The following is a 144179-nucleotide window of genomic DNA, read 5'->3' on the forward strand; positions in this document are numbered from 1 at the left end:
TGGCTGCAAATATTTCTAATGGTAGCAGTAGTCATTTTAATTAAAGTAATGAGAGTGATTAACTTAGCTGATAATACATAACATTGTAAATAGACATCCAGGTGGTAGTAACAAGCACTCTTTGAGTAAGACGTCAGATTAAATAGGCCCACTGTTAGGAAATATTTGCTGACACCCCAGATTTCCTATGTTCACCTTCATTCCATAGTTCTCATATTCTTTGATCCCAGTCTAATAGCCTGTACCTGGTAAAGGTCAATGGCAGCTGTGACTGCATTAAGATAGCAGGACTGAACATTGCAATACATGTATGTTATTTTATTTTCCTTACCCCTCTTTATGTTACATAGTATTTAAATTATGTGCATAATGAAAAGCTTCTTCATTCTCATGAAAGAAAGTGTGTTACCAGTAGATCACAGATGTTTCTGTCTGAAACAGATGGGCTGAGAGATCCTAAGTTGCTGTGGAGATATTCATGTAGAACAACAGTAGAAGAGAACCATCATGTAGCAAAATGGCAAGTACAAGGATTGTTGGGGGATTGTTGGGGGAGAAACCCTGGTAGAAAAATAAGCCTATTGAAGGATGAGGAGTCAGGTGGAGGTCTGAAGTTGGTTGGCTGAGTGACTGGAGAAAGGGTGCCTAGATAGGCCTCAGTAGTTAAAGCTGACTGAGATAGAACATGAAAGTCAAGTAAGAAGAAAAGCATGCAGTGACTGTGGATAAGTAATGAAAAGTTTATCTTCAGATATGGGATAACCTGCAGTAAGAGAATACGGGATAAATTGTGCTCTGTATATCACAAACTATAGGACAAATCAGCCAGCAAGAGGAGCGCAGTCATGAGTAAAGGAACAAGGATAAGTATGTTTTGTCAAGCTTGCGAGAGCTCAGTTAACTTAGCATAGACTTCTGTGTACTTTGACTTGTAGTACAGTTTTCTAATCAAGCCAATGTGTGCACCAAGAGCTACATACTTACTTATGGATGGGGTGCATACAGAACTGAAGATTCCAAACTCAGTTCTTTATGTTGAACTTAAGCGTTTCAATAATTGAAAATAATAAGATGAAGAGAAGCTATAAAGATAAAGTGAGTTGGGGCATTTCTTGCCAACAATGGGCTTCAATAGAAGAATGACCAAGCCCATGGGAGATGAAGTGGCACCAGTTTTAACCAGGCTTTCTAGTGCCCTGTATTGATTTCTATTTACCCACAAGAAAGTGTTTACTTGCTTTCCTGCCACTGACCTAACACAGAGCCCAAGTGATTTATCTGGAACTGTAGCAGAAAATCCTACAGATTCTCACTTATCTGCAAGTTCTTCAATAGTCTAGTAACTCCAAGAAGACTGGGGTACTTCTTCACATACATGGAAGCTTATGATTAAGTATCTAGGAATCACTGAAGTCCAAGACAGAAGCACTAAATGAATTTGGCACCTATTTAATTGCATGGTTATTGGAGTGAGACTACATTTGTTAAGCATGTATGTTAAGGGTCTCAGTAGTTCTTGAATGTTGAACATATGAACCAAAGTCAGTCCTTTATTGATGAAGCCTTTAGGCAATGCATTTTTTTGTACCTAAGAACACCAAGAAACAGTCTCACTCTGCCTTAAACTATAATATTAATATAATGAATAGCTTTTTGCTGAATACATTTTGAAAAGGGGATTAAAATGTTTCAATGTAATTAATTTAATGGGCATAAAAACATATTATAAATACAATTATAGTAACTCCACCAAAAGCTTCTCGCTTTTTTAACTAAATTATGTGTTATTGTTTTAAAATTATTTTAAATTTATAGTTGTGCCAAATAACAGCATTTGGGATAAGTAAAACAAGAGTGCTGCAGTCCTTTGGGGCCAATCTAATTTGCTATTTAAAACATATTTTTAGTTTCTGCATAAGAAAATTGTCTACAAGCAAAGGTCACTTGGCTTGTCTAAGCTCATCTTTAATACATTTTTTTCCCTGAGAATAGCCACACTTGTTGCTTCTTGAATGATCTGTTTCCTGTCTCCCTTGTTTTTAAAAATTCAGGCAGTGGTTTTCTATGGAGAAAAGTTAGTGTTTTCAAAGCATATTTCTCTCTGTCATGAATATATTTTTTCTTGTTTTTTGTTTATGATGGTTTGCCTGGTTTTATGCTAAGTGAATACATGTGATATGGGTGAACATTATGAATCCTTTCAGGAGTTGTTTGTGAATATCAACTAAATCTCCTCTTGCAAACCTTCTCTTTTCTGATTCTTACCTCGATATGATCCACTTTTGATTGTGACACCCTTTTTTCAGCATAGGAAACAGACCTTTTATTGTATTTCCTACATACCTAAGGTGTCCATTGTACTACACCACATTAAGCCTGTAACTTAAACGCTGTGAGTCTTTCCCCTCTACTGGAAGCTTTTTGGAGAGATTTGCTTTATACACCCAATGACTTGTATGAAGCTGTGTAATTGCAGATTTTGGCACTTAAGCAGAATTTGGGATTCTGGGTTGCTCTGTGATGAAACAGACCCAGGTTCCAGCTCCCTCTTACCCATAAAGGGAGTTTGAATGTACATCTCCCATTTTCCAGCAAGGTGTTTTAGCCACAAGACCACAGGCCAGATTTCAGATTGACACGGCCTGCTACCTCTCTCTTATTTTACCCAAAGCCATCTTCTTGAACTGGCTGATTGAACAGCTGAGAGATGGATGAGGGTCAGAAAAGGAAAAAGATGGGGAGTCCAAGCCCATAGTGGGCAGCCCGCAACCCCCTCCTGCTCCACCCGATGGGCTCTGCTCCAGCTGTGCTACCCATGGGGGAGAGGAAACCAGGCTCCATGCTCTGCTCCACCACAGCTGCAGCTTCCCGTTGGTGGCAGCCATATCTCAGGCATTGCTGCAGGGGCTGGGGGGCTGGGGACCCAGGTCCCTGGCCCCATAGTCCTGGCAGCCAGCGGCCCCCTCTGGCAGGGCTGGGGGGATGGGGGGCTGTGGGTGGGGAATGAGAGGCACCAGCAGGGATGGGGGCAATGGGTACGGAGTGAGGGGCACTATCAGATCTGGGGGCTGTGGCTTGGGAGTGAGAGGCCTGGCCCTGTGTCCTGGTGAGTGAACAAGGCAGGGCCAGCTCTGATTTTCATGATACAAAATCCCAAATCAAATATCAAAATTTATAGATATTTAGAATTTATTTTATTATAGTGATTAAGGCACTGGTAGACCTCCAATTTGCTTTAAAATAGTAAATATATAAATAAAACATTATGTTCAGTTGATACCTATATATTCAGTGGTGTTTTGTTTTAATGATGGATTTTGGGTTTTTTAATCAGAGAACTTGTGATTACTTTAATCAGAGAATTTGTGCTATTTAAATAGAGCAAACCCACATCCATCCCCGCACCCACCCCACACACAAATCTGAGGGGCACATGTCCTTTCTTCCTGCCAGCGAGTGTGTGCAGTGGTGGAGAGCCTCCCACAGCCCCATCCCTGACTCAGGCTAGAGCCCAGGCCCCCTCCTTCATCTTACTGAGCCAAACACCTTTCAGCTTCTTCTTTTTCCTTTTCTGGCCCTCATCCATCCCTCAGCTGTTCAATCAACCAGTTCAAGAAGATGGCTTTGGGTAAAATATGAGAGAGATAGTAGGCCGCGTAAATCTGAAATCTGACCTGTGGTCTTGTGGCTAAAACACCTTGCTGGAAAATGGGAGATGTACATTCAAACTCCCTTTATGGGTAAGAGGGAGCTGGAACCTGGGTCTGTTTCATCACAGAGCAACCCAGGATCCCAAATTCTGCTTAAATGCCAAAATCTGCAATTACACAGCTTCCTTCCAAAGCTCTCCAAGAAGCAAATCTCTCCAAGAAGCTTCCAGTAGAGGGGATTGAATGAACTCATGATTAATACCGATGAACAGAGTGCACCATTCAAGACTTGTCAAGGCTACTCTGACATACCTGGGAGCACCACCATACAGCACATTGTCCAAATCACATTTGCTCTTTATGTGTCAAATCCTAGACATGAGACAACAATACATCTGCCTTATGTTAACTCTTAATTCATGGAGCATGGTATGGAGGCACTGTAGACAGGCCCTAATAATCATTAGCAGGGATCCTGGTTTTCTCTGATTTAAAAAAAAAAATCCCTATTTTCAATTTTAAAAAAGTAACCCTAAATCCATCATTTTTTCATAATTAAAATGAAATATCACTATATATATAATTTCATTTAATCACAGGGAAATGTGGATTCAGGTTACTTTTTTTTTTAAATGAAAATTGAGGATTTTTTTAAATCAGAGAAAACCAGGTTCCCTGATCATGAGATATCATTGCTAGCACCCACATAGATGCCAGGCTATCTTATACTAACTCTGCATTAAAGTTATATCAAACTGAATTTGCAAGCAATGTAAGAAAGCAGATGACATTTAAGATACACTTTGGGCATAATTGTATTTCACCCAGTGGATGACCAGTGTGCAGCTTACAACTCTAAGCTACCTAACATATAGAAAAAAATCCATTATCCCCTCTGGGTGTGAAAACACCTCCATGCTAGGAATAAGACCATCCTCCCAGAGACTCACAGGCATCTGTTCCCATAATGAGGACATTTATGTGCCCAGAAGTGGTAATAAAATTACTCCTATATTTTAGTTGGGTAACTCAGAGTTGAACTTTGGTTGTTTGCTATGTGAAATAGAATTCTGCCCTTTAACACATTTCTCATAGTTCAGAGAAACCATGGGCTAAGATGCATTCAACAGTAGTTCTCCATTCCAACCTTGCAGGAATATATTATGAGCTTTATTAAAAAAGGGGGACACAAAAGGGTCTAAGTATATCAAATACTCAGTGAGAAATACATTCCTGCTAGGTCATCTTTCCTGGCAGCTCCAGCAAAGTCCACCCTCCCTCTCCCAATACTTCCCTGACCCTAGGTTTCCCCTTTCTAAGGACATGCTGTCTCTATTCATAGCAGGCTCCTTTTTCAACTCCTGGCATGTGCTCCTTGAACTCGGTCCTCCTGTTTATTCATAGGTTCATAGTTTCATAGAGGTTAAGGCCAGAAGGAATGATCCTGTCTGACCTTGATGTATTATTTCACTCAGAAGGCAGGGTGCTTAATTGACCACCAGAGATGTACCTTATTGACCACCTGAATCAAAGATGCATAAGCTTTTATAAGTAAGAGTTCACTTCATCAGAGGCTATGAAACTACATGCCAGGAGAAGGCTATCAAGCAGAGTTAGTCAATAAGGTGCATCTCAACCCTGCCTTCTGCCTGATTCTGCCTAACTTCGGATTAACACAACTATCTCTCTCTTATTTTACTGTTACTTTTGTATTGAATCCAATAATTTCTGTTAAACCAAACAGCTCTTCCAGATAGGCAGCCCCTCTTAATCAAGAGATGGAAGTTTAGTCCACTAGTTAACTGTCTTCATTGTTGAGATTTGGCTTCAGGGAGTCATATATAGCCAGTGGGTCCCCAGTCCTCTCATCAGTATCATGCCTCCCCACTCTTATTCCCATAGCAGACACTATTGCTGTGAGAGAGAGCCTAGGGGTTATCGTAGCCCTCCTACTGCAGCTCCTGCCTTTGTCACTGCCAAATTGATTATTGTCCATTGCAATTGGAAGTGGGAATTGATGACACCAAGTGAAAGGGGTAAGCATAAACTGCAATAGTTGGCTATGAGAGAGCCCCTGTCCCTAGTGTCTGCTATGTTAACCTCCTAGCTACTTGCCATACCAACAACTCTCTTACAGCAGCAGCATCTCCTACAGGAGAGGGGCTTGAAGCTGGTACTGGGACAAGGGCTACTGAGACAATGCCCACAGGCTGCCCAGGTTGCAAACCTTACCAGTGATCCAGTTATGCCTCTGCTTCAAGCCCTTCTTGCCACAGCACTGTCCTAGAAGCACCTGCTGTGTTTCTTGTGCACTTTGGATATTTAGGCCAGGGACAGATATTAAAAAAGCCTGACCCTGAATTTATTCAATCTTTGCAGGTTAGTCTAACCTGGCTAGGCGAAACCAGTTTGTAATCACACAGACATCCCCTTTGGACTGAGAAAATGCAGGCACATGCCTGCAGTGGCTAAGGCTAGAAGCCAGGGGGTGCTAGAGCAGCTCTCCCTTTCCTTCCATAGTGATGAACTGGGGGAGGGGTGAGGCCAGGCCCCAGGAAGAAGCTCTCGTTAGGGAAGGGGATCCTCCACCTGCTACTCCTGACCAGTCCAGCAAGGAGTGGATTTCATAGATTTCATAGACATTAGGGCTGGAAGGGACCTCGGGAGATCATCGAGTCCAGCCCCCTGCCCAAAGGGCAGGAAGTCAGCTGGGGTCATAGGATCCCAGCAAGATAAGCATCCAATTTACTCTTGAAGGTGTTCAATGTAGGTGCTTGAACCACCTCCGCTGGCAGACTGTTCCAGACCTTGGGGGCTCGGACAGTAAAGAAATTCTTCCTTATGTCCAGCCTGAAACGGTCTTGCAGGAGTTTGTGACCGTTCGACCTCATCATCCCTTGGGGCGCTCTGGTGAACAAACGTTCCCCCAGATCCTGGTGGTCACCCCTGATAAATTTATAGGTGGCCATCAGATCACCCCTGAGCCTGCGCTTTTCCAGGCTAAAGAGTCCCATGGCTCTCAGCCTGTCATCGTAAGATCTGTTTTCCTGACCTCTGATCATGCGCGTGGCTCTCCTCTGGACTCTCTCAAGCTTCTCCACATCCTTTTTGAATTGTGGAGCCCAAAACTGGACGCAGTACTCCAGATGCGGCCTCACCAAGGCCAAGTACAAGGGGAGAATGACGTCTCGGGATTTGCTTGAGAAGCATCTATGGATGCAAGCCAGCGTTTTGGTCGCTTTACTAGCCACAGCATCACATTGCAGGCTCATGTTCATGTTCTGGTCAATGATGACCCCCAAGTCTCTTTCTTCTATAGTGCTAACCAACGTAGCACTGCCGAGCCTATAAGGGTGCTGCAGGTTTTTCCTCCCAAGGTGGAGAACCTTGCATTTTTCGGTGTTAAACACCATGAGGTTCTCGTCTGCCCATTTGCTGAGCTTGTCCAGGTCAGCCTGGATCACCCGCTTGTCCTCTGGCATGGATGCTTTGCCCCAAAGTTTGGTGTCATCGGCGAACTTGGCCAGTCCACTCCTGACTCCAATGTCCACATCGTTAATGAAGATGTTGAACAGTATGGGTCCCAGGACAGAGCCTTGAGGGACCCTAGTGGTCACAGGGCACCACGATGAGTGACTGCCATCAATCACAACCCTCTGGGTCTGACCACGAAGCCAATTTCCCAGCCAGCGGATCGTGGTGGAGTCAAGGCCACAACTGGCCAGTTTGGCCAAGAGGTGATCATGGGATACCAGATCAAAAGCTTTTTTGAAGTCAAGATATATGACATCAACCTCTTCTCCCTTGTCCAGGTGATAGGTCACCTGGTCATAGAAGGAAATGAGATTGGTCAAACAAGACCTACCCGCAACAAACCCATGCTGGCTATCCCTTAGAATGTTAGCCTGGGCCAGTCCCTCAAGGATGGCCTCCTTAATAAACTTTTCTAGGATCTTCCCCAGGATAGAAGTCAGGCTAATGGGCCTGTAGTTAGCCGGATCCACTCTCCTCCCTTTTTTGAAGATCGGCACCACATTGGCCTTCTTCCAGTCTTCAGGCACTACACCAGAGCGCCAGGAGTTTTCAAAGATCTGTGCCAGGGGCTGGGCTATGATGCTCGCCAGCTCCTTGAGTACCCTGGGGTGCAGATTGTCAGAGCCGGCTGACTTGAAGGTATCCAGCTTCTCAAGGTGTTCCTTTACGAGGTCAGCATTTATGGAGGGCAGGGGATCCCCCTCACCCAGATTTCCCTGTCCCATAGCAGGCATGGGCATCCCATGTGACTGATGAAAGACTGACGCAAAGTACCTATTTAATAGGTTGGCTTTTTCCTGGGCGTCAGTTGTCAGTTGCCCCATCTGGTTTAGCAGGGGTCCAACATTGCCCTTGCTTTTCCTCCGGCTCCCTACATATCTGAAAAAGGACTTTTTGTTGTCCTTGATGCCTGAAGCTAGTTGGAGTTCAGTTGCAGCCTTGGCTTTCCTGGTTTGCTCCCTGCAGGACCGGACCAGCACGGAGTAATCCTCCTTGGAGGTGAATCCCGTCCTCCATCCTTTGTAGGCTTTCCTTTTTAGCCACAGGAGGTCCGCTAGGTCCCTGGAGAGCCAGGGGGGCTGCTGTGCCTTCTTGCTGCCTTTCCTCTGTGTTGGGATAGATTTAGCTTGTGCATTGAGGATCGCTTCCTTGAGAAGCAACCACTCTTCTTGAACTCCCATCTCCCTGGGGTCATGGTCCCTGAGGGCCTAACTGACTGGCCTCTTGAGCTTGTCAAAGTCGGCTTTTCTGAAGTCAAGGACTTCTGTGTTGCTGACTGACTTGCCAGCTTTACGGCAGATTGTGAAGGTGATCAGCTCGTGGTTGCTGTCACCCAGCTTCCTAATCACTAGGTCGCCGATTAGGTCGTCCCCCGTAGCCAGTACCAGGTCGAGCAGCGCTTTGCCTCTCGTTGGCCCATAGACTTCTTGAGTCAGGATAACAAAGCATTTGGCAGCCCATCAAGAAACCAAAATCCTTTCTCATTAGTTCCAGCTCTTCTTAAACAACTTTTTCCAAGGAAGGAATGGAAAGACATTACCAGGTGACCTGATGATTAGCTCCAGAAACCCATAAGTGGACACTGTCCTGTCTTCCTCACACAGACACCTTTTAGCAGTAGCTAGCATACTACATGCTGGCTGTGGTCTGTGCTGTGGGAAGGGGTGGGGGAATCCATGCTTGAGCAGCAAGCAGCAAAGGGGGGTGGGGGAGGGGAGAGGAAAGCCAGGCAGACACTGCTGTGCCTGCTGTCTATACCAGAGCTCCAGCTAGGGAGCAGGGGGTGGGGATCACCTGCTCTGGAGCAGAGAGCCCCACTCAGGGCTGCAAAGCATCTGGGAAGAGGGGGGACTCTGGTTTAAGTTAAACCAGGAAGGACTCTGGGACAGGCATTGCATAAACCAGTTTGACCCAAATCAGTTAAGTCTGATGCTACATTCAACCAGGTTTATCTCAACCTGGTTTTAACCATTTTCAAACTGGTTTATATGCACTGAATGTCTGTTCTGTTACAGGTTTAAATGAGTTTCTGATCACTTAAACCATTTTATGTGTAATTTCTGACCCTAGCTTTATACACATGCTTCAGGAGTCGGGGGGTGGGGGGTGGGGAATCAACTGAATTAGAGTGGCTCTGAGAACTGCTAATTAAAGTGCTTGGAGTACCTCATGTATTAGCATCCCCATGCTTCAAAATGGCAATAGACACACTTTATCTTGAGCTTATTCAACGAGCTTTAGATAAAACACACCTGCCAACATTTTGAAGCATGGGGACATTGATACATGACATGTGAGAGGCTGCTGGAGTGCAGTAATTGCATACTCCAACAGACTTCATTAATTAAGTCTTCTCCAGTGTGCTGGAATTACAGCACGTTGAAGCAGCCTCCGAAGGCATACCTGAGTATGGTCTCCCATTTGGCTGCAGTCCTTTTTCCTAGATGCACATTTTATTACAACATACTGTGTGTAACTAAACCCAGCTCACCAACTGATTTAATTGTTTTGTTCAGTTGGTCTGCTCTTATCATTATTTATTTTTGTCATCTGCAAATGTCATCAGTAATGACTTTATATTTACCACCAGACCATTGGCAAAACTGGTGAATAGCACTGGGAGTAGTATCAATGCTGCTGTCTTAACAGCTTGAATAGGACTGTTGAGGGAGATAACACGTGTCCCACCTAACCCTGTCACCAAATCCTATGCTGCTCATAGCCTATCTCCTCACCCAACATAGATCCCAGACCTACAGAGAGGTCTCTTTGTGAAGTCTAAGAGAAGTGAAGGGTGGTCCTGCTAGGACAGTTAACCCCCTACTTGGGAATGCAGTTGAGGGAAGAGCAGCATGTGGAAGATCCTAATGGGTTTTCACTTGTTATTCCATTCTTCCTATTGTTGTTCCCTGAAGATAATGGGAGATTTGCCTTCATCACATTTATCGGTATTTTACTTTTAGGAACTATTTATTTTTAAATGAATAAAACCTCAGGGTGTGTTTATATATCCATCTGTTAGCATAACAGGACTTCTTAACATTGTGTAGAAACAGAAAGCATTACTTTCATATTAGCATTCTTTGTATTCAGGAAATAGCTGATGGATTTAAGATAGAAGAAACCAATATGTAAGGCATATTCAAACTGTGGTGGATTTGATTTTGTTGAAATATAATTTGGCTCTGATCTATTGCCATTATAGTGTTTGGTAGCCATCAGCTATATCACTGGCGTTGCATTATTGATACAATGTGTTATCTTATAGGCTGGCAGTATCAAACCTGTTTGGCCCTGCAGGCCAGATGTGGCCATCACTCACCCTCCTGCCACCAAGAGATAACCCCACTGGGGCTCTGTATCCTGGAATTCTGTATCATTCCCCGTTCCTCCACCCCTAAATTCTTAGCCCTTCCAGGAGCACCATGGACTGTATAACATGGCTCCATAGCCATATATTTGACAACACTGTTACAGACAATAGCACAATGATACTATAGCTAGTTCAATATAAGAGAATAAAAACTTGCTTCAAATGCCATCACTTTCGTACTTTAACCTTAAGTACCCCGGCACAGCAGTGTATACCTGTAGTTTTGACTTGTATGTTCCATATTTCCTTACTTTTCTCTTTATATCCCTGATAATAATGGTTGCTGGTTCAGATCCTCAGCTGGTATAAATAGGTGTAACCCCACTGATATCAGTGGCTCTAAGCCATGTCAGGAACTGGCCCTCTATCCTTTACTGTTCTTGTCTCAGGTCATAGCATTTTTCAAAGTCTGTCAAAGGTAAACATTAGTAGTTCTCTGCATATACTTACAAACCAATGCACACATCTAAAGGGTCTTCAAGTGTATCCTTGAGCTAGTGAACCCAAGTCCTCAGTGAACCCAAATTGTGGTTGCAATAAAACAAATACCCTGATCTCTTGCTGTGTTGACAAATAGCCTGCACCCTTGCTGTGCTGAGTTTATTTAGGGGATCTGTTATACAAACTATTCACCTCAAAACTCCCTTGACAAATGTGGTGGACTCAAGTTTTGGGTTTGCTTTAATTTCTCACACTCACTTGGAAGGTTAAGCTGCAGAGCTCATTCTGATTCTCATTCTGGATTCCCTCCAAACCCAATTGGCCTCTCTTTTTAGGGCTGGGCTGCAGCTGCAAGCAGAATGTACGTCTGCAGAATGCTGTCTGAAAATAGTTGTCTTTGTTGTGACTAAGATATTCAGATCTTTTTTCAGTAGCATGCTTATTTGATTGACTGATGTGCCTGCAAGTTATATTTGAATCTGGGTTATTTCTATTTCTGATGTAAGAATCTTGATGCCATATAATTGCTAAGCCTACTCTTTTATTTGATAATACTTTTAATCTAAAATTGGGAATAAACTGTTTTGTTGCGTAAAGTCTGTATTTGCCTCAGAAGTACTGATGGTCACAACCAGAATATGGGCGTCTTCCTTACATATTAAATTAGCTTGCCTAGAAGCTTACAAAGTCAACAGCATGCCCTCCTTCACTGTCACTAAGAAATCTTTTTAGGTTCCTTTTTTGTTTCCTGTTACTGAAAGAAGCAGGCTCTCCAGTAACTCTTTCAGACTTACCAAGAAAAAGGTTCAATATGAACTAATGAAGTTACCTGCTAGACAAGAGTTTTTCTAATTTAGCCAGAGTTTGATTACATGAATCACTCATGCGCATAAAAAACAAGGCTTTCATATAATAGTAATTATAAATGTATATTAAAATACTCCATAGAGGTACATGGTATTGTATATGGATTTTTTTAAACAATAGAAATAACAATAGTAAATAGAAAGACTGGGTAAGAACCAAAAGCTGCCAGAATGGACAGATGAGTGTATTTGTCTTACCTAGAAATCTCTGAAACTGAGAGAGAGAGAGAGATCAGAGAGCTAAAAAATTAAGCTAGCTTAAATGAGTCTATTTATACTTTGAAAAGAAAACTTGGAATGATCAGATTGAAATAAAATACCTCCATTGACTTTACTTGGCTAAAAATAACTTGCATGGGACTGAAAATTAGAAAATAAAATCAAAATAAGCCTCCAGATTTATTTGAACCTCTTTTTAGCAGTAAAAACATTTTTCAAGGAAACAGTGCTGAAACACAGGTGTTTTGACAATAATTACTATACCTTCACAAGGATAATTTAAAACTAAGATTGATGGAAATTTCATGTAGTTCTATGTTCTAAAACATTGGAATGACATATTTTGTGTTTTCTATTTGATTATTTTAGCTAAAAGAAGCAAACAGAAATCCATGGACAAAGCAAGTATTTTACTGAGTGCATACTGAGTGCATATATTATGGTGGTGCCATCAAAGCTGGCTACAGTAATGTTGCCTGACATGTTTTCTACTGCAAGACAATTCAGTTGCTTGTAACTTTTCCCATCTTAAATTGTTTAGGCTAAAATTTGCCATGCCAGGTACTCTGTAATAGTTTTAAATGTTTCAGCCCAAATAGTTCAGCCATTTCTGTGGATAAGGTAATTCTCTGTGCATGAAAAAGAAACTTACTACAACATTTTTGAGGCATCTATGATCCTTGTGATTTCATACTTAAGATCAGGATTTACAAATCTGACAAGAAGATTAATTGTGTGTCAAGAATGTCCCTTTAGCTGCACCTACTTAAAAAAACATGCCCAAATTTAGCTAAGTATTATGGCTTTGGGAAAAAATCAGTTCACATACAATCAGCAGAGATTCTTTAGAATTGGGCTACTGAATTCTCTAGAGTCACTCCACTGTACTGGACTTGCAGTTGTCCTTCCAAGATGCATGGAGTCACTGTAATACAAGGCACTAAAACAGGGGCTGAAACACTGAAGCCTTAGTAGAGAATAGCAGCTGGACAAGAACTAGATCTGGTAAGTGACGTGGGCTACATAGGAATAAAGTCAATTTCAATTATTATTGTATCCTTAGAATATTTCCTTCCCTACTTAAAAAAAAGTCTTTCTTCCCTAGTTAAAATTTCTATTTGGGATAGATATGTAATAAGTGTGTGTGTGTGTGTATAAATATAAATAGATATATAATATATGTCTCTCTATATATATAGACATATATTGAGAGTAGTTCTGAGCTGAAGTAGTTCATTTTTAGTTAATTACATTAATTATTTGCATTACAGCAGTATTCAGCTGCACCAACCAGGAGTAGGGTCCAAATATGCTATGTGCCATACAAATTCACAGGAAACTCCTACCTCAAACATCTATCAATTTAAAAAGACAACCAAGGAAGAGGCTCAAAAAAGTGACTAAGAAAAAAAATAGACATATATCTTCTTAGTTCTTTTTTTAGCTTCAAAACAAAAAACTCAGAAAAAGGAATGTACATAAGAGATCAAAATATATAGCATATATTTCTTCATATATGTTTTATATACTGTACACATTGGTTTATTTGCATTCATTTCCACAAAGATAAATGTCCATCCACTACACCCACCTGCCTTTCAACCTAACTATTTGTAAAGAGGTACAGCCTTCAGAGGCTAAAATCCCCACTGTAGTTGTGCGGCAGTCAGGCTGCCTTGCTGGAAGGCTTGGGTCCTGCCACAACTGATGAGGAATGAATAAAGGTGGAACTCAAAAGAGGGCTAAAACTCCAAAGCAGAATGCAAAGGGACAGTGGGAAGGTTGGGGCTGCTGAGGAAGGAGTACAGAGACTGGGCTGCCCTTCTCAGCATCTGGAGATGGCAGGTTTTGTTTTTTCAGTCTGTCTGTTGTTTTGTATCCAGGTTACAGCCACATTGGCCTAGTGGCATCTCTACTGAGGAGAACTTTTACAATCTTTTCTCCTACACTTGATGAAGGGTGTTTGTGCCTGAAAGCTTGCAATTAATTTTTTTGGGTTTTTTTTTTTTTGCAAAAATCTAGTTGATTTAATAAAACATATCATCTCTACTAGGGCTGTGCAAAATTTTGCTGGCTGTTTCATTTTGACACTGTTTTGACTCATTTCAAGCTTGAAACAGCGAAATCAAAATGAAATGAAGGGCTTCAAAACAGCCTCAAAACAAAATGAGGTTAGTCAAAATGTTTCAAAAGTTTTTAAACATTTCAAGTTTCGAAGCAGCCAGCAGCCAGGTGGTAGGAGACAAGGGAAAACCAAGGCTGTGCTCCCAGTGGCTCCACAGCCCCATTTGGCTCAGCCCTGAGGGGAGCACAGCCGGGCTCTAGGAAGCTGATGGCAGTGCAGAGGAAGGGAACTGAGCCCGGGCTTTTCCCCTCCCCAGTGCTGCAATCAAGCTGAGGAAGGCAACTCAGCCCAACTAAGCTGAAGTCCCCTCTCCAGCACTATAATCGGGCTGGGGAAGAGAACTGAGCCCATCTGACCTGAGTTCCCCTCCCCAGTGCTACAGTCAGGATGGGGAAAGGAACTCAGGCCAGCTGAGCTAAGTTCCCCACCCCACCACTATGATCACACTGGAGAAGGCAACTCAGGCCAGCTGGGCTGAGTTGCCTTCCCCAGCATGATCATAGTGCTGAGGAGGGGAATTCAGCTTAGCTGGGCTGAGTTGCCTTCTCCAGCCCGATCGTAAGGCTGGGGAGGAGAACTGAGTGATCAGGTTCAGTTCCCTTCCCCCGCTCCCCAGTCCCAGATGGCAGCACCCGGCTTCCCCCCCTCATTTGGCAGGCAGATCGGGAGCCCACAACCCCAGGAGGACTGGCATAGCCCTCCTGGGATTGTGGGCCCCCAATCTGCCTGCCAAATGACAGGCTGTTTTGAACATCCCCATTATAGCTGATGGGTGAAACGTTGAAACAATGTGAAAACAGTGTCACTGTTTTGACGAAACAAAACAGAACAACAATTTTGAATCAAAACAAAATTCGAAACGAAATGCTGGTCCACCAAAACCTCAAAATACAAGTCGAAACAGAATGGTGCTGTTTCGCACAGCCCTAATCTCTACCACAAGTCCTGATTGCTTTTGTCTGTTGTTTGTATACGTGTTTGTTTCACTGTTTGTTTTCTTTCTATGGAGACAACTTTCAGAGTTTCAGAGTTGTTAGGGCCTGGAAGGGACCTTACAGATTATTGGATCCAGTCCCCGTACACTTGGGCAGGAAAGACTGCTGGGATCAGATGACCCATGTATTTTAGAAACACTGAAAGCTATGCTGATTAGTCTTGATCAGTGGCCCACCTACACTATTGAAGTTGGTTGATTTCTTTCAGGTGCTACAGAAGATATGAGGGATCTGAAAAACATGTTAAATAAGAAAACAGGGTTTCATTCATGAAGCTGCAGCTAACACTCTTCAAGTCCAAGGTATTTCTGCTTAATTAAGTACAGCTATTTTTCTTAATACAAACTACATCACAGGCCCCATTACAATGCATGCTAATAGATCTGCATGGCATGTGGTAATTAGAGCCTTGTTTAAATGATGACAACAGACTATGGGGTCTATTTTGGTCTTTAGTCACATGGCGGAAATCATTATAAGATATTATTTTACTCTTGTTTTCTGAAGGCAGTTTCTTTTCAGCAGGATCAGATGTTAATGTTACCATATTTTACTGTGGTCTAACTTCACAGATTTTTATACCATTTAATGATCAAACAGTAAACTCACTTTTATCAACTTATAAATGTAAACATGTCCCAAATAAAATGAAGACAAGTAACACCAGCATAGTAATTATCTAAAAAAAAATAGAAATGGGAGTTTTTAACATTCCTTACACCCTGCTAGGAACAAAAATAGCTTTCATACAGATCTGTTAGTTAAGTAATAAAATCTGATGAGATGAGGGTGAAAAATTTGTACTGGAGTGAATGGACTCTACTGAATTGTAACGTGGTGAAAAACATACTCGTCAAGAGCAAAGGAGATTAGAAGCATTTTCACGTTGACCTAGTCTGCCTACATGTAGCCATAATAAATGTTTCAGTAGCAGAGGTTGACCATAATAAGTATTTTCGCAGGCTTAATGCCAGACCTGAAACAGGTCTCTATAGGATTTTGTCCAATTTCCTAATTTAAAAATGCTGTATTCATTTTTAAAACTATATTTTTAGCCATACCAGAACAGCTTTGTTACACTGAACTGTGCTTTTAACTTTCCTAAATGTTTGATAAACCTCTAGGTTTGTTAAAACAATTTTATAGAGACATCAATAACTCTAAATTTCTCTCCAGGTCTAAGATGCTATAGAATAGGCTCCTTACTTTCAAAATATCAAAAATGTGTTTATTGGTTAAATACATGGGGTCCTATCATGCTGTTAGGTTTTGACATCCCAAGGGAGTTCTGCTACAAACCAGAGAGTATGATGGAGTCATTTTATTATACTTGAAATCTGTTTTTCTTATTCACCTTGATTATGGTGACTGTTATATTTCACTAAAATGTTACTCCCACAGCAGGTCAATGTTGTCTAGTGGTTAGAATATCAGACTAGAAATCAGTGCTCCTAGGTCTCTCTCTTGCTGCATGGCATAGCAGAATGACAATATATTTAAATAGAGGTCAGTATCTATGGTGAACATACACATATTTCCTGTACATACACCAAAAAAACCGCAGCATCATGCCTAACTATCTTTGATCCCCCATGATCTGGCCAGCTACCCTTTACAACTGAGTTGACTGGGGGTAGCCTTCACTGTAAGACCAGAGTATGGTTCAGGCACACGTATTCAGTGCTGTGCCTGCCAGGCTTTGCTCGCTCCTGAGGGCGCCGCCCTTAGGATGTCGCTCCCTCCCCGAGACCCTTGAGGGCAAAATGGATGTTCTTTCACCACGTCACCACCCCGCTCTCGCCTGCCACATCTTGATGTATCATCAGTGGGGGGGAGTCGTCTGACAGGTTCTCGTTGCCTGGGTCCACCTGACGGATGTACACGGGGCTCCAACCACCCCTGCACCCCGGCCTTACATCACCTTCTGGAGCTGGCCCTGAGGAGGGGGCACGTGAATCCTCTTGCCCCTCTGCCGCCTTCCTTTACCCCTTTTCCCTATACTCAAAGGGTCAAGCCTCTATAGTTATGAATCTGGCTCCAGACCCTCAGCCCTTAGAACCTATGCTTTCTAATGGGCTTGGGCGTCTGCGGTCCCAGCAGTGACCCCGCCCCGATCTGGCTCCTCCTTATGGATCCTTGTCGCCTTACTGCGCCCTGAGTGCACCTGGCTCCGGCGGGTCCTCTGTGGTGACTCCCTTTCGCCGCGATCCAATCCAGGCGCCTCCTGTCTGCTGCCAACTCCCGGATGCTGCTGCCGGCTCCTTCCCTCCGGCTCCTCCCACTCTGGCTCCTCGTCCTTCCCCAGACTCCACGGGACCTCGCCTTCTGCTTCCTCCATTGGCAGATTTCCCTCTTCGGAGCCATCTGCCCCTTCCGTTGCAGCCGCCACCGCCGCTTTTATCTTTGCCGGCCGGCGTTTGACGCTGATGTCACTGGCCGGCCGCAGCTGTATAAAGAGCCAGCTCACAAGCCACGCGGCTCTTCCTAGGATGTTGACTCCTGCTGCCGGTGAGTTCTTGTTGTCACTTCGACCCCCGGGACAAGCGCTATAGTGTATCATGTATACTACTGATAGTATACACATATGATATGGGATAAACATTCTAGAAACATCTAGGACAGGCGTGGGCAATTATTTCAGCTGGAGGGCCACTTAACAAGTTTTGGTGAGCTGTCAAGGGCCAAAAGGGTATCCCTGCCCCTTGAGAGGTGCCCCACCCCTGGTCACCATCTTGGGACCAGAAGTCCCACCCCTAACCCCTGATCTTTCTCACCAGAAGTCCCTCCCCCTGGCCCCAGAAATACTCCTTTTGGGAAGGGGGGAGGGTTGCCAAAAATCATATACTAATAAAACAAACATCTACTATAATTTATTTTCATTTTATTTAAAAAAATATGCTTGTCCTGATTTATGCGTGTTTGCATAGTGTATCTGGAGGTGATTGAATAATAGCACAAAATACAATCTTACTCTTGTATATTGTGTGTGGAGATAAGGAAGTGAATTTTGGGGGTGTGGTGAGGGAGTGGGTGTGTGGTGGGGTGTGTGTAGGGTGTTTGTATGGTGGGTGGGGAGTGTGGGGGAGGGTGCGGAGGTGGGTGTGGAGGGGTATGGCTGTGGGGTATGTGGTTTGTGAGGGAGTGTGTGGCATGGTGTGAGGGTGGGTTTGGTGGGGGATGAGGGGGTGGGAGTGTGTTTTGGGGTTGTGGGAGGGTGTGTGTGTGTGTGTGTGTGTGTGTGTGTGTGTATGTGTGTGGTGGAGGGGGTCCTCAGAGCCCCAGGAGTGTGCAAGTCCCTGAATCTGCATGTGGTGAAAGTGAGCTGCCAGCTCCACCCAGCCCCATAGTGCGTGGCACCCTGTGCTCTCACCCCAATCCCTGGTTGCAGGTGGTGGCAGCATGCAGGGCCAGCCCCACCTGGTCCCATAACACATAACTCCCACCCAAGACCCTGGCTATGCATGGTGGCAGCACCAGGGGCCAGCCCCATCCAGTCCCATAGTGCTCCTGCCTGGCAGTCGCCAGCCACACATGGTGGTAGGGTACAGTGCCAGCTCCACCCAGCCCCATAGCCACAGCTCCACCCAAGTCCCTAGCCATACATGGTAGCAGTGAGTGGGGCCAGTCCCACCCAGTCCCATAGCATGTAGCTCCTGTGTTTCTACCTCAGCCCCACAATGGGAATCCCTGGTCCTGGCTTGCTTGGGCCCTTACCTGAATTCCCAATGTTGCAGCCAGGGAGGGCTGGGAACAGCCACGGGGGCAAACAAAAGCTCTGTCAGGCAGAGGATTCTTGCCTCTAGGACCCCTTGGCTTAGGTCTGGGACAGGTCAGGCCAGGTTGGATGGGGGGTGTTGCTTAGCAACCAGAGCTGCACCTACATGGGGCTTGCATACGGGCAGCCCAGGGCCAGGGCTTACAGAGGGATTACGGAGGGTCCCTGCAGCCTGGATGAACTTTCCTGGCAGGCTGGAAGTGGCCCACAGGCCATATTTTGTCTGTCCATGGTCTAGGAGGAAGATGAAGATGAAGATGAAGATGATGGTGGTCAGGATTTCCCTCCTGAGCAGGATAGCGACAACCATTTGTCATTCATACCTAGAATCCTGGTAAAAGCACCAAGCCTGAATTCAGGAAAAGATGGAGAGGTTGTCAAAACTCACTAGGGCCCCAGGCCACTACTCATTCCTAGCTATTCATGTGGACACCAGTGATACTGCTAGGAATGACCCAGAGTAGATCAGAGGAGACTACAAGACTCTGGGCAGGAGAATAAGAGTCTGGGGCTGAAGTGGTTTTCCCATTTATTCTCCCTGTTAAAGGGGAAAGAACCATGGAAAGTGGTGTACCATGGGTCTCCAGCACCCAGGGACCAATGCTTGGATTTGCTCTCCTCCTGTGGACAATCCAAGCAGGGTCCCAGGGCAAATGAGCCTGTGCAAGGACCCCTCTCCTGTCCCATGGCATTGTCCCACCTTGAATTACTGCTACTGTAGAGTCTCCCTTACTCACCTTTGTTTTGTTTTTTTCCCCTGCTTTTTCTCCCCCTCTATTTCCCTGCTCTACCTTTTATTTTCCTATTTTCCACCTATTTACATTCTCACTGACATTATGTCATTAGCTTCTTTCATTCCTTGAAGTCTCAGAACAGCAGAGACTGCTGATGCGCAAAGAAAGGTGATTGCACCCAAAAGCTTGCTAAGAACTTTTCCCCAACTACTCAGTTGGTCTAATAAAAGATATCACATCTACCCATAGAACCTTGTCTACTTGTCCTATGGAAGATCATATCAAAACAGCACTGGTCAAAGAAATATTAGAATTAGGTAAAGAGGACTGGGAGAAGAAGCTAAATTCTGCAAAAAGGATGAAAAATCATGATAAGCTGAAAAAAACACGAAGAAAAACAGCAGAACAGTATGCAAAATGTCTATGTAACAATGCAAGCGGTATGGATATTGGTAGCTAGCAGAATGAACTGGAGATCGTGTGTGTGTGTGTGTGTGTAACTTAACTGGCATTACAGAAATTTGTTGGGATACTTCCCAAGCCAAGACCGGAATATCAACACTGAGGGTACAGCTTATTCCATAAGAACGAAAAAAAGGAGTTGGGATTGCAGCATATGTTACAACAAATGCATAAGCTTTTTCTAGGGTTCAAGAAGAAAAGGCTAAGCACAGACATCAAAAACCCAAGGAGGAATTGATCTAAGTTTATGGGTTTTTTGTAAGCAGCCTAGGTTAGTTTGGTAGTGAACAGTATACACATAGGTAGAGGGAGAAAAGATTATTGTGGGGGAGAAGCGTGTGCACACATGCGTGCACACACCTACCCCCCAGCAGGTAAGTCTGTGGGGGGAGGGGAAAGGGCCATGGAGCGGGAGGCAGTGGAGCTAGGGCTGGGGTAGGCCCTGCACAGCCAGGGTGCGGCATGGAATGGAGCTGGAAGTGGGTTGTCCAGGGGGTGCCTCATGCAGGGAGGGGGTGGTGGCTCCCACCGCTGTACACACGCTGGGAGGTACAGGGTGCATGTGCCTAGGATCTGCATGGAATGAGGTTGGGATGCCACTGTGGGCTGGGTCCAGGGCTGCACTGGGCTTTTCTTGGCAGGGGGGTTGGGCCACACCGTGCTCAGGGCAGGAGGGCAGCAGTGCTGGGAGTGGGGTTTGGGAGAGCTACAGCAAATTTTGGGGTGGCTGCAGCTCCCTCTGTAGCTCCCCTCCCAGTGACACCACCACACACTCTGAGCACAGAGCAGCACAGCAACCCTCTCCCCCACACCAGGAAGAGCCCAGCACTGCCCCAGCCCCAACCTACAGTTTCAGCCTGCCCCACCCCACGCAGATCTGGGGGCACATGTCCCACATGTCTCCCGGGGTGCATGTAGCAGAAGCCATGACCCTTGGATGAGCCACTTACAGCTTAACCCCATCCCAGCTGTGCAGGGCCTGTCCCAGACACAGATCCACTCCCCTCCTCACCATGGTGTGCACTCCCCTCCCTCCCCCACTCCTGCTGCAATAACCAGAAGCCCATGGCCAGGCAGCCTTGCAGCCCTACCACTGCCCCGCATTTGGGGTTGCTAAGCCCTGTCTGCTCCCCCATTTTTGTCACCTATGAGTATATATGTTTACCATTTGGTGGGCGGTGGGGGGGGTCATGCAGGCAGCCTGCACTGGCCATGGCCTGCAGGTTGGGGATGCTCCTGCATGCCTCCTAATGTGCCCTACAGATTCCCTAGATTGCCAGAGACTGCCAAGCACAGCTGAACACCTGGCCCACCCCTGATAAGGCTCCCACATGCCCTGGGACTCTGTGGCTGTGGAGCAAAAAAGCTTTACAGCACCCTAGGTGCCCATCACCTGTGTATCTGCCTACAATGGCTGAGCTTCAGAGGTCCCAGAGTTGCCTTCCTTGCAGTCCTGATGTTCTGCCCCCTGCCTCCATAACTAATGAAGTTACCTGCTAGACAAGTGTTTTCTAATTTAATTAGAGTTTGATTACATGAACCACTCATGTGCATAAAAAACAAGGCATGCATATAATAGTAATCATAAATGTATATTAAAATAGTCCATGGAGGTACATGGTATTCTATATGGATTTTTTAAACAATAGCAATAACAAGAGTAAATAGAAACAGAGTAAGAACCAGATGCTTCCAGAATGGACAGATGAGTGGTTTTTCTTACCTAGGAATCTCTGAAACCATGAGAGAGTGAGGAGTTCACCAGAGACAAGTCACCAACACCGGCTCCTGCTTGGGGTGGGGCGCAAAACCTGGCATCTGTCTCTGGTCTCAGAGATGTGGTGTATGGGAGCCAGAGTCAAGCCCCATGGGGCTGTGCCCAGGCATGGAGGGATGAGAGTCCTGGCTGGCTGTATGAGAGCCAGAATCAGCTTTTGCAGGGCTGTGTTTGAGCACAAGAACACAGGGGTTCCCTGGCTGAATGTGAGGGAGCCAGAGTTGGGCTCTGTGGGGCTGTGCCTAAGTGTGGAGGCTTTCCTGGGCTCAGTGTCAGGTGTATATGTACACTGTGGAGTGCTTTGTAACAGGTTGTGAGGGCATAGCTCAGAGACATGGGTCCCCAGATCCCAGACTCGTGCAGAGGTCAAATACTTCTCCTCCCCACCCAGCCTGTCTGTGGCTGACAGATGGCTACAGGTAGGAGGCAGGGCTGGGGAGAGGGTCTGTTCTGGCTCAGCTCTGGTAGAGCTCAGGGGCAGAGATAGATCAGTATATTTCAAGAAGGCAACAGAATTGTCAAATACAAAGGAAATAGCTGAAGAAATCTCTGTAATATTCACAAATTTATTGATGAAGGGTAATGTCCAGCAGACTGGAGGAGAGCTATCATATCTGGATTTAGTAAAGTCCAGCATGCCATTCTCATCATTAAGATGAATAAATTCATGCTAGACAGAATTACTATTAGGTGGATATATATTGGTTGAATAATGACTGGCAAAGAGGAACTATAAAATGATCAATGTCAGACTGGCAGGGGATCTCACTTCATGTTCCATAGAAGTCTAATCTGGGTCCATAGATTTTTAACTATGGGATGCAGAGATATATTAAGCAAATTTGCTAATGACAAAACTGAGAGCAGTTGCCAACACATAGGAAAACTGGATTAAAACTGAAAACACTCTAGATAAATCAGAATTAACAATTTGATGTCACAAGAAAAGTGCAATTTTGGGTTGCATTATTCACAAGGCTCAAGAGGTGATAGCACCACTCCTATTCAGCACTGGTTAAGCCTCAGCTGCAATTCTGTGTCAGTTCTGGATAGCATATTTCGTGAAGAAACTGGACATACAGTGGTAAAGATGATAAAGGGGCTGGAAAGCAAGCCAGGTAAGCAAGAGTTGAAAGGACTAGGTATATTCAGTTTGGGAAAAGGAAGATTAGGGTGACAGATACAATAACAGTTTTTGAGTTTCATAGTTTCACAGTTGGTAGGGTCAGAAGGGACCTGAGCAGATCATCAAGTCCGATCCCCTGCCATGGCAGGAAAAAGTACTGGGGTCAAACGACCCCAGCAAGATGTTCATCTAGCCTCCTCTTCAAGACCCCCAGGGTAGGAGCCAGCACCACTTTGCTTGGAAGCTGGTTCCAGATCCTAGCCGCCCTGACAGTGAAGTACCGCCTCCTGATGACTAGTCTGAATCTACCCTCTTCCAGCTTGTGACCGTTATTTCTAGTCACTCCTGGTAGCACACTGGGGAACAGGGACTCCCCCAGTGCCTGCTGGTCCCCTCTGACTAGTTTGTAACAGGCCACTAGATCCCCCCTCAGCCTTCTTTTGTGGAGGCTGAACAGGTTCAGGTCCCTTAACCTCTCCTCGTAGGGCCTGCCCTGCTGCCCCTGATCATGTGAGTGGCCCTCCTCTGGACTCTCTCCATGTTGTCCACATCCCTCCTGAAGTACAGAGCCCAGAACTGGATGCAGTACTCCAGCTGCGGCCTGACCAGTGTCGCATAGAGGGAGAGTATCACCTCCTTGGACCAGCTTGTGATGCATCTGTGGATGCATGCCAAGGTGCGGTTGGCCTTCCTGACTGCATCCCCACACTGCCGGCCCATGTTCATCTTGGCATCAGTGATGACTCCAAGATCCTTTTCTGCCTCTGCACTGATGAGGAGGGAGTTCCCCAGCCTGTAGGTATGGTGCTTGTTCTTCCACCCCAAGTGCATCACCTTCCACTTGTCAGTGTTGAAACCCATCCTGTTCTCATCCGCCCACCCCTGTAACCTGTCTTGGTCCAATTGCAGCCTATTCCTCCCTTCTAGCATACACACATCCCCTCACATCTTAGTGTCATCAGCAAATTTGAACAGGGTGCTTTTTACCCCCTCGTCCAAGTCACTGATGAAGATGTTGAACAGTGCAGGCCCGAGGACCACGCCCTGTGGGACCCTGCTTTCCACATCCCTCCAACTCGAAAATGACCCATCCACCACCACTCTCTGGGTGCGGCCCTCCAGCCAGTTAGCGACCCATTTGACTGTGTAGGTGTCGACACCACAGTCCCCCAGTTTTTTAATGAGAACGGGGTGAGAGACAGTGTCGAAGGCCTTCCTAAAGTCCAGAAAGACTACGTCCTCTGCTACCCCTGCATCTAAGGATTTGGTGACCTGGTCATAGAAGGCCACCAAGTTGGTCTGACAGGACCTGCCTCTAATGAGCCCATGTTGGTTGCCTCTAAGTATAACCTCCCCTGCTGGCCCCTTGTGGACATGTGCCAGGATAATTCTCTCAAAAGCTTACCCAGGACTGTGGTAAGACTAACTAGCCTATAGTTTCCTGGGTCCTCCTTCCTCCCTTTTTTGAAGATGGGAACCATATTGGCCCTCTTCCAGTCCTCTGGCACCACACCAGAGCACCACGAGTGCTCGTAAAGCTGTGCCAGGGGTCCCGCAATGACCTCAGCTAATTCCCTCAGCACTCTGGGCTGGAGATCGTCAGAACCAGCTGATTTAAATACATCCAGTCCCTCCAGAAGTTCCCTGACTAGATCCTCCCTGACCCTTGGCCTAGGTGTGCCTCCCCTGGGGCCTGAGGGGGTCCCAGTTGGGGGGCTGATTCGGTCCCTGCTCAGGAAAATGGAGGCAAAGAAGTTGTTAAATAGGTTAGCTTTGTTGTTTGGTGTGATGACCAGATTTCTTAGTGTGTCTTGCAGGGGCCCCCACATTACCCAGTACCTTCTTTTTGCCCCCTATGTATTTAAAAAGGGACTTCTTGTTGTCCTTGATCCAGGTAGCTGGTCCCAGTTTTATCTCTGCCTTGGCCTTCCTGACCGCCCCCCCTGCAGCCCCAAGAAACCACAGTATAGTCTTCCCAGGTGATGGCCCCTCCCTTCCATTGGGTGTACTCTTCTCTTTTAGCTAGGAGATGTTCCCAGCTTTTGGTGAGCCATGGAGGCTTTTGCGCCCTCCTGCCCCCTTTGATCCATGTTGGGATTACCTCCCTTTGGTCTTGGAGGATCATCTCCTTAAGGAATGATCACTTTTCTTGGACACCTGACTCCCCACCCCTCGGGAACCTCAGTGCCTCCCCGACTATCTCCTTAGCTCATTGAAGTCCACCCTCCTGAAGTCTAGGGCTGCTGCCTTGCTGCAGGCCTTTGTCACCTTCTGCTGGATGGTATATTCCAGCAGGCAATGATTGCTGTCGCCCAGGTGGTCAAGCACCCTCAGCCCCCTCACCAGGTTGTTGCCAGCACCAGCTCCAATAGGGCATCTCCCCTGGTGGGATGGTTTAGATGGAGGTCCTGCATTTCAGCTCGGAACCTACGTGAGCGGTCACACCTGGCTGACTGCTCTTCCCAGCAGATGTCTGGAAAGTTCAGGTCCCCCATGATGACCACGTTTTTTGACCTAACTGCCCCTGTGAGCTGACTTAAGAATTTCTGGTCTAGCTCTTCCCCTTGGTTGGGTGGTCTGTAGTAGACCCCCACTGTTAAATCTATTGCCCTTCTACTGCCTTGTATTCTATCCCAGAGCACTTCAGTGTGTACCTCCTCCGACCCTGTGCTACTTGATAAGGATGTGTATTCCTCCTTGATGTAGAGCACCACACCCCCACCTTTCCTCCCTGTCCTGTCCCTCCTGTACAGCCTATAGCCCTTGATATTCACCACCCAGTCGTGTGTTAGGTCCCACCACATTTCTGTGATCCCCACTATGTCTGGGTTGGTGTCAGCTAGCAGGAGGGTAAGTTCCTTCTGCTTGTTCCCCAACAAGTACTTGAAACAAAATGCAGAAACTCTTCTCTCAGACTACAAAGGGCAGTTCACAAGGAAGTAGGTTTAAACTGAAACAAATAAGAATAAAAACAAACCTCACGGGGGGGAAAAGTCTAACTTTAAGGTTAGTGGGACAATGAAACAAGTAGCCTAGGGAAGCTGTAGAATATTCTTCACTGCAGGTTTTCAAGAAAAGGCGGGATAGGCCTCTATCTGGAATGGTTTAATTAACATCAAATTGTTAATTCTGATTTATCTGGATTGCTTTTAATTTTAATCCAGTTTTCCCATATGTTGGCAACATCTTGCATCCGTGTAGGAATCTGAACTAGACAACCCTACTTAACCATGTGGGCACCAGTGATACTGCTGGAGGATCCTCAACTTCCTTTCTTATCCTGTGATTCTGAGAGAAAAATTCACCTTTTTTCTGTCCATTCTTTAGTTGTGGAAAGCTGAAGACTGGGTCTTCTGCTTAGAGATTTCTAAATCCCTAGGGCTATGAAAACATGAAGCATTATCTTTTTTTGCTAAAAGGAAAGTTATATAACAATCTCAATTGTAAACTCTCCTTTTCTATTTTGTACTACTTATACCTTGTTCATCTATGTGGCATCTGAGATGCCTTATATGCAAATCACACCAACTCTCCCTCTCCCTTGGTTCCTTCTTCTCTTTCTCAAAGTATTAGTTACACTGTGTTCTGTTTAGGAAACATATAGAAACCAAACCACAATATCCCATTACAGCACCATAGGATTGTGTTTGTAGCCAAGTTGCTGCCTTTTCAAATACATGGTAGATTTATTAAAGTTCTTATGAATGTAGTACCTAACAGGAAAAAGAGAGGGTACTTATTAATAAAAGGATAGGTTTTACAACTACTTAAAGACTACTCTAAATCTTTTTAACTTGTAATAGTTTATTTAACATAAGAAAGAGCTTGCCAAGAAGATTCTGGCCTTTAGTAAGCATAATGCTAAAAGGTCTTATTGTCTCCTCATGTGAAAATCGCCCCAGGAGGTGCTGCCCCATATAACTGTGGCAAGGTCTCAGAGGTTTTAGTTCCGGCAGTTTCCTCTGAACCATTTGATCAAGAGCAGTGTTTATCCCACCTGCAAATAGGCCCTGGGACCCATCACCTCAGGGGGATCCATGTCTCACTGCTGATGCTGAACAGTCATATACTTGATTTAACTGGCTGTTTATTCCAGGTTACAGATATCTTGCAGCACCAGAGAGGTGCAATACTGCCAGAATTGCACTCTACCCTCAAATCCATCTCTGAGGTAGCTTTGTCATGAGCCTTAGCTGCTTTTAATAAGAGCAGAGATTCATAGAAAGGATAGTGGGTAGTGGCAGAGCCATAACTGGCCAGTACTACTCCCTCGGCAGTGGCAGTGCAGGGTGCAGAGGAAGTGGTTAGAGTTCTGCTGATAAGGTTGGAGAAGTCACCACCTTTTTTTGTCTCCAGGTATGTTGAGTGGCCAAGAAAACACCAATTTCCAACAACAAAAAAAAGAGGTGACACCCCCCCACCACAGCAGCAAACATCTGTCTACCGGTCCTACACAATGCCGTTGCTCCTACTGCTCTGCCCTCCCCATTGACACAGCAAGAGCCACTGCAGGGAATACGCAGGTTGCAGTGGTTGGGGAGAGAACTGGGGACGGAAGAGCGAGGTCCCTCCCAAGTTCCTTTCTAGCAACTTCCCCTCGGGTGGCAGCTCCTAGGGCTCAAGCTACATGAGCCCATCTATCACTAAATTGCTGAATGGTGGTTTCTCCCTCTACCTGTAAAATTACCAGACATACTGGAGAAATTTCCTGTCTGTGAAATCTGCATCTTCAGAGAAGAAGCCACTGCTGTCTGCTGCCAACACCAGGAGTCGGTCTTACGGCTTTCAAGAAGTTGTGGGCCTTAGACCCTGGGGGCTTGTACCTTCTGTCATCATTTACAGTTGTATATGGGGAGCATAAATTGGATATAACATACTGTCATTCTGTTAGGCACATGCATTTCACCTTCTCTTTGCATGATCATGAATGACTTCACAAGATACAAAGCTGAGGAGATTTAGAACCATCCTATCTGGTTTTCAATATGCTGAAGATATTTAGGAGCAGTTTTATAGATTTGATGTAAGAACACCAATACAAGGTGCCATACTTAACTGAGTCAGGATGTATAAATAGCTTTCTGAGTGCTTAACATAAGCTTTGTTGTGCTACTGCACAGCAAAGCCAGTAAATGGCAGGAACAGATGAACACTTAAGAAACAAAGATCCTGCTTTCATCCTAATGTCCCTGATGATGAACATTGAATGTAAAATTGAAAAATATCTGAACTGCTGCACAAGTAAAATTGTCTCAGAGTCTGAGGTGTTTTGAAGTTGTCTGTGAGAAGTCAAGCAGTCTTCCTTAGGGGTTCACTATTATAAAAGATGACATTTTAGATAATACAGAGGCTAATGCTAAATTATTCCATTGCCTCAGTGCTTGCAGCTTCTTTTATTAGCAAAAAGCTAACACTTGTATTGAATCCTATAAAAACAGAGGCACAAAGTCTTCCCTGTTCATGTTATCACAACAGACTGTTATAGGGTAATATTTCTATTATTTATCTGCTTATTATAACTAGATGGAAGTTTAGCATTGCTAACCTATGAAACACTGGCTTTATCCACAGATTTCTGTTCTTTGCAAATTGGATGATAATTCTTAAGTACCCTTCCCATCTACCCAATAATATATGCAATATGACATACTAGAAAAAATTAGTAGTGCAGCTGCCTGGGGTCCCATCAGCCAGTGATCATATGTTACTTCCCAGTAGGATAACTAGTAGCTATGCGTGGCTGAGTGGGGCACCAGCCTCAGGCACTGATTAAGAGGAGGTGTAGGAATGGTAGTCCTCAGGATGCCTGTGCCACCATTGTAACTGATACCCTAGCTGCAGCTGCAGCAGTCCAGGTGTGAGGAAGCAGACACCCTCACCCCCTCCAGAGCCCCAACCCTGTTTAGGGTGCTAAAATTCTTACCAGTGCCGCCTTTACTGCCATAATATTGTTTCTGAAGAGTAAGACTAGTTTCCTTTTACGTATCTAAATGGCAATTGCCCAGGTACATGCTGTCAGTTTTTGGTACATATCTGCCTTTCAGCCCTGTACTTGAAAGCCCATTCAGGTCTACTAAGCATACTTGTTAGGGCTGTGCTCTAGCTAGGCCACTGTGAGGTGAAATATAGTCTCTTAGTACACACATAAAGCCAGATAAGTCCCAAACATTTTAATTACAGAAAAGCCACCACTAGTGGGTATTAGATAGAGGTGGGGGAGGGGCAGGGAACCCTCTCCCACCTTTAGCCTAACAGGGCATGTTAACACATGCGATTAATTTAGAGCAATAGATCCTGGTGCCACATTTGAATGTATGCCTGGGGCTGCAGTGTGGTGAGCCAGGTTGGAGCAGCCCCAGCTGGTAGGGGGCCTTGGGGATCAGCCTGCCAGCCAGAGCCACACTGGCTTAAAGTGTGGCAGATGGGTTGGCTGGGGCACCAGGGTGCTGCAGTGTGGAGCTAGCTGGCAGGCAGCCCGCCACTGAAGCACCCTTTTCCCCAGTCAGCCCCATCAGAGTCTACACATACATTGCTACAGAGTAAAAAACTCTGCCATAGGATAGTACTTGTGTTTGCAAGTACTAAACTACAGCTGAGTTAATTAGTTTACTCTGTCTTAATAGCACTGCATCTGTACATGCTGAGACATTTACTGCAGAACTAATTAGGCAGCTCTGCAGTAAATGTCTTATGTAGACATACCCCCAGTATAGAAGCTGGGTCATTTGCCCTGGGAAGCAGGAGACCAGGGTTCTATGTTCCACCCAGCAAGAAGGGGTTTTTACCTGCATCCCCTGCTTCCAAACCCCTAAGTTCTAGGCTTTGTCTTGTTTCCTCTCTACCTTCCTCTTAAAGATGGCCTACTGGGCAGCCAACAGAGAGAAGTACATGGAGACAAGAGAAAGAAAAGCAGCCAGAGATGTGGCCCAGTAATCTGGATGATTCCCTGGAGAGGAGGGACTGCCGCCTTCCCACTGGGACAGAACCTTTTTCAATGCTGTCTTCAAACCTTTTCTCAATGACAGGGGCCCTAGAAACTGCATTTTCCACTCCCTGAGTAAGAGCCAAAACTATTAAGTTAAAAGTCAGAGGATCTTCCTCCTCCTCCTCCACTTTACTTCTTCTGGCAGCATGCACAAAGCAATCCCAGTTTATCATTTCTACAAACTTTGCAAAGTGCCAAGAACTGCAGTTATGCACCTGTCTATGTGCCATTCAGGTACATAAAGCAAAATAGGATTTAGCCCTGGATCTTTTTTTATACAATCTGAGCTTAGTGGTTAAAAATCTGTCATCTCCCAAATCATGTTATATTTTATGAAAGAATTACTCTTTTAAGGTCAAGAGATCATAGTCAATGTTCTCTCTAAGGTGTAGCGATCTGTGAGCACACCACTTTGATCCGTTCCTGAATTGGTGCCACCATCCCTCTTTCAGCATGTGCCACTTCAGTCACTTTAACTAAGCTAGTGCCCAAAGTGGATGCAATTTAGCCAAGTTGGTGCATTTCTCTGTACATGCCCATAAACTGCAGGGAGACCAAGCACAGTGTTGTGCAACCAAAACAGCACTAAAGTAAGTAACTAACTGAAGCAAAATAGCTTATACAGAGAAAACACATTGTATCCCAGCATGACAGTATCCTACCGCCAGGTTACACTGTAAACTCCTACTTCACTTGCTCCTACTTAACTTGCCAAGCTCGCCCGAAGGGGCCAGGGAGCGGAGCAGTTCCCGCAGCTGGCAGAGCCTGTGTGATGCCCAGCTCCTGTCCCTGCCCCCGCCTTGCCTTGGGGAAGAGCCACTGCCTGCCTAGCATGAGGAGTGAGGAGTGGAGCAGAGGGGTGAGGAGCTTACCGCTGGTAAGTGTCCTCATTGGCCACAGTGCCTCCACCATGCTCCATGCCCAAAGTTTACAGCTGGAAGCTGTGGCCCAGCTCCTCTCCGGTGTGCAGGTTTAAAGTTACTATGCAGCAAGACTTTATTGTGTGCAGGCGTACACGCACTCAGCTTAGAGGGAACCCTGATCACAGTGTTTCTTCATTTGTCTTGCTTTTGTTTTTGGCACAATTTTTGTATTGTATAGGGCAGGTGAAGTACTAATTGCAGGGTTTTCCACTTACTGACCTGACAGCATTTTTCCTTCCTTCCTTAGCATTTATTTCTGTCTTATACAGAGCACATCCACTGTTGCAGAAATATGGTTAAATGAAGTACCTTTGCTTTATCTCTTTTGCACTTGAAGAGTGGAGCAGAATCACTAGTCATTGCTGGCTGAAATTCCATCTTGCTTGAATGCACCTGTAAATTCAGTTAGCAATCCCTTCTATGACTGCTTAATCCTGGCCAGAATTTAAGCAAGACCCTGTGGGGTGAGATTCTGTAGTTCAAGCTGCATTCCTCAGTCTGCATGCAGGGCAGCCAGGCAGCATTGATGTCTGTGAATTCCTAGACTAGGTATTGTCTAAGGTACTGTTCACTGCAAGAAACTGAATTTGGCCTTTGATTAGCTGTGAAAATGTCCTTATAAAATATCCTCTCTGGTTGGAAAAAAAAAGTCATTTTAAAGTTCTGGTTATGGATATTTTACTGAAAAGGTTAAAAGAAAGTAAATCTGCATTTAAAAAAACATCTCCTGCTAATAATTTATTAAATACAACTGATTATTCATACACTTTTATGACATTAACTGTGTGGCCTTTATTGGTTGTCATATCTTGAAGCTCTAAATGTTTTATTATAATTACTGAGCTAGTATGAAGGGAGACCCTTACATCCAAAAAAATCAGTTTTTCTTCTGTTTAACTGTCCAATTTCAGTAGGGTCATGTTTCCATGGAAAAAGAATATTTCATTGCCCTGGTAACTCAGAGTTACAATAACATTAAATAAGAAAATAACAGGACCTTGTGGCAAGAAAGAAATTAGCCCCTGTCACATCTGCACATTAACATTTCAATGTATTGCTCTCTGCCTATTATTTTCAAAAGGAGTGAGGAAGCACTTAGGAAATCAATGTGGAATGTTCTCCAATGTGCTGGTGTTATGTTTCATGCAAATTTGGGGTTATGCTAAGAGGATGCTAAGAAGTTTTATACAGCCACCATCTGCAATTCATAAAATGGAGATAGCGGTACTCGCTGAGCTCTTTGAGGTCTATAGATGAAAAGCACTATATAAGAGATGGTGGTTGATGACAAGAATGAATGGTCTTACTGTTGCCACCTCCATATTATTCCATGTGTGTGAAGCAATACTGAAACTTTATTGACCGAGGAGTGAATCATACAGAAAAAAATCCCTATTGCCTTACTTCTGTGCCATTTTTTCCCCACTGAGAATCCAGCTCCATTTATGATGTTAGTCGAAACAGAACAGTGTACATATCGCTGCTTACTGCACTGATGCTTAGAATAGAGCTCTCATGCTGTGTACTGCTATTCATAGTTTTGCACTCAGCTCTCTGAGTAAAGCATTGCATGGAGTCCTAATGATGAGGCATTGCTGTAGCCTTGAGGGAAACTGTTAATTTACAGCAAAACCACAGACAGAGCCAGACACACAGACACGTGTGGGTGGTAGCAAAATGGACAGAAAGAGACTTCTCAAGATTCAAAATGGGTGACAGACTTTAAAGACTTGATCTCTCAGTGAGTCATCAATAATGCTGCACATATTGTAACCTTTATTTAGCTGTTTTGGTGAATGAATTAGCTATGACTTTATCATAATATAAGTTTCTAAGCTGGTCTCTTTTATATATTCCAAAGTTATTCCACTGGGTTTTGTGTGTGTGTGTCTGCAAAATACTTCTTTTGCTCTTAAAAGTTGAACAGCAGTTACTCAATAAGGGCATTTTTACATATGCTGTGGGACTTGATGCCAGGTGCTTCAATTAGCAAGCTGCATTAATTAAAGGTGCCCGTGCATCACGTGTATCAGCATCCCCATGTGTCCCCACATTGAAAAAATGGTGGTGGGGCTCATTGAATGTGTTTTATTTCAAAGTGCCCCACCACCATTTTTTCAGTGCAGAGATGTGCTGGGATGCCGATACACATGACATGGAAGGCTGCCAGAGATTGTCAATTTCCATGTGCCAGTAGACTCAATTAATTGAGTGGAAAGAAGGGGTCATCACCAGGGAGGACTATTCTGTAATTGCTCGGGGATGTAGGGGGGCAGTTAGGAAGGCCAAGGCAGAGATGGAACTGGGACTAGCTTCCCAGATTAAGGACAATAAGAAGTCCTTTTTTAAATACGTGGGGGGTAAAAAGAAGGTCCTGGGTAATGTGGGGCCCTTGCAGGACAACATGGGTAACTTGGTCGTCACACCAGACGGCAAAGCTAACATGTTTAACGATTTCTTTGCCTCCGTCTTCCTAAGTAGGGACCAGAACAGTCACCTCCCTGCTGGGCCCCCCTTGGGCCCCAGGGGAGGCACACATGGGCCACGGGTTAGCGAGAATTTAGTTAGGGAGCTTCTGGAGGGGTTGGACGTATTCAAGTCAGCCGGCCTGGATGATCTCCACCCTAGAGTTCTAAAGGAACTGGCCGAGGTCATTGCAAGTCCCCTGGCACAACTTTATGAGCACTCGTGGTGCTCTGGTGAGGTACCGGAGGACTGGAAGAGGGCCAACGTGGTCCCCATCTTCAAAAAAGGCAGGAAGGAGGACCCGGGAAACTATAGGCCGGTTAGTCTTACCTCGATCCTAGGCAAGCTGTTCGAGAAAATTATGCTGGCACACATCCAGCAGGGGCCAGCAGGAGACTGCATGCTTAGGGGCAACCAACATGGGTTCATCAGTGGAAGGTCCTGTCAGACCAACCTGGTGGCCTTTTACGATCAGATCACCAGATCGTTAGACACACGAGTTGCAGTGGATATAATCTTCCTGGACTTCTGGAAGGCTTTTGACACTGTCTCTCACCCCGTTCTCATTAAGAAACTGGGGGGCTGTGGTGTAGACACCCACACAGTCAAATGGGTCGCCAACTGGCTGGTGGGCCACACCCAGAGGGTGGTAGTAGATGGGTCCTTCTCAACCTGGAAGGACGTGGGCAGTGGGGTTCCGCAGGGCTCGGTCCTCGGGCCCGCACTGTTCAACATCTTCATCAGCGATTTGGATGAGGGGGTAAAAAGCACCCTGTTCAAATTTGCTGATGACACTAAGATGTGGGGGGACGTGGGTACATTGGAAGGATGCAACAGGCTACAATCAGACCTCGACAGGTTACAAGGGTGGGCGGACGAGAATAGGATGGGTTTCAACACAGACAAGTGCAAGGTGATGCACCTCGGGAGGAACAACCGGCACCATACCTACAGGTTGGGGAACTCCCCTCTTGTCAGCACAGAGGCGGAAAGGGATCTGGGGGTCATCATTGACTCCAAGATGAACATGGGCCGGCAGTATGGAGAGGCAGTCAGGAAGGCCAACCGCACCTTGGCATGCATCCACAGATACATCTCGAGCAGGTCCAAGGAGGTGATCCTCCCCCTCTATGCGGCACTGGTCAGGCCGCAGCTGGAGTACTGCGTCCAATTCTGGGCACCGCACTTCAAGAGGGATGTCGACAGCATGGAGAGGGTCCAAAGGAGGGCCACTCATATGATCAGGGGACAGCAGGGCAGGCCCTGTGAGGACAGGCTGTGGGACCTGAACCTGTTCAGCCTCCAAAAGAGAAGGCTGAGGGGGGATCTTGTGGCCTGTTATAAACTAGTCAGGGGGGACCAGCAGGCATTGGGGAAGTCACTGTTTCCCCGAGCACCGCCAGGAGTGACCACGAATAAAGGTCACAAGCTGGCAGAGGGTAGGTTTAGGTTAGATATCAGGAGGTGCTACTTCACAGTCAGGGCAGCTAGGGTCTTGAACCAGCTTCCAAGAGAAGTGGTGCAGGCTCCTACCCTGGGGGTGTTTGAGAGGAGGTTAGATGAATATCTTGCTGGGGTCATTTGACCCCAGTACTCTTTCCTGCCATGGCAGGGGGTCGGACTAGATGATCTGCTCAGGTCCCTTCCGACCCTACAAACTATGAAACTATGAATTGAGTCTGCTCCAACACCCTGGATTTCCAGCACAACAGAGCAGGCTCCACACACATGTATAGGAGCCCCAAGTGTTCAAAGGTACTGCCCAATTTGTTGGGTCAAAATCTTGGTTTGCAGTGTTAGCAGAATTTGTAGGTATTACCAGGTATTACCTGACAGGGGTTGTGATGTGAACACTTTTGCTGTGGCCAGCAGGATAGAATGATCAAGACAAAGTGAAGATGTAAGACACCCAGTATACAACCATCCCACAGCACACAAACATGTAGGAGTTTCCTCACCGGCACCCAAACTCTCAATGAAAGCAGAATACACAATTCAGTGATGTCTGTGATGTCCAACCTAGGAAGATGCGACTACAGATGTGGAATGAGAGGCTGAAGAAAATACCTGACAGTACACAATGGACATTCCAGCAGTCTTAACTTGCAAACCATGGCAAAGGTGGCAATGTCTCAACTGCATATGCACTGTAGTTGGACATTCCAAGAACTAATGAACAAGTAGGGATATACAATTGGCTCAGTCACCTGTGACTAGGGCACAGAGCCTCAGACTATGCAATACTTGCTGCAATGCCCGCTGCTCAAAAGTGCATGTAGAATGGAAGATCTTGCAAAGTACAATAAATTACCACAAGCATGTGTAAATGGTCAAATGTAGTGTAGAGACATGAGATGAAGAACCAAGCTCAGGGCACTAGTGAAATCTGCTGCCTGAGGGGGCTGTTCCCAAACAGTGAGCCAAGGAGGCGCCCAATGAAAAGAGAAGCATATCCATTGTTACATCTCCTCATGGCAAATGAAAAGCTGTGATGAACATGCGTAGGAAGGTAGGGATGTGGGACTTCACTTTCCCATGCTCTTTTTTGTCTCTGGAGGGGATGTGTCTACACGTGCTTTTATGCATGCCTAAACTTAATGCGCATTTCGTAATGTGCAGTAAGACAATTTAAGTGTCTGTATATATGTGCACACACTAAGGCTCATTAACGCGGTGTGCAGACTGACTTGGAAATAAGTTAGTCCCAAGTCAGTCAACATACACAGCATTAATGTGCCTTAGCATGTCACATGTGCATCAAGGCACAAATAGCCTAAATCATCATTTTTAAGGCATATTAAGGGCATGCATGTATAGATCTGTTCCTGTAAGTTGCCTTAAAAATGGTGAATGCACCTTAAATTGGCTTGTGTAGATGCACCCAGGGAGTATCAGACCTTCAGTCATACCCTGCAGCTACAGTCAAGAATTGTGTCCTACACTTCTGTTGTCTACAAGGCAGCTCAGCCTAGGCCTAACCCTCTGCACGTAACTGAGATGCTACTGTTTCACTGGCACAGGCATTACAAAATATTGTGAGCTAGTCAGTGTTTGTCTGAACACAGCATTTAAAAGGATTTCATTTGCAGCAGTGCACTTCTTGTGCAAAAAACTCTGTCCTTTCAGCAAAAAATGTAGTGATTTAGACAGGCTTCCTTTATTTGCATATTTCCTTTGAGAGGTTTTATGTCTTTCTCTAATTGGCTAATTAAGTTAAATGCCATGTTGCTATTGTGGCAGGCTCTCTTTCTAAAAAAAGGACACTAGTTTTTATTGTTTCCAAAAACAGCAACCACAGACATCACTGAATTGTGTATTCTGCTTTCATTGAGATGAAGCTTCTTGTGAACCAGAAATAGGGGAAAAAAATAAAATTCACTGTTTAACTCTTTTTTTCTGCTTTTCATAGATTTCATAGACATTAGGGCTGGAAGGGACCTCGGGAGATCATCGAGTCCAGCCCCCTGCCCAAAGGGCAGGAAGTCAGCTGGGGTCATAGGATCCCAGCAAGATAAGCATCCAATTTACTCTGGAAGGTGTTCAATGTAGGTGCTCGAACCACCTCCGCTGGCAGGCTGTTCCAGACCTTGGGGGCTCGGACAGTAAAGAAATTCTTCCTTATGTCCAGCCTGAAATGGTCTTGCAGGAGTTTGTGACCATTCAACCTCGTCATCCCTTGGGGCACTCTGGTGAACAAACGTTCCCCCAGATCCTGGTGGTCACCCTTGATAAACTTATAGGTGGCCATCAGATCACCCCTGAGCCTACGCTTTTCCAGGCTAAAGAGTCCCATGGCTCTCAGCCTGTCATCGTAAGATCTGTTTTCCTGACCTCTGATCATGCGCGTGGCTCTCCTCTGGACTCTCTCAAGCTTCTCCACATCCTTTTTGAATTGTGGAGCCCAAAACTGGACGCAGTACTCCAGCTGGATTCCATAACTGTTCAGCTTATCTATGATGGGGCTCAGTGCTAAACTGTGACTGGTCTAAAGACATGGGGAGAGGAATAGGTTGACTTTTAGGACCAGTTATTTAGAAGTCTGCAGGCACGGGAAGGCTGTATTTACATAGACACATGAAGTAAGGAAGCAGGGGCAAAAAGTTAGAAGAACTTTGTCTCCACATGGTCTACTCATGTATTAGCCTGCATAAAATTATATTTTTTTGCTACAGGGGGTCAGCAGCAAACTTTTACCTCGGCCACCCAACAATGTATAGAGAGGAAGAGAAAACATGGTGCCTCAAAGATATGTCAACAAACAACTAAGCCTAGTTTGTACAAATGTTCATAACAAAAATGAACAAACCATGTTTTAAACACAGTTGAATCTAATAGTCATTGCCAACAGTGATGTCTTTGGAAAATCCTCCGTATCAGCTGGAAAGACAGAAGAATGAATGCCAGTGTTATGGCTCCAGGCAAACACCACCAGCATCAAAGTAATGCTGATACAGCACCAGCTTCATTGGACAGGACATGTTATAAGAATGCTTGACAACTGCTCCCCCAAACAGATCCTATACTTCCGAGTCATCAGTGGCCATTGCTTTAGAGATGGGGGGAAAAGAATCATGGGCACCTTGTAAGCCAATCTGAAGAAACGCAATATTAACATCAATACCTGGGAGACCTGAACACTGAATTGTCACCAGTGGCACTGTGATGTATGCTAACTAAGTGTGGCACTGAATATTGCACTGCCTGCCCTAAAGATGTTCCAGGTCCCTGGGAAAAGGACCGCAGATATGATAAGGAGTGCCAGAGAAGTTGCTCTGAGCATGAATACTTACCTCGAGGCAGATAAAAAAGAAAAAAGAGGGACGCAGGGATATTGCAGATGCCAAGATTTGTCAGCTCCTGTCAGTTCCGGGTGGCTGGGTGCATGACGGAAAGCAGTTTAAAAATGTACCCAGCAATGACTGCAGGAGAGAGACAAAGACAGGGAGAGAACCAGAAGGAGTACACAGGCAAAAAATTCTTGGACTATGCCCCAGCAGGAGCAAAGGAGGAGACTAGGGAACTCTCTTCTTTTGAGGCTTAGAGGAGCCTTAATACTTACCTGAATCCAAAAGAAGGAAGATGCCATACAAGTGCTCAAAGGGCTACCGATTACTCAATGTGGAAAAATCTGCAGAGCCCAAAGACAACTATCCCTGAGTGGTGGAGCTGCAGGATTGGGGATCCATAAGAAACCCAAAAACCATGGTCCTCCAGCCCACCTAAGGATATTACTAAGGATAAATTTGAATATACCCGAGACAGGAATCCCCACTGCTGGAGACAATTAAGTCGTACCACTCCAGGAAGCAGAAGCTGAGTACAGGGGGATAGGCATCCACTGTAGGATAATATATATAGAACCACACCCAAATCAGACATCTCATTGCCTTCATCTATCTGTGCCCTGCCCCCCGCACAAACCGCCCCCCCCAAAACAAAACAGAACAGTGTGCGCCAACCAAAGGTCAACGGCATTTTAGGCCAGCAAGCCTCCCTCCTTCTTTAGGTACATCAAGTTGTAGCAGGCAAGATAGGGCAGAAAAACCTTAGTTAAAAGATCTATGGGGACCTTGAGACAAGCACACACCAAATCCCACCAGTAACATAAGCAAGAAATCTCATTAAATTAACTCATTTACTTACACCTGGTGCATTGGCCAAGAAACAGCAGCCCAATGGCCAAGCACTCCAGCATCAACCTGTGGGAGTTGCTTTAAGGGGGGAGGTATGTGGCAGTGCACTTGTAGTGCCTGCTACTTTAAGGGCTGAGTCAGGCAGCTAGCAGGTGCCTGATTACGGCGGCCATTTTAAAACACAGGCCAGCTATATAAACACAGAAGTTTACTGGTGGCAGACAGGTAGAGACATTGTTTGGCTGAACTGCTGTATGGAACAGCTAACAAGTATGAGCAGGAGGGTCTTGGTCCTGGGCATGACCTAAAACTACACCCTCCCAGGGAAGGGTGGCCTTGTGGCATCCCCTATGGTGAGGGAGCCCCCAAGAAGTGCCAGGCCAATTAATGCTCCAGTGAAAGGTAGGTTGGGGTGTCTTAATAACCCCATCAACTGGGTGGGTAACCCCGTAGTACAGCCTGAGAATGTGGACCCATGTAAGAGAGCATAGGTTAGTTACTCAGGAGCCTGAGTCGAGGCACCCTCAGCTGGTCAATGCTAGGACCAGGACTAGAAGGGTCAAAAGGGCCAGGGGCCCACTGTGCGGGACACCCAGAGCCGGGGGCATGGGGTTCTGACTGGTCTTGGAGGTGAGGCCAGGGCCTGTGTGACCAAGGGTCCCGGGGGGCCATACCTGAGAGGGAGAAGAGAACAGGGAGTACAGGCAGCACAGAAGGAGGGTGGAGGAGGATGCCTGATTAAGAGGGATCTGGTTGGGGTCCAGACTAGAGGGCTATGGGGCCCAGTGTGGGGCCAGAGATGTTAAGAACTTAGATGCCATCTGTGAGGCATGGGCTTCAGTGTAGGGAAGGTCAGAGCCGAAGATAGCACCCCCTGGCATCGGGGCATGTAATGGGCAGTTTCCCACATTATATCACCAGGAAATGGAACAGCAAAGTCGTAGCAGGTGGGACTGGGTGGATTGCCCCATGGAGACAGGTTGGCAGGTCAGCATGAGACCTGGCCGCGAGCTTCCCCCTATCACAATAAGGCATCAGTTATTTTGAGCAAGCTTTCCTCACTATAGAGACAAAGAGAGATAAAGGGAAAGGGCTGGGATCTAATATCATAAGGATCCATTCCTTCCTTGTAGAATTTGGCATATTTGCCATCAAACATGTGCATCTTGCATTGGCCTCCTCAGTAATCTACGTACTCACCAATGACTTACCTTTTACTGGAAGACTGTCATCCTCATATCAAGGGACTGTCACAGTTGTTGAATCAGGGGTCTTGGTTTTCTCTAATTAAAAAAAAATCCAAATTTTCAGATTAAAAACATAACCCAAAATCCACATTTTTCCATAATTAAAATGAAACACCACTAATATATACATTTTAGATATAAAAATTGGAGACTTTATTTTTATCAGAGAAAACCAGGATCCCTGCTGACAACACTCCCTCATACCTGTTTCTATTATCTCAGCTGGGTTTCTATTAGCTCAGCCATACACGTTATTCATAAAAAACAGTAATAAGTTTTACTACAAATAATCAAAAAAGAATCAGCTCTGGACTGAGACCATGCATGAAAATATTCAACTGCAAATGAGAATGTTTTTAAAAGTTAAGACAAAATGATAACAAACAATTTTAAAGGATTTCCTTTCTTAGCTTCAGTATTTGTAATAAGGTATTCAGGTAATATAGTGTAGACATAGTGGAAGAACTGACAGAAGAGAACTATAATCTCTGTCTCTCCATGTCTTACACATCTCGACAAACATGCACACAAAGGATCTGTAAAAGAGAACATGACCATAAAACTGCGGTTAGTTTTAAGGCTTATAGAAGAACATGTTGAAAGCAGAAGTTTGAAACAGCATAAATTTAATTACAAACAAATCTAAAAGGTTCTTCAAGCCCAGAATTTCAGACCATAAATCAATAATGTGTATACTGAATTTTGAAAATGCGAAAAGCTCGATAACTACAAAGTGTTGTTATTATTCAGGGGAAAAATAGATACTACTACTAACTGGTTGCATCTTCATGAGAAGCTGACTGCACAGTAGCTCATTTCGACTGCGCAGTAGCACTGCTTGGCACGAAGTGTAATGCAATGCTACTGAGCAGTAGTAACGAGCTAGTGAGCAGTAGTGAGGTGCTGTGCAGTCAGCATCACCAAAAAGCTGTTCAAGGACACTACTGTGCAGTGACAACTGTTCAGTCAGCCTCTTGTGTAGATGAAGCCACTGACTACAAAGAGTGTAGATAAGACAATCTTCAAGAAAAGAGATAATCTTGAGATACAACAACTAAAGATTAAATTATCTGGAACAACTACAGGTATTATAATCAGATAATTACCAAGATTCTTCTCCTGAGAGAAATCACTGTCTTTGTCAGAAAAAGGTTCCTTGTCACTGTGATAGTCCAGAAAGTAAGAACACAAGAAGTAAGGATTTTTTGCTATATATTTTATTATACCAACTGTGTCGTTGGGAGAGCTGTTGAACAAGCTTTTGGGCACCAAGTGCCCTTCCTCAAGTCTCCAGTACATCAAGTGCCCTTCCTCACTGGACCTGAAGAAGCTTTTAGACTTGATGTCCAAAAGCTTCTCTAAGATCCCTCCGAAGTATACAGTTGATCCGACAAAAGATAGCACAAAGTCAGCACACATTCTCATTGGTACACTTTGAGCCAAATCCTGTTTCACCTTTGCACACCTGATACTTGTATAGCTATGTAAATGCAATTTTTGGCACCTGGATGCATTTTAGAGTCTGTATCCCCCGTGGAAAAACAGAATCACTCAGATCATCTGAAATAAAACAGTGGAAGAGGAAGAAGATTGCATTACTGTTTATCCCAATAAGCTAGTGGTTTAGCAAAGGAGTAGGAGACCTAAGTTCTAAGCCCCTTCACCCAGAATAGGTGAATTTGAATTTGCATTTGCCTCTTCCCAGCAAAGTGCCCAGAACACTCTTCAGCCTCCTTCTTGATGCTGGCCTGTTAGAGAAGATAAGTGGTGGGAGGAAGAGACAAACAAGGCAAAGGAAGAGTGATGCTGCCCTGGGTTTTGGTTCTGATTCCTACCCCAACTGGCCTGGATCTATTTTATGTAAGGCTCAGGAAATTCACCTGGGACAAGAAAGGTCCCCTACCTCCATCACACCCTCCATTTTACCAAGCTGCTCATCTCTCTCTCTAGTCTGTGGGTCCTGACACAACTGATATTTGTCACATAATCAGCCCTTTGGAAATGCTCTACAGTCATGCCCTGTCATGTCTCCGCGTGCAAGCTGGGCTGCATCAGCCCAGCCCTGCTTGGACATCACCCCAGTGCAAGCTGGGCAAACCCCAGTCCAGAGCTCCCTCCCCTCCCTTTTCCCCCCTGCATCCTGCAGACAGCACTGAAACTTCGGGGGGGCAGGGAGGGGTAGGAGATAGGCTAGGGGAGAGAGGCTGTAGGCATACATCTCTTCTTGGATTGGCTTCAAAATGGAGCTTGATCCCCCACCCACCCCCGGCCCAAGAGCCGACTTCTGTTCGGTTGAGGGGGTGGGGGAGACACTGTAACTTATGACACTCTCTGTGAAGCTCCATGAGTTACAGCGGGGAGCTGCACATCTGTCCACACCCTGTATGTTTCATTCTAGTCTCATATATCTTCCCCTCCTCCTGGCCCAATGAACCTGGACATCTGGAGAATGCTTTGTGCAATACCTAACCCATGACCTAATGATTAGAGCATTTTTCTGGGAAGTAGAGATGCAGGTTCACACCTGCTCAAGGGAGTGGGGCTAGAAACCAGACCACCCACTCCCTAACCACTAGACTAGCTGGTTAGAAATGTGAAAGAGCCCTCTTCCTCCTTCATTTTATTTCAGGCAGGTACAAACATAGCTGGATCATTCTATTCCACCACAGATCGAAATAGAATCTAAAAGCCATGTCAGTGCAAAGAATGGCACTTCCATGGTACTTAAGTACCAGTTAGGCATGTAAAGGTACAAAATTGTATTTGACCCGTTCTTGTCACTTATACATTATACATCCTTTCTCTGGTACTGCTGCAGAGGCGGAGCCACAAGGGGAAAACCTTTCCATATTATGATGGCTTTTTTGCTCTCAGCATACTTTTCAGAACTGAGCAGCTAGCCTGGAGCACCTCCACAGCTATGCAATATCCTTCTTTCTCTGTGATGCCACTCTCACTTATTGACATTTTCTTTCTCTGTCTTCATCACTTCACTTCTAACAGATAGAGTGGAATCAAACAGAATCTAAGACTACTATTAGCATATAGGACCTCTGTTAAAATTCATAAACTGGCTGGACACTTAGAAGCAAGCAATAAAGATTGATATTGAATTTATGGTACATTATAATTTCTCAAACCTTCTGAATGCTTTCCACACCAGAAAGGTGACATTGACTCCCCTCTAATTTCCCCTTTTGGGATAGGCTTGGTCTCTCAATAATAAGCATCTATTATTCTGCTAAATGTATGTCTGCTCCACCTTTTGCTGTGCTTCACTCACTGTGCCTAGTTTCTTGTAATTGGAGACCTGAGGATGAATGTCTCATATAACTTCTAGACCATGATGGCTACAGGATCACTCTTACAATCCGTCTTCTTTTATATTTACATTGAATTTTTAGGTTCTATGTTTACAGTGATGAAATTAACTGTTTGTCTGTGTCTAGGTTCTTATATTACAGTTATTATCATGGCATTGCAACTGTATATCATTATTCTTCTCTGTTTGTCTTTTCCCCCAATTTGACCAAGTAAACACTTAGGATTTTTACTATTCTAGTTTTCTTTTCAGTTTTGCTTCAGCTTCTTGCTTCCAAATGGCTGTGGTATCAGTGTTAGCTTTGACTTGTGAAGTCTGTTTCTCGCCCACATCTCTCATGTTTATCAGTACTTCTGTACCTGATCATCTCTCTAGAAATCCTCATCCAAATTGTCTTGTCTTCTTGATTACTCTACTTTCTGGAGAACTGACTTGTTTTTTATCTGTCTATGTCAGTACACTCTTTTTAACAGTTTTTTTCTCTAGTTCCTGACATCAAACATAGTAGTCTATCACTATTTCATCACCTCTTTATCTCATTTCATCTCTCACTTGCAAATATTTTTCTCCCTTTCCTGCGTGAATTCCCTTACAAGAAATATACAAATATGAATGTTCAACTTTGAAATTCACTAACACAAAAACAGCAAACAGGCTTTACACCTTGAAGTATGAGATCCAAAAATGTAAAATTAAATGTAGTCATCTTCTCCTTTTTACCATTACCTCTTCCCCCCAGCAATACAAACTTTTTGACCAGTGGAGCAAACACTGTATCTGCTCAAGATGCTGACCAGTACATAAAATAAAAGTCACCAGGAAGAAGAATTCAGAAACAGCTGAGCAGAACTTCATCGTACCCTATACAGATTTCAAATTGTGAAACATTCAGGCTAAGGTAGCTTCATGCTCAATATAAAGTCAGAGACTATAAGCCGGAAACTGGAGCTAGAACTAAGTACAAATCAAACAGAAAGCAGTCTGCAAAGAATGGGATATAGTAGAAACTAAAACTGAGCTATATTCTAGAATGAGAAAAATATTTCCTCAGATTATCAGAAATGGGCAAAGTCTATTTAGCAACAAAGGGTGTGGAAAAATAGTGCCTAACACTTAAACAGAGACCATGCAGATATAGGATTATGCCTTCTGTAGTCGGTCAGGACCAAACAATGATGAGGAATTAACACAATGGATATAACTTAACCATAATGGGGAAGCTCTGATTCCTCTGGCATCAGCAGGAGTTTTTCCAGTGGAATCAAGATTTCACATATTGTTTAAAGCCCCATGCTGGGAAGAACATAGCTTTTTCTAACAGGTACCTGTGTTTTTTACTATTTCTTATAGTTTGGCAACCTTGTTGAGCTTGTCATCTCACTGAAGTATGACTGAAATGGGAAAAATGTGTGTGTTTGGACTCCAGATGGACCCATGTGCAAAGCAAATTTGCCAAAACTATCTGGCACTACCAAAAAACGTTTGGTTAAGATTGCGTATAATTTGATGTTTAAGTGGCCATTCAGCAAACCCAACTGGCATTCTCATTCTTACTTATATTGCTCCTAACATCATTATAACCTAGCCTCACAGATAATAATATCCAAATACAAAGCCTCCAGGCTTGCTGTTTCCCATTTATGTTTCTCCTTTCCCTCATGATGCCAGTCAACATATCCACTGCAACTTGAACTGTCACTTGTTCTGCCTTCTGATTCCAAAGACATATGAAAGATGGAGTTAAGATGACAGAGGTTTAAAAAGTACTCTCAAAAGGAACAAACATCCATAATGTCATGCAGGAAACTGTGCAGGAGAGATGAAACAAGTACACTTTTTACAGTAGAAGGACCCAGTTTAACTACAGAACTAGCTAAAGTCAAAGGAAATGACTTGACCTTGAAAGGCTCTGTGGTTCTGAAGAGAAGCCATGAGCTGCACAAGAATGTTCCTAGATATTGCACAGGCCCTGATCTAAGCCCAGAGCATGTTCCAGACGTGTGAGAAAATTGAGTCAGGAAAACATATACGGGGTTATTATTTTGTCTATGTGTATGTTTCTAACACTGTCTGAGTAAGAATTAGTGTGGTGTGTCTATGTGTCATGTACTATATTAATCATGTTTTTTAAGACCTGTAAACCCTGAAGTCCACATGGCTAAAATTTTGGGTGAAGATGTTCTTAACAAGATCATCACTGCTTTTGGGGGCCTAAAAAAAACAAGGTTGTGGGGCCCCATTTCTGTGAAGTGGCAGGAGACTGAAAACTTGTGACCAGGAAATATGCCAGAAAGCTTATGACCAGGAATTTTTTTTTCAAGTGAAGAAACAGTGCTGCAGTCCTCTTAGGCCAGGGGAATAGGATATGGGCACGGTGAATCTAGATCCAGCAGATTAGCTTGGTAAGCATCCAGCAGAGGAAACCACAGAAGGAGTGTGATCATCCTTTCTGAAATTTAAATCTATGGACTTAAGCACAGACTTAAGTGGTTGCCCAAAATCAGCCTAGAACATAGCCTTCTTACATATATCCCAACTTTTTTTAGAAGAAATGTGGAAATTATGAACTGCAGTCTTGCTTCTAAGTGACAAAGAATGCACTGTATATTTCAACAACTGGATAAAAAATATTTCAGTGGTTAAACCAGATCAATCAATATCTGAACACGTTCACTGTATGTGTTAGCAAGTATCAGACAGATCAATGTTGCAGTGCTGTGCTAGCATCTGGAATTCATGTTAAAGCACAATGTCAGGAAGCTCAGTGTTAGAATTGTATCGATGATAAGTGAATGTGGATAATTTTACTTGAAAGACTCAGACTTAACATGCCAGTTAAAGATAATAGGAATCAATAAAGGCATACAACAAATTTAGTGGAAATGGGAACAGGGGAAAAGATATAAACTAAACTGTAGACATTAAAAGTGTTCTTTACCATAGTAGTTTTTTCTAAAATGTGATAGATTTGTCACTGCTTTTGAGAAAAAGAAACAGCTTTATATTTTGTCATGGTTTTTGTGTTAAAAAAATCTATTTTGTTGTTCTTGTATTGCATGAAATTGACTAGAGTAGGACAGCATGTTTGACGAAGGAGAACTCCCACGACTGAGGGTTGACGGTCATTCTCCAAAACTCAATCCATGCACCTTCCTGATTATTTCCTTCCTTTTTATTTTCCATGATTACTTCCTTTTTTGGTTGCTGTGGTGTATTCCAAACTGAAGATAAGATGGACAGCCAATTACATGTGATTTTGGAATACATAAAATAATATGAAATAGTATGTATAGGAACATGACCAGACCCAGGAGTTTGTAAAGGGCGGGGGGGAGGAGTACTGCCGGGCACTGTGGGGATAGCTATACATCTGCTCCCACCTTCCTTTTCCCACCACAGTGATAGCAGATCACCCCCTGGGAACAGCAGCTGGGGAGTTTTTTAACTCTCCCAAGTAGGTATGAATCCCTCTGCTCTCAGCACCTCTTTCCTTTCCCTCCATGCTCAGTGGCATGTCCCCTCCTCTTGCATTGTCCTGCCCACCGCTGCCACTGTCCCTGCTGTCTCTGGCTGCCCCAGGGCCTGAGAGGAACTCTAGAACCACTCCTGCCCTGCTCCAGCAGCCCTGTCGGTGGCTGGCAGTAGTAAGCAGGAGAGGGGGAGAAAAGGAGGGAAGGGGATGTGCTACTGTGCACAGAGGGAGATGGAAAGGGGAAATGCTTAAAAGAGACTTAAAAGTCTCTACATTTAATTTCAATCAACAGAGTAGAATAATGTGCTCTTTACATCTTCTCAGGACACCTGCCTTCAGTGTATTAGCATGTACCCATTACCTTTTGCTGAAGATCTTTCCAGAGTTTTCAGTCCAGATTTATGTAAATGTTCAAAGAAGATATTCGTCTAAGTGTTTGGCTTTATAAAAGTAAAAAGTGTAGTTAGCCATGTTAGCCCGAAGTTAGGTAGAAGGCAGGGTAGATTTCAGCTTCAGCTCATGAAAGCATGAGCTATATCTAGATATACTCTGGTTAGGCTATAAGGTCCAAATCTACTCTAGATTTTATATAAAAAATGTCAAATACATTCCTCTAATCAAAATAGTATCTTGTGTGTTCCTACCATTCACTAATTTTATTTCTACTAAAGAGGGATAACAACATGCATTTTATTGATGATTGATTTGAGTCTATGTTATTTATTGTACATATTTTCATTATCCTCAAGGGAAAAGATATCCTTCCCATATTTTCCCAGCTTCACTGGAAGCTTTGCCTGTGTAGAGACTGCAATATTGAGGCTTCAAAGTACATACAGAGGTGCTTACTATAACTATAGTTTTGAGAGAAAAATGAATTGTAATGACTATAGGGGTGTAGGTTGTAGCTATGTTAGTCTAAGCATATAGGATTTTTAAACCCAAAAGCTTGCTAAGAAAATTTTTTCCATCTATTTAAGCTGGTCTAATAAAAGACATCAGATTCACCCAAAGAACCTTGTCTGCCGCTTGTAATGACTATTGATTTTGATTATTTATATTAAAGCAAACTCTATTACAGCTGTCTAACATGAACAACTACACTATCACTTGCAATAAGATAAGCTCCAGCAACAGAAAGATTAGGCTGGTAAGATTTGGATTCCTTGCTAATTTAAAATGACTTACTAGCTGTCCAGATTTAGAGGTGAGATAAATGATAGTGCTAAGGACAGATCAGTAAACTGGTGCTCTAACTGCTCCATGCACGGCTACATGAAACACTAACTGCTCAGTAGCCTAAAAACACTGCTCAGTAGCATGCCAGGCAAACACCATGCTAATACCTACTGTGCAGTAGTATTAAGCTACTACACAGTAAGTGTCACTAAAAACCTGCACGCCAGTGCTACTGAGCAGTAGCGCGAGTTACTGGTCATTGATTTAGTACTTGGTTAAGCAAGTATTAAATTTAATGTGCAGGAATTACAGCGCATCCTAAGTTCAGATTGCTTGTCCTATTTTTACAGGAATCAGCACTTCCAGCCTGCACTCATAGTGCATGCCTGTGGAATTTTAGATTGAAGTAACTAGTAATGAAAATTTCATGCTGCAGCTTAGTGCCACTAACTTCCCTGTGTAGACATGCCCTAAATGAATATGAATGAGGGAAGACAACACCAGGGTTCTTGAAGGAAAAGAAATCATCAGAAGGGTGAAAAGAAGAAATATAATAGTCCTCTCAGTGTATAATTTTTCTGACTGATTCTAACTTAGTTACTTCCCTCACTACTTAGTGTGCCTCTGAATTTATTCCTTTGTGTTTCTTATCCATTTTTCACTTCTAGTATTTATATCATACTAATGGCCAAAATGGTGGTCCCATATTGCTAGGTTCTATGTATATATGAAGAGGTAGTCCTGGCCTAGAAATAAGTAAGAATATAAATGCTATCTGAACATCATGGAAAAAGGCACAGTCCATTCCAAGTAACATTATATGCATGTATGTATTTGAAAAGTAATATAGATCTAGCTAGATGATATTTTTCTCTACCACTTAAGCCATCATTAATTGCTTATAGACTTCAATGTTGACATGAAGAAAGAAAGAATAGAGGGGAAACATTTTACAAATCTGCTCACAGTAAAAAACTGATGCATAAGTCATATGGAAATCCAAGAAAAACCCCAGTTAGCACAGCAGCATACTCTGCATTTAGGGGTGCACCCATAGAGATTTTGGTGGCTGATGCCGATAGCCAAATTTTAAGGAGGCATGCCAGTCAATACCACTCTGATTTCTGATACAGCTACATGCAGCTGGCAAGTCTGTTATGGTGGCAGAGGAGGGGGAAGGGAAAGGATGTGTGGGGGGGCAGATCAAGGCCCCTGCAATGAGGGAGGGAGTGGGGCTGGGGCTGGGGCTGGGGCTGGGGCTGGGGCTAGAGCTGGGGCTGGGGCAGGCACTGCCCAGCCAGGACATGCAGTGCGCAGGACAGAGCTGCTGCTTCTCTGGAGAGTACGGGGTGGGGGGTGGCTCCCATCACGGTGCACACCCCGGGAGGATATAGGGGAGGGCATATTCCCCTGGATCTGCACAGGGCATGGACAGGGTGGGCTGCAGCTGTGGGCTGGAGCTAGAGCTGCACCAGACTCTTCTCAGCAGGGGCTGGGCCAAGCTGTGCTTAGGGCAGGTGGCACTGGGAGGAGGACTTTGGGGGGGACTGCAGCCACCCCAAATTTATCCATAGTTCCCCCCCATAACCTCCCCTCCCAGCACTGCCACTGCCCACCCAGAGCACAACCCCAACCCAACACCCCCCAATACCCCATACCCCCTGCATGAGCTGCGACTTCATCCTGCTCCCTCTCCCCCCTCAGTGGGACAATGCCTGCCCCAGCCCTAGCCACACTTCTTCCCTCACCATGGGGCCTTTGACCACCCCCCCGTGCCCTTTCCCTTCCCATTCCCCATCTTCCACAACAGACTTACCAGCTGCACGCAGCTCTCCAAGCTGCTGGGCTATTCTCCTCAGTGCCTGTGTGCTGCACTGGGGTTGCGCACATTCACAAGCATTTATCAGTCACATTATCAGCCACATCAGGCCTATTTACGCCACAATCAATTTTCTTTATATTGGTGCCAATCTAATATTGGACCAATGTATTGGTCCACCCCTATCTGCATTGGAAGGTGAAGTTCCAGCACTATCTTACAGGGTTATCTGAGAAACTGTGTATACTTTGATGAACAACAAAGGGCTCAAATGATTCACTGAAGGGACAACATGACTTAAGTGAGACTAGTTTGGTGTCTTTATTTAAACCTGAAAGTGATTTTCCATCTAGCACACTGACATATCTGTGCAACACTCTCCAGCCATCTTAATAAAATTTGCTTTTTGACAGAATCTGTGCCAAAAGCAAAGTTTGTCCAGTTGTCTGCACATACCAGTGAATGCAGACACAAGTGGGCAAACACTTTTCTCCATAAGATGCATGCATCATTGGGTGTTATTGAAGAAATCATCTGCAAACCATTACAAGTGACTTTTAGTAACAAGCCTAATTTAACATCTCACAGTTTAATAATGATCATATGGCAGCCAACAAACTATCAAAGCTTTAAAACAAATAAATGTATATTATACCTGCCAAGAATTTTCCTCTGGTATTATTATCACTGACAATAGAGCCAATGTTGTAAGAGTAGAGTGAAATGGCCAATTCACACATCATGTTCGATACACTGTCTAAGCCTGCCTTTACATGCATTTTCTTAAAAACGGTATTATTGTTATTATTTATTCTTATTATTAAATACCTTTTAACATAGGCTTATGATATGCGCTCTCATTTCAAACATTCAACAAAGGCCTGTAACATTCTTTTAGACCTGCAGGAGGAAGTAATTTTCCCATCTAGAGATTAAAACTGGAAGTGCCAACTTAATTAATCTTGACATTTTCCAGACTGAAAAAGCTGGTAAAGCAGTGGGAAGTCCTACCTAGATGCATAAGAGCATATAATGTAAAATAGGGGGTGGAAGAGGTGTGGTGGAGATTTGTGGAATGTGTGTGTCACACTGCACAGCTTTTTCAGGGGCCACACACGATGTCACTGAAAATTCTAGCTGATATATAAAACATCCCCCTTATCTTTCATCATAGATATTATGCAAGCATCACCTTACAGAGATTAACTAATTTTATCCCCACAGCAGCCCAGTAGGTTAATCTCCATTTGACAGATGATTTGAAGTAACTTACCCACAGTCAATTTGTAGCAGACTGGAGAATTAAACATAGACTAGTTAAGGCCCAGATCACAGCCTGAGCCACATGCCTATCCTTCTAAGCCAAGCTAATATTTTTTTTCCGCAGGTGATCCAATTCCCACTTGAGTCAAAGTCCCCCTTTTGATCCAAGCTCTGTAATTGAATTTTTGCAGGGACTGCACCCTTGCTCAGCAAGTGTTACACTCCCATTTGGGAGCTGCTGTTCTAAGCAATAAACCTTATACTTGAATTGTGTCTTTGGTTGCTGGTGATTTCCCTTTCTCCATTAAAGTAGGCCAAAAGAAGTCCTCTACCACACCTCCTAATGGCAATCATCAGTGGAGAGTAATCTTAATTTCTTACAGGCTCAACAGCAGCCCACTGAAAAATACAACAACAATGATGTACATCCTCTGATATGCAACAAATACATGAACCTCAATAGAGAGGATTTTTCAGCTACTTTCCACTAACTTAGCAATCTTCAATCATACTTTCTACCAGTAGGGAGAAGTCCTGGGCCTTGCTGTGGAAAAGCAAGAATGACTTCAATCCCATGGCACTTTCTCTTACTAATTCAAGCTGAGCCCCAAAACTCTAAGTAGAGATCAAGTAGCTGAAATGATGGAATTTCCACTGGCTTTTATTTGCATATGGTATTTCAACAGAAAAGATAAACTAGCTCAAGTCTAAAAGGTTTAGAAACCTGCAATTCCACTCTGATGTTTTGTGTTTATAATAAACAAAAACCCCAAAGAGGTTTAGACATCTCCACTATTATGTAGCAAAACTGATAACATATTTTGTGTGTCACCTGCTCTGCTGAACTCAGAATTTAGTAACAATATTCAGTTCCTTGGGGCCAGAAAGAACTAAGGGAGCCTGCCATTTTGGAAAGGGTAACTGTTTCAGCTGCAGTTCAGTCAATAATGCTCCAGTGACCCAGTGTCATTGCTATGCAATGGGTGCATCTACATATGCAACGAATGTACAGAAAGCTTACTGTGCAGTAAAATTTTACTGTGTATTTTACTGCACAGTAAGCTTTCCCTGAGAGCACGTCTACACATGCACCTGTCAGGAGCAAATTTACCCCTGACAGGAAAAGTTTAGGCCAGGGATACTCTTGCCCTGCTCTCCTGTCATATGGCAGCCAGGGGGAACTCAGGCTGGCAGGGAACACTTAGGTCAGGCCTGGACTCTTATGGGTAGAGGGGAGGGACAGCTGTTTCCCAGCCGCCTACCCTGATTGGTTGGTGGGGCATCTGGCAGTGAGCCCCCAGCTGGGCAGGAGCTCTCCTGCTGATGGGGTAGTAGCAGATTAGTCTACAGTGCAATAAAGTGTCTCATGTACATACATACAGTGTCTACTTGATGCCACATGTGAAATGGGTTTGTGATACCAAACAACTTTGTCTTGGATATTGTCCTCCCTTTCTGAGACAGCAAACCTGAGTGTCCCACAGTTTCACTTAGAATGTTAGCATTTTGCCATTGAGACACCTAGGAAATGGACCAATAACACTTTTTATCCAATCACTGATGATGCCTTACTGCCACAAATAGTACAAATGTTTGGCTAGTCATAATTCAAGCTGAAATCAAACAGCTGACTTTGAGGTGAATGGCTCCGTATTCCATTACTAATCCCCTGAATCATCCATACCTCTTTTCTTTTAAGTAGAGTCTCTCCATGGGTTTTAGATATCAGTTAATGGAATGTGGATATTAAATGTATGTAAATCCATAGCATTTTAGAAGTAGAATGGCATTCCATTATGTCCATTATAAACACCATCTCCACCTCCTCTTTGAAACTGTCAAACAGTCAGACAGAAGAGTCTGAGGACTCCAGAGGCAAATTCCTCTATCTGCAGGGCTACTGCTGTTGCTGATATTAAAGTTCACAATGAAAATAGATCCTATAAGCAGACTATCAGAGAGACCTCCTCTAAGCTATGTTTTGTAAGTACCTTTATAATGGGTATTGCTGTATGTGTTAACCTGAAAGTTGTGAAGCTAGTTTTCCTAGTATTTTAGAGTTCCCATTTTTGCAGTTTATGAAGGTTACTGAACGCATTCGAAAATAAATACTTTTGAGCAATGGATTTTTTCTTGGAGAAAGGGATTCACAGTGGTACTGAAAAATATTTCAAGCATTATGTGTTTAGATCATCTGTTGCCACCTCTTTGTCTTATTGCATGACATACTGCTCAGTGCTGTGCAACACTCAGCAGGTTAGATTCACAGGGATTCATGAGGGTTTGTTTATTTCAGGACTGAATTCATTCCAGAAGCTAAAGCACAAAACTGTTGACACCACCAGGTATGTTTTCTTTGGAAATCTCGCATTCATTTCTTGCACAGTCCTCTTGCACTTGAACACCTTTCAGAGGAGTTAGTGCGCCACCTGAGAAGACCTTTTTTTCCCCCTACAACTACTTTCAAATAGATACGTCTTTTAATCATGTCCTTTGCAGAGTTGACATTTTTGTAGCATCTGTTCCACCTTACCATGATGTTCTCTTTCTCAGCAAATTGCTCCTTATTACTGTTCTCACCACAACTTGTCACTAAACTGTCTGGGTGTATTGCTATTTTTTAAAGTGTGATTAGACCTGCTACATGTTCATTTGAACTTTCTTCCACTATAATGAACAAAGGAGATACAACTTGGCAACGTGACCATGCCTGATGATCATGGAATTCTGTGTAAATGGCTGCATATTTACTTGGTTCACCTAGAATTAAATGGTTTCTTTCTAGCTATATACAAGTCATTCCTATCTAAAGTACACTTCTAAAGACCAGCCCCTCTAGATCTGCCCATTTCCAGCTTTATGCCATCCTGGTATTGCTGCTGGTTCAGCCTCCCACATGTTTCATCATCAGCTGCAATTAATAATTGAGGAAAGGGTCACTGCAAGAACTTCACCTCACCTTTGCAACTCTCTCTTGCTTTTGACTGCTGTGCCACTGCACAGCTCAGCCTGCCTCCTGCCTTGCCCTCCCCATCTCTGTTGTATAGTGAGCTTGAATCTCCTGTACAACTCCCTAGGTAGCAGCACACCTTTATTTGGCATGCAAGGGGGAGAGCAAAAAAACTTGACCAGGGTAGATAACAGACAAAATAACTGTAGAAGAAAGGACAGCTTTATTAGTGGAAGATTGGGGGTTGTTAACTCCTATGGGGTGAAGAGATTAGCAGAAATCAAGTAGATAATAATGATCCGTGAAGTCAGTTGACTGCCTGAGCTCAGTTTAAATAAAAATGCAGCTCTCCTTGCAGTTTGTTGTGAGCTTTGAGTGCAGCGGGCATCAAAGGAGCTGTCTGCCAAACCTCACACCTAGATCCACTCTTGGTGACTACTATTCTTCAAGCCTAGGACTACACACACATACACACACACACACACAAAAGTCAGATATGCAGGGGATACACACACACATACACACACACACACACACACACACACACACACAGGTGTCTGGGACACAAGTGGGCCATCAACTTTCATGTGGCTGATGAGGACAATGCCTACTTCTTTCACAATTATCCATTCCTGGAGAGTGGGCGCTACACTCCTCAGGGCTCTGATTAGATAATTGGTGACATCATTGCCCCCATAATCCACTTTGGGGGTCCAGTGTACCCCTTCTTGCCCTGGTTCATGAAGACCTACACGGGGCAGCTGGACCACCAGAAGAAACACTTTGGCTACAGACTGGGCCTGCCACCATGAGCACAAATACAGTAAGGATGGGGGAGAGGGTGAGCTCCCCACCAATGTTGGTGGTCATGGCCACAACCCCATACTGTGGCAGGCTGTACAGATCCATGAAGCCCTGGCCAGCCACCCCCTCACCTATGCAGACTTGGAGTCTTCCCTGGATAAGTAGGGCTGGAGGGATTCAAGTGACTCCACCCTAGCACCAGGGCATCAGTCTTTTCCCCCAGGTTCCTCTTGCCATGCATAATGGGCAGTGCTGCCTTGTAGCAGGACACTAAGGTGCCTGCTACTCTCAGAGCAGAGGCAGGAACCCAGGTACTGGTTGCCATGATGACCGGTTAAGGAGGGAATTGGCTGCACCTGCACCTGCACCTGGTCAGCTGACTGGAAGGGGCAGGGCTGGGCTCCCATATGAATTGCAGGCCTGAGGCCAGTTCCCTGCTGGTAGCCAAGGAGGAAGGGAGCTCTGCCAGAGCAAGCAGAGGGAAGAGGCCTGACTGCACAGGCAGCTCCTGGTGCTGTTATGGGATCAAGTATTCCCTGGTAGGGATTGAATGATGTTTTAGCCAGGCAGCTTGGATTTTTGTTATAACCCAGGGGTTTGTGTTTTGTGTTTTGCTTTTTCACTGGAGGTTTGGGTGAGGCTATTAGGGGTTGGAGGAGGCCTCATAGGGAACCCACAGTGGCATGGGGATGCCAACCCCAGAGCGAAGGGGCAGTGAGAAGCCCCAGAGTGAGGGGGCAGTGAGAAGCCTCACAGAGAGGGGACAGTGGAACGCCAGGAAGGCACAGAGCGAGACAGGGCTGTGGAAAGCCTAGGGAAGACAAGGGGAGGGCCAAATTACAACAAGGTCATCAAACCATGTCAGTATCATCTGCGAGGCTTGGGCTATGGTGTAGGGGAAGAGAAGGAGCCACAGATAGCGCTCCCTGTCACTGGGACAAATAAATGGGCAGTCTCCCGCTAATTAACATCCATTAATTAATTAAGATCAAGGTGTGGCAGCCGAGAAGGCAGGCAGTTGGCTCATAACAGGAGGACGGGGTCACTGATAGATGAACTTCAGAAGAGGCACTCCTGTCACATGCCCACAACCTAGGCTTCCTGGGCACCATTCTCCACCACCCCTCATCCTCAGGTCCACACACCAGGGTACAAGGGGAAGAGGCATGAGCAAAAGACATGCCTCAGTTTAAAATGCTGAGGCCAGCAAAAGTTTCCGGTGTTTAAAAAGAAAACCTGTTGAACATTGCCTGCGTCTCAGCTTAGTCCCTCTTCTCAGAGGAGTGACAGAACCTGGAAGTGGTTCCAGGATCAGGGGTATTGTCACTGATGCCAGAATTCAACAAACGTGAAACCTTGGAAGGGAGGCACAGGGTAGGGGGCTTTTGACCTGGCATGCTACTTTTAGGAGTTTGAAGTCAAGACTAAAGACTTCTTCATTTAGGAGCCGAATAGCTGCATGATCCTAGACCCGATGTCTGTCTAAAAGATTTGTGGGCTGGGGAGTGGGGATGCAGGTCAGGAGGCACCACTGTAGCGGGTGCTGAGGTCTGCGGGCTCTCTCACATGGGACCCCCAGCCCCTCAGCCTCCAGGGTCATGTCTTCCCATCTCCTCCTTCAAGGACCATGGACCTATGGCCCCTGCCAATTCCTAGGGGTTATTTCAGGCAGCCAACCCAAGCTGGGGCTGCCTATCTCTGCCAAGGCTTTGCCACTCCCCTTTGCCACTCCCCACAAACCCAGGCCACGAGTGGGACCACAGAGAGCAGAAGAGCTCCCCCCTGGGCCTCACAGCTGGTGGGTGGATGAGCTGGGGCCACTAAGCTCTGCTGCCAGAAGCTGCCCCAGTGACTCCCTGACCCAGCAGGCTGGTAGGCCATGCTCTCCCCTCATTCTGTGTGCTCCAACACCCCTTTGGGACTGGCTTAGAACTGATTGAGGGGCCAAGGCATATGGGGCAACCACCAGTGCTTGGGGGTAGTGAGTTGGGCCTGGAAGGGGGTTGGTGTCCCTGACAGCCCTGACATCAGGTCTTGGGTAGCCCAGAGCTGCTTCACTCACCCACTGCTTCTTTTTGGAGTGGGCCTTCCCAGCTAGTTTCATAGTTGGTAGAGTCAGAAGAGACTTGAGCAGATCATCAAGTCTGACCCCCTGTAATGGCAGGAAAAAGTACTGGGGTCAAACAACCCCAGCAAGGTGTTCATCTAGCCTCCTCTTAAAGACCCCCAGGGTAGAAGCCAGCACCATTTCGTTTGGAAGTTGGTTCCAGATCCTAGCTGCCCTGACAGTGAAGTAGCGCCTCCTGATGTCTAGTCTGAATCTACCCTCCGCCAGCTTGTGACCGTTATTTCTAATCATTCCTAGTAGTGCTCGGGGGAACAGGGACTCCCCCAGTGCCTGCTGGTCCCCTCTGACTAGTTTGTAACAGGCCACTAGTTCCCCCCTCAGCCTTCTCTTGTGGAGGCTGAACAGGTTCAGGTCCCTTAGCCTCTTCTTGTAGGGCCTGCCCTGCTGCCCCCGATCATGATATTCCTTCCTTTCCTCTCAGACCACAGATCAGTGGCTCTCACATGCCACATTTCCAGCCCCAGTGCCCCTTCACACCCCCCAGCATCTCCCAGTCAGGGCATGGTGGGGAGTCTTTCCCTACAACCACCTTCCTGGGGTCCCCCCCTTGGGACTTCTGTTCCTGTCCCCACAGAGATAAGCTCTTGGAATGGGGCTTGCCATACTGTGGGAAGCTGGGTAGCAGCCTGTCTCACCACTCCTGCCCAGGAGGGCTACATGCTCTCTGTGGGAGACAGTGCTGGTGACAGTCAGGGGTGCATAGGTAGACCCCAAGGACCATATGCATTAACTCCTTATTCTGGCACTACAACTCTCTCAGCTTCACTGCACCATGGGATATCTTCTCCAAACAGCAAGTGGCCACCTGGAGCCCCAGGTCCTGTAACTTGGCAGCCCATATGTAAGTACCCTCCACCCCAGCCTATCCATTTCCCCTGTACACATCCTGATTCATTCCTCACCCTGGTTTCAGAGCCCCTGTCACCAGGAGGCCACAATGTGTGGTCTGAGCTCAGAGGGAGTGACCAGAGCTTCTAATGTTTCTTATTTATTTCTCTAGTACCTCATATGCACATCTTTCATGAACTGTGCAGGTGTCCAACCATTCATACCAGTTCTATCATGCTGGCCAACATGAGCTGGCCTTCCATGCACAGATATGGAGACTGTAGACAAGGGGAGAAGCTGCTTAGCTTTCAGGTGTTGGGGAGGGAGGTATAGGGAGTGGCAAGTCTGGGGCTGAGATGGAGCCATGATTACAGGAGGAGAGTTGGGGGTTGCCCTGCAGGGTCAATACAGTGAGTGTCTTTGCCCTGTGACTTGGAATCAGCTGGTGCCCACTGGCTGCATTGGATCCATTACCCATGGATCAGATCAGAGGGGAAGTGGGGAAACTACTCTTGGGCTGCTTGCCAGGCTGTTCAAATGCACAACCAGGGAGTCACACTGGCAGTGAGAGTTGAGCTACTGAGATAATGGCACCCACACAGGACTCCTTCCCATTCATGCCTTTCCTGGGAGGAAAGGTCTGGGTTTTTTTACATGGGAATTGTTTTTTTCTCATTCCTGCTGCACCACAACTGCAGCAGTTGTCAGATATAGCTGTGTGCTATCTCCTGTCCCTGACCTGTGTGTGCTTTCTGCCCAAACTGCTGTTAACCATTTACCTGCTGAGCTCAATAAACACTAGAGTTGCCTTTCCATGAGTGCTGTGGGGGTAGTGGGAGCTGTTTATGCACAAGTGCTTGAGGTTGCTGTGCTTAGACTCCAGTCTCCCATGGAGCATGTAATGTCCCTGAGAGAAATGACCAGGACATGTCAATTATGCACTTTTATGACACACTGAATGGGAAATGCTCTCTTACAGGTTTAATTCTCCCTAAATTGAAGTGGTGTTTTTTTTTAAAACACTGCTTCAATAAAGGGTGAAGTAAACCCCCATGTCATGTACACCCGTGTCAGAGCCTGATCCTCACCTGCCTCTCCAGTGGTGAGGAGGGGAGAATGAGCTGCTGGCAGGTGGAGTGGCCCCTCAGTTGGGGGAGGGGGGCTAGTGCTTCCCTTTGTGGCAGCAGCAGCCTGCCGCCTCACCCCCAGGCAGCACCCACCCTCAGGCACTTGGCTTGGGCAGTCCTAGGGGGCACTACAGCCACAGTGGATAGCACCAGGCCCCCACACAGCTCAGGCAGGCAGACAGGCTCCAGAGGAAAAAAGAGGAAAGAGGAAAAAAAATGATCAGGCTTGCCACTTTTTCTTTTTTTCCCTTCTGTGGAGCCTGCCTTCCTGGGCTGCTGATGGGCTGCTGGCATGGTCTGCCTGTACAGCCCCTGAGCCACACAGACCCCGGTGATTCCCCCTGCAGCTGTAGTGTAGGAAATTAAGTCCATCAGAGGTGTTTTACTTTGCAGTGCCCCAAAGTCATTTGCTGCATCCCAAAGTCATTTAAGGAGCATTATGCCACCTACTGTACTATAGTGGCTGGAATTAATGTGCAATACACCACTAAATGTTCAAACAGCAGTGCCATTAAAGTGGTGCAAAAGGCATTTAACCCACTTTAAAGTGTTATCTACAAACACCCTTAAGTACCCAAGAGTGTGTGTGGGGGGGGTGGAATCTAGTACCTTGGTTGGGCTCCTGGCTTCAGCAGGGAAGAGCAAGGGTTGGGAGGAAAACAGGCAATTCACCCACCCCCTCCACCCTAGCATTCCAGGCCTTTCCCCACCAGCCACAACCCCTTTGTGGGCTTCTCAGTCATAATGACCTGAGAGAGGACTATGACAACAGTGTGGCCTGTGGTGGCTTGAGCATTCCTGCTGACCCTTCCTGTCTCCCTCTTCCTTCCTCCCCCTCCCTCTCCCCCAGAGGCTCTGCATTTCCTCTTGGGCCTGGGTCCCCATCACAGTGACACAGAGCTGGGGTGAACCTAACCATTACCAGTTGTGCAGTATCCACAGACAGGGCCTGAATCATCAGGAAAAGTGTTGGGAGGACTGGCTATGGGCCTTGTGTGTTGTACTAGCATAGTGGCCACTGCACTGTTTTGGATGGGGGGTGCTAGTATGGTGCATTGGCACATGACAGCATTTGCTCTGGAGCAGCCAGAGCCCCTGAGTGGGGTATGGTGTCACAGGACCTCCTTGCGCTTTCTTTTCCTTTGGCACAGTTCCTGAGAGTGACTTCTCGAGAACACCCCCCTGATCCTGTGGGTGTGGGGGGTGTCAATTGCTCTGTTTTTGGCAAGAATGTGGCACAAGACCTTGTAGAATGACTTGCTCTTCCTCTGGCCCACAGACTGCTTTCTAGCATCAAGCACATGGTAATAATGCCTCCTCATCAATTTGGTCTTGGAGAGACACTGTGACCAGTCTCTGTTGTACTCCCACATGCACCTGCTGGGCAATGCATTTGAAGACATATCTGTTTCAAGTGCCCTATCTGGAGCTGGTCCTGGGTGTCTTATTCACCCCAAACTGTGATAAGATCCTTCATTTCCTGAAATTTCTAGTTGCATGCCGAGGTTTGGCTGGAGGCAGCAGATGAGGTGGGTTCATCTATGTTTCACAGAGGTGCCCATGGGGTTTCAGTGTCCATGGCCAGGTGAAAGCGTGTTTGTAAGGGAATGGGGGGAAGGCTGGAAGGGTGGATGGATGAAAGCAACCATGAACACATGAAGATGCAGTTCTCAGTGTGTGGCTCTCAGTCTCACTTCAGCTGGCTGTGGTCCCTGCTCCTGTGTCACTTGGGCTCTGCTGCTCAGGTCACTACCACAATCTTGAAATATCCAGGGGCTTCCAGCAGATGCCCCATGATTCTGGAAATGTCATATGCCACACATGGGCTATAAAATTCAAAGGTCCTTGATCTCCAATCAGGGAGGTGATTGGCTGTACACCATATGGTCCCAAAGGTACCAAGGGTATCTGTCTGCTCACCCCAGCTTAGCGGTTCAGTGCTACCCTTCAATCGCTCAACTAGTTAGTTGATCATCTACTAGGTGACTGATCACTGAAGAACAAGAGGGGGAGTCAAGCTGAACTGAATAAGAATACAGCACATGGCAGGAGTTTTTCTTCCATAAAAAGTTTTTAAAAGAATGATGGCAAATATTTAGGGTCCAACTAAACCACCCTTACTTTACACCCTTATAAGATGGAGGTCTTTAGTGTAGTAGATTTTATTATTGTCATATTATGAATTTCAACCCCAAATACTACTTCTCAAATTGTATTATATTTCATTGTTTCACTTTTAATTTTTCTTTCCCTTTACTGGCACGTTACAAAGTCCTTGCTTTGAAGAGATTACAGTATAAATAAGTGAGAAGGCACAAGGCACCACACAATTAAGTGGTTGTTTTGCATTCTTACAAAGTCATTTGGATATTTAAAAAAATAAATTGCACCTAGATATATATTTTATAAACCTGAGCAAGGTAGAAAGTTGGCATGAAATGTGGTGACAGATGTGGTATGCAGAAACATGAGATTTTAAAAGGAAAGAGATTACAAAGGAGTTATAGGGCAGAGAAAAGCTGAACCATTGCAGCGTTAGAACCAAAACTTCTCAGATTCAAATCCAAGACTAATGCAAATACTCCCCTACTCACCTAAATTGAAATTTAACATTTAAGGCTTTATCCCTTCTCTAAGTGAAAGAGATTTTTGAATGCAGTAGGCAAAACCAGAGAAATTTTGGTTCAATATTCAGATATAATCAAAATCTCAAGCAAACAGAAACTTGGTTTGAATAAGACATTATTTGCATCAGGACATTACAAAATTCTTCTGGGAGAGGTATTTAGGATGTGTTTGAAGACAGGCAGAAGACAGTGTAAATTTGCTCCTCATAGGTGAAATAAGCAACCACTTATTGCTTCACTTCAGATGCATATGAAATCACTTTGGAGAAAGCGAGATGGAGTAAGACGATCTTATAGACTGTAGCTATCCAAAACAAAAATACAGTTTCCTTTTTTTATTTTATTCCCCACAAAAGCCTTCAAATGGAGAAGGAAACTGGAGTGCTATTAAAATATTTTGGGCAAGATTTTGCTTCCTAATCTTCATCCACATACATACTTGGCTCTTATTCTTATTTTCTTTACAGCTGTATAGAGCTCAGCAGCTTCACCTGATAAACCTTAGTTGGCTTCATTAACCCCCTGAGTTTGCTGTCGTCTCTCCTGGTTCCCCCAAACTGTAGAATGTGTTATTACTTGTAACTGCTATTAATGATTACCTGGCTGTGTATGAGATTTTCCTCAGGTCAAACTATTGCTTTCATTCATTGCTAGGAGACAAAACAAAGGTAGGCTTGAGATATACCTTATAAACTAAAAAGTACAGTACAAAGACCAAATCCTACTTGAACTGAAATCAAGGGAAAATTAGCCCTGAATTTAGTGACCACAGGATCAGGTCATAAATCCTTGAAAAATGACAAGCCCTATTTCATGTTTAAATATCCCTACATTTCAACAATATGTATGTGACTGAAGGACTGTCGTGAGATAAACTTAACTGAAAAGTTCACTATACTGTCTATTAGACCACTTCAGAAAACACATAATGGGAGTGTTACTGCCCTAAGTGCAAACCAACCTTTAAAAACCTTCAAAGAATTTCTTGGTAAACAATGTAATGTGTTGGCACTGAAGGTAGTGGTTCCATTGCCTGTCATTCAGACACACAATGCTTCTTACCAACAGCTAATGTTAGGGTGCTGGCTACTTAGGCAATTAGAAAAGAAATGATGGAATACTGACAAAGTACCAAACACCTGGTGATCCTGAGTCATTATTCTTTCTGGGGCATGAGCTGATAAAGGGGACAACCTGACTGCCTCCACTCACTAGGGCTTCAGGAGGGTGGCCCTGTTTGTCTCTTGGCTCCCTAAATTCTGTACAGATTTTAGGGAATCTATTGGGTTCAGAAGGGAAAATAAAATCATTGTTTCTTTTTCAGGCAGCAGCTTAGACAAGTGGGTGTAAGTGGTCATGTCTCATTTGAGTCTGCAGCTGAGGTTTAGGGATTTGACCTGGTGAGCTCCAGTTCTTAGGGCCTGACAGCCTGACCTTGCTGGCTCAGATTAGCAGGGGCATGTCCTCCATCTCACCTGCCACTTCTTGATCTTTTGAATAAGAAGGGAGGATCCTTCATGGTTCACAACTAATCCTACAAGCACCATGCTGTTTCTTAGGGCTTCGTCTCCCCTTACACCCCATCCTTACACCAACCCAGTCTTATGGTCTGGTCAGGCCAAGTGCCATCAGATGGTGAGATGGCCCCATCCTCATAATTGGTCTTCTTTTCTCAAGATTTGATAGCTCACTCATCACAGTCCAATGAGCTTTGACTACTATACCCATCAAGGCTAGTCCTTCAAGTCCTTAACTTTTCCTCACCAGGTGTTGCTTTCCCCCTTAACATACACTTAGGAGCCCACACTCATCAAAAAAGACTCACAGTTCACCACTGCGGTCAATCCAGCAGAGCACCTGACATCTCCTGGCACCACTGCTTCATGATGACAGTTCCTTCACAATGTGCAGCTTGTCCCATGATGGTGAGGCTCCTCTAAGCCTCGAGTCAGAAGAGCAGGCTCTGCTCTTCTCCTTTTGCCCCTGCCGGGGCACCCTCTGGTCTGGGTTGGCTCTCCTGCAGCTGTGTTCCTAGGCCTCCATTCTCTCTTCAGGTGCGGGGCACATCTTTTTGATGTGCTCAACTATATGCCAGGCAGTCTGGATCCAGCATGAGCTAACAAAGCACGACCGTGTCTCCTGCATCTTCTCTAGTAAGTCTCCATTCCCAGAAGGAGCATCTGCCTCTGTAACCCACCCTCGGGAGTGGGGGTGGGGGGTGGATAGTAGAGATGTTCCTGGAGGTTTTATCACCCCACTAAGAGTCATTGGGATACTCCCTGCTGTGACAGTGGGGAAAGAGTTTCTTCTTCTCTTATGGAAGAATGTAAGAAGTTTCCTAAGGCAAACATCATAGACTCTGTGTCCCAGAGGAGTTTTTTTAATAGTGAGCTGCTTTTACAAAGGCATGTTACATTAAGGCTAGCAAGACTATTTGGTATTATTATTATTCATATAGCCAGGAAAAGTGACAACTGTAAAGTGACAACTAATAAAATAAACAATGTGGGAACTTGACAAAACCTAGATCCCAGAACTAGCTGTCCAGCAGATGCATCTGTGGATCTCCCGGGAACATATTTCAAACTCTGTAACAGACTGTCTGAAACATATTTCTGTCACATGCACATTGTTCCAAACCATTACTAGAGTGACCAGAATAATTGCGTCTCACATTTTACACATATGGTAGGTTTCCCCAGACAGGTTGGGAAATAATGATGCTACGTATTAGTATATGTAGGTGTGCTGCTGTACATTTTGGGAATGTTTAAGTATATTTTTACAGTAATAGCAGTTGGGGTTCTTGTCTATGCTGTGGATTCTGTAACAGCATTTGAAAAGCACAATACAATTTGACAGTGTTACAGAGCTATTATGCACCTTGATAGGGGCTGGGGTTAAAGGGCATTTTCATCACCAAACTTATCTTGATGCCATTCTGAACCATATTAAATAGCCAAGAGTTAAGCATGATTTTTTTTTGTCAAAAGCCTCACATCCATTAGGGAACTTGCCCATTGCCAGAAATCAGTGCAGATGAATCAATTCTTAAGACAGGTTAACTGTGAGCAAAGGCAAAATACCAGTTGAAGACATTCAGCACTTACTCACCTGCACCCATAGCAATGTGCAATAAGAGAAATTCACCAATAAACTGCTTTCTTTCTGTGCATGGATCTACGCTAACCATACAGAAAACACAGGCAGGCCCAGGGACAGAGTCTTAATGACACTTGTCAGTGACAGCCCAGGGATGGGGTCAGCCCAGCACTCAGGCAGACCAGATGAGTTCTGGCCATGGCTAGAGCACTGCCCTGGGAGGGAGGGGTTAGTGGGGCACCGCAAAGCAAAGCCCCATGGGTTTCCAGTGGAATGTGACCTAATGTGAGTTGTGATGGGATCTGGTACAGATGTTCATTATGGCTCTCTAACCTACAGCACTGTAGTCTGATACCACATCCACCCAGGGTTATCTTAGAACAAGATCCACCATTTTTACAGCATGTTATATGCTCTCATTGTCTGTTTGCTTATGGCTGTAGAGTGCTTTCTGCATGCTTACCATGCTACAAGTGTCTGTACCTGACTATAGAAACTACAGGTGTAAGACTCTTAAATGCCATGCAAGCAAAAAGTCCTTCCCCACTGCATTGCACTTGAGAGCTCCAAGCCTGCAAACCCATTCATGGGCTACAAGTGCTGGCCTATTGTGCTGCATAGGGTGAAAACTCCTCCCCACAGGGCTTGAGAGCCCTCAGTGATGTTCATGGCGGCAGGCCTTCCCATAGCCCAACCCCCAACAGCACTGCAGACAAAGCCCCCTCCCACAGGTAGACCTTCAACTCTAGCTACAGTGCCAGGGGCACAGGCAAGGGCCCACCTCTGTGGCAAGACAGCCAGAGTCAAAGCCCCTACAAGAGCACAGTAGTTAAAACTACCCCTACCATGATTAGAGTCCCAGCTCTGGCTGTGGTGATGGGGGCACAGCCCCAGGAACACTGTGGTCAAAGCCCCCCCTTGCTCTGGGTCTGCTGTCTGTCAGTCTGGCAGTTCTTAAGGAGAGCCAGGAGGAGGTGGGGTGGTCCTTTGGGGCACCAGTCAATTGCCCCTAACCTGTGTACTTGATTGCTGTCCCCCATGTCCTAGTGGACAAGGGAGACTCAAAAGCCCAGCAGGATGTGTGCACATGAATGGATGCTTTTAGCACTTCATGCTGTTACAAGTTACAACTGGTTGACTCTCAAACAGCTGACACTAAGTGCTGAACTCCGAACAGTTACATGGAACACTTGTATGCATCCATTGTGACCTGTATGGGCTGTTGGTTAATTTCTGGATGGAATCTAGGGGTGTTGATACCCATGCTTGGGGAGTGGCTGCAGGGGAGGGGTGTTTTAATTAGAGTCGCTCCAAAAGCCACTCTAATTAAAGTGCCCAGAGCATCACATATCAAACAAGCTTTAGTTAAAGCACCCCAGCTGCCATTTTTCAGCATGGGGACACTAATACACATGACTCTGGAGTCTGTTGGAAAATTTTGCGGAAATTTTGATTATCCAGAATGATGGTGACATTAAGTATTCTGGATAATCAACTTTATACTTCAAAAAGAATTGCCTTTTTAATTATACAATGTATATTTACAGGTCTTTTTATTTAAAACTAAAAAAAGGCCCAAATTATTAATTTAAAAACAGACAAGAAAAATGGAATCTGCTGTTCTGATCTTTTTATAAAATATGGGGGGGGGGTTTCAGTGTTGTCAATAACTGAGATTGAAACACAGATAAAGTATAAGAAATTATCAATCTCCTTGGTTCATAAATGAAGTCCTTAGTGGAAACCTAAATTAGATGTACCTGTTACAACAGATTACTTTTTCTATTAGAATGCACTTTAGTTTCTGAGAAATAGTAGGAATTGTATCCCAGATCATCTATTTAGGTACTATAAATCATATATCCTTTGATGTCAGTGGACTCTCACCAACTTACACCAGCACAGGATCTAGTCCTGTCTGTTTCGACAGGACGGTGTTTCATTTTTAGTTTCGTTTCATTTTAAAACCATTGTTTCATAGATTTCATAGACATTAGGGCTGGAAGGGACCTCGGGAGATCATCGAGTCCAGCCCCCTGCCCAAAGGGCAGGAAGTCAGCTGGGGTCATAGGATCCCAGCAAGATAAGCATCCAATTTACTCTTGAAGGTGTTCAATGTAGGTTTCATAGTTTCATAGTTTCATAGTAGCTAGAGTCGGAAGGGACCTAGGTAGATCATCTAGTCCGACCCCCTGCCTTAGCAGGAAAGAGCACCGGGGTCAGATGACCCCGGCAAGGTGCTCATCTAACTTCCTTTTAAAAATCCCCAGGCTAGGAGCCTGCACCACTTCCCCTGGAAGCTGGTTCCAGGCCCTAGCCGCCCTGACTGTGAAGTAGCGCCTCCTAATATCTAATCTAAACTTACCCTCCGCCAGCTTGTGACCGTTATTCCTGGTCACTCCTGGCAGCGCACGGGGGAACAGGGACTCCCCCAATACCTGCTGATCCCCCCTGACCAGTTTGTAGCAGGCCACAAGGTCCCCCCTTAACCTTCTCTTGTGGAGGCTAAACAGGTTCAGGTCCCGTAGCCTCTCCTCATAAGGCCTGCCCTGCTGACCCCTGATCATACGAGTGGCCCTCCTCTGAACTCTTTCCATATTGTCCACGTCCCTCTTGAAGTGTGGCGCCCAGAACTGGACGCAGTACTCCAGCTGCGGCCTGACCAGTGCCGCATAGAGGGGGAGGATCACCTCCCTGGACCTGCTCGAGATGCATCTGTGGATGCATGACAGGGTACGGTTGGCCTTCTTGACTGCCTCCCCACACTGCCGGCCCATGTTCATCGTGGAGTCAATGACGACTCCAAGATCCTTTTCCGTCTCCGTGCTGGCAAGAGGGGAGTTCCCCAACCTGTAAGTGTGGAGCCGGTTCTTCCTCCCCATGTGCAACACCTTGCACTTATCAGTGTTAAACCCCATCCTATTCTCATCCGCCCACCGTTGCAACCTGTCAAGGTCAGCTTGTAGCCTATTGCACCCTTCTAGTGCACCCACATCCCCCCACATCTTAGTGTCATCAGCAAACTTGAACAGGGTGCTTTCTACCCCGTCATCCAAGTCACTGATGAAGATGTTGAACAGTGCGGGCCCGAGGACCGAGCCCTGCGGAACCCCACTGCCCACATCCTTCCAGGTCGAGAAGAACCCATCCACTACCACCCTCTGGATGCGGCCCTCCGGCCAGTTGGCGACCCATTTGACCGTGTGGGCATCGACACCACAGTCTCCCAGCTTTTTGATGAGGACAGGGTGAGAGACAGTGTCGAAAGCCTTCCGGAAGTCCAGAAAGACTACATCCACAGCAACCCCTGCGTCTAATGATTTGGTGACCTGATCGTAAAAGGCCACCAGGTTGGTCTGACAAGACCTGCCACTGATGAACCCATGTTGGTTGCCCCTGAGCATGCATTCCCCCGCAAGGCCCCCGCAAGGATGTGTGCCAGGATAATTTTTTCAAAGAGCTTACCCGGGATTGAGGTAAGACTAACTGGCCTGTAATTTCCCGGGTCCTCTTTTTTTCCCTTTTTGAAGATAGGGACCACATTGGCCCTCTTCCAGTCCTCCGGCACCTCGCCAGAGCACCACGAGTGCTCATAGAGCCGCGCCAGGGGTCCCGCAATGACCTCGGCCAGTTCCTGTATGCTTGAACCACCTCTGCTGGCAGACTGTTCCAGACCTTGGGGGCTCGGACAGTAAAGAAATTCTTCCTTATGTCCAGCCTGAAACGGTCTTGCAGGAGTTTGTGACCGTTCGACCTCGTCATCCCTTGGGGTGCTCTGGTGAACAAACGTTCCCCCAGATCCTGGTGGTCACCTCTGATAAACTTATAGGTGGCCATCAGATCACCCCTGAGCCTACACTTTTCATTGCGTTTCATTAAAACTTTTGCTGTTTCAATGCTGTTTTGATATTTCACCCATAGGCTATAAAGGGGAAGCATGAAACTGCTTATAACTTTGGCATTTTTTGGCAGATTTGGATGAAAACAGCAGAGATGATAGCCCCTTCTGAGAGCATGAAGCCTGCCAAGTGGTGTGATGTAGAGCTTGGGGATCAAATGTAGGCAAGCAGCTGACTAGCTCAAGGATACACTTAAAGACCCTTTAGATGTGTGCATTGGTTTGTAAGTATAAGTAGAGAACTACTAATGTTTACCTTTGACAAACTTTGAAAAATGCTGTGACCTGAGACAAGAACTGTAAAAGATAGAGGTCCAGTTTATGACATGGCATAGAACCACTAATATCAGTGGGGTTACACCAGTTTATTAGGCCTGTGTGAATAGGGAAATATTTGATTTGGATTTGGCTGATTTGGATGCCAGAGATTTGATTTGGAGATCTAAATTGTTTTTTCCAATTTGATTCAGCTGAATCACTGGGGAAGATTCAGAGTCGATTCCAAGCCAATTCGGAGATTCAGCCATAGAGTATAATGGAGAATCAATAAAATATCTATAACTCTGTTGTTTCCTTGCTGATTCAGATGAAACTTGCAGGAGTGGTAGTCTCTGATGAGAACATTAAGCCTCCCATGTTTCAAGGTGATAGATGCAGGGGGTTTGGGGAAACTGCACCTTAACATCCTGAAAGCAAAACTCATGTCACATGTATGTGGGGTGAAAACTACGAGTGGTAGCACTTGCTGAGGCCACAAATCCTGCCAAGATTCAAGGAGATAGGTGCAGGTTTGTGGGGAAACTGCACCTCAAAGTCTTGAAAGCAAAACTTGTGTCACTTGTAGGTGTGAAGATACAGGGGGGTGAAAATGGCAGGCATGGTATCCCCTGCTGAGGTCACAAAGCTTGACAAGTTTCAAGGAAATAGATGCTGAGGTTTCTGGGAAACTGCTTCTCAAGCTGCTCACAAGCAAAACTCATGTCACATGTGTGTGCTAAGGAACAACACGGTGAAAACTGCAGGCGTGGAGGCCCCTGCTGAGGCTATGAAGCCTGCCAGGTTTCAAGGAGATAGGTGCAGGGGTTTCTGGGAAACTGCACCTCAGGCTGCTGACAAGCAAAACTCATGACATGTGTGACTGTGTGCATATGTTAAGGTGTGCCTTCACTGGCACTGGGGCCTCTACATGACATGTTGTGTGCCCCAATGAAACTTCCTCCTCCTCTACAGCCTCAGCCTGGTCCACCACTTTAAATGACAAAAGGTAATAAAATAACTCAGTGAACACTTGCAAAGTAGCACTAGCAGCATCTCAGGCAGCCAAACAGTCCTTCCCACCTCTTCCCCACCTTCTGTCCACCCTTACTTTCTGTTTCCCTGAAGGCAAGCCCAGCTTCAGCTTCTAAAATCAAAATGTTTCAAAACGTTCAAAAGGTTTCAACTGCCCTTGCTTCATTTCAAGGCTGTTTCGAAGCCCTTCATTTCATTTCAATTTCACTGTTTTGAGCTCAAAATGAGTTGAAACAGCATCAAAACAAAACAGCCAGTGAAATTTTGCACAGCCCTAGTGACCTGATTCTTCAACCCTCATCTCTCATGTCAAGTAGCACTTGTAGTGGAATGATATTTATTCAATAGAATTATTCACTTGAGTAAGTGTTACTCAGTGGCCATTTCTATACATGATGTTAACTACACAGTAGTCCGGGACTACTATGCACAAGTATTGCGTGGAAGAAGCCATGATGCAACACTACTGCACAGTAGTCTCCGGCTACCATGTAATCAGTGTCACAGAAAGCTGTTCCTCGATACTACTGCATAGTAACACAAATTACTGCACAGTCATTTAGTACTTGTTTATCCAGAGAAGCAGGCACTGCTCAGGGAAGCAAGCACTGTTTGGCTCCCAGCTCCTGTAGGGAGGTGAGAGCTAAGTAGCACTGGAGTGGAGTGAGGCAGAGAGCTACCCCATCCTGGCACTGCTCATTTCTCGACTCCTAGGGAGTGAGTCTACACGAAATGCTATGTCACCGTAGTGATGAACTATGGCAATGTAGCTCATCACTATGGCAATGTAGCATTGGCGGACATGAACCGTGACACTGGCACTACTGTGTGATGGCTAGAAAGTGACATTTAAAGGTTTGTTTTTGGGAATTGGCTTGGAGGTAAAATATGTATGCATTAGAATAATGGTTCAGGGAAGCAGCAAGGGTTAATTGATTTTTAAAGGCCTGGTTCTCAAGACAGTTTCATAGCTTGTAAGGCAGACAGATCATGTAACACAGCAAGGCCAATGGATATGCACAAAGTCTGGGAAATTGTGGGCATGTACCAGACTGTACATGAGATAAGGTAGCAACAGCTCACAAGGTCTAAGGGTGGGGGGCCTGAGAGTTCTGGTTTTGGGGAAACAAACCAAATCAGGAGAAGTCCTGGAAAGCCCAAATTAGGATGTGTGCATGTGATGGGTTTGTGAAACAAAGGAATATGCTGACAAGACAGAAGGTGGACAGTATGACAACCACAGAAAGACTAATCAACAATAGCCACGGATTAAGAGTCATCAAGAGGGAAAACGAATACAAAAGCACCAAAGGGTCCCCATCTCTGAGAGGGGTCCCCAAGAAGGATCTTCCTGGAAGGGGAGCCCAAGGCACCATGGACAGAGGGCATACCACCAGCTTGTCTCATCATTGTGGGGGATTGGAGGGGTGGACCTTGGCCTCCAAACTCCAGGCTGCTGACATCTGACATTGAAGAGAGAATCTCAGAGTGAAGCTCGCATCTTGGCCAGGTGTATCTTAACTCTGATAACAGCCCTAGGATTGGTAACTATAGAATTGCTTGTATCATTTTTTTCTGAAATCACTGTGTATCAATAAATTCGCTTATTATCAAATGGAAAGGTTTTGGGTCCCCCCCACCCCAGACAGGGCATCTGGGTTCTAAATCCAGTGCTAATTCTGTGAAGTAGGGTCAGAAATGATCTGTGTGCTGCTGGGACTGCACAATAAGAACTGCACAGTTGGGGGCACATGTACTACCAACTGCTAAATAAATGCACAGTAACCAGAGTTACGGTACAGTAGCACTGGTGAATGCCTTTTTAGTGACACTACTACACAGTTAAGGTCTCATGTAGATATACCCATTGTACAGGACACTAATCTACTGTGCAGTAAAGCGGCATTGTCTACATATGCACCATCTACTGTGCAGTAAATTGGTCTACTTCACAGGTAGCTACTGCTTATGCATGTGTAGATGCTGACAAATTTGCTCCTGGTTAGCCCCAACACCAGGGGTCCAGAGGGGATGGGGAACTCACCCAGGCCTGGCACTGCTCAGCTTCTAGATCCCCATAGAAGCTGTGACCTGAGCAGTGCCAGGTTGGGGTAGGTCTCTGCCCCACTCCATTCCAATGCTGCTCAGCTCCCACCTCCCCACCAGAGCTGGAGTCAGCAGTGACTGCTTCCCTGAGCAGCTGAAGGCTGGCCAGGAGCTGTCTTACTTCTGGGGCAACTTCCAGCCAGCCCCTGGGTGGGTGGGGATTTGACTGAGAAACTTGGGGCTGGCCAGCAGCTGTCCCACTTCTGGGGCAGCTTCCAGACGGTGTCCAGCTGGATAGTAATTTCCCTGAGTAGCTCAGCAATGTCCAAGAGCTGTCCCACTTTTGCGGAAGCTGGAATGAGCCAGCTTCCCCACTAGCCAGTTGGGGCAGGTGGCTGGAAAACAGCTGGGCCAGAGGTGAGACAGCCCCCTTACCCCAACCACCAAGAGCCCCAACCTGACCCAGTGCCCCCTGCCATCTCAGGGATGGAACCTGGAGGAACCTAGATCTCCTCATGGCTGCTGTATGGAAGCAGAACAGGGCAAGAGTAGCCCTGCCCTGAACTGCTCCTGTCAGGGCCAAATTTGATCCTGAAAGGCATACATGTAGACACGCTTCCCAGGGAATCTTTCTGCATATAAATTGCACTTGTAGAGATGCCCACTATAAACTAACATTATTAGCAAATGCTTCCATACCAGAGAAAGTGAGTCTTGAAAGCATTTAAGTCTTTCTCCAACTATATTCACAAGTTCAGATAGTTTACAGATTTTATGAAAAGTAAAATAAATTGATAAAAGAAACTGAAATAGTCTTTGATTTTGTTTTAGGTAAAGGCTCTCTTTAGGCTTACTATCTCAGGGTACGTACAGATGTTACATTTAAATGAATCTACATAGGGTCAGGTTGATCTAAGTGCTAAATTGTACACAATTCCAGGCAAAAATGAAATCTGACAAAAATGACTGCCCAAACTAATTTCGTTCACTCACATACAGATCATATGCTTAGACAACCTAACTAGGATTAGGTCAATCTAAGCGCTGATCTGTACAAGCATTAGGGAAAGTTAGAAGGAGAAAAATGGCTTGCCTGATGTAACTTTAGTTCACCTAGGAGATGAATTACACAGATCAGGCTAACCTTTGCCCCATTTAACCTAAATGTATGTACCAGTGCAGCCCCAGACAGACAACCTCCCTGTGGACCCCCCTCCTCCCACCCCCAGACCCACTATTCCCCCCAGTCCAGATCTGCTAGCCCTCTCCCACCGATCCCAACTTAGATCACATTTCTGGCACAACTTCTAGCACCAGTGAACATGTGTACACTTGGATCCTGATCTATAATCATGAGGCTTAAATTGAGTCATGTGATTGTAGCTCAGGTCCTGGTAATGTGTGTACGCATTTGCACCAGAGCCCCAGGACTGGGAAGTCCAGTTGCTCGCCTCAGCACCAGGTCTGTGCTTTCCCTTCCCTACCCCACTATCCTGATAGGGCTATCTTTAGCCCTCCGACCCACTCACCCCAGACAGACAACCTCCTCCTGCAGACCCACCAACCCACATGCAGGCCCCATGGACCTGTCAGTCCTCTCAATCCCACCAACTCCCCTGGAGGACCTACTAACACCCCAATCACACAAATCCCCCTCACCAATGCACCTACTACTGCCCACCCCCCTCCCGCAGCCCAAAACAATGCACCTGGACACCACTACCTCACTGATCCTGCCAACCACACCTGGGGACTCGATAGTCCTCCCACCCCATGGACCTGCGAGCTCTCCTGAACCTGCCTGACCTTCTCCCCACCCCAATTTGCTTACATTAGGCTTCCAGTATTGGCAGACATCTGTAAAGCTGGAACCTGATCTACAATCACATCATTTAAAGTAGATTTGATCCTGGAAATGTCTGTATGTGACCTTACTTTTAAACTGTAATCTTTCCTGTTTTTGACTGGCCAGTATACTAGAGGATCATCAAGCCATACTACTTCATCCTCTTAAGTATACATCTTCCCCTTCAAACATTATCCAGAAAGAGCTTGTGATCTGATGCAGCCAAAATATGTACACAGATCTCATTCTGAACACTATACTTTTGTTAAACCTGAAGTTCCATTCTTCCTCTTCTAAGAGTAGTTTGTATTTGTCACAAGCTGAGTGATAGGCATTTGATAGAAAAGAAACATTTATGATCTGATTCATAAGCCTAATGGATATCTTGAAGTTGTAAATGGAGGGCAAAGACATCAACTGAATGGCAGGAAGCTTGCAAGCTCAATTTGCAACTCTCTTAACCAATTTTCTATAGCTCTAATTTTAAATCATTTTCAGACTCAGACTAAAGGAAATATGACATCCAGTCAGAAATTCAGCAAGGACTACTGCACCAGTGAACATGTGTACTTAACAAAGAGCTGATTTTTTATTAAAAGGATGTGATATTAAGAAGTTGTGCCAAATCCTGTCGTGTGTGTATTTGAAGATTTGCATAAAACCTTCAGCTTTATTTCAATGATGAAATGTCTGTATGTTCATGCAGTACCTGAACTTTCAAAAATAATTTCAGTTAGGCAGTTTAAAGTATGGTAAAACATCCAACAAAGATCAGAGGGCAAAGTGGGTGATATTGAAATTTAACAGTTCTCATTACAAACCACTTGTGGAAAAAAATTTAAATCCATCCACATTTCACAGGTTCAGAACAGCTGAAATGAACCCAAACATTGGTGCTTCATAGACTTTGTTTAGAAACCCCAATTCATTAATACCTAACATTTCTTTGTAATTATTTTATAGACATTATGTCATTGTTTCACCTTGTTTTACTAATCATTCATTGTCATCATTGCCAGACAGCAGGCAATAATGTGGTGATGTTATGAATGGAGAATGCTGCAGCACGGGGTATAGGCAGAAAGGTCTGGTTCAGTTCAGTGGTTTGGTTATAGATTCTTTTTCAGGTAGCATCTCAAACTAAACTAAAGTAAAACTAAATCCAGTGAGTTCTGATGATACCCTTTTCTACAAATGTCCCTAAAATCTTGTAAGTTTCACAGGTCTTACAAGAGGGAAACCTACAAGTTTAAACAAAGTAGGGCAAAGCCAGAGTTGGTCAAAATTCACAACACACAGTGCTGCTAATGTAGCCCAGTTCTTACCGTATCTATTGTACATTGCCATGCTAGGCTGGAAATATCTCTGAAAAGCAGCCAATTACTCAGTGGCTTGATAATAAAGCAACCTCCTTCTGATCCACTCCTTCCCTTTCTCCATCTTATTTTATCTTTTTCTTTAAAAAGTCAATATCTACCAATAGATGCCAGAGAAATGAAGCAATTACTCTTAATCTTTGTGGAAGGGAAACAATAGCATCTATGGGGTAACTTTTTTCTAATTTCCAACCTTTTCCTTCTTTCTTCTGTTTCAGACAATCCATCATTTGTATTAATGGAGCTATCCTAAGGACTATGAAAAAAAGTTCTACAGACCAATAAAACTGTAAAAATGTAATGCTGGAAGGGACAGTGTAGTCCAGCCCATTGCACTAAGAAATACCATCTCCCAGAGATAAATGTTAGGGCTGTGTGAAACAGCTCCATTTCATTTTGACTTCCATTTTGTCATTTCAATGTTTCATTTAATTTCGAAGCACTGTTCCATTTCATTTCATCAAAACTGTTTTGCTGTTTCGACACTGTTTGACGGTTCACCCATAGGCTATAATAGGAAATCATGAAACTGCCTATAGCATTGTCATTTCTTGCCTGATTCAAATGAAACTTGCAGCTATGATAGCCCCTTCAGAGTCCATGACACTTGCCATGTTTCAAGGGGATAGGTGCAGGAGTTTTGCAGAAACAGTACCTCAAATTCTAGAAAGCAAAACTCGTGTCACTTGTACATGTGAAGGGACAGTGGAGTGAAAACTGCAGGGATCGTAGCCCCTGCTGAGGCCACAAAGTCTATCAAGTTTCAAGGAGATAGGTGTAGGGGTTTGTGGGAAACTGCACCTCAAGATGCTGACAAGCAAAACTTGTGTAATATGTGACTTTGTGTGTGTGTTAAGGTGCTCCCTCACTGGCGCTGGGACCTCTACATGACAGGGTAGTGTGCCCCAATGAGGTCTCCTCCTCCCCTACAGTCTCAGCCTGGTCCACCACTTTAAATAACAACAGGTAAGTAACCAGCACAGTGGCACTAGCTTCTCAGGCAGCCAAACTGTCACAGAGCCTTTCTTTCCTTTTGCGCAGGAGCTTCTTCTCCAGCAGCTGCCAGAGAACTCTCCCACCAGCCCCAGGCCTGGGGTTTAGATGTGCTGGTGCTGCTGCTTGTTGTCAGGTAATGGTGGTGGTGGTGGTGGTGGTGGGGTGTTATGGCTGGTTGTCTTGGAGGGGATGCAGACTGAGGCACAGGCAATGGCACTGCTCCCCTCTCCTTGCTGCCTGTAGAACTAGAAGCCCCATGCCTGCTTATTGTAGGAAAGAGGCTGCATCTCAGTTTGGGGAGGAACCTACAACACTCCCTCTACCCTCTCTTCCATCACTCCCTGAATGCTTGCCAGATGCCTTTCCAGCACACTTCAAGGTGTGCTTCATAGTGTCTTTGCCTTGATGTGCTGGAAAACCTATGTGTTCTTCTGTAGTATAATCTGATTTGTATACTATATGTAGATAAGATAATTGTATATATGTGTATTTATGTAATGCATGTATGTATTTATGTATTTATGGAATAAATAAAATATATAAATGTAGGTAGTGTGTATTCCTGAATAAATTCTATATTATAATATGCAATATATACTGTGCTTCCCTGCACAGTGAATGGAATGCACACTTTGAGAGAAAGCACAGTTTTCTTTTCTGGGGGAAAAGAATCAAAATAGACTAACAAAAACAAAAACAGATTTTGGGGGAGCAATACATTGAAAGGAATGAATGAATATAACAATAAAATGGTATAGAAAGCAAAAGATATTGAGGAATTCCTCTTGCTAGTAACAGGCAAGCAAGTAGGAAATGATAGCCTTTTTTTTCTGATGCTGCTGAGCTGCTGGAAGACACAGCTCAGTGACTGACCACAAGGCAGAAAGCAGCTCAGTTCAAACAATGCTGCTTTTTATGCTGTTTTTCCATCCCTCCCCCAGAGCACAAAACATTTCAAAGCTTTCCAAATGTTTCAACTGCCCTCGTCTCATTTCTAGGCTGTTTCAAAGCCCTTCATTTCATTTTGATTTTGCTGTTTCAAGCTTGAAATGTCAAAACAAAACAGCCAGTGAAACTTCACACAGTCCTAATAAATGTCAAAATGGTTCTTAAAATTTCCATGGAAGGAGACTCCACAGCCTCCCTATGCAGCCTGTTCCAGTATTTCACCAGAATAGTAAATAGAAAGATTTCCCTAACATCCCACCTAAATCATCCTCAATGCAAATTAAGTGATTCCTTTTCCTTCCTAGACGCACCATATTTTCAGATTGTTAAAGAGTTGTAGATGCCTTGGGAGACAACTTGGGTGCATGTATGGATCTTTCTTTAGCTGCTGAAGAGCTTTGCTCCTCATCAGTTGTTTCTCAAACCTTAGTTGTCTGGGGTCTGGAGTCTCAAGGCAGCTTCTACATTATTAGAGCCTTTTCCCTCTCAAGCCACAATACAGTATTTTTTATAGTTTTGCCTTTCTTTGTGACAGTTCCAGGAGTTAATATTTGACCTTTCTCTCATCTAACTAAAAGGAGGGAAGCAGCAATGTCCCTGCCCCCTTTTACCATGTGCACACAGGCAACTTCTGCAGCAAACCTTTATAAAAGCTCTCCTTTGCACTTGGGATATGTTATTGCAGAAGAAAGCTTTGCATTTGAAACATGTCTAACTTTATCCTCCTGGGTCCTGTGTGCATGAGCCCTGTGTGTCACTTCTGTGCATGCAGGACCTGGGCCAATGTGGCCAGTGGTCCCTGTGAGTGGTGCACACCCCCGTGAGTAGCATGCAAGTGTCAGGACTTTTTGTTTGAATACTTTGAGGTGCAGTTTCTCAGAAACCTCTGTACCTATCTCTTTGAAACTTTGAAGTCTTCATGCTCTCGGAAGGAGCTACTATCTCTAAAATGTTCATCCATATCAGGCATGAAATGATAATGTTTTAGGCATTCTCATGATTCCCCATTATAGCCTATGGGTGAAATGTTGAAACTCGTCAAAACAGTGAAACAGTTTTGACTAAATGAAATGAGACAGTGCTTCAAAACAAAATGAAACAACAAAACAAAACACTGTCCCTTTGAAATGGCAAAACAGATGTTAAGACGAAATGATGTTATTTGGTCTGTGTTTTGCACAGCCTGAATACATTCATATACATACATGCACACACATACAAGGACAAATGCAGACTGCTGCACCTGGGTCGCAAAAATAACCAGCACATCTACTGGCTGGGAAGTGACCTTCTCAGCAGCACAGAAGTGGAAAGGGATATCAGAGTCACAATGGACTCCAAGATGAACATGAGTCGTCAGCATGACGAAATCATCAGCAAAGCTAATCACACTTTATCATGCATCAGCAGATGTGTGACAAATGGAACCAGGGAGGTGATACTTCCCCTCTAGAGTTGGAGTACTGCGTCCAGTTTTGGGTGCTGTACTTCAAGAAGGATGTTGATAGACTCGAGAGGGTTCAGAGGAGAGCCACTTATATGGTATGGTCAGGGGCTTACAGGACGAGCCCTATGAGGAGAGATTGAGGGACCTGGACATCTTCATCCTCCACAAGAGAAGGCTGAGACGTGATCTTGTGGCCGCCTACAAATTAATTAGGGGGATGCAGCAAGGGATTGAAGATGCTCTGTTCACCAGAGTGCCTCTTGGGGTAACAAGGAACAATGACCACAGACTTACAGAGAGCTGGCTTATAGAATCATAGAAGTTGGGTTGGAAGAGACCTTGTAGATCTTCAAGTCTGACCCCTGCCTGGGCAGGAGAAAAACTGGACTCAGATGACTCTAGCCAGGTAGGCATCAAGCCTCCTCTTAAAGAGCCTCAGGGTAGGAGCCAGCACCACTTCCCTTGGAAGTTGGTTCCAGATCCTAGCCGCCCTAACTGTGAAGTAGTTCTTACGGATGTCTAATCTAAACCTACTCTCCAAGAACTTCTGTCTGTTATTCTTTGTTATGCCAGGGGGCACTAGGGGAAACAAGTTCTCTCCCAAGCCCTTCTGGTCCCCCCTAGTGAGTTTATAGACAGTTACCAGGTCCCCAGGATGTCCGGGTTTAGCCTGGACATCAGGAAGAACTTCTTCACGGTAAGGATGGCCAGAATTTGGAATGGGCTTCCAAGGGAGGTGGTGCATTCCCCTACCTTAGGGGTCTTTAAGAGAAGGCTGGACAGGCATCTGGCTGGGGTCATTTGACACCAGGACTCTTTCCTGCCTACACAGGGGGTTGGACTCGATGATCTGTTGAGGTCCCTTCCAACCCTAGCTTCTATGAATCTATGAATCTCTGTGTGTATATTGATATTTAGATAGATAAATAGATAGATATAAAATATGTATTTATTTAACTATATTTATTTATATATATGGATGTGCACATGCATGTGTGCTTCATCTCTCTCTGCTTCATCTTTTATTTACTCTCCTTTTCTGTTATGGAATAAACCTATATCTATACATGGGCAAATAAACCTATATTTATTTCCCCATATATTCAGCTATATTTTATATATGGCTAAATAACTAAACCTATAATATCTATATATAGATATATATAGATGTGTGTGTGTGTGTGTGTGTGTGTGTGTGGAGAGAGAGAGAGAGAAAGAGAGTGATGTATATGTCTATACACACATATATGGTATATATATATATATGAATGATTCAAATCTTTAGCGTAGCAAGCTGTAGTTGGTTTGTAGACAGGCAAAGTGTGGCTAGCAGTATATTGAGTAGTCTTTTTGCTGGCATAAAATGGACTTTCTAGTCATTTAATTTTTATCATTTTAATAAAAATATACCACTGAGAAAACAGGGCTGTACATGCTCTTGTAAACAGCAACCATAATGGCTTTCTCATTTTATAATCCTGGCATCAGATCTTGGCATATTTGGCATCAAAAGTACTGGACAGTGGCAGAGCCCTGACTTCAACTGAGGCAGCCTATAATTTCTGATGCTTCTTCTAAATTTTTAAGCTGAATGAGTGATTCACAATAAGATCAAGGAACAACAACTCACCTTATTGCTGATGCTATTGTATCATTTCTACAAGTACTAGCCAATAGAGATTGCAGGGTTAAGAAGACGCTTTAGTGCACGTATTAGTATTCAATTCCACTATATACTTTGAAAGAAAGATGCATTACCTTCTTAGCACAGTGACTGAGAAGAGCAAAATGTTTCCGATCTAGCATTACAATGCTTTTTATATTTCTAGCCCTTGCAAACACATACAAAAAAAACCAAAGAAGGAAACAAAACAAAACCTCTCCAGTTCCTGTACCCAGCCTTGGTCAAATACTGCCTAGATCTGAGCAGGAAAACAAAAGCATTAACCTTTTCCCTCTGTATAACAAGCAGAGCAGAACCTTATGCTCAGGGGACTAGGAGGGGGCCCAGCTTCCATATTAGTTGGCACACCTCAACCCCAAGGGGCATGGCTTGTCAGCTAGGAATTGTGGCTAGGCCCACAGCCAGCTATATTGCTTATTTGCAGAGAAGAAATAAAGTATGTCTGCCAGCATGCTCCCCAAATCCTCCTCCCTCTACCATCTTGCTGTGTCCCAGACAGATGGTCCACGTGCCAGATGTCTGGGCAGCACCACTCCACTCCTCTTCACCCCAAGCTCCATATGTTTGTATCAGAAGTTCATCCTCTGTGTGTACCTTGCTGGCTGCACAGCTTTCTCAGAAGTGTTACTGTTTGTCCAACTAGGAATCCTTTTTCAAATACCACTAACTTAGCTGAAGTAACTGCACCAAATACCAACCTGATTTTTCAGAACTAATGTTTACCAGATCCAGTTCCTAAACCAAATGACATAAGGAGAATACATTTTTCTTATTCTTCAGAAGCCCTATCAAAAATAAACTGCAATACTTTTCATAGTGTTCCTTTCCCTTCAGAATGAAAATGACATATTTGGATAGTGCCAGGGAAAATGTGGAAAAACAGTTATTGAAGGTGACAAGTTTTCCTACCCCAGGAAAATCCTTTAGACTAAAGCATTTTCTGCATTTTAAAATCCAATATCACTCCTCTGCATTTATAACCAAAAATCACAGTTTTTTAATGAAGCTGATGGTACCCTAAGCTCAAAGCATTATGAATGGCCAAGTTGCATCTTATTTTCAGAGACAGAACCTTTCAGGTAACCCTTGCCAGCTATAAAAGCATAACTTTTTGAATGAAGTACTTTCACTGTTTTCAATGTAGTTAAGGCCGTATAGCTCTATTTACTGAGAGCACTATTGATATTATGCTTGCTTTCTTGAGGTATCAGATTCCTTTCACTTCTGCGATGAAGTTGAGATACCTTTCTAGACTCTCTTCTATGGTGTGTTGCACATGGCTGCAGTGCACTAGGGTCCAATTTTTTCATAGTTTTGCCATAAAATAGCCCCTCATTGTGGATTCTATAATTTTTTTAATTTTTAAAAAAATTTAGAGCTGGACGGGACCTCACAGCTACACTTGCCCTGTATTTCCCCTCTGCGCATACTCCAAGGGCCATGCTATGGTCACGGGCTCTAGGTGGGAATAAAATTCATTGGGTATGCACCTAACACTGGAAATTTCCCAAAACACAAAACATGCATTACCAGCAAGTGTTTTCCACTAGAGGAGATCTCTCTCTCCTTTTAGCCCAATAGCCTAGTGAGTAGGCTGCTTGTCCAGAGATGGAGAGACCAAGGTTCTAGGCCTCTTTCACCCAGGGGGATTTTGAATCTGTATCTTCTGCTTCGCAACAAAGTGCTCTTATTACCAGATTATGTTTTCCCTCTGGGCAAGCTTCAAAAGGAGGGCTAGAGAAGACCCTGCCCCATGGCCTGGAAGTTAGGGCACTTTGTTAGGCAGGAAAAATGCAAGTAAAGGGGCTTTATATTCTGGGTAAGTGCCCTAATCACTAAGTTACTAGGTTAAAAGATGGGAGGGCCGCCCTCCTCCTCTATTTTCCTTCCAGCATGTACCTGGGTCATCCTGTCCCTCACGGGTAGAAATACAATCTAAATTGTGTATAAGTGCCAACATTTGTAGTTACCATTGTAAGTACCAGTGACAACTTAGCCTATATTACAGGATACTTGTTCAGCCCAAAGCACATGAACTTCCAGGGCACATCCAGATGAGTACACCCATGGGGTTTGCGGCACCTCAAAGCTCTTTAAGGCACCACAAACCAAACACAGCACACATGCGCCGATCTGCCATGCGACACAAAATTTGATACCAGGAGATCCCGGCATCAAAAAATCACTGCAAAAAAAAGTGGCATGATGCATGCAGCAGCAGCATGTGCAGAGAGCAATAGACCCTGGCCATCCAGAGCCATGGATTTTTTTGGTGAGAGTTATACCATGTGTTTTCTGTAGGTTCTTATGATGTTCCATTAAATGCTACCTGGAAAAGGGCTACATTTTACTCAGAAAGACTGATCTAGTTTTAGTGTAAATATTTGAACAAAATGGGACTAATTTTAAATTTGCGATAAAATATAGACCTCCTAAATTCATAAGCATTCTGAGACTTTTTGACTGTCTATTACATCCCTTCTTTTGAACCCATTGTAAGAAGAAATGTGCAATGAAACATGTTCAGTATCAACTGTCACTAAAATTAGTAGGGGCCTTTAGGAGACTTAAATCAAATGAGTGAATTTCCATTTGTGCTGGGCAAAATTGGTTTGGCCCAGAGCAATATTTTTAAAATTAAGAGATGCACTAGAATGCTGCTGGGCAGGATATTTGTTCTACTGTGTTTACATCTAAACTTGTGAGCTCTGTCATTTCTTCTTAAAGACAGCATAGTTTTGACAAGGTGAACAGTGAAATGCTGACTGCTAGATGGTATGATATTCTTAGAAAAGAGTGTGTGTGTGTGTGTCCTATTAACCTTCATTGAAAAGAAAGTTAAACTAGCCCAAGCAATGTGAGCTCTTCACAAAATGAGTAATTGGAGTTGTTTTTCCAGACAGCTGAGAAGCAATCTATGTGTTTTTTAAACCCAGCTCATGGGTTCTATTCTTCATGCTTTATATACCTGGTTAGCTGGCAACCTAGGTACCTTTGTATAAAAGCAAACAGAAATAATTACTTATTGTCCTGAAGACATCTTCATAAAATCTGGAAATGGTGTGTGAGAAGAATTTTAATTCTTTTATTGATATTTTACATTAAGGCCCCATTACTTCTCCTGAGGAGACTTTTGATATAATTTATGAGGATATGAGTTCAATTGTCAAAAAGGGGACAATAACCTATTTGTAGCTCAGAGTATTTTTGGCCTTTCTCTTATATACTTGAAGCTTCTCTTCTCTTTTGTTTTGCCACCTTTGTTTGCTGTACAACAAAATTGTGACTGTACCTTTTAAATTGACATTTTTTTATGGAAATGAGTGATCTTTAGATCTTGGAGAACACAGCAATTACATATTTGTTATTATTTTTGTGAATAAAGTTCACTGATTTTGCTTTGTTTATATTTGTAAATGTATTAATCATAGGAATTAGAGGAATGAGAGTTAATTTTTTAGACTATTAATGGAAAATAAAGCCATGGGCCATACCAGGAGTGTTGTCACACTTATTTAGAAAGATTTTCTTTTCCAAACAGCATATTCATTGAACAATTTTGAATTCTTGTGGACAAGTCACAGGAAAGGGAAAAGTCACCACTGCTTTTTATAAAGCTTAAGCTGTATTATCAAGAATAGATACAACAAAGTATGTGATGTGGGTGACTATTTAGGTGATTTGCTGAGGGTGTGGAGTTCAGGATTAAGGGCAATGGGCTCAACCTGCAGCAAAGGAAATTTAGGTTGGAGATTAAAAAGAACTATCTGTCTTGAGGGTGGTTAAGCATTGAAACAGGGTACCTAAAGAAGTTGCGGGATCTCTGTCTTTGAACATTTTCAAGAGCAGGTTGAGACAACTGGCTGAGATAGTTTAGTCAGGGATGATCCTGCCTTGAGTGGCAGAACTGAATTAGATGACCTTGTGAGGTCCCTTCCAAAAGATCCTATGATCATATTCACATATGTATACATATATACAAGCGTATCTGCCTCTCTAGTTGGGGTAGTATACAGTGCCATGGTATCCCACCTAGTCCCCTAGTCTGTCTTTTTAATCTCAGCTTTCATTTTTAAAATAAGTCAGTCTTTAGTGGGACAGTTTTAAAGAAAACATAATAACCTTGAGTCAACTATAGCATAATGCAATGCCATCTGCTTGAGTCTGTGAAAAGATGTTTCAAGTAGAAGGATCTTGAAAGAGTACAGTTTTTTCCTCCCAATTTTTTCTCTGCATGCTTATGGACTTCACAATCACCAGACCTTCCTTCCTCTAGCAAATCAATCCTACCAAAACACAACCACTTAGCCCACATCAAGATGGAAACCAGTTGTTAGGGTTTTGAACTGTATCTCCCAGACTAAAGATACTGGAAAGTCATTATAACTTGATGGTTCCCATTCAAATGGGAGTACTTCGAAACAGTAGGTAGGGCACATCCTTGGTAATCACAGGGAATGAGAGACAAAAAGGGAACTCAGAGAGTCTCACAGAAAGACAGGAAACATACGCAAGGGGGAAGAACACAGGCAAAAATGTTCACAGTGGAGGTTTCCAATTAATCAAATGCAGATGACAAAACCTTAATAGGAAAATGGCAGGAACAAGACTGCATCATCTGTAGGTTGGCAGAATTTTTTCTTATTTCTTAATAATTTAAATGGATAATATTGATTTTTATTTTAAGCATTTATTTAGATTTTTATCAATTAACATTTTGGGGATTGTGCAAAATGAGGGGTATGGGGGGAGGTGCATGCACATGTGTCCAGATGCATGCACACACACACACAAACATGCCTACTTCCTCCTCCAGCCCAGCACACAGCAGGTGCATGGGAAGTTGCTGTGCTGTCAGGCTGTCAGCATGCCACCCAGCTCCCATGCACAGTGCCACCAAGCTCAACACCCACTTCCCTTTGTCCCACGGCAGTTGCTGCTCCCCCAGTTCCCCCTGCTCCCTGGCAAAGAAAACCTCCAGCTGCTGCAGCCCCATCTGTCCCCTGCAGCCAGCAGCTCACTCCAAGCAACAGGTCCCACCTGAGTTTCCAAAGAAGGGCCTAGCTGGCTAGCAGCCTGTAGGCACTGAACTGGGGAAGCAGGGGTATGGGCAAGGACACACACACACACACACACACACACACACACACACACAATGCCCAGCTCACCCCACCCCTGCCCACCTCCAGCCACTGCTTAGCAGGACCCCATCCAGGCATTGTGGAGAAGATCAGAATTCTAGAAAATAATATTTTTAAGCTAAAATGTAAACTTAAACTACTGTGACAAGTCAGTGATTGTTGAAAGTGAAAAAAAATCTTATTGTCTGTTGGTGTCAAATTTGATTGGCACTCTCAAGTTCAAATATATGTTTGCAATTAAATAGGACTTACAAAACCAACATATCCATAGCATCCTTCCTGAGCCAGGGCAATATATTACAAAATCAGATACAGATCTGATAATATCATACTTTTAAAAATTCATAACAGAATATCTACAACATGGTATATAATTGACTTAAAATGTATATGCAAGGCAAGGAGTTTTGGTGATAACTTTTATTGAACCAACTTTGTACCTGGGAGAGATGTCTCCCCTAACTACAAAGTGGGTATGTCTAAATGAGATGCCCACTGAGCAGTTGTTACTGCACAGTCATTTAATCCTTGCATAACCAAGTACTAAATGACTGCGCAGTAACCGGCATTACTGCACAGCAGCGTCCTGGAACAGTGCCTGGTGACACTATTGTGCAGTAGTAATGAGTTACTGCACATTATTAATGAGCTACAGAGTAGTGAGTGTCTTGTCTAGACACACTGAGTTGGTCCAATAAAAGATACCGCAAAAAACCAAACCTTTGCTTCTCATACATTTCGTGGCCCAATCACAGCTAAAACAATGCTCCAACTTTTCTTATAATATATAGTAATCTAGATCCTGAGATACTTTGACATTCTTCTGTTTCTTCTTTCACATGCAGATAACTTCTAAAGCAATTTCAAAGCTGTTAAGTCAAGAAACAGCTTCTGTTGTAGCCCGATGAATGTCAGAAATAGTCACACTGATAAATAAAAGTCAACAGTGGCATACAGTATGGTTCACTGCTTGCAATTAAGGGCTTCAGACTACATGGTGGGCTTTTTTACATATACCAGTATCAACAGCACCACTTACACCACTGATTTCAACATCTTGTGGGGACTGCTTCCACTAATAGAAAGTAGTCACCAACCCCTCCAAAACAAGTGAGGGCCTCATACATAAACAACAAAGCCAACCCAAAACTACTGGACATCAGTTTTTCTGTCCAGGAGTGAAAATGAACTCCAGCCAAAATACCAGGGCATGAATTTACATGGGAGTTTTCAGCTATTTAAAATAAACATATGGAAAGCTCAGTCAGGGCCCTTTTCCTACAAAAACTAGGGGAGAGATTATGAAGTGCAATGCTATTACAGTTTGAACAGAAGCCGTTGCTCTAGTGCGTTCAGTTGTGGAGTATTGTGCTTTTACTTAGCCTGATAGCACCCATACAAAGTGCTTGGATGTGCAACTTAGTTCTACTATTGCTACAAGATTATTCTGTAGAAAAGACCTCTGGCTTTCTGGCTTCTTGATTGTCCAGACATCTTTACTGTTTTTTGCTAGAACCCTCCTTTATCATTCTGTTATCTACTGCAGACTTGAAAATTCAGCTTATATTTTCAAGTGTAGTTCGTGCTGAGTTTAAACATTTATTTCAGACACCTTGAATCACAGGTTAGGTAACAATCTGTAAGTCTTGTGAGTCATTATTGATACTTTGTTGATGTGGGATTTTTGTTGGCTTGTTCTATTGCTGCTGCTGCCCCCACTATATTCTGTCTATTCTATGTTCAAAAAAGCAAATCCTTAGCAGTGAAATGCTTTCAGTTTCCAAGGCTGAGAGACTATATTTGCCAATGGAATGACAAAACTGTGAGAAAGTAAAGCTGTACAAAAATAGAAAGATTATTATTATTCAGACAGGCATTAACTGAATTTCTTGGTCCATATTCCCCTTATTCTAATTAGAGCCAAGATCTGAAGAAAAATTTTAAATCTGAGCTCTCTGAAATTTGGAGGAGGGGGTTAACATTAGGATGTGAACCAAATTTTGCAGCTAAGACCATTTTTATTAGTGTAAAGATCAGAGCACAAAACACCTTTAAACACCATACTATAAGAGTCTACTCTGTGAAGAACTATCAAGAACACTACACAAACACTGCTATAAACTGGAAGGTCAGATTCTCAGTAGTTATAAACTACAGCTCTGCCAGTGTAACTAAGTATGTTTATACCTGTTAAAGGTACCTTGTTATGATATCTGAGATCAGTACAGTAACAATAGGTTACTATTATAAACTATAATTATAGTTATATAGTTATAGTTACTCTGTCCAAATTCCATTTGGACAGAGGCATAACAGGGTAGTTCTTCATCTGGGGCAGACGCTGACGTACTATACTGAGTAGGGCTGTGAGAGTGGGCCCTATTTGATTTGTATTCAGATTTAGCCCAAATCGGGTGCAGTGATTTGATTCGTTGATTTGGATCACTGTCCCTGATTCGATTTGGCCGAATCCAAATCTGAAGATTCAATGCTGATTCGGAGAATCAGCGATTTGGGCATAGACACAGATTTAAATGTTTTTTCTACATATCTCGAGGTACCAGTGCAGCTCATGAACACTGTGATGCTGGGACAGATGAAGCATCCCACAAGAGCATGGGGGGGCCCCCTACATGCTCAGTGGTGAAACTGGAAGTGGACTGGAAGTCCCCCCTAGCTCAGCAATTGGCTGTGTGGGGACCCTGGGTCCCTCCCAGACCCAGAAGACACCAGTCACCAAGCTGGGGGGAGATGGAAGCTGGGAGGAAATTGTGGGGGGGGCTGCGCACTTCCCGGTGGACCCGGAAGTGGACTAGAAGTGCTTCGGTCCACTTCTGGGTCTCTTGCTAAGCGCACTGAGGAGCCCCCCGCACTTCTGTGGGATATTCCATCTGCCCCACCATCGCAGCATTCATGAGCTGCCTGCTACCTGGAGGTATGTAGAAAAAACATTTAAATCTGTGTCTATGTCCAAATTGCTGAATCTTTCTGAATCTCTCTAAATCGATTCAGAGGGTTCTCATTCAATTCAGAGACATTAAAGGATCCTCTGATTTGATTCAGATTTGGAGATTCAGCCACCAAATCGGGCCAAATTTCCGCTGAACTGAATCAGGGACTGAAGCTTCGCACAGCCCTAATACTGACTGTAACAATGTAACAGTGACCACAGCTACTTTTGTGCCCCCTTCAGCTACACCATTGCATTTGGACACACCATTCCATGTCCACATGAGCAAGAGCATGTGTTTGCAGCAGCACAAATAGTAGCGGCACAAATCTGTGCCCCTACTTTGTGCTGCAGTGCATGCCCCTGCTCATGCAGTTTGTATTGTCCCACTGCTCCACAGGCTGTCTAGCGGTGCTGGCTGGGGCACAGGGTGGCAGACAACCCCCACACTGAGCCACCTTGTACCCCAGCCAGATGGGGAATGGCACATGGAGCCATGGAAGCAGGCAGCCTAAGGCTGACTGCTTCCTTATCTCCATGTGCTATAGAGCCCCCACACTGAGGCACCCTGCACCCCTGCCAGCCACTGCCAGGCTGGCTGGGGCACAGGGTGCCTTGAGATTGGGAAGCAGGCATCCCTGGGCTGGCTGCTCCCTTGTCTTAGCATGCATCAGTGCGGGGGCTCCACAGCATGGAGATGAGGGACCAGGCAGCCCTGTGCTACCTCCTTTCCTTTTTCTTCATTTGTCCCAGCACACAGCACTTTGGCATGCTATGTGCTTTTTTGTTTTTATCAGGGTTTGGGTTTTTTTGCTACCACAAAATCCTGGTAGCAAATTTTGGCCCAGCACTGCAAATTAGCAGTTCAGGGCACAGTTTAACATGCAATGTGTGCAATCTGGGATGCTGCAAAGAGGTTTGCGGAACCACAGACCACTCATGACTGCACATCTGGATCTGGTCACAAAGGGAAACAGAATTCAGCTCCTATTGTATATAGATTTATTCTTGTTAAAAAGTCTAATAGATATAGGGAGACAAAACACACTGTCATCCTGAATGTAACCTCTAATAATAGGCTCTGCATAACTATTATAATTCTCACATGTTTTGTTTGGGTTTAGTAACTTGGTTGCATATCTCTTTGCTTTTGTTTATTGTTATGTAGCATAGGAGTTGCATTGTCACTTAGGCATTGCACAGTGCAGCAATAGGCTTTCCAAAATTATTTGTTCAAATTCTTAAGTAAATCCCTTTAGCCATATGACTACCGCTCTGCTCTAGGTTAGTGTGAGACCATTTCAGTGAGCAAGTGTTACTGGCATAAACTTTTAAGGAAAATTATTAGGCACTGTATACTAATAATTTTGTATAGTTCCTTAGCCTGGGTTATCCAAGAGGTCAGATTAGAAAAACTGGTAACCCCTCCTGGCCTTGTTATGTATTAGTCTGTAAAAAGACTGAATCTTTGAAGACAAATTTCAAGGTCACATTTGTGAGGAACGAATACTTGTATGTACACTGGCAAATACAACCAAAGGATGTTTGTTTCTGTTCAATATAGAATAGAAATGGATTGGCTCAATCAAGTTTTACTGATACATGGAGCTTTGCTAGGCTACTCATACACATTGACTCTTTCAAAGGAGTTTCAGAGGGCATTATAGTCACTGCATTCTCCCTTGCAAAACCCACCCCCATCATCACCCTCCCCTTCTTCCTCTGGGAAGTTTATGTAAACACTCCCCAAGTTCTTGGTATTCTGTAAATGCAGAGGTACCCCTTTGTGTCTGCTGAAATGGACTTTGCCTTGCAAGCACACACCTATTTTGCACACAGTGACCTACCTGTTTATACTCACAGAAATCACATTTTGAAAATCTGACTTTCTGAAGTCAGCAGAGTTTGCACACACAACCTTGGAAATTACTGAAAAACTCTGCACAACAAATCTCTTTTCTTTCAACAGTGCACATTCAAATAGTGTCAACTTCCCAGTGCTGTGAAGCTGGTTATTTTCCAAGGTGAATAGGGTACCTGACACTGCACATTAAAAACATTTGGGCATGGAAAAGAACGCTGTTCTGTGTAAGTGTTTATGGAGAGGCATTAACAATTAAATTTCCATCTATGCCAATTTGGTTACACACACACATCTTTAACATACACTCACACTTATATAATTATATTATTGTGTATTTTTATATACACACACATATGTATATATGTTTGTACGTATGTTAAAGGGAAATTCATTGTTTTAAGTTAAAGCCTCAAATTCTGGTTTTGTAAAAGAAAAAAACGGAATTGTTTCCTGAATTGAACATGGAAGGAAGGTTCATGTTTAAAAGCAATGCAATCAGAACAGGGTCAGGAGCAGGGAGAGAAGGGAAGTAGCTCTAGAAACATATAGACTTATAAGGTCGAATGAAATGCCATTTAGTCTATCCCATAGATAGATGCATGATACGTTATTCCTAAATCATCCCAGACAGTGTCCCATCCAGCATCTTCTCCATAGTCTCTAAAGAAAGCAATTCTACAACTTTCTTAGGTAGAAATGGAAAAACAAAGTAGAGGGAGAAGGAAGGGGAAGTTGTGTTGAAGTTTTGCCCACAATGATTTGAAGTGAAATACTGCAACAGTGTGCTACTGCATGAGATGCAATCTGATGTTGACTTGAGAGAGATAAGACATATTTTATTACACAAATTGAGCAAGTCTAGAAGTGAGCACCATACTGTAAAAAGTGAGAAGTTAATTAAATTTTAACATCATTTTCCCTTTAATAGGCCAGAATGCTAGAAATGTGGAAAAGGAGATAAAAGAATAAAAATAATATGTTTAGCCTGAACAGTAATGAGATTCTTTGTATGCAACTAAAATCAAATAATTTCATTTTTTTATATCTCCTTTTGAATTTTAACATACTTCTCTTTAATATGTTTTTATTTTAATAATAATTTAGCAGAGTATTAAACACCTTATTTATGAATCTTCATACAGTTGGGTTTTTTTACAATAATTCTTTACCCACTAGTCAAGGCCGAAAGGGTTTTAACAGAGCCTGTTTGTGCCTCACATTTTATTTTAGGTCTTCTGATCTAAGTTAAGACTAATGCTGTGATCACAAAAAGCTGCTTATTTGCTTGGCTCTACATATCAGTCCCTAGAAAGCACAGGGGAAGTATCCTTGCCATGGGAGGAGGACCTCCTTAATAATAGTATTGTGAACATCTGTTAGCAGAATACTGAGAGTGCTAAATAAATCTAGGCCCAGCACATGATCAGATGACAATATGCTCCTGTCTTTGGAATTCTTCCTCACAGGATTAGAAGAAGTTTCTTCTCTGTCCATTTTAAGTGTTGCTTCAAATTTCTCCTATAATTAAATATTTTAAAATAATTTTTACTTATTGAGTATCACTTTTTAAAATACAACTCAGTATTTTCAGAATGACCTTCTAGAAAGCAAATGCTTGGAAAGCAAATTGGTTATCAAATTGGGTCCCAGACTTGATGAAGCTCTCCTTTGGGGACATAGCACTTTTAATACTCATGAAGGCCACTAGACATTCAAATATAAAAACAGAACTCTGATTAGATAACATTATTACAACACCTACCCTCTGCAGAGTGCTTTTCTTCACTAAATCTTGAAGAATTTTCCAAGTGTACCTTGTTATCCAGACACTACAAATGAGGCACAAGGAGCACATCTACATGTGACACTACATTGCCATAGCAATGTGCTATGGTGACGTAGCATCCATACACAAAAACCATGATACTGCAGCCATAGCAATGTGCTCCCTCAGTATAGTGCATCTCTACAGCAATGTAGCAGCTAAAAATGATGCGCCACGTGCAGAGTGCACTACAGGCACTGTACCATCTAAGTGACAACACAGTAACAACGGTACCATAGGGGCACATGTAGATGTGCCCAAGGACCTGAAAGAGACAGACGGAAGATCAACCAACAAGTGTGAGGTTGGAGCAAAAGGGGGCAGGTCACCTAATCTCAAGTCAGTTTTCTATGCATCTGGTACTAGATCACACTGCCTATCCAGTCCTCATGTGTTATAAACATAGCTCCCATGGGGTTATAGGCTTCCCTGTTTCTGTATGGAGTGTTCTTGTATAAACTATAATGATATGAATATACTTTGGGTTAGATAGTGTATCATGCACAAAGGAGTTGAAATATACACTTTCCCTTAGTCTCTACATTTATGCTCAGGGGTCAATACTGTCATGCAAATGAGCAGGTTATCTATAGCTTGCAACTAATTAGTACAGAAACTAGAGTTATCCTCCCAGTTTAGAACCACAGATTTCTCCCCCACACACCCATTTCTTATGCTACTAGACTGCGCCTTGAAAGCATACTTTAGTGTTCTGAATTATTCCAATGATTCCAGGAATTTTATTTATATATTAGAAGCAAAGGTTGTTGGTTTTGTTTTATTCTTCTAAGAATGTGTATGCAATTCTATGAAAAGAATTCAAGCAAGATTTTTGTACAAGATATTGGAAAGACTAGACCACCATGTAAGAATAAGTTTCTATATTACGTACACATAAGCTATATTAAATTACTATAATTAAGGTTGCACAGTCAAACACTCCAAAGTCAGGAAATGCCAGAATTAAAGTTAGATATACAGTCTTAATTCTGACCCTTCATGCTTAAGTGTACAGTCTTTAATTCTACAGTTATTTCTATTGCTATTTATCCCACAGAACCCTGCCCTTCCCCAGTGTACAATATGGATCTACTGTGGACATCGCTCAGGATTGCTTAATGAAGGAGTCCATTTTCTACAGTACTCTTATCTCACTTAATGCAGAATTTGGAAAGTATGGAACAATAGTTGGAAGAGACTTCAAGGTTCGTGATGTCCAACCACTTACAAAGATGCAGGAGGTGCTGTTTCTAAATCATCCTAGACAAATGCTTATCCAGCCTCTTCTTGAAAACCTCTAAAGAATGAGGCTACACAACTCTCCTGGACAGTTTTTTTTGTACTGTGCTACTGTTCTTACAGATAGGTACCTTTTTCAGGTACCTATTCAGAGATACCTGATCTCAGAGATTTCATCTAAATTTGCTTTGCTTCAGTTTAAGCCCATTACTTCATGTCCCTTTAGAGATTTTTTCTCTATCACAAGGAAAAAATGTTGCTCTCCCTCTTTTATGTCAAAAACCATTTATTCACCTAGTTCTACTAACAAGGAGTTCACAGCAGAGAGATGACCTGAACCACAGCCTCTGACAGGATCCTCCATTTTCTTAGCTGTATGTTGCCTGTAACAACATATTTTATTCCAGCCTAGATGAGACTAGAATCCATATCTCCTTGCATAAGTGGCCACCACCTTGACCATTACAATGTTAGGCCTATTTAAGGAAATGCAATGAATGAAACAGGGCTACAGTAAAAGGAAAGAGAGCCTCATGGTACAAGCATTTGAATGTCATCCTGGAGAATTTGAGTTTATCTATACCATTTCTGTGATGTGGTGCAGGTCACTAAAATCAATCTTTGACCAAGTAGTTACTAATTATATATTCCTCATTTTATGGGCTCCCTGCCTGATCTCTTGGAGTCTGATTTTCACTGCTGGACAGTCACAAGTACAACTGTTGACAATGGGCGTTATCTTTTGAACATACGAAGTGCTATGTGATAATAAGTATGCTAAAAAGCAGGTTATAGATGACTCAAGTTTGGCACCGATAATTAACATTTACTTTCAACTTTAATCTTGTTGTGCCTTAGTATTCCACCTGTGAAATGGGGACAGTATTACCCTCTCATTTGACCAGAGAGCTGTGAAAATAAATTAATTGATATTTGTGCAAAGTCCCAGACTAATTATTAATTAGTTTGTTAGATCAGGGTCTGAAAATAGTAATAAATAAACCACAGACTTACACATCGAGCAATTTGAAAAAAACCCAAAATATTTAAAAGCTTTTCTTTCAGCAAGCATATTCCATTCTGTATACTGATTAAGGTATGGGTGCTATGTAAAAACTTGATGTAATCATGCAATAAAGTAATACATATACATACAGTTGCATGAGCAATGTTAATTTTGGCATTTCCTAACTGTAAAGTGTTTGACCTAGCAAACTTCACAATATTCTTTAAAGTATTTTTTTGTTTGTGTAATCTGCCGGGGCTTTTCTAAATACCGGATTTATTCACATATCACATGAACCTTTTTTCCCAATATAAGTCCCTCAAAATCAGGGTGTGTCTTAAGTGGGGAAGATGACTTTTCACTGGAAGAGAAGCATGCCTGGAGACACTGTGCAATACAAAGCTGCCACGATGAATGCTCCTTGTACCTGGCTTAGCAAGCAAATGTGGCAGTATCCTGTATTAACCCTTTCATAGCCAGAACTATTATGTGAGCACTGTAGCCTGTGCCTGAAGCAGCAAGTAGATGCTGGTAGTATAGAGTTTTTGATGATGCTTGTGGTATAGAAACAATATTTTATTTACAGGAATTTCTAGAAAGAATTACTTCAACTAAAGAATAGTTTTGCTTTTCCAAGGATCTGGGGGCCTAACCTTGTGTGACATGGCACATCCAGCAAGTATGACATCCTAGGAGCTGCCTCACTCAAACTGTCTCCTGGGATGCCAGCACCTTCTGGACAGACCTGTGCAGATATTTGGTTCCCTGGGGACAAATAGTGGTGATGCATCTTGCACCACTGCTACTTGTCTACAGGGAACCCCCATGGAGACAAGTGTGCTTTGATGTGTGACAAGTTGCCATGGGTGGGGTAGTGGAAGTTGGGGCCAGCACTGGGCAGGCCCTAGCAGCCCTACCTGGGGTCCTGGGGCCTCCCAGGGTTGCAGCCATGATGATTTTGCTGCCCAGAGCCTGGCCAGCAGCCATACCACAGCTCCAAGTGACCCAGCTCCAGGATATCCAGGGGTCAGAAAACCTGTGGAAAAATACCCGGCACGGTGCACACTCGGACAGCATGCCCTTGCAGTGCGGAGAATACCAGATTGTGTGGTATGGGATGCCACATTCATCTGGATGCGCTCTATGTCTCCAAGAAAACTTACTCTATGACATGCAGTCAGCCGTGATTCTGGAAACATCTTTTTTTCTACATTCTTTATTCTGAAAGAAATGTTGTATTTGGGGACATGTGATATGCAAGAAAAATACAATACACAAACATTGCATCCACATAAGAGATCAGTGGGATTGGGTTGGATCTTTTACAAAGACATTTTCCATTTGATTTGAAATATTTTTTTTAAATTCTGATTTTCTGAAGGCTTATGAATTGGTCACATTTTAACAGGTTTTCACAGGGATAGAAAAATGCATATTCCTGAAAAAACAGCCAGCCCTCTTCCAAATTTAAGTCCCAGTTACATGTAATGGGAATGCAAGAGCTTTTCAAAAGAAAAGGTTACTGGAGCGTTTTGTTTTGTTTTGTTTTGTTTTGTTTCGAACAAACCCCCATATTTTTCCCTACTCTTATTTCTAGAACCAGCCAGAACCATTTTGGCTGAAATTTTCCAAAAATATTCAGTCTGCAGCAGGCACACAGAATGGAAAATTTTAACCCCAGTAGTTAAAGTCTGACAAAGTTATAATCAATTGAAAGTAGTTTGAACCTAAGAAGCATTAGGCAACTTGAATGAACGGTGCTACTAGTTTCACACACATGCATCTCTTTAATAGAATTTCAGTAGAAAAAATTTGTTATTAAGGAAAAGTATTTTTTTAAAAAAACATTAGTATTATTGAGGATTTTCATAACATGCATGAATAGGCTTTTGATTTATGATTTGGCAACGCATTAAAATAATACACAAAAACCACAGGAATGTATGTATTTTAAATGGTAAGTGATACCTTAGTTCCATGTGTAAAACAAACTATTAAATAAAAAGTGATCTAAAAAACATGTAGTGCTGCAAAAAAATATTAATTTTCTTTACTTTGGAGCAAATCATGAAATATCATTGCACAAGTCATTTGTGTTTAATTAATATGCTACAAACCAGCTATAGTTCAACCTTTGTTAGACGATTATATTCTATGTTAAGCCAAATACGAACCTGTTCAGCTCTGCTGTCATCACTGGTTGTGAAATGTGTTTGAGCATCTAGTTACATATAAAGTAATAAAGAACTGCAAGCTATACTATTGCTATTGTGGGAAAAAAGATTTAAATTACCTCAAATGCTGATTAAAATTGGACAGGTTAAGGAAGATCAATCTTAGAATCTCATGAGGTCCAGGGGAATGTGAAAAAGCATGTTGCTGACATGGAAAAACCTACAAAAGCTCGAGTACTTACTTAAATGTATTTTCAATAACCTTTGAAGTAGTCTGAACATTTTCTTCTCATTGCCTAATAAGTTCTTGCTCCCCCAAACTCTTTTGTCATCTCAAAAGAAGTATTGGTGACTATTTCTCCTCTCTAATGTTTTTTTCTTTTCTTTTCGCTTCATCTGGATTTTACCAGGATACTACTTGTCTTAAAGACCTTGTCTGCAAGAAACAATGGGCATGTTTAAACATGCTCGGGGGGTGGGGTCTATTTAATTAGAGTGGCTGTCAGGAGCTACTCTAATTAAAGCATCCATAGCATCATATGTATTCAGTGTCCCACACTTCAAAATGGCAGTGGAGTGCTTTAACTAAAGCTCATTCACAGAAATTAGTTAAAGTGTCCCCACTTTAGTATGCTCCAGCAGACTCAATTAATCGCATCTGCTCCGATGGGGTGTAATTACAGTACATTGGAGCAGATGTCCCACACATCTACAGGCATCCAATATGACCAAATACTCCTTCCTCTCACCTTGCCTGTGACCCACACAGAGATAAAAGTCCCTTACTGAATGGGGGAGGCAAACTAGTGACAGATGCAAAGGAAAAGGCTGAAGTACTCAGTGCCTTTTTCATCTCAGTCTTCACAGACAAGGTCAGCTCCCAGACTACTGCACCTGGCAGCACAGTTTGGGGAAGAGGTGAGGAGCCAACAGTGGCAAAAGTACAGAATGGGAACTATTTAGAAAAGCTGCACATATATTCAAGTCTATGGGGCTGGACAGGATGCACCTGAGAGTGCAGAGGGAGTTGGCTGCGGATGATTGAAAAAGGGAAAATATAGTGCCAATATTTCAGAAAGAGAAAAAGGAGGATCCAGGGAACTACAGACTGGTCAACCTCTCTTCAGTCCCTGAAAAATCATGGAGCAGCTCTTCAAGGAATCAATTGCTAAGCACTTGGAGAAGAAGGAGATTAGGAGCAGTCAGCATGGATTCACCAAGGGCAAGGCTTTACCAATTTGATTGCCTTCTGTGGTGAGATGACTGGCTCTATGGATATGGGGAGATGTGTGGATGTGGTATACATTGATTTTAGCAAGGCTTTTCATATGGTCTCCCACAACATTCTTGTAGGCAAGTTAAGGAAGAACGGGGCTGGATGAATGGACTGTAAGGTGGATAGAAAACTGGCTGGAGCATCAGGCTCAGAGGGTAGTAATCAATGTCTTTATGTCTAGTTGGCAGCCAGTATCAAGTAGAGTGCCCCAGGGCTTGGTCCTAGGGCCAGCTTTGTTCAAAATCTTCAACAACCTGGAAGATGGCAAGGGTGCACCCTCAGCAAGTTTGCAGATGACACCAAACTGGGGGGGAATAGTAGATACATTGGAGGGTAGGGTTAGGATTCAGAAGGACCTAAACAAATTGGAGGATTGGGCCAAAAGAAATCTCATGCAGTTTAACAAGTACAAGTGCAAGGTGCTGCACCAAAACAATCCCATGCATGAGTACAGGCTGGAGTCTGATTGGTTAGGCAGCAGCTTTGCAGAAAAGGACCTAGAGGTTATAGTGGACAATAAGCTGAAAATGAGCCACCAATGTGCCCTTCTCATTGAGAAGGCTAATGACATACTAGGCTGCATTGGTAGGAGTGTAGCCAGTAGATCAAAGGAAGTGTTTATTCTCCTCTATTCAGCACTTGTGAGGCCACATCTGGAGTACTGTGTCCAGTTTGGGCCTGCCACTACAGAGTGGAAGTGGACAAATTAGAAAGAGTCCATTGGAAGGCAAAGAAAATGGTTTGGGGGCTGGGGCATGCGACTTCTGAAGAGAGGCTGAGGGAAATGGGTTTATTTAATCTAGAGAAGAGAAGACTAAGGGGGGATTTAATAGCAGCCTTCAACTACCTGAAGGGGGGGTTCAAAAGAGGATAGAACTAGGCTTTCTCAGTGGTAGCAGATGACAGAATAAATTGCAATGGTCTCAAGTTGCAGCAACGGAAGTTTAGGTTAAATATTAGGAAGAATTTTCTAACTAGGAGGGTAGTAAAACACTGGAACAGGTTTCCCAGAGAGGTAAGGGATTCTTCTTCCTTGGAGATTTTTAAGACCCAGCTAGAGAAAGCCTTGGCTGGGATGATCTAGTTGGGGATGGTCCTTATTTGAGCAGGGGGTTGGACTAGATAAACCCCTAGGTTCCCTTCCAACCCTAATTTTCTATAATTTTATGATTCTATATTGGCATATTTCTGGAGGTCTCCTCCAGCATCGAATGATGAACTCCTCATGGCAGAGGATGCTTCAGAGCCTCACCTCCTCCTACTACAACTGTCTTGCCTGCTCCCTGAGAGACACTGCCAGGAGGCACTGCTAACACTGCAGGCATGTACCACCTGGCTATCACACGAAAAAACCTGTAAGCCACAATCCCCACAGTGCCAAACTTGGACCTAGGTGGAAGCCTCAATGTTTAGCTGTCCTGCCTGGGCAGAAATCTCACAGGTGCAAATAGAGGCAGCGGCAATGGCTCTGGCATTGCGATGTCCTCCAGCCATTTCCCTGGCTCTCTTAACCTGCCTCTTCTCTCTTACTGCTGTATATCTTTTACAGTGTTTTTTGGTACTGGCTGGAGAGAATTTTAGTCCCCACTAGCATGAAAGAAACTTCAAGAAAGTGGCAAAGTGGCAAATTAAACTATTTCAGCCACTTTCTGAGATAAATTAGTTTCTTATATGGTACACTGAAAAATAGTATACAAAATATAGAAGAGAAATAATCTTCCAGGTTTGTAAGGGTTTTGTTCTTGTGAACTTCTACATGCTATTAAGATTTCATTGGTCACATGCTGAAATTAATTCTTGAATTTATTTTTGTACATTGTGGACTTTATGGTACATGAACATTATGGAAATATTTTGGTCATGGATATAATGAACTCTGTTTTCCATCCACATTCTAATATTTGCCTTTTGTTAACTAATTTTGTATTTACATGCCTCCCTACTAAGACTAACTTAAAAATATGGGTAACTCTGGCATATATTTGTTACCCTTAAAAGGCATGACTAAAGCTGAGGGTAATCTTGAGACTTCAGGGTGGAGGTGTGGATGAGAACATCTGGGTGAGCCTGGTTCATGAAGCAATGGATCTAACCAAACCGCAATACTGGCAGGGTTCAAAGTGTGTGGTATATGCCAATATGACATAATATCTGTTTTACACTGTTCTCTGACTGTAAGAAAATTATAGCCCCCACAAGCACCAAAGAATCCTCAAGCACGTAACAGTTTAAGCAGATGAATAAACTTGGTGAGAACCCTTAATGTATCTTCAGATGGACAGAAACAGAAAATGAGGGGTTAACAGTAGCAATAGTGCAGGGATAGACAAAGATCAAAAGTCTGTTGTGGCAAAGATTTTAATTCCACACTGCCATCTTTATAACAAAAGTATATGAAGATGGTTTTCCCCAAATATTGTTTCCCCTAACCCACCAAGTTGACACTGCAGAAAATATACACTCAGTTACAGTAGTATAAATCTAAGATAACTCAATTAACTTTAGACAAGTATGACCAAGATCAGAAAGTGATTGCTATGGTTTTAAAAAGGCAATTAAATCTCCTATTTAGTCAACTAATGTCTGTTAAAAAGGCCCATAAGTGAAAAACTCCTTTAGAATATAAGAAAGGGCTTGTTTTAAATCTCATTTCCATCAGTATAAACCAAGTACTGCATTAAGTGTGTGGCATTACATAGATGTAAAAAGGGTATACATAAGATGAGGATCAGGTCCCAGGTGCTTTCAGAAACACATGACTGAATTTGAAAGCAAAAGGTGGAAAAAAGCGTTGTCAATTTTGGGAGTATCCAGTCAGCTATAATTAGAGGTGCCAACTGCTGACAAAAAGCGGCTTTGCATGAAACTTCTCCATGGAAACAAAGAAGACTTGCAAAGAGGGTGTCAAAAATTGAGAGACTTTTCTGAGCTTGGGAGCAATAATTGCCTTAATAGGAACTTCTCCTTACAATGGAAAATAAGCATAAGATATGAAAGCCAGCTTTCACTGCCAACCAGACAACGACTGGATGTAAACTGTGCTCATACCACAAAGGCTTACAAATGCTGTTTTTCTTTATTTCTGCTAAATGTATTTATATGGATAAATACATATGTATGCATAAAGAGCTGGGAATAGTTATAGAGAACTGGGATTTTCCAAAACCAGAAGCTGTCTTAGGGGTTTCATTTTCATTTGACAACTTTTATTGATCTAAAGTGAAGCATCTCAGACTGGAGGATAAGCTCCAATAACCATTTTTCTGGACTGGTACTGTGTATGTGCTCAAGTCAACGTTCAGACCTCTAATGGAAGAAGCCTGCCTCATTGTGAGTCACTGAAATTTGGATGAGACAACGCTCTATTTTCTCACCTCCCTTTTCCTCCCCAATTACATTTTTTCTCACCTTCTCTTCTGAACTCCTTTTTTTTCCTCTCCAGGGTTCAGGCCTTTACTTATCTTTATTTTGTCATCCTTTTCTTGTCTTTGGTTTCTCCATTTTAAAATTATTATTTCTCAAATAATTTCTGCCACAAAAATGGTTATGTCATTTAAACTGGTACCTTAATATTTTTATACACAAATACATGGAAAGTGTCAGTGTTATGGATTATGTCTGTAAACACTATTGAGGCAAGTTTAAACTATACATGTTCCATACAACAGCATGCTGTCAGGACTGAATGGAGAAGTGTATTGTTTCACAGATTTGTTTTCACCTCTATGTTTCATGTGAAAAGAACTGCCAGAAAATAAGGTAAAATATCACAGAGAGGAAGGGAGGGGACTGGGATGTGGTTATCTGCAGCTTGGGCTCCATTTGACTTGAGCTACAGTACAATGGGGCAGCTTGAATTTCAGTGTTGGCTTGTCTCCATGTTTACTTTTCTGTTGAAAGTAATTGCTTACTTTGCAGAAACAAGAATAACTTTTTTTAGTACCATGTTCCATAATTAGAGCCTGATCTGTGAGGTTTTTAGACAGAAGTTCATTCACAGATTATCAGAATGATTTTTTCTAAGACTATTAATATCTGTGCTCTTCACAAACTATCTACACTAACACATACAGAATGCACAAGTGTTGCATTTAGATCGACATAACCAAGGTTGAGTTGATCTAAATGCCAAGGTGTGCAGGTGTTCACAGGGATTAAATCACCTAAAAAATGGTGCTCCCAACCCAAAATGGCCCCCCAAATTGCCCCCAAAATGGTGCACCCTGTGGCAGAAGGCCACCTCTGTTTCTTCCCAAAAACTCTGCTTTGTGCCAATTTGGTTAGGATGGGCCCTGCAGAGGATACACACCTTACCCTATCTCTTTAAGTAACCTGAGCTGGATACATTCCTGAGAGAGCGGGGAAACCTGCTCCCTCTGCCTACATGACTGGCATCACATTCCCAGATGAGGGGCTTGGGCTCCCTGGTGAGCTAGGGACTGCCAGTCTGTCCAGCAACTAGTGATGCACTTCAAATTGATTGGCTGACATCCAACAGGTGCTGGCCTCCATTGGACCAGGTAAATGAGATCATAAGGGCTATGTAAGTTAAGGACTGCCCAGGAGGAAGAGGCAGCAGCCATGAGGGAAAACTCAAGAGAGAGAGAGGAGCTGGACCGTCTGAAACTTACTCTGTTTCTCAAAACTCATGATCAAGAAACTGTCTGCCTCCCAAGGGACTCTTCACCAGCCTCTGGATGATACTTGTGAGTAAATTACCTGAGCTCTAACTAGATATATAGCTTGCAATAACTCAGATGCGTGATCAAAGGCTACCCCATCCACTCTGTTTGCTCTATGGGATTTCTCTGATACTACCCAACTCTGTACCCTATTCCAACCCTACTCCTTGTAACCAATAAAGTTCTCCTTTGTACCTAGCAGGACAGACTTATTGGGAGTGGGTCTAGATTATGCCTTGGGTCCCCTTGGTTTGGCTGACTAAGGAAGATCACTATTTGTGCTTCTGACTGAGGGGAGTACCCCAAGTTCTTTAAGTAAGTCAAGTACCCTCAAGGAGGACTAGGCCTGTGTTTCCCAAGGGATGCAGAGCCAGAATCAAGCCCATCCTTGGCTCATATTCTGCCCAGTGCTGCTTCCTCTGACACTCATAACCATGCTGTCTAAATGACTTCAGATGGCAGGCTTTTTCCTGAAAAGGATTCAAACCAGGTCAAGTGATGAAGTGACTAGGTAATGTGCAACACAACAACAGGCAAAAATTCCTGACTGTTGCTCTTTGTTCATATAAAAAGTAATGGAACAATTTGCAAATTTTAAATTGAATTAGACATTTATTCACAGAAAACTGTATCCAGGATTTAGTAAGATTCATAGTTTTAATGTTTGTAGAAGGACATAAAACAGTCTGCTTTCAAATTCATTTTGGAACAGTAAATGTCAGAATAGCAGTGTAATAGATGTATTAAAAAAGCTTTACCTTACTAGATCCTACAATAATTGCATAATATTTCTGTACCTTCTGTCTCTGAATGTATAAACATTTTATACAGTTAATGAAGTTTGTGTACTGTATACCACTGGCAATGTGCCAGAAAATAAATAATATAGTCAGCCACTTCAAAGTAATTATTTAAAGTGATGTATATATTTATGAAAAGATAGTTTAAAAAGACAGGTTTAAGAAACTATTAACTCGAGTGAACTAATTAGAAAGACATCACATGATAATAATTGAAGTAATTTAGTTTGCTGGCTGGTCCACTTACATGTAAGTATATGAAGTAACCCTGCAATTATAGGTATCATTACCTGTACTAATAAGGATATAGGGAGATCAAAGGTTTGCTTTTGTCTCACAGCAACATTATTTCAATGCTGCAGTTAATAGATTAAAAGAGCTTGAAAGCTTTGAAATTTGGCAAATGTAAACATTTTTCTGTTTTCTTTCCACCTAATGGTGGTATTGGTATATCAGACGTATTACACCATCTGAAAGTTTTGACCTAACTGACATCACTGCCTACTAGTTAAAATAGTCCACAAAGAGACCCCAGTCAGTTTCAGTGATCAAAATAATCTCATATATATAGATGATTTTTAAAACTTTAGACATTTGATGTATAATATATATCACATATACAGAGAGAGCTGCTGGAAAAGCTTTTGGGCATTGAGTGCCTTTCTTCAGGTCACCACTTTGTTACCACTTGGTCCAATAAAATATATTGTGAAAAATCCTTTCCTCTCAGAGTTCCAGAAATCTATGAAACCATAACAGCTACAATACTCAAACCCTACTACATGTGTGTGTGTGTGTGTGTGTGTGTGTGTGTGTGTGTGTACATACACAGATGCTATTTAAAGCCATAGAGTCATAGAAAATTAGGGTTGGAAGGGACCTCAGGAGATCATCTAGTCCAAGGATGGAGATTCCACCATCTCTCTAGATAACCTGCTACATGACCCTCCTAGTGAGAAAGATTTTCCGAATATACAACCTGAACATCTCTTACTGCAACTTGAGGTCATTGCTCCTAGTTCCGTCATCTGTCACCACAGAGAACAATATGGCTCCATCCTCTTTGGAACCCCCCTTCAGTTAAAGGCTGCTATCAAAGCCCCTCTCAGGCTTCTCACTTCTCATGATTTTCAAGTGACACTCCAGTTGATACAGCCCAGCCATACACTATTCATCCCATCTTTGACATGGTTATTTGTTAAAGGCCTGTCTATATAGTAACATTTTCTTGAATTATTATAGGAATAATTGCAGTTATACTAATATTTTCTTATGTGGATACATAAAATCAAGTTCCCTTCTTTTTAGAATTGATCTAAACTGGAAAAGGTCACTTTTAACCCAAATAAGAATGTCAATACAAGGCCTTTAGTACTTCAATATCCTGTCCTTTTACCTCCACTTTGAGCAACTCTTTGAGCAACTCCCATCCTTAAATATATTAATCCCTAGAAGTTCTGTAAGTAAAGCATTTTTATCTTCTTTTTTTTGAGAATGTGAGACAAAACAGCTTGCCCAAAGGAGCCTGTGGTATTGCTGGGAATTGAATTTGCATTACCCTTCCTACCAAACCACAATCCTTCTCTGTTTGTACCAGGAGCAGATAAGTATGGATTTACTGCTTCTTATTTCCTAGAGGAGTCACTACAAGACACCTTCATATATTGTCCTCATTACTTGCCCCAAACTTCCCAGTTGCTGTACTTACCTTTCATTTCCAGTTTTCTTTACCACCCTTTCTGATTCCTCCCAATTTCTTTTCTCTTCTTTCTTCCATTACTTCTCCCTTTCATGACTCTCAAGCTCTTCAGGCCCTATGATCTCTCACTTAGAATAAGTTGGGTGTATAGCTTTTCCTTGCCATTCTGGTAGCTCACACGCTGCACCCTTTTCCTCCCTTCCCCTCTCATTTAATACTATAATTTTAGCACATTTCATGTCCTGGGTCAACTTGTGCCCAACAAAGCATGATTGTCCCAGGAGTCATTAGAGTAATAAATTGTTATTTTCCATCTTTGTTCTAGAGGTTGATTTGTTTTTATCCAGACAGCAGAAGGAAGTTCACTTCTATGGATGGGAGGAGGATGGGAGAAGAGATGTTACTGTAAATTCTCAACTTCTGTGGGGGAAGAGACATGAAAATTCAGTGGGGGAGCTCCAGAAACATCTAAATGACTTTCCCTGGGATATGTTATCCTAAGCCAAGCAGACTAAGTCTACAAATGGATTTATGCATAGTAACACATGGCAACATTCTTCCTAACTCCCACTGCAGGCAGAATTCACAAACCCTGTTTAGGCGCTCAAAAACAGGATGTACCATAGCCAAAAAGCTGAGTGAGGGGTACCTAAATTGGAAACACTGAGGAGATCAATGTCTGAGATCCCACCTCTCTCTTAGACTTTCAAGCCTGTGTGGGACTCAGATTCACAATGCCAACCCCATCCTGCATTTAGGCATCTAAATTGTTCTTATGGGTACAGATGACTGACTCACCCTTTCTTCCAGTGATACCACTACTGCCTGCATTTTATAGAATGGCTACTGGTTGTCCCACTTACAAAGTGGAAAATCTGGGTCTAATTCCCATCTGTCCAACACTGTGGGCACATCTAACACTGTTGTTATGGAGCCATCATTTAGGACTTTCCTTTGGACAGTACAGTAACAGCCCGTATTGTGCTATGCTGGCCACACAGTTATTTTTAGTAGCAGTATGCTATAATGGGGGAGTGTGTTGCTATGGTGACATAGCTGCTGCATCACAGTTTTTGCCTGTTGACACTGTGTTACTGTAGCTCACTGCTATGGCAACATAGCATCATGTGTAGACATGCCCTATATGCATTTTAGCTGATGATGTTTTAAAGCAAAATGCATAAGAAGATTTTACAGCATGGAACAAAACCCAAGACGATTTCTTCCAAGGCAAATACATTCATGAGTGTGTACAGAGTCACGGTCTCTCTTATGCTTCTGCCTCCTGGCCTGCCAAATCTTGATTTCTTTGCTGCACAGTGGACATATTTCAAAAGGAGAGGTGTCCCCATCTAGCCTTGACCATGACCTAGTGATTAGGGCACTTTCTTTGGAGATATGGGTTTGAACCCCCTCCAGCTAAGGTGTGCCTAAAACCCAGGTCTCTACTTCCTTAGTGAATGCTTTGGCCACTGGGATAGCATATAAAAGGTAGGCTGTACCACCACATCCTCCATTTGTTTTCTTGGCTCCAGCTTGCAATGAAATCTGGTACTAAGTCACTCAGGCCCAGGCTACAAAGGATTTAGGATATGACACCTCTTATGCAAAAATGGAAAACTTCCAGAATAAAAGCATATTTTTATATACATGTTTTTGGCAGAGAATACGTAACATTGTCTGCTCACCTCCATTTTTTTGAGGTCACTTATGTTATTTATTTGTCCTTTAAGTTGTGGTCTTTGAAATCTGAAATTAAAGCAGCATCCCAGAACCCTTTCAACCTGGAAAAATCCTTCTAAATGATGCAAGCCCAAGTGATAGAGATAAAAATTAGCACTGAAGAATCTCCCAAAAAGTAAGCTTGCATACAATGGAAGTCTGCAACGCACAGAACTACCATCATTGAATTTCAGCTTGTAAAATCTTTAGCCCACAGTTTCCTCAGCTTAGAGCTCAGAGCATATATAAAATAAACTGTCAGCATGGACCTGAGCACAAAGCACAACAGTTATAGCCAGTTATTCAGACAGTTATTGTTTTTGAATAAACAAATTGACAAGCAAGATCAAAAGAGAATTATGTGCTGCCTGCCTTTTATTTGATAGCTGAATGGTTACAGCATTTGCCTAGAAAATGGTAGTCTAGGTTCAATCTCAGCATTACAGGATTCAAGCCCATATCTCCCAACCATCACAAGTGTACCCTGTCCACCAGCCTGAAGAACAGCTGGTTCTGAGTGGCTGGGTCACCTTCCATACCTCCTGAAGCTCAGTGACTCTTTAATACTAAATGTAACCATTGACAAAAGACCAGAGCCCAGGAGTTGCCCCTCCAAGAGTATAGTTCTTTTTTGCTTGCTTTCCTCTGTAATACAGCCCTGGGCATGAACTTTGGTGAGGAGGCACAGAAATAACAGCAGCTTTGATGCCAGCCCAGCAGTCACAATCATCAGGACATCCATTCACACTTCCCCATTTTCCACTGCTACTCAGGGAGCTCTAGCATGAAAATGAAAAAGATGTCACCAATTTAAAAACAGTATATCAAATTTACTCTTTGGAATAGACTGATCATGGGATTACATAAGTGGCTATAGATGGCATAAATTTAATTTTTCAATGGGAAAATTATGTTAACCTTTGAGTTTGCCAGCATTTTTGAAAATTATTGTCCATGTACATATAGAATGGACATGAAGACCAAGTCACAACGAAGTCCTGAAACTAGCCCTACAGGCAAGGTATTAATTTGTCTGTGGCCAAAGTTAACGCTAACCTTTCCACCTATTGTATCTGTGGGAGGTATCTGTCCAAGCTCTAGTGATTACATTCTTCAAAGATATAATAATGCTTTTAAACATATTTGTTATACTTCTGGCATGTATGTAAACTTTAATATATTGATACATCACTGGTCTGCAAGATCTCACATTATATTTTTTTGCTCCCTGCACTTCCAACAAGAAATCTGAATTCAGTCGCAAAACCCACCTTGCGCTTATGCCTAGAAGCAGCACGTTTCCACTCTTGCTACACCAAGGCACCACCAGGCAGCTTCTCCTGAGCGTTAGTGAAACTGTTCTTGTCTCAAAAGAACTCTTTTGATGACTTCCATATAGGTTTAAACCATTTTCATAGTACTGAGCAATGTCTACAAAACAAACTGCAAGACAGTACATAGTCAAGCCCATGTCATCAGCCATGCCCAAACACATTTAATCTAATTGACAAACTAGCAGCAAAAACCTATATTTGCATCTCTTCTGTGTTTGCATCCTTCTTTGGTTTTACTCTGCACATATCACTTTTATCTATTTTTAGTATAACTACTCATTCTTTTTTAACTGTTCCTTTCTGTATGAAATATTTTTATAATTGACAGTATATAAATACCTTGTATTTTATTATTAAAGGACTTATTAATAAAAAGGAGAGAAAGAATTGTGCCTTTACAATAAAATATTCTATTTGTCCACATAAGCTGAATATGACATTTTAAAAGAAAATAGCCAAGGCAAGAAAAGAGGCAAATCTTTGAGAACACCTGCATAAAGCAGTATAAAATCACATGCCACTATCCTGAACTTAGTTTGTTTCCCATTATTACTTAAATATGATGATACCCAATTTAGAGATTGACATAAAACCCATCTTGTATTATTCTGAGGTTTTGTTAAAAGCAAAGAATGTGTGACTAAATCAAAGTCTTCACTAAAGCTAATAAACATGCTTCAGTCATATATGTGGCCTTTATCCACAGCTTGATTAATATCACATTTAACCTAAAATAAGGTTGAGTTTGCAGACTGCTTTAAACAAAAGCCAGATTGAAATGGAGAGAAGGAGAGGCATATTGTATTTAAATTAATAAAGCCATCAGTCTGTCTACGGGCCAAACCTTTGGATAGCTTTGCTAATGACATCAAAACAGCTGAGTTTCTAGAACTATTTAAGTCCTGTAAAACACTACCTTCATGCTTGATGAAATGCCTTTCAAACAGAGCTGAGGTTCAATAGACGCTTAGACATATTGAATGAATCATGAATAGAATGACTGAAGATCTGAGCTGCAAATGAGTATCTCACCCATCAGTGTGTTTATACAGCAATTAATTGTGTTTAGTATCCTACTAAAATGTGCAGTAACAAAAGGGGGAAAGATTGATTATTGATAAATAAAGACAATTAGATAAACTTCACTCCTCAAAGAGTGAGCTATTGCCTAAATCTGTTAACACGCATAGTGATGATTATTTAATGCCATAACTATTTGTTTTGTCTGTTATGATTTAGCTCCAATCTTTAATTCATTAATATGAGTCGTCCTAGCTTTATTGAAAAGTTCTTTCATTCCTTTCCAAATGTTTTCAGTCTCCTCAACTTTTCAACTTCATAATCTAAATAAAATGCTGTGTTTGCTTTTCTTAATTTTACTTTATTTCCATTTCAAAGTTGAATATAAATATACAAATCAGTGACACATCTGCTGTGGCTATTATTTTTGCCATGTCCTATCTCCCTGCTGAGATGCAACATCTTCTCATGGGTCATTTGGGGATAACACTTCTGTGCTTTAATATGATTGGTTGTAAAGAATCTGAAAAAACTACAAATGTTCACTATTCAGAAGTAGAATATCTACATTCATGGTAAAAATGTATAGTTATCTATTAGCATGGTAGCTGCTCCAGTTTTTTTGTGGCTTTAGCTGTTTGTGTGATAGAAGATACTAAAAGCCAGTATATACTACAATTACCGTAACAAAAAAAGGCATGACTTGAAAATGGAAATGCCATATTGTATTCTTACTATTAATACCGCATTTATTTGAATATAAGATCACCCTCCTCAATAATTAGATTCTATATCTAGAAAAATGATAAATTTGTTAAAATTTTCCAAGTATAGAATTTAATTATTGGAGGCTTGCCTTGAATTTGTACCCCTCTCACTGCTACAGCAGGGAAAATAAATCTGGGGAGACTAGGTGCCCTCCTTGGCCTCTGCTGTTCAACTTCTCTCAACAAAAATCACTTCCCCTCCTCCCTGCTATCAAACCTTGATCTCCCTGAGCACACAGAGGTGAAGGGTAAATTTGAAAACATTGACTATTGCAAAAAAAATATGTAACCCTTCTGGGCACTGGTTAGCAGCAAAAAGGGCCAGGTTCACATTTAGGAGCTCCTCCTAAATTATTTCAGTCACTTGAGCCCCCACCCAGAAATCTGGGAACACTAAATTTGCCAGGGGATCCAGTATAAGCAATGCCCCCTCCTCAAGCAGTGCGAACAAAGACACCCAAATTCATCACAGAGAATAAAAGAAAACATAAGAAAACATTAAATATAATTTTAAAACACTAATAACTACAAAGTAAAGTCTATAGCTGGCACCCTCTTGGGGAGGCTCCACCCATGCCCACAAAGTCTGGAACTACCAAAGGGTAGTTTCGGGGGCTTGTACTCCTGTACCTGCCCTTCAGCAATGGGCTGGAGAGGGAGGCCTAGATCCTCCCACTGGAAGCTGGCCAGCAGAAAGCTAACTATAACGGTCTTGTAGAGAGTCCTGTCCACAACCCTCCACTACACAGTGCCATTTTAATTGTATTACCCTGGTCAGGGTATTTCCCCTGCCACCATTATGGTCATGGTATTTCCCCTGCCAGGTAAGTAGTACAAACTTTTTAATTTTTTTTTTTTGGAAAAATATATAGCTATATGTATAAAAGTTTATATAGATCTACACTCCTAGTATCACACCATAGACAAAAACTATAACCGGTTACAATATCCACACCCATGCACCCATACAAAGGCCTGCTGGCCACTCAAAACCATTACAATATCCACACCCACAGAACACCGCACACACAGAAATGCTGGTCTCTCAGACCAGATGACCCCTTCCTTTCACACCTGTGGTGTGTGGGTTGGTGTGGAGGGATGTGGGGGGATGCAGGTCAGTGTGGGTCCCTTGCTCCCCACAGGGCAGAGTCTCACCCCCCAGGACATAGACTACCTTGCCTGCAGGGTCCCAGCCCTAACCTGGGCCTACAGCTCTCCCTCAGGCCCCACACTGGTCTCCAGCCCCCTGGTCTTTTCCCTGCTCGTCTCCAGCCTCTGGAGGCTGGAAATGAGTGGGAGAATGAGCAGGAGGCTGGAGACAGCAGGGGAAGTCTCCAGCTCATCTCCAGGGCTCCAGCCTCCTGCTCATTCATATCCATCCCCCTGCTCCTTCTCCTGCCCATCTCCAGCCCCCTGCTCATTCCCCTCCTAGTCTCCAGCCTTGGGAGGCTGGAACTGAGCAGACAAACAAGCAGGAGCCTGGACATGAACAGGGGAACATCTCCAGCTCATCTCCAGGGGCTCATCTCCAGACCCCTGCTTGTCTCCATCCCCCTTCTCATTCTCCTATTCTGTATCCAGTCCTCCAGAGGCTGGAGACAAGCAGGAGAATGAGCAAGAGGCTGGAGATGAGTGGGGGAGTGATCAGGAAGCTGGAGATTATTCAGGGATTCCCCAGTGAACTCCAGGATCCTGATCATTCTCTCGCCTGGCTCCAGCCTCCGACACTGCCTGCAGTTTACCAGCAGCAGCAGCAGTGGTGAGGGCCACTTGAAGCCTCATAGCACATGGCACAGGGCAGCAGGGGGCAGCAGGGGTGGCCCTGGCCACCTGGCACCCATGCTGGTGCTGCTGCGTCATGAGCATGCAGCCAGATCAGCAGAGCACTGCGCGCTGTCTGGAAGCTGAGGGGTGCTGTGGCTGTCACCCAAGCTCAGCGCCACTCACCCTAAGCAGCTGGAGCTGTGAAATAGTGCACAAGGTCCTCCTGAGCTGGGCCACACCTGTGCAATGCAGCAGCAGGGGTGCCACGCAACTGGGACTGAACCCCACTGCCCCCCATGCAGGGGGGTTATGCCATGAACCCCTGAGTGGCCCCAACTGCCGTTGCTACTGCTGGTGTGTGGGGGTGGCTCAGAAAGCAAGCAGGGAACTGGAGGAATGAACAGGGGGTGGGGGCAATGAACAGGGGAACAAGGGAAATGAACAGGGAGCTGGAGGAATGAACGGGGGGCTGGAGGAATGAACGGGGGGCTGGGGGAACGAACAGGGGCTGGGGCCAGTCACGGCCTCCTCCATGGTCCCCTCCCCTGTCCTCCAGCCCCCTACTTACCTGGCAAGCTAGGTCCAGGTCCCTGCAGCTTGCACTGCTGCCTGCCCCACACGGGCCGGTAGTGTGCTTCAACACCAGAGCAAGGACCAGCCATAGAGATGCTCTGGTGGTGAACATTTTGAGTTCAAAGCTGGGCTTGCTTGCAGCTAAAGAGAAACTAAGGAGAGGAAGGGGAAGCAGGGGGGAAGGACTGCTCTGATACTGACATGTGTAGCTGGTGATCTTGACTGTGATCCTTCCCTAAGGTCCCTTCCAATCCCAGTGCTCTGGGGGAGGGATGGAAAAACAGCATAAAAAGCATTGTTTGAATTGTGTTTTCTCTGTGCCTTCACACTTACAAGTGACACAAGTTTTCCTCTGAACAGTTCAGAAATGTGAAGTTTCCCAGAACCTCTGCACCTAGCTCTTTGAAACTTGACAAGCTTCATGGCCTCAGAAGGAGCTACCATTCCTGAAAGTTTCATTTAAATCAGGCAATAAATGACAAAGTTATAGGCAGTTTTGTGCTTCCCTATTATAGCCTATGGGCGAGATGTTGAAACAGCAAAAGAGTTTCAATAAAATGAAACAAACAGTGGTTTCAAAATTAAACAAAACTCAAAACAAAACACTGTCCCATTGAAACAATGAAATGGAAGTAAAAATGAAACGATGCTGTTTCACACAACCCTAAAAGATACAGCTTAGTTGTGGGAGTGGAGAGGAAATCTATTTTATACAGATAACTTATTCTTGTGATGGCTGGGGAAATACCATGACCACCATACCAACCATGAATGTGTCAGGGAGAAGTACCCTGACAGAGGTAATGCATAGTTAGCCTCCCACTTTCACTTCCAGTGGGAACATTTTGGCTATATGCTGACTCTATGGAAAAAGGAGACTCCACCCTAGCTTTTTCCTGTGGCCATACAGCTGATGGCAAGCAAAACCTGAGGGCATCCAAACACCACACCTCCGGGCTTGGGTCTGCCTGTAGGATACCAGCCAAAGAATTTGGAAGTATCTGAAGCCCCAGGCGGGCTGGCCCTTGCCAGTAGCAGGGCTACATATGGTTCTTGACTGATTCAAAGATTTGGAATTGATTTGGCTTATTTGACTTGGGACACAAAAAACTTTTCTTAAAAAAAGAAAGTAGGTTCCTGCTAGCATCTTGGGCTTTTGGCTAAGATCAAGTATTTTTGGTACCAAAGAGAGGGTGTTAGGGCTGGATATCACCCTCCCAGTGCCAGCCTGGTATTACAGTGCCTCCAGGCTCAGTGCCAGTTCCCTGCAAAGGGAACACCTGCCTGCTCTTTTTTTAAGGGCCAAAAATAAAGGGTTCCCACCAGTATGTTTGCCCAATATAGGCCATATGTTTTATAGTCATGCTCAGTGTTGGCTGTATTTAATTAACTTCACAGTTGGTTTCCTTTACTTAGCACATGTTGCTTTTGGCAGCAGTTTAATGATAGGCAATGTATTTAATGTGAATGTAAGACAAGGAGCTTTCTTCCTTATGCTGACTGGGGGGGAGGACCTCATATTATATTCAAGCAAATATGATAACTTGTTACCAAATGGATGCATAAAGGCAATAGAAAACTTCTGCCCTTTCTGATATGCCTTTAAAATTCTTAGTAAAGGAATTTCAGAAAGATCTGAACATCCCATCAAAGTGTGAAGATACCTGGGACATATATTTTAAAATGTCTAAGTGATAATAATTGAGACTTAGGCCTCTATGTGAATTTGTCTCTTTTGGAAATCTCATAGACACGTTTGAAAATCTACACCTCATTAATTCATGTACCAATAAATGTGCCTGAAAGTGGTTAAAGCAGACACATTTCCTCATTTCCAGGATTTGACACACATAGAGTTGCAGTCAGTGGGTGGGACATGTTCCTTAGAAGTTCTCCCAGGCTTAGCATGGAGATGATGTACACAAGCCCTTAGGTAACTTTCAAATCTAGCCCAAATAAATGTTAGAACATAGAAGCCATGCACTAAAAACTGACTGTTAAAATGTTAGGGTAAAAATTAGACCCTTAATATAAACTAAATTGAATTTAATTATTTCTACTGACAGCAGAACTCTTGATGTTGTTCAGTCACCAATCATTCATGGGTTCAGTGCACAACAGCAAAGACCAAAAAAAGGGACCTGATAAAAGGTTGAAATATCTTCCTGCTGTCAAAACCAAATATCACTGGACTATTTCATTAGTAATAAGAGCAAGGAATCTATAATGCTGCAACAAAATATTAAAAAGTTATTATTACAGAGTTAAAAACAGCAAATATTGAATTAATCCAAACAATCAAAACATGATCCAGTTTAACCATGGAAAAGATTCATCCTATGGAAGACGCAGTGGGTGGAAGATCTGTTTTAACTAGGGTTGACCAACCTAAAAGGTTCCATTCCAGTTTCATTTCCAGGTCTCCAATGTACTAATACATACTCAAAGAGACAGGATAGCTTCACAAGTATAGCAGCCTGCTGGAATTAATATCTTTTGCTCCCTTTCTAATAATTAGAGCTTGGTGAAAACCAGATGTCACGGGATGGGGTCCCTAAGGATGGCTGGGATCGCCTAAGGCCCCCCGACCGTGCCAATTCAGCCTGATGGGCACCCTCTATTCTTGCCTGCCACATCTTGATGTATGTATTTTGCTAGCTGTGCTCCCAAAATGCCGTGCCCTCTCAGGCGCCAGGGTCTGTGGACCCCTCGTGCCATGCCCTCTCTGGTACCAGGGTCTGTGCACCCCTCGTGCCTCATTAGGAGCCCACTGCAGTGTGAAGACCCCGGCACCAGAGAGGGCACCAGGGACTCCACGCAGCAGTGGACCCCCAATGAGGCCTCCTTCCCCAAATAGCCTCACCCAAACCACTGGTCTTATAAACAGCAAACAAAACATAAGCCCCTGGGCTATAACATAACACAAGCTACATAATGCGTGCTAGGCCCCTTTCCATTACCCAAAGCAGAACTTAGTCAGGCCTCTTCCCTTCGCTTGCTCTAGAAGGGCTCCTTCTCCCTTGGCTGCCAGCATAGAACTGACCTCTCTTGTCTCCATCCTGGGGTTTATATGGGCCCAGGGCCCTGCCCCTTCCAGCCAGCTGACCAGGTGCAGGTACAGGCTGATTTCCTCATTAGCTGGTTGCCATGGCAACCTGCACCTGGGCTCCTGCCTGGCTCTTTGGGCTCTCCCCAGGCAGTTTCTGATCTTCTAGGAGCAGGCACCTAAGTGCCCTGTGACACCAGAAAAACAATTTGTAGAGCTGATCAAAGTATCAGAAAAGGATTATTCACCCAAGGGAAATCCATCCCAATAATCCATTCCAAGGGAAATTTCAGTATTTTAACTTTTGTCCAAATTTTAAATAAAAAGTGAAAATACCAAAATTAAATTAATTAATTAAAATGGGGAACTAAAAGAGACAAAAATTTTGATTTGGCAATACTGAAAAGTGTCAGTTCTACAATTTCAGTCATGATTTTTTTTTTTGACATTACCAATATTTTACTCTCAGTTTGAGAATGTTTCTGGAACTCGCCAAGGGCTACTATATGGAAAGCATAGTGCTCAAAGCACACAGAATTGACATATTGTGTCAATTCAGTCAGCCTCATATTGTGTGGTTAACCCAACATGCTACACAACAGCCAAATAGACTACAGAATTTACTTTGTCATAGTTCTAGTTATAAGTTCTTCCTCACCTTTATTACTTTGATTGCTTTGGTTTTTTGTTTGTTTTTTGGACTGGGCTTCTCTGACTGTCCAGCAGCTATTCCATTTAATGGGAAGAGTAGCCTGTCTTCCCCCAGTTACACTGAAGAGTCCAGTTATTTCCTCACACCTTTACGTAGTTTTTCTACATCCTTACTCACTTCCAGTAGGGTCTTGTTTGCCTCTTATGTAGGATTTGGGTGAATATTTCTACCCCCCACTGGCACGGTCAAATTAACCATTTCATTTAATATTATTTTTAACCTGCTTCTTGATATGAATGTCACTATCTTCTACACAAATAAATAGGGACTAGGGAAAATATGCCTCATTTTTTCATGCCATTGCATAAGATTAATTTCAAATCCTTCCTTACTTCATGCATTATATTTTAGTTCTTTATTGTTGCTTTCATGGCACTACACAAGTGCTGTTTTCTTACCTCCTAAGTGTGACAGGGGCAAGCTCCCAAGGCCTGATTCTAACACCGGCCCACCTCTTGTTTATGGATAAACCATCCACCTACTCATCTGCCATTTCTTGTTGTAAAGTAATTAGGATGAGAATTAGGCGGGAGACTGCCCTTCAAATGCCCATCTCTAATGGGCGATACATATACACTCCGACCTCCCCTTACGCATGTCCCTTGCCTCGCAGATGTCTCACAGTGTGTTAAATCTCTGGCTTAAGACTAGGCCAGACTGGGCACACAGTCAAGTCTCTCACACACTGCCCTCTTGGGCCACACACACACTGCTCCCCTATTACTGGGGCCTCTCTTACTCCACTTGCTCTCACATGCCCCCTTTTGGCCTCAATCATGCTGCCCTGCTCCTTTGAGTGGCTCTCGTAGGCCATCAGGCTTTGCTCTCCTCTCTTCAGCCAGTCCTAGAGAAGCCTTTTGGGTCCCTCCCGCAACCCTCATATGAACTAGACTGGGCAATTAACCAACTATGGGCCAACTCTGCCCGCTAGCCCCTCACTGGGCCCCTTCACCCCTTCCTTGGGCCAACACTCCACCCCTACAGGCTCAGGCACTCCTCTCTGAACATACCTGGCCTCACTCCACCCTCTCACTAGGGCTCAGGGTCTTACACCCCTGTGGGCTCAGATGCTCCTCTGTGAGCATGTCTGGCTTCAACTCCACCCTTTCACTAATAGGGCCAGGGGTCTTACGTGCCTTAGGGCTCAGGTGACTCTTGTTAGGCATACTTCCCACTACTCTCCTCCAGTAACCCACCAAGTGATGGGGGCTGGGGTTGTTGAGGTGTTCTGACTCACCTTTCACTGGGGAAGTTAGTGGTCCTGCTATTTACATGGGGCTACCATGCCACTGACAGTCCCACCAGGCCTCCCTTCCCCAGCAGGGTGTAGTTTTCAGTCATGCCCAGGACCCGTAGCTCATTCCTTTACCTCGAAAATGTTCCTGGAGCAGGGTGTTGTTTCTCCCCCACTGTCTTGCATCAGACAGCCTTGAGAGGTGGACATTAAAATGGCCACCATAATCAGGCACCTGCCGGCTGCCTGCTCCAGCCCTTAAAGTGACAGAGCACCGAAGCTGCTCCGTCACACTAAGCAATCCAATGGCAGTCTTTGAGCTTTCTTCCACTGGCCTTCCCTGATATCAATTGTTCAAGTCCTAACTGAAAAAAACATTTAATCAAGGAGGCCTATACAAACCGTGTTCACCTTCTTTAACATATTGGAAATCATATGCAGATAAAATTGCATATACCAATTTCAGAACTAACAAGAGAGCTACTAAATTTTACTATTCTGCCACGTGTATGTACTGTGTTGCTTTTGGTTCAAATTTGCTGTTTGAGAATCAGTTATATTGTCTTAACCTCTCTATGTTGGCACTATTGAGATACAATATTAATAACAACATTGGCTTCTTATAAAAGAGATTGTCAATTAAAAAAATCTTTAAAATCCTCAGATAAGATTTTCAAAGGGCCAAAGAAATTAGGTGTCCAAATTTCATAGACATTCCAAAAAATCTCGGTATCTGCACCAAAACTGTAGGAGCTCAGGCTGCTCCCAGAGTTGCACCCTGGATCTGTGTAAATTTATTGGTCCCTTCATTCTGCTGAATGGGTATGCCCAGGTTATTAATTTGCCCAGAAATCATGATTTACCATAGGATCTTTGGTAAAGTAACAGAAACACAGAAAGGTTTATTACAAGGAAGAACAAATGGCATAAACAAAAAAGTGATCAAATGCTTTGAAAACAGAATATGGTAAAATAAAATTGACAAAATCCTTATCCTATATTCAGACTACCATCCAGGCTTCATAAAAATTCCTGTGTAAAGCTCCCAGGGGCATCTTCCCTTCAGTCACAGCTAGTTCCCTCAGTCAAAGACGTCCATTCCCCCTCTTCTCACAGGGAGTACCCTCTCTAGCCACTCTAATGGTTACTGCCTCTAGAACATTCCACACAGCTGCCTACCAACTTTTCTTCAGGGGATCCAGACTATCCTCTAGTGTTTCTACTTCTATATCTATGATGTCCTCCCCTAAACAGTGATGATGCAGAAATTACCCCTTAAGGTTATCTTGGGGTCATCATAACAGGTTCCATGCAGCAAGGTAGTGCATCCACTACAATAGTTTACTTTCCCTTGATATGGATGATTTCCACATCAAATTTCCGTGAGAGCATGGAGGCAGAAAGGGATCTTGGAGTCATTATTGACTCCAAGATGAACATGGGCCGACAATGTGAGGTCACGGTTGACAGGGCTAACCGGACCTTGTCGTGCATCCACAGATGCATCTCAAGTAGGGCCAAGGAGGTGATTCTCCCCCTCTACATGATACTGGTCAGGCCACAGCTGGAATACTGTGTCCAGTTCTGGGCACCCCATTTCAGGAGGGATGTGGACAACATTGAGAGGGTCCAGAGGAGGGCCACTAGCATGATCTGGGGACAACAGGGCAGACCCTACACTGAGAGACTGCAGGACCTAAACCTGTTCAGCCTTCACAAGAGAAGGCTGGGGGTGGGACCTGGTGACTGTCTATAAACTCACTGGGGGGACCAGAAGAGTTTGGGAGAGACCTTGTTTCCCCTAGCGCCCCCTGGCATAACATGGAATAATGGCCACAAGTTGTTGGAGAGTAGGTTTAGATTAGACATCCATAAGAACAACTTCACAGTTAGGGCAGCTAGGATCTGGAACCAACTTCCAAGGGAAGTGGTGCTGGCTCCTACCCTGGGGGTCTTTAAGAAGGGGCTTGATGCCTACCTGGCTGGAGTCATTTGAGCCCAGTTTTTCTCCTGCCAAGGCAGGGGGTCAGACTTGAAGATCTACAAGGTCCCTTCCGACCCTACTTCAATGATTCTATGATTCTATAAAATTCTGGAAATGTTCAATTCCAACTTAGCAGTCTAGCATTGGTACCCTTTTTTTTAATGGAAGCAGACCAGTGGGGGCTGGTCTCTCAGGACTCTTATGGCTTGATTGTGGACTCTTAAAACCAGTAGAATTAGTGCTATTCGCCTCAACAGAATAGGATCAATCCTCATCTGAAAATGGCAATGCCATATAGATGTGTACAGTACCTTTACTTAACTACAAAAACCTATCATATGAAGTATGCCTTCCTTTCCTTAAAGGAAAAGCAATTATTATTAATTACATATGTATTGTATATCTGAGAAAATTATTAAAATTAAAAAAAGAATAAATATTGCAAAATGTTTAACTATGATTGCATAAAAAGATATGATAGGCTATATTACTTGAGAAATAATATGACAGTATGTCATTAAACTTGTATTGTTAAGTATATGTGCAAGGGAACATACTAAAAGTTGTACCTTCAACCATTCAGCTTTCAACGTTGTCATTCCCTGACTTATAAGTGATCAGATGGCAAGATTTATGCCTTAAAGAGTGCTTTAACATTATTCAGGGGGAATAACTGTGACAAATTTGGAGCTGCCATGTGATAATTTATTGATGCTGTATGTTGGCCTGGCTATTGAGATGTTTTCGTATGACCACATTGGTCTAACTCACTGTGGGTTGGTTTGGAATTAAACTGACATTTAAAAGTCTTTTAAGGGCAATGCCAGAACTGATAGCTTTGATTATTTTACCTCTGTTTCTGGCCAGGCTAAAAATCTGGTTCTGACTAGGAATGATGAAGAACCTAAGAAACACAAAAGAACAAAAATCTCTGGCAAACTTTAAAGGAATTGTTTCAAAGGAGAGCAAACAGTTGCTTAGGAGAAGAAAAATGAGAGAGAGGAACCCTCTGAGGTTATCTGAAGAAGTAAAGCCAAGGTGTCCTTGGACACGTGACAAAGAGGCCTTGTACACATGATGAAACTGCCACTTTTAATGGTTTAATTGCCATTTTTAATGCTTTAATTTTATAACAATGTACACGTTCAGCAGCATATTACAATTACATTTTGTAACAGTATACACTTCCAGCAACCTATTTCTGTTTAACTGACTCGTTTGCATAGCAAATCAAAACACATACCATGCATTCTAGTTTGCTGCATAACAAATTACAGTGACATTCATCACGTGTACAAGGACCCTATCTGGAGAAGGCATCAGGGACAGTGCAAGGGGCACTGGAAGCCTGGGCATGCTCAAGACAGTCCCAGGGGTGCCTTTACTGTGGAGGGAAGCACTGGGGTCCCCTGCAGCTCAGGAGCTGCTCAGTGTGCCAGCAGCAAACTCCCTGGCTGCAGGAAATGTGGGCAGGCTCTGAGAGAGGGAAAAAAAAAATCAGGCCCCCTTGCCGCTTTTATTTTTTTTCTCAGCAGAGCTTGCCACCGCGAGCTGCTGCCAGGTTACACAGCCCCTGAGATATGTGGGGGCCTGGTGCTTCCTTCTGTGGTGGTGGCATCCCCTGGGATTGCCCGGCTGTGCTGCTAGCGGGTGAGTGCCTCCCAGGGGGCACTGCCACTGAGAAGGGAAGGACCGGGGTCCCCCACAGCTTAGGGACAACTGGCAGCTTGCACCCTGACCATGGAAGAGGCAGCCAGGCTCGGGGTGGGGCATTGAGGGGGGAAAGGATCAGGCTCCTTGCTGCTTTTTTTTCCTTCTGTAGAGCCTGCCTACAGTGACAGGATGGGGGGCATGAGCTGACAGGGCCGTCACTGTTCCATCACAGTGACAGAGGTCCCTAAATTGAAATGGTGGGTTTTTAATTGACACAAATAAAACCCACCAATTAAAACCCACCATTTCAATTTAGGGAGAACTAAACCCCCAGCATATGTACAAATGCCCTAGGTTACCATCAGGAGGTTGTAATAGGCTGGGTGAGACAGACAGACATGTATTTAAATTGTTTGTTGACTTACAACCTGTTTTCTCTAACTGCCTTGTTCCTACTGCTAAATAAATAATACTTCTGTTTTGAGAAAGTTGTTTTGTCATAGACTCCTGAGGGAAAAACTGCAGGTACTCAAACTTAGTTAGATTTGTAAATTAATACATAAGAGCTCTGTAGCCCAGGTCCCAGTTTAAAGTGGCTGAATTGCAAAATTCAACCCTGTGATAACTAAGGCATTTAGATTTGTCACACTCTGGGTGCATCTACACATGCAATTAACATGCCCAAATTTCCTGCAAAGAAATTCAGGCTCATTAAAGCATTCTTGGGCACATATCTGCCCATGTGCCCATGTCAGAAGCAAACTTGCTTCCAATGGGATCAGTTCAGTCCAGGCCCTGGATTAGCAGAGGGCACGGGGGCCAGCGTTACTTAAATTGCTAATTGCTCAAATCACGAGTAAGACTTTCTAAAGGGGGATAAGGCAAGGTGCCACGTTTATTAATTACATGAGTTAGACATAAAGGTTCAGACACACCATTCACACACACACACACACACAAATCATTATACCTTCGTAGATCTCTACTAGTAGTCTGGCTCTCCGTTTTGGTGACCACCCTCTTCACCGAGTGTTGGTGTTACTGGGTTAGGTTGTATTCCCACTTCACCAACCCCGCTTCTCGCTTGCCACAACTTTGCTGTTATCCCAGTGGGGCGGGGCTAGTCCACAGGTCCCTCGGTGTCCCAGGTCAGCCTCATCAGTTATATACGGGGCTCCTGCCACCCCTACACCCTGGCCTCACACCACCTGTGGCCTCCACTTCCCTGTGCCTCCTCAGTGATGTTCCTGCAGACTTCTATAATGGCCTTCCCCGCCTGTATAGGTGTCCCAGCCCTACTGCAATAGATAATCTCCACCACCAATCCGTCACCCTACACCATGAGCTGTGTACTTCCTCAAAGTGACCCTACTATATGGACTACCTCCCTGACTTATCGCCAGCACCCTCTGATATTGCCCAGGAGTAACGCCTCCTGGATGGATATTTCGTGTTGTCCCCTTATTCTTCAATCGGTGCCTTCTATTCTCGGCGGCGATCCCGCCCTGATCTTCCTCTCCCACCAAGTGATCCTTCAGCCTCACGCCCCTCTTCAGTGCTTCCTGCACCCACTGCCTTGGCACATACTTCCTGTGGCTCAGAATCCTCCTGGGTGGTCTTGATCCTCCGTTGCTCACCCGATCTGGAGCCTTGGGCTCTATCCGCCGGTGATCCAGGCTTTCTGCCTCTTCTCTGGGCTGCCAGACTCTCCAGCACTCTGGCTCTGCAGCGTCCGTCCTGCTGGGCTAACGGCGGGGTCGGCTCTGACAGCCGTTTGCTCCCCTCTCCATCCGCTGCCTCCAGAGCAGCGGCCACCATTTTTAAATCCCCTAGCCGGCGTCTGATGTCACCGTTAGCTGCTGGCCGCAGCTGTACATAGACACAGCTAATGAGCCGCACAGGCTCTCCCTCCATCGTGGCGCCCCTCTTGTCCCGCTCTCCCGGTAAGTCTTCTTGGCTTCTTCGGGTCCTGGGACACACATCATTACACACGGGCATACACAAAACAACTATTCTATCCACACATACACCAGATATAGTTACCAGTAATAGTTGCTCAATATCAGCCCAGGGTGGCTAACCAAGGCTTATTGAGTAGATGATGATGATTTGAAGATAACAGATTTGAAAATAACAGCTGGAGCGGGGTGAACAGATGCATCCGTGCTCTGATGAAACAGCAGTAGAGAAAAAGACTCACCTTTTGCATCCTTTGTTTCAGTACTGTGGGATTTTTCCATACCCAGCTTCTGTTTTTGTGGTTGTTCTTCTTTTGTTTTCAGCTTATCTCAGCCTTGGAGTGTTCTTGCTGCCCATCTAGCAGTATGGGTGCATTCCTTCTCCTCATTATCTTCTTTGTGCTCTAGGCCTAAAAGGGATTCTTCAGCCATTCATTAATTAGTTTACTGACTGCTAACTTACATTTGGTGCCTTGTTGCTTACATAAACAGTTACATCTTCTTCTCCTGTCTCTATGCCATTCTCTCACCATTCACCCTTTTATACACACTCAGTCATAAAAGCTATGCAAAGCTCATTCACTTATGTCAAGCAGAAGGATACAAAATGGAGTTTTCAAGTTGCTTACAGGACAAGACTAACATGGTTACATTTCACTACTATTACACTCTATGTCAGCACCAGCTACATTAGTTCAGTTCATGATACACCAGGCCTGAGCTCCAGGGATGGTGGGAAGTGGTCCAAGAGTGTGAGACAGCTCCCAGCTGTGCAGAGCTCAGGACCACAGCCTGCCTCAGCAGTGCCAGCTTGGGGCACTGCTCCATGCCCAAGCATGGGGGTAGTCAGTGCCAGGACCAGGGGGGAGACATAACAGGGGAAGTAGAGCCAGTACCAGGGGGAGATTGAAGGGGGTAGTGGCACCAGGGACTGGTGCTGCTCCCCTTCACATCTTCTCCCCCATCCCCCAGTGCTGCTTCCCCCTTGCATCTCCCCTCAAGTCCTAGCACTGCTTCCCCCAAAAATTTCCCACTGGCCCTGGTGCTGCTTCCCCCCCAACCCACATCTCCCCACAGTCCTGGTGCTGCTTCCCCCTCACTTCTCCTCCCAATTGTAGCACTGTTTCATAGTTTCATAGTCTGTAGGGTCAGAAGGGACCTGAGCAGATCATCAAGTCTGACCCCCTGCCATGGCAGGAAAAAGTACTGGGGTCAAATGACCCCAGCAAGGTGTTCATCTAGCCTCTTCTTAAAGACCACCAGTGTACGAGCCAGCATCACTTCGCAAATAGCTCCTGCTCAGCATCTATACATGCACTACTGTGCAGTAGCTAATTCACCATTAATCTAGAATTTGTTGGTACTAGCACATGGTGGATTAGCACTGACACTTTGCTGCACATTAGATTAGTCTAATTTACAGTAAAGCATTTCATATAGATGCACCCTCTGAGATCATAAAAGGGACAGAGAGAAACATTTTTGCCTGTACATGGGATAATACAAACCTTATGAGAAACTCAAATCCTATACTAATGATTTCATTGAGACTTAAATGAAATATGAGCCTTGCATTGGCCTTCCAAAGAGACAGAAATGTAACTTCAGAAACATAAATGAAAGTCAGAAGAGAACAGTTCTACAAATTCAAGTCAGAAGAGAACAGTTCCACAAATTCAAGGCAGTGCCACATGACAGACCCAGAGGCAAATCTAAAATTGCCAACATAGCTCGATGAGGCCTCTGCCAAGAAGCCAGATACCATAACTGGAAATATATCTTCCACAGTTTTGCATCTGAATATTGTGACTGTGATCTAAAGAGAAGGAAGAATGGTAAAGCATGCTATCCATCTCACCTGGATATAATTAGTCTGTACAGCAATATGTGTTTAAAATTACTCTCAGAATTACTCCTATAACAGAGCAAATTATCCTTTACGTTCAAAAAACAGTGCATGTGGTTCACCTTCCTGTTCCTTCAGGTTTATGCCACTTGACTGCCACTGAAATAAATAGCATAAAACTGGACCCATGAAGTTATGGGTCAGGACCACTGCTGTAGGGACATCACTTTTAAACATACAAAAATAAGTCATTATATTAAAGGAAGAGCAACTCATATATGCAATTATCAAATATATATTATAAAGTATTTTACTAATATTTTATCTCTCAGAAATGGAACTTTTTAAAGGAATACATTCCCCAAACAGTGACCTCATATTTGCAGGTGCTGATTCTGTTCAAGACATTTGCATCTGCCCCTCAATTCTCACCTGAAATCTGAGTGTGTTTGCATTGCTTACTATTTTATTGTGGACAAAAACCAGGAGACAAGCATTGCAAATTTTCAGATTTTCATACATTCTTCATTTTGTGGCCACAAAAATGTTTGCCTATATTTAGTGGGTGCATATTGCATCTGCAAAAGGAAGCCAGTGACCTGAGAATGTGGACCTTTATATTTATCAGTTGCTGTAAGACAAAGAATTGTACCTCAAAAAAGAAAATTGTAGGGTGTTTGTACACATGATGATGTGGTCATGTACACATGATGAGAAGTAATGAGAAATCGCTATTCAACTAGTATAATGGTGTCACCATGTACACATGCACAAAGGTTTTTTGTCTCAAATTTTTTTTGAGCATGGCAACTTAGACCACCTCCAATATATTTTAATTTGGTTGTAGCAAACTGTCCCATTGTGAACAAAAAAATCTGTCATGTGTACATATCACACAGCTCCTCCCACCTCCCTGTGCTGCCCCGGAAATAGACTGGCTTGCTCCTGGAGAAGGTAGCAGGAAGGCAGCTGGGTGGGCTGGCAGCCAGACAAGATGGTGGGGATGTTGCATGGGGCCCATGCTGGAAGCCCAGGTGGTCTCACAAAACCTCAGGCTTTGGGGGGCCTCCAGTGCCCCTTGCACTGTCCCTGCCACCTTCTCTGGCCACCAGTACACCCAGCCACTCTCCTAATGCCTTCTTACACTGGCCCAGAGGCAAGCCAGGCCATTCCCAGGCAGTCTGTGGCAGTGGGAAGGCAGCAAGGACAGTGCATAGGGTGCTGGAAGACCACCAAGCCTAAGCTTCCCCAAGCACACCTGGGCTTCCAGTGCTCCATGCACTGTTGAATAAAGCTGGGTGCTGCCTGCAAGCTGGGGCAGCACCCATTCAGCTAGAACCCAGGTGGAACCCAGCAGTGGCTCTCATGGACAGGCTCTGCCAAGGAAAAAAATAAAGTGGCAAGGGGCCCAATCCTTTTTTTCTTCTGAAGCCAGCCAACTTCTCCCGTGGCCAGCGGGTAAGCTGCTGCTGGTCCCTAAGCCGCAAAGAGACCCCGTGCTTCAATCCACAGCAGCAGTGCCCTCTGAGGCCACTCAGGCGGGCTGCTAGTGGGTGCACTGCCATTACAAACAGAAGGCCTGGGGCCTCCCACACTTCAGCCAGGGGAGGGGTAGTGAGCTGCCAATGGCCCATAACAGTGATGGAAGTGCCTAAATTGAAACTGTAGGTTTTTAATCATCACAATTAAAACCCCACCATTGTCAATTTAGTAGAACTAAATCTCCTTCACGTGTACAAGTGCCATTTCTGAAAATTCACCTCCAACTGCACAACATAACCCTCTTTCCAAAACCCCTAAATCTTCTCATACTTAGACAACAGTAGTTTAGTAATGAGAATGCACAGTTAATAACTGGTAAGTTGCCACTGACAATTAATGATACTTGATAATTGTATTGATAAACAGAAAACTGACTTTAAAAGTCCATCATTCATTTCATTTCAGATGTTGAAACAAGAAGTTGGCTGCAGAAGATTTTATGTAAAATCCTTCATATGAAGTCTTGCTATATAAGGAAATGCTGGGATGGATCCAGATACAGATGTGCTATCTACCCAAAAACTATTTGGCAAGTCAGTGAACTGTGGTATTGTAAGAAAGACTGGGCTTCAATACAAGTTTTCAAAAGAACGCCTGTTGGCTGCGCTACGATAGTGAAGCTGTTTATTGGCAGAAAAGGAAGCTGAAATGAAGACCCTGCTTCTTTTCCCACCGTGATTTTTTTTCTTACCGCAATTAATTTATTATAGGTACTTCAGTCCAGACCTTCTGCAGAGTGGTCGAGGGACAAAGTCTAGACATAATTTATTGGTCGCTGCCTGGTGAAAACAGATTTGCAGCATCTACATTTTTCCCTCTGTCTTTTTTCATTTGCCAGTCACATTGAGTACACTATATGCTAAATATCTGGTATCTGATCCTAAAATGACTAAGGAAGGGTTTCCTCTCCTAGAGCTGGGCTGTGTCACATGGAAATACTCTGTCTTTATTTTAAATATCCTATATGCACAACCTCCATCAAAATAATGCTGAGATACTATGTGCATATAGGCGCAGTTCCGCAAAGGTAAAATGCCTGGTAGTGGGGGCACACAGCTGGGAGAGGGGACATCTGGGTTTCAATCCCTGCTCCATGAACTGTTTATGCATTTTCATCACACATTGATTGGATTACAAGTAATCTGGAAAGCAAGGACAAAAGCCAAATATCTCTCCTCCCAGCTGAGGGCCATAACAACTATGCTTCAGACTCACTCCTGCTTATTCTCTTTTCTGACCCCATGGTTCTTGTATTCCTGACTATTCAATGGTGCAAGTCTGACTATCTCCAAACTTTTCTACTAGTTGAGGTTAATGTATTCTCTTACAAAGGTGGGGATGTGGGTCTGAACTCTGTCAGGCTGAAGACGGCATATAATACAGGTCCCTTCCACTTCCTGGGTTAGTGCATTCACAACTAGACCATTATAAAAAGGGTAGATTTTGTACCAAACGTAATGTTGCTAGTCTGTGGTAGGCATACTCAGAGCAAGCCTAATGGTTTTGGCTCCTCAAGGCTCTTAAGCAAATAATGGGCTAGGCTCTATCTTTCATCTGGATCACAAAAGAGTTGAGGCAAGAGTTAGGCGGGCACTGCTTACACTGGGTTGCTTCTATGCACACACAGAAACCAATAGGTAAGGGTCTAGGTAGGGATGTTTGTACTCAGTGCCATAGCAATGAAATTTGGCGCCCGAGGCAAAGCCCTCAGTGGTAGCCTACCCTCATGTCACATACAGATCTGGGGGGCACACAACCCCCCCCATGCTTGCCCGGAAGTGCACACAGCAGTGGGAGCCACCCTTCCCCCATCCCCATGCCCCCACAAATGAGCCGCTCGTGGGCTCCATCCCATGTCCTGCCCTGGCTGGCAGCACCTGTTGGTGCCCCTTCACTTCAGCACCTGGGGCAGTCACCCCACTTGCCCCTCACCCTTGCTACAGCACTATTTGTGCTCCCAAATCCAGGTGCCAGATGCAAGTCAGTTCTTGAGTTTTGGGGCTGCCAGGGTAGGGTCTTTGGGTTGTTTTCTTTAACTTAGGAGCCTAAGTTTCATCTAAGTCCCATGTAGATTCCTAGTTTTCCTAGTGCCTATATGCTTTGTAGTCAGGGCCTAATAAGCTATCTAGCTATCTAAACAAATACAATAACTATTAATTAAGCCGTTAAATTGCACAATGTTTCTGTGATTTAAACAATTATTTTCATATCCATTTAAAAAACTGTCACATAGAGGCAGAGACACATCAGATGACTTGGTGAAAGTCACACAACGTAACAAGGGCAAAGTTGGGAATATAAACCACAAATCCTGCCTGTACATGAGGATACACTGCCTCTGGTAATATATGTGATGTGTAGAGAAGTATCAGAATACCAAACACTGTGGTATGGAAACAGGCCAAGAATACTAATAATTTAGTATTTACATAGTGCTCATCATCTTCCAAATGTTTTCCAAATATTAATTTAAGAATTCTCTGCATGTCCCCCAGAGAGCAGTCTGATTTCTTTAGCTCCCTTTTAGTTGGGGTGAAGCTAACAAACACAGAAATTGAATGACCTACTTGTGGCCATACAGCAAGTCAGTGGCACAGTAGGAATTAAAAATGAGGATTTCCTGTTTTCCAAGCCTACTCTCAGAAGACTAAACCATACTGCCTCTCTATTAGCAATAAAAGGCCTATCCCCTTTCTTTAAACTAGTATACTCTATGGAACAGTCCAGAGTTAGAGATATAACAAAGCTTTCAGGAGCCCTATGCCCTGGATGTATTATACAGCATTCTACTCCACAGAAATTACAACTAAAGGAAGTGCAGCAAGCCAAAACACTCCCTCTTATCTCAGATCACATGCAGAGAAGTTCCCAAGGAGTACACAGAAAAAAATGGTGCACAGTACAGGTTTCCCTGCTTTATGCTGTACATGCATTCCTGGAAAACAGTGCATAACTTGGATTCACATAAAGGCAACCCACTTTACAATGTAACAAATAGGGGTATGTTCCAAGACCTTGACCGGACTGACCCCCAGACCCAGTTCTACCACTTTTACAAGACAATTTTGGAGCTCACCAACAGCAGACAGGACACATAAGCACAGGGCACCATCATAATGGGGATGGTAACTACAGAGACACGTGTTGCAGACGAGCGAGGAGCACAAATCCAACAGGAGACTATATTTAGGCGTATGTCACTCCCACAATGAACCGCACAAAGCAGCTGACTGTGGGCTTCCACTGCACCGATCACATACGAGTGAATTTACCTCACGCATAATGAATTTTTGGTATAAGAAGGGTCATCAAATATGAGCGAATTCACACATACAGAACTCGCATAAAGTGAGGGAAACCTGTACTCAGCAAGTCCACACTCAAAATAGGATGAGGACTGTTAGGGAAGGGGGAACAAGGAAAGCATCATCATGAGGTAGTGTGCAGCCAGAGCATAGGTGCTGAAGCATGGTATATTAAATGCTTATAAGTATAATGTACAGTATTCAAATGTGCTGGCTGACAGATAGGAACAGCAGCTTACCCACGTATATTTTGCTCTAAAAAGTGACAGTGTAAAAAGGCACTTTCTCATGTCTGCTTCTTCCATGCTTTGTCTGTCATTTTAAATCCCATGGCTTGTCTACACAGAAACGCTCAGGAAAGTTCATTCAAATTAACTATGGGCGTGAGTCTGTAGTAGGTTAAAAGCAATAAACCCATGAACACTCTCTTCAGAATTAAAATGGCATTACATTAGTGTGTGTGTGTGTTCTGAGGTAAAATAAGCTAAATCAAATTAAAGACACTTGGATTTGGAATAAAAGTGTTTGCACTGGGGTTTACCACCACTCAGTCCACTTTAAAAGTGAATTCAAATCGACTTTCCTGAGTATCTCTGTGTAGAAACGCCCACAAAAAAGTGTTATTCTCTCTCACTCCTATTACCCCTACAGAGCTACAGGAGCTCTGAGACAGCAACAGGATACTATTCATTTTTATACATAAAAAAGAAAGAGGGCATAATTTGAAGACAGAAGATTGCACAGGTATAACTGGATTAGACTGTAGAAGTATTATTACAGGTGACTGTGTGCAAGGTTACCTCTAAGGTGTGTGTTTGCGCAGCCGCGCACAACCAAAAGTGCAGCCGCACACAGCCTTTCAAGGCCATGCAAGAGGAGAGGCTGCGGCCGGAGCCTGGCACGGGCTCTGCTGGATCCAGGGAAGTGCTCCGCTCCCCCGCATCAAGGCCAGGGAGTGGAGCACTTCCCCAGAGCTGGCAGAGCCTGCGCCAGCCACCCGCCCCAGCCTCCATCCCTGCCTTGCCTCACCTCGGGAAGGAGCCACTGCCTGCCCCAAGTGAGGCTCTGGCAGCTCCAGGACACTGCTCTGCTCCCCAGCATGGCCTCTGGGGGCATGTCCCTCAGTGTCCCGGAGCTGGCGGAGCCTCACTCGGGACAGGCAGTGGCTCCTGCCCAAGGTGAGGCAGGGCAGGGATGGAGGCTGGTGCGGGCTCCACCGGCTCTGGGGAAGCGCTCCACTCCCTGGTCCTGATGTGGGGGAGCAGAGCATTTCCCTGGAGCCAGCAGAGTCCATGCCAGGCTCCAGCTCCAGCCCCTGGTCCCTGGCCCCAGCCCTTGTCCCCTGGCTCCAGCCCTTGGCCCTCAGCTCCAGCCCCTGTGCCCCAGCTCCAGCCCCTGTGCCCCAGATCCAGCCCCTGGCCTCTGGCCTCTGGCCCCAGTCCCTGGCCCCAACCCCAGCCTCCAGCCCCCGGCCCCTGGCTCCAGCCCCTGGCCCCCAGCTCCCAGCTCCAGCCCCTGGCCCCTGACCCTTGGCTCCCAGCCCCTGGCCCCAGCCTCTGGGCCCTGGTTTTAGCCCTTGGCCCCAGCCCCTGGGCCCCAGACCCAGCCTCCAGTTACTGGCCCCTGGCTTCAGCCCCTGTCCCCCAGCTCCCAGCTCCAGCCCCTGTCCTTTGGCCCCCAGCTCCCAGCCTGTGGCCCCCAGCTCTATCCCCTGGCCCCCAGCTCCCAGCTCCAGCATCTGGCCCCCAGCATCCGGCCCCAGCCCCCAGCTCCAGCCTCCAGCTCCTGGCCCCAGCCCCTGGCCTCTCGCCCCCAGCCCTCAGCCCTCTTCGGTAAGTGTCCCACACCGGACCAAGGCGGTGTGCTCATGGACCAAGGCAGCATGCTCATGGACCACCGCTCCTTAGAGGAAACATTGCCTGTGTGTGGAAGGAACTAGCCCCATTTGACATTCACATACTGGAAGGGATTGCAAGAGGGTTGGTTAATAAACGTATCATCTTACTTGTAAAGTGTGTGCATTTGATATAAAAAAAAAATACTGAGAGACTCAACATGAAACACTACAATGTAGTTGCTGTTGATATTTTTAGAGTGTAATTTGACTTCAGAGAACAGGACAGAGAAGGCATGAGAGCCAGTTATTGACAGAAGTGCTTCTGAAGGTCCCCATGAAACATTATTGCTCATAGCTCAGCTGCTCAGTGCCCCATAATGTATACTTGGCACAACGTCATTGCAGTCCCACCTGCCTGGTGCACCTGCTTTTAGCTTGCTTCACATGCACAGCAGTCCTAATGATGGCTCAATGCTGCACCCTAACCCCTCTATCTGCATCCCTGCTGAATTTAAGTCCTTTGGTACTCTTTAGGAACTTGCTGTTAACTTGTAACACTTTGTATGAAGAAATGGATATGTTGGAACTATGCTGTCCCATTTCTGCTATCTATATTCCTCATTCAAGCATAAATTCAAACTGAATTCACTGGCAGTTTTCTTTGAGTAAGAATAGCAGAATTAATAATCCACACATTTTATAGTCTCTCTATAAGGCTGCTCTTGTGATACCATTAAAAATAATTTATGGGTAGAAATCAGTAAAAGCATAAAAGACCATAAAACTTCGGAAGCCGCATTGTGAAGCCGTTATGTAACGCACCATGTGGAGCCCAGAAAAAGTTGGTGGAAATTGTAGAAGTACTCACTGGGCACATCTACACAAGATGCTGACTTCACAGTAGCCCAAGACTACTTGCAGTAGTGTTGTGTAGCAGAAACTGTGACAGGACACTACTGTGCAGTAGTCTCATGCTACGGTGCAGTCAGCACCACAAAAAAAGCCATTTGTTGGAACTACTGCACAGTAATGCAGGTTACTGGAGTCATTTTGTACTTGTTTATACAAGTACTAAATGGCTGCACAGTAACAATGGTGTAGTCAGTGTCTCATGTAGATGAGACCACTAAATATAAAATAAAGACCTGGCAAGGAGCTTCTTAGAGCAAACTTGCATTCAAGGTTACCTACAGATAAAGGAATGAAGATATTGGAGGAGGAGGAGGAGTTTGAAGGAAAGCTAATTTTAAAAGTTCATATTTCTCAAACAGATACTGGTTTACTACCCTCTGCCCCAGCCTTTCACCCATCCTTCCAATCACAGATGTATCATTGAGATAAATTATCTTTGATATATCTGTTCACGCACTTAATGCCAAGCTCTTTTTGGGGAAAAATTAGCTAGATACAGTATAAAGGGCAAAAGATGTTGCAAAGAAAAGCCTTACATGGTGCAAAGATCCAAAATCACCATTCTTGGATTATTCCAAAACACCTTACAAAGCTTTCTTGAGACAAGCTAAACTGGGATTTATGGACAGAAGTAAAAATGGCCAGATTTTCAAATATTTTGAGGCATTTAAACTTTTTAGGTATTTGCTAAGCTTCTTTAGCCAAATACAACAAAATCTAAAGTAGTTACAGCTTCCACGTCTCCCTTTAAATACAGTTTTGAACCCTAACAACAAGAACAAGTATGTTGGTAACAAGAGGAGGATCAGGGAAAGTGTGGGTGCCTTACTGAACGAGGGAGTCAACTTTCTGACAGAGGATGCAGAAAAGGCTGAAGTGATCAATGTCTTTTTCACCTCAGTCTTCACAGGCAAGGTCAGCTCTCAGATTACTGCACCAGGCAACACAGTATGGGGAGGAAGTGAGCAGCCAACAGTGGTGAAAGAATAGGTTAGGGACTATTTAGAAAAGCTTGACATATACAAGTCCATAGGGCCAGATGGCATGCACCAAAGGGTACTGAGAGAGTTGGCTGATGTGACTGCAGAGCAACTGGCCATCATCTTTGAAAACTCATCAAAGTTTGAAAACTCATAAGGTGTTTGTTGTGGGAGACTCCATCCTGCGGGGCACTGAGGGGCCAATCTGCCGCCCCGACCCCTTAGCCTGGGAAGTCTGCTGCTTCCCGGGGGCCCGCATCTGAGACATTGCGGAGAGGATCCCGCAGCTCTTCCGGCCCACAGACCACTACCCCATGCTCCTTATTCATGTGGGCACCAATGACACGGCTCGGAGCACCCCCAGCCAGGTCATGAGGCGCTACAGGGAGTTGGGAGTGGGGCTTAGGGGTCTGGGAGCTCAGGTGGTGTTTTCGTTGATCCTCCCAGTCTCGGGCTATGGGCTGAGGAGGAAGAGGAGGATCCACGCGGTGAACCAAAGACTGCGGCGCTGGTGTTATCGGGAAGGCTTTGGCTTCCATGACCACAGCCCGCTCTTTGGAGAGAGAGGCAGCGAGCTGCTGGGAAGAGATGGCCTCCACCTCTCTCCCCTGGGGAGGAGGCTCTTCTCAGCCAGGCTGGCTGACCTGGTCCACCGGGCTTTAAACTAAGCCCGCTGGGGGATGGGGGGACTACTGCCCCTGCTGGCCCGCTGAACGGCCCTTGCAAAGCCAGCGGACCAAGGCACTTAAGGGGGCACTTAAGGGAGCCCACCCCTGTCCCAGCCCTGGCACAATCTGTGGGCAAGGCAAGAGCCCCCAAGGGCACACTTGCCTGCCTGTACACTAATGCCAGGAGCCTGGGCAACAAGCAGGACGAGCTCGTCCTCCTGCTCAGTGCAAAGAAATATGATGTCATTGGGATAACGGAGACCTGGTGGGACTCCACCCATGACTGGACCACGGGTATAGAGGGCTATACCCTGTACAGGAAGGATCGTGTTGACAAAAGGGGCGGGGTTGTAGCTCTCTATGTGACCTGCAAGCTGATGTTGGTGACCAGCATGGACAGCTAGAGGCCCTCTGGGTAAAAATTCGTGGGGAATTCGGCACAGGGGACACAACGGTGGGAGTCTACTACAGACCTCCCACTCAAAGTCCCGAGCTTGACCACGAGTTCACCCGGGAACTGACTGAGGCCGCTTGCTCCAGGACCTTGGTTGTCATGGGTGACTTCAATTACCCGGACATCTCGTGGGAAGATCACTCAGCTAAATCTGAGCGGGCGCAAAGCTTTCTCTCATGCGTGGATGACCTCTACCTGACTCAAGAAGTCTATGGGCCAACGAGAGGCAAAGCGCTGCTTGACCTGGTACTGGCTACGGGGGACGACCTAATCGGCGACCTAGTGATTGATGGGAAGTTGGGTGACAGCGACCACGAGCTGATCACCTTCACCATCTGCCGTAAAGCTGGCAAGTCAGTCAGCAACACAGAAGTCCTTGACTTCAGAAAAGCCGACATTGATAAGCTCAAGAGGCTAGTCAGTCAGGCCCTCAGGGACCATGACCCCAGGGAGATGGGAGTTCAAAAAGAGTGGTTGCTTCTCAAGGAAGCGATCCTCAGTGCACAAGCTAAATCTATTCCAACAAGGAGAAAAGGCAGCAAGAAGGCACAGCAGCCCCCTGGCTCTCCAGAGACCTAGCGGACCTACTGTGGCTAAAAAGGAAAGCCTACAAAGGATGGAGGACGGGATTCACCTCCAAGGAGGATTGCTCCGCGCTGGTCCAGTCCTGCAGGGAGCAAACCAGGAAAGCCAAGGCTGCAACTGAACTCCAACTAGCTTCAGGCATCAAGGACAACAAAAAGTCCTTTTTCAGATATGTGGGGAGCCGAAGGAAAAGCAAGGGCAATGTTGGACCCCTGCTAAACCAGATGGGGCAACTGACAACTGACGCCCAGGAAAAAGCCAACCTATTAAATAGGTACTTTGCGTCAGTCTTTTATCAGTCACACGGGATGCCCATGCCTGCTATGGGACAGGGAAATCTGGGTGAGGGGGATCCCCTACCCTCCATCAATGCTGACCTTGTGAAGGAACACCTTGAGAAGCTGGATACCTTCAAGTCAGCCGGCTCTGACAATCTGCACCCCAGGGTACTCAAGGAGCTGGCGAGCGTCATAGCCTAGCCCCTGGCACGGATCTTTGAAAACTCCTGGTGCTCTGGTGTAGTGCCTGAAGACTGGAAGAAGGCCAATGTGGTGCCGATCTTCAAAAAAGGGAGGAGAGTGGATCCAGCTAACTACAGGCCCATTAGCCTGACTTCTATCCTGGGGAAGATCTTAGAAAAGTTTATTAAGGAGGCCATCCTTGAGGGACTGGCCCAGGCTAACATTCTAAGGGATAGCCAGCATGGGTTTGTTGCGGGTAGGTCTTGTTTGACCAATCTCATTTCCTTCTATGACCAGGTGACCTATCACCTGGACAAGGGAGAAGAGGTTGATGTCATATATCTTGACTTCAAAAAAGCTTTTGATCTGGTATCCCATGATCACCTCTTGGCCAGACTGGCCAGTTGTGGCCTTGACTCCACCACGATCCGCTGGCTGGGAAATTGGCTTCGTGGTCAGACCCAGAGGGTTGTAATTGATGGCAGTCACTCATCGTGGTGCCCTGTGACCAGTGGGGTCCCTCAAGGCTCTGTCCTGGGACCCATCCTGTTCAACATCTTCATTAACGATGTGGACATTGGAGTCAGGAGTGGACTGGCCAAGTTCGCTGATGACACCAAACTTTGGGGCAAAGCACCCATGCCAGAAGATAGACGGGTGATCCAGGCTGACCTGGACAAGCTCAGCAAATGGGCAGACAAGAACCTGATGGTGTTTAACACCGATAAATGCAAGGTTCTCCACCTTGGGAGGAAAAACCTGCAGCATCCTTATAGGCTCGGCAGTGCTACGTTGGTTAGCACTATAGAAGAAAAAGACTTGGGGGTCATCATTGACCACAAGATGAACATGAGCCTGCAATGCGATGCTGCGGCTAGTAAAGCAGCCAAAATGCTGGCGTGCATCCATAGATGCTTCTCGAGCAAATCCCGGGACGTCATTCTCCCCTTGTACTCGGCCTTGGTGAGGCCGCAGCTGGAGTACTGCGTCCAGTTTTGGGCTCCACAATTCAAAAAGGATGTGGAGAAGCCTGAGAGAGTCCAGAGGAGAGCCACGCGCATGATCAGAGGTCAGGAAAACAGATCTTACGATGACAGGCTGAGAGCCACGGGACTCTTTAGCCTGGAAAAGCCCAGGCTCAGGGGTGATCTGATGGCCACCTATAAGTTTATCAGGGGTGACCACCAGGATCTGGGGGAACATCTGTTCACCAGAGCGCCCCAAGGGATGACGAGGTCGAACGGTCACAAACTCCTGCAAAACCGTTTCAGGCTGGACATAAGGAAGAATTTCTTTACTGTCCAAGCCCCCGAGGTCTGGAACAGTCTGCCAGCGGAGGTGGTTCAAGCGCCTACATTGAACACCTTCAAGAGTAAATTGGATGCTTATCTTGCTGGGATCCTATGACTCCAGCTGACTTCCTTCCCTTTGGGCAGGGGGCTGGACTCGATGATCTCCCGAGGTGCCTTCCAGCCCTAATGTCTATGGAATCTATGAAATCATTGCAATTAGGAGAGGTCCCAGATGATTGGAAAAAGACAAACATAGTGCTCATATTTAAGAAAGGGAAAAAGGAGCATCCAGAGAACCACAACTGAGTCAGCCTCACCTCAGCCCCTAGAAAAATCAAGGAGGATATCCTCAGGGAATCCCTTTCTTAGCACTTCAAGGAGAAGAAGGGGACTAGGACCAGTCAGCATGGATTCACCAAGGGCAAGTCATGCCTGACCAACCTGATTGCCTTCTTTGATGAGATGACTGGCTCTGTGGATGTGGGAAGACCAGTGGATGTGGTGTATCTTGATTTTAGCAAGGCTTTTGATATGGTCTCCCACAACATTCTCACATGCAAGGTAAGGAAGTATGGGCTGGATGAATGGACTGCAAGGTGGATAGAAAACTGGCTGGAGCATCAGGTTCAGAGAGTAGTAACCAATGGCTTAATGTCTAATTGGCAGCCAGTATCAAGTGAAGTGACCCAGGGGTCAGTAACAGGGCTGTTTTTGTTCAACGTCTTCATCAACAACCTGGAAGATGGCATAGAGTGCACCCTCAGCCAGTTTGCAGATGGCACAAAACTTGGGGAGTATTAAATATGCTGGAGGGTAGGACTAGGATTCAGAGTGACCTAAGCAAATTGGAGGATTGAGCCAAAATAAATCTCATGAGGTTCAGCAAGGATTAGTGTGAAGTACTGCACTTAGAATGGAACAATCCTATACACCATAACACCCTAAGGACTGACTGGTTGGGCAGCAACTCTGCAGAAAAGGACCTGGGCAATAAGCTGAATATAAGCCAGCAGTGTGCCATTGCTGCTAAGAAAGCTAAGGGCATACTGGGCTGCATTGGGAAGTGTGTTGCCAGCAGATCAAGGGAAATGATGAGCAGGGGGCTGGAGACCAGTGGTGAGGTGGTGGGAGGAGCTGTAAGCCCTGGGTGTAGGTCCTGGGTGGGCCTGGAACCCTACAGGCAGTGTAGTCCATTTGTTGTGGGAGGTGGGCTCTGCCCTGTGGGAGGCAGGGGACCATTGGCAATGCGTAGGGGGTGCACCCCCTCAAAAAAGGCACCACTGACACTGTCAGTGGTACCTGAAGGAGGTTGCTGCTTGCCACCAACGCCCCCTGCCACCAGTGGTGTCCACAGGGAGCTGGTTATCGCTGTCACTGCCGGTGGTGTCTGTGGGTGCTCCCCGCTTATTACTGATACTACACTCTCACCTCCATCAGCACCACTGTGCCCCACCAGCTGCCAGGGTCATGTGGCATTCATGTAGGGGACCCACCCCTCCGAAGCAGCCCCCACACCCACAGTCCCCCCACACCTACCCACACAGTGACTCACATCCTACCACATCCCTCACCACACCCACCCATATCCCCCCATATCCCTTCCCACCCCCTCCTCCAAACCCCACAACCCCTCATCACACACCCACCATGTGATAAGGAAACACAAGGCAAACATTAAAACATATAGATACTTAGGATTTATTTTATTATGATGCTAGAGACACTGGTAGGCTTCCAAATTTCTTTAACATTGTAAATATAGCAATAAAAGATTGCCCATGTAATCAATCCCCCTTTCTCTCTCTCTTTTGTTCTAATTGTGGAAAAACGTGGATTTTAGCGTATTTTAAAAAGTGAATTTGGGATGCTGCTTCAGAAATCTAGCTGGCACAAGGGGCTAGTGTCCCCAGATACCATTTGCCCGGGCCCCAGAAGCTCCTGAGTTCAAATAACTCTGAACTGCTGGCCAGGGCAGGTTTTTGTACTGCTGAGGCCAGGACAGAGCAGCTTTTTATGTGGCACAGGTGCTGGCTCTAGCTTCCCCTAGCTACAGGTCCAGGAGGAGCCAGGCAGGGTTATTTTGCCCCAAGTGGCACAATTTGCTCCACAACAAAGTGCATGTCTGAACATGTGTGCTGAGGCAAAAAGCCCCAGCTCAAATTTGCACCACTTCTATTTGAGCTGCTACAAGCGCACATGCTTGCATGTGTGGACGCACCCCTTGGGCAAGTCCAGACGAGCGCACACGTGTCTCTTGCCCCACCTCAAACCTCTTCAAGGCGGGGCAAGAGGCATGTGTGGGAATGAAAAAAAGTTCCTCACGCTGCAAGTTTGCAGCATGGGGAGAAAATTAGACCCCTGGATATCCAGGGATCTAAAAAAAAAATGCTCTGCAATAGGGTGGAGCAAGGCATGGTTCAAGACCATGCCCAAAGCCAGTCCTCCAAAAGAGATGCTCTGGCCAAAGCATCTCTGGTGTTCCTGCTGCCCCCAGTGCTGTCCAATGTAAGTTGGGGGGTGTGTTTCATAAGTGTGGGTGGGTGAGGGGTGGCTGGGGGATGTGGGGGAGGTTGGGGAGTGGCAGGGAGGATGTCCCCAGGGCTGAAGGGTGTGAGGGCCTGGCCCAGATCCCTGCAACTTGCTAGTCCAGCTTTGCACCAGAGTGGGTCACACAGCTCCAGGAGGTGTACACAGAAGCCATGCCTCCCAGAGCACTATGACTTCCTCTGGTGCAAAGCCAGATTAGCAGGCCACATGAAGCTGGTCCAGGTCCTTACCCCCCGGCAGGCACAGGGGTCAGAGGCAAGAGCTGGCCCTGGGGCCCAGCCCATGCTGCCTGGCCTGGCCCAGCATGTGGAAACCACACAAAGCCGAGCTGGGTCCTGCCAGCCCTGGGCTGCTCATGCCACCTGGCAGTCAGGCAGCATGAACAGCCCCAGGGCCAGCAGGACCTGGCCCAGCTCAGCACAGTCCCCACATGCCAGGCCGGGTCCTGCTGCTATAGGAAGGGCCCAGATGGGCAGACCATGTGCCATGCCAGGACTTGTCACCATGGGCTGGGCCCAAGGGCCGGCTCCCACCTCTGTCCCCTGTGCCTGTGGTGGGGGGAGGACCTGACCTAGACCCATGTGGCTCATTAGTCTGGCTTTGCACTGGAGTGGTCACAAGGCTCCGGGAGGCACAGCTCCTGTGCACGCCTCCCAGAGCTGTGCAACCCACTCCGGTGCAAAGCCAGATTAGTGAGCCACAGGGATCTGGGCCAGGTCCTCACCCCATGCAGCCCCAGGGGCATCCCCCTGCTGCCTGGCAGAGTAACCCCAAGGGCAGCAGGACCTGGCTGGGTCCTACACCCAGGGACCACGTGTCATGCCAGGTCCTGTCACCATGGGCCCAGTCTGGCTGGGCTGCAGAGGGGCCCCAGGACCCAGCTGGGCCTGGAATGCAGTCCCCGTGTGCCACACTGGGTCCTATCACCATGGTCCTAGCCCAGCCAGGCTGCAGAGGGGCCCCAGGACACGGCCTGGCCTGGCACGCAGTCCCTGCATGCTGTGCTGTGCCAGGTCCTGCTGCCATGAGACCAAACTGGCTGGGTGGCAGGAGCAGCCCAGAGCTAGCAGGACCTGGCTGGGCTCAGTGCATGGTCCCCCTGCTGCTGCTGTTAAAGGTTAGTCACAGATCCTGGATGGGGTGGTTGGGGTCCTCCAGGGTGGAGCTGGAGCCCTGGGGTGGCACCCTCCAGGGTGTCTGGGACCCTGGGCAGGGGGGCTGGGGCCCTTTGGGGGATAGGGGATGTGGCCCTCCAGGCAGGGTGGAGCTGGGACCCTGGGTGGGGAGGGGTATTCCATGTGCTGGGGGGGGCTGTACCCTGTGGGGGCCAGGGGACTCACCCCTCCTGAGCTTTCCCCCCACAAGGTCCCCCACACCCAAAGTCCCCACAGCAATTGCTCTACTCCTACCCACAAACCAACCCACATCCCTCCACACACACACACCTGCCTTCTCCCACACCCCTTCTCACCCCCTTTCTGCAAACACCACATCCTCCTCATCACATACCTAGCATGTGTGAAGAAAGCCAAAAGTATACAACACATAAAGGTATTTAGAATTTATTTTTTTTCATGATGATAGAGACACTGGTAGGCTTCCAAACTGCTTTAACATTGTAAATATACCAATAAAGCGTGTGTGTGTGTGTGTGTGTGTGTGTGTGTGTGTAGAGAGGTTTTTTGCATGTGTGTGTGTGTGTGTGTGTGTGTGTAGAGTGGTTTTTTGTTTTAACTGTAGAAGAACATGGATTTGGAGGTATTTTTAAAAATGGATTTGGGATGCTGCTGCAGCAGTCCAGCTGGCACAAGGGGTAATGTCCCCAGGTATCAATTGGCTGGGCCCCAGAAGCTCCTGAGAGCAAGTAGCCCTGAGCTACTTGCCAGGGAAGGTTTTGTATGGATGGGGCCAGGTCAGGGCAGCTTTTTATACTGCTGGGGACAGCACACATGCTGGCCCCAGGCTCTAGCTCCCCTTGGCTACAGATCCAGGAGGAGCCAGGCATGGTTATTTTGCCCCAAGTAGCACAATTTGCTCCACAACAAAGTGCATGTCCGGGCACGTGCACTGAGGCAAAAAGCCTGGGCTCAAATTTGCACTGCTTCTATTTGAGCTGCTGCAAGTGCACATGCTTGCATGTGTGGATGCACCCCTTGTGTTCAAATTCTAAAGCATTTTTATTTGTTTATTGTATATCTTACCCTATCCAAAAGGCTCAGAATGGCTTGGCAGTATAAATTGAGGTGCATGAACAAGATACTGGCCCAGGGCTTCCACTTCAGAATAAATACCAAAATGGCAGTTCCCACAGAGCCCATGCTACCCACCACAGCATCAGCCTCTGTTCTAGGAGCTTGTCCTAAGGCAGCAGGAGTCTTCTCTGATGCCGTTGAGCAACATGTTGAGGACACATTGCTTAGCATCTTCTCCCCTCCTCACCCCCATCCACCCCAGGGTTCCAAAATGTTAAGTTACACTTCTAGGTTTCCGCTCCAGGTTTAGCCTGATACTTGTATTGGGTTTCAATCCATTCTATTTTCTTTCATTTATGACAGCCTTGTCCGATTTCTCCTGTGTTCTGTGTAGCTCCTAACTTTTTATGTATTCAGAACACCTAATGCCTAAAATATGCCATAGATGTGAATTTATAAAGACCTAAGGACTATTCATTAGCCCTTTTATATTTCTCTATGTTGCCAGCCCATGTAATAAAATCAACTTTACATATGTGTTAAAGATCCAAAGTTTCATTCTGAAGCAAACATTTCTCAATATTCAAACTCAGTTCAAAAAAGGAAAAGTTATCTGCTCTCTCCCATTTTTCCTGTATTTATCTTCCTTGATGCCACTTCTGCTGGAAACACTTCCTGTGAACCAAAAGGAATCATTTGTGATACTAATTTATTCATTTTCTGACCCTCAACTCAAGACTACCATATAATATTACTCTTTTTTTATAGCCACTTTATGCCTCAAACCACACATGCCATCCCCATTGATTTTCAATGTCTTAACAGAATGAATTGTTGAACTGATACAATCATTACAATTTTCTAACAGTAATATACATTTCAATGAAGCTAACAGTTCTTAGCTAGTTAGAAGTCATAGAACCAAGTCACATGGAATTATTGTCTTTATGAGTTTCATCAGAACACCCCATTGTTAGAGCTGGTGCAGCCCTTGAGGAAGAGTAAAAGCTACAGTTATGTTTACGGCGCGGCTAAGGTTGCTCTAGAATTCCCAGTTGGAATTTCTGTGGTTTCAGGAATGAATCATCTGATTGTCAAGAGCAATAGTGAGTATAGGACCATGAGAAATGTTACCAAAGATTTTTGGAAAAACAGAGGCTTCAGCAATTTACCACACACATACTAAAGGGGCTTCGTTACATGATGTTACAATTAAGAAGAAAACATCAAAACATATTGTCACATTCAAATAGAAAACAATGGTTTATATTGAAAAGCATCTGCTTCAAGTTAACTACAGATGTGAACTCTTGATAGAAACCATCACTATTATCATCGGTGTTTTGGTTTTACTTCACTTTGTATCACAAAGGACTTAACTAGTTCAGGCATCTTTTAATAACATTGATTTTAATCCAATTAGCCAGAAATATTCTGACATTTTAAAAAATGGGTATATTTTTGGAGCACTTTCAAATACAAATGTTTCCCCCAAAAACCCTTCTGGCATTTCAACCAGAAGGCATTTTTATCTGGGTAAAAGAACTATGTGAATGCTGCAGACACTTTGGTCAGGTTCTGCCGCCCTGCATCTTTCTAACTCCGTACAGTTATTTCACATTTATATGAGTGTGAGAACAACATCAGACTATTTGATATTCCCTTACTGGCAATTTGTAAGAAAAAGTAAAAGGGAAAAAATGTCCTACCACTTCATTAACGCCAAAATGTACAATTACCAGGAAAAAATAGAGAAAAATAATATGAGACAACTTTAGTTACTAATGTGCACATGGGTGGATTTATAAGCACATAGAGAATATAGCAAAAGGGCAAAGAAAAATTTACAAGCCATTTCCATGTATCAGTTGCCAATCTACAAAATAAAAACTCAGATTACCTTCGATAAAAAAATTCTTTCACTGAAACAGTAGAACTACACCCAGGAGTGTGCATATGAGGGAAACCACCTGCTTGTAAGATGGGTCCTTCCTTGTGTGTGGCATTACCAAAGCAGTACTAATTTATATTCTGAGATGGTCTTAGAAAAGCAAAAGAATAGGAATCAACTATCACAAACAAAAGCCACTTCACAACCAGCATACCAGCAACACAGAATAAAAATCAAGACAGCACCACCCAAAACACCAGCATCATCAACCTATGACTCCCTATCCCACTCTGCTATATCTATACCCTCCAAAGGCCTGAACTCATGTTACATAAATGATATTTTTATCATCTGGTTTGAACACCTACACTTACTCACTGATTTCCACCACAGGTTCAACAACTAGTGCCCTTTGATCAAATTCTCTCTGAAATACACTTACATTAATATCAGCTTTCTACATATCATAATCCACATCCAGGATGGCACCCTATAAACCAGTATATACAAAAACCCCATAGGCCACTATTCTTATATTCACAGAACCAGTAATTACCCCAAACACACCAAGAAATCTGTAATCTATAGGAAGGCCCTCAGATATCACTGCATGTGCTCTGAGAATAGTCACACACCCATCTTACCAGCCTGAACTTTGCCTTTACCCAGTAAAGACACTCCAGCAGAAACAAATCCCTGAAGTAACCTATTACAGTAGAAAAAGAAAACACTTATTGACTGTACACTTGAACTGATAA

General features: G+C 44.4%; 1 long non-coding RNA gene across 1 annotated transcript; it reads left to right on the top strand.

Annotated features, from left to right (window-relative positions):
* The first annotated feature begins 15359 nt into the window (after nt 1-15359).
* LOC149875172 (uncharacterized) lies at nt 15360-94432 on the top strand. The gene is made up of 6 exons (XR_016440011.1): nt 15360-15505; nt 53683-53731; nt 68925-69074; nt 76266-76374; nt 76450-76537; nt 93321-94432. It is a non-coding gene; the product is annotated as an uncharacterized LOC149875172 (long non-coding RNA).
* Nucleotides 94433-144179: the final 49747 nt, after the last annotated feature.

The sequence above is a fragment of the Crocodylus siamensis genome, chromosome 1 (assembly GCF_052110815.1).
Source record: "Crocodylus siamensis isolate JL-2025a chromosome 1, ASM5211081v1, whole genome shotgun sequence".
Taxonomy (NCBI): Eukaryota; Metazoa; Chordata; order Crocodylia; family Crocodylidae; genus Crocodylus; species Crocodylus siamensis.